Here is a 135,671-nt window from a genome sequence, read left to right on the forward strand (position 1 = left end):
ATTTATTATGATTTTTTTTAAATTTTTAGACCTAGAAATATATTCTAAATACTTAATATATTTTTAGTTCATATAATTTGAAATATAAAATGTATTTTTAAATTTAAATTACAAATCGTAAAATACGAAATATTTTCTGAATCTTCGACCACAAAATCAAAGGTTTAAGTAATTTAGATGTAAGGAGAAATCATAGCCTTAAACAACGTTTGAACGACTGTATTTTGTCTTTCTGTGTTTTTCGAACGCTCTTTTTTATTTCGAAATATTTATTTCCCAATGTAAAACTTATATTTTGAAATATATAAAATTTATCTCTTTTTTAGTTATTTTTTACACAGATTTTACGTTTTTTAAGAATGATACAAGTAAAAGGTATAGGGCCTCCATAAGATGAAGTTGGGCCCATCAATAGATAAATGGGCTATACAATATTATATCAAATGTTAATTTATTTGGTCAATTTATTTTATCAGTACAGTTCTTTTAGTACATTCAATATTAAATTTTTAACCTAAATATTTAAAATCGAAGCTTTGAAAATAAATATTAAAATATTCATTGAAAATACTTCTCCTTAGGAACGTAAAAATTATTTAGCATTGTAATAAATAAAGCATTTTGAAGGCTGATAAAATAAAGCTATTAAAAAGAATTCTCCCCTCAAAAAGTAAATATTAGCTCATAAGTACAGTTAAAATAAATAAAATATTGAAAAAGTGCATAATTTTTTTCATACAACACATGGGAAAAAGGTAACATTTCTATTGTATCTTTGTCTTTTCTCTCTTTACAAATAGTTTTTCGTGAAAAACAATACTATTGCCATATAGATAATTAAAATGAAGTGATAAATTATCATACCAAACTATTCTTTACCTTAATATTATTTCTCTATGAGAATATCCATAAAAAAAGCCATGTAAGTTAGGTTTTTCTTCTTTATATATACTGCTTTACTTTCTCATTTCTATCCAATGTGAAACTTGGACTCACACTTGACTCTCTCTTTACAAATAGTCTTTCATGAAAAACAATACTATTGCTATACAGATAATCAAAGTGAAGTGATAATTATTTAGTTCTTCATTGTAAATTATCATATTAAACTATTCCTTACCTTAATATTCTTTCTGTCTGAGAATATCGATAAAAAAATGTCATGTAAGTTAGGTTTTTCATCTGATATTACTCAAAAATAGGGCATCTGATATTACTCAAAAATAGGAAAAGTATATAGCAATGATAGGAACTGTTAGATTAATGAGAGTCTTCAGATTAATGAGTCTTTCATCTTTATATACTGCTCTACTTTCTCATTTCTATCCAATGTGGGATTTGGACTCACACTTGGATTTCCAACAATTTCCCCCTTAATGATCAAACACCAATAACATATCTGAGCCAACTATATAAGAAATCGACACCATTCTTTACCCAAAACCTTAAGACAATGGGTTAATGGGTCTTTCATTTTTATATATTGCTCTACTTTCTCTTTTTTGTCCAATGTGAAACTTGGACTCACACTTGAATTCCTAACAGAAACTAGATTGAGAAGTCCTAGAAGAAGAGTCAACCAGAATAAATTGAGAGGTGAAGCATTCTATTGTCTCTATTTTGAATTTGGAATTAGAATTAACAGCATTGTTCCTTCAAAGTCAAAGTCCTTGGTAGACTTGAACAAATTCTGACTAAGACAACATATAAAACCAAAAAATTATATATTAATTAAGGAGTGATCCTAGCCCAGAAATTTCACCAAAACCACATACTAATTATGCAGTAATTCGATTCCAGTCAGAAGTTAAAAATACACCATTCTTTGTAAAATTATAATCTTTTGTTTCTCTTGGTGAAACTTTTCGCTGAGAAAATTGAGTAGGAAAATAAAGAGATGCACAATTTGTGGTATGTGCTCGACAAGTGCACAATTTGTTCCGAATTTCAAAATTCTCAGATGTTGAAATGCCCTCATACTTCTGACTTTATATATATTTGACCAATTCTATATTGCAATTGGTTATGCGATATACCTACATTCTAGAAAATAACCTACAATTCACTACTAAATGCTTGCTCACCTTGTCCCTGTAGAAATCGGATTAAACGTGTTATTTACTTTGGACAATAGTATAGTATAGTATGTTTTTCATAGTACACAGGATACGTGTATTTATTAGACCAATCACAAGTTACCACATAATTGTAAAAATGTTGCCAAAATAATTTGTTAAAAAAACATTTTTCTTATTTAATTTACAGCAATTTTTTAATTTATTAAAATTGTATAATTTGATTGGTGAATTGTGTTAATTAAAAAAATATATTTTTACCTAGTGTTTCACTGTATGTTTCATCTTCTTTAGTTAATTTTAACATTTAGAAACTTATAACACTAATAAAATCTAACTCCAATAATATCTTCTAATCCAAAATCTTAAAATAATAAATTTATGAATTTTTATTTCATATAATTCTAATTTTCTCATTTCTATTATTAAATATGATATGTAGATTCATTTGGATTGGATTTCCAAAGGAGATAAAAGGTGTACTTGATGTATGTGTATATATATATAGTAATACACACTCTCGCATGCATTACCATTTGGCAACTTGTAAATTTAAAAATGTTTATTTTGGGGTGATGAATAATTATGATTTGGAAATAGAAAAAGGAAAAGAATAATAATAAACCCTAAACGAGAGAGAGGAAGAAGAATAGATGCGAAGTCCTCCACCGCACACTTCCCAATCGGAAGAAACAAAAATGGAGTGCAGCCTAAAATAAGGAGTGTATGAAGAATTTGTTCGAAAGTAAGGAGTGGCACATGTGCAGAGAGGGACCCATGTGTTTGCCAAAATGCATGGCAGAACATGTTGTTGAACAATGCTCTTTAAAATTTACAAAACCTGCAACTTCGGTAATTGATAGGATAAGAATAGGACAAATTCTGCAGATAAAAAGGAGAGAACATTAAGCTAATGTATCTCCCAAAAGCCCTTACATGGGCGGTGCCATGACACAGAAACTCAATACAAAAGTCAACATCTTTCATCATGCTTTTGGCTTTCAATCACACTCCTCAGACGTGCTAACATTTTCAGACATCTAATTGGACCGAGTTTAAGATTGCCCCACTGTCTGTTTTTTTGTTAGAATCTCATTTGAGTATAAGTCTCACGTTTGCATTAGAGCTTTGGGGGAAGAAATGATGTTAATATATTATGTGGTTGAGTTTATATTTTATCGGTGTATGTATCTCTTAAGTAAATCTCCTATTCGATCGCTTTAACAATGGTATCAGAGTTGATGATTTATTTTGGTGGCTAACTCCAGCAGCGAGTACAATAGTTCTTGTATCAAAGTTTTCGTGGTAAAAGCTTTCAAATAAGCATGTTTCGTTAAGATGAACCAAGTAAGCATATTTCGTTAAGATGAACTGGAGTATAAAGAATTATTCGTGACTGAAGGTGGAGTACACCAATATAAAAAAGACTCACAATAAAAAAAAGTGACGCCAATCTCTTATATGATTAAACTCATATCTTATTAGTATTATATTTTCTCGATAAATTTCCTTTTCGATCATCCAAGGCATAAAACATTTTTCACTCTAATTAACGGGGGACAGATGTTTATCTGCAAGCCCTACATTTTCTCTTTAGGCATGCAAGTTAGAAGGCTTTGCATCCTAAAGTACTACATTCGACAACCTTTTGCTCTTTCATCAATAACTTCGTCTCTTCACTTCCTCTTCATTTTTATAAGCTCCTGCTGTTTGGTTAATCATTAAAGTTTCGGCTTCTCAGTTTTACTGCTACTGATTGGAAGAACGACAATTAAGAAAAGTTAGACTTGTAAATATATAGTTTTAAATGCATTAGGAGATAAGTCTTTCTCTTTATGTTAAAGATGTTTTAAATTATAAAAAGAATAATTAGAATGTGAAATTGAAATCAATTATTGAAACCTACTCTAATCCTTGGAGATTTTTTTATTGATTTATAATATTTCACGTGCTAACTTAATTGTCTTTTAACTTTAGTATTACTAACACAAAAAAGGACGCTATAATAACATGTAATTCTTTAATTAAAATTAAAATTTTACTTTAAAAATTTTCATATTTTTTTATGCAAACTTACGTATATATTTAACAATATATTTGGACACAATCACTGAGTGGATCCTAGCAGATTCTGGCAATCTGAGTCTAAAAGCCACTGCACCCACTTGTTGCACCACTTGAAACGGCCCAAAATACCGGGCTGACAGCTTTGGATGCAGTCTCACTGGCATGGAAGACTGCCTATGAGGTCTGATCTTAAGATAGACCCAATCATCCACCTTAATGTCTGTTGGCCTCCTCTTTTTATTCGCCTGTTGTGTCATCAAATCTTGTGCTCGAGTTAAATGAAACTTTAATTGCTTAAGTGCTTCATCCCTTGTTCTTAGCTCCTGAGCCACCGCCTCCACAGGTGTTTCTTCTGGTACAAATCTACTCAAAGATGGGGGAGCCCTGCCATAAACAGTTTCGAAAGGGGTGCATCTTGTTGCTCCTTGCATTGTTAAGGGGTTATACTGCTCTACCAACCCATCTTATTCTTTACTTTCACATGTAGCTGAAAGATAAAAATGAATTCCATTTTGATAAATAAATATGTTAATTAAATAGGTAAAAAAGTGCATAAATGGAAGAGTGTTGCATGTTTAGTGTAAGAGTTGAAGTTAATTTTGGTGTCTTGGGAAAGGAGGGACAAAGGATGCCCTACGTATATGAAATCCATTTCTATTAGCCGATAAAAGCACGTGTGTCCTTTTGATCGAGATATCTGCCAATTTCTTGTCTCACCTCATCATTTTGTTATGCACCTTGGCACAGAGGAGGGAGAATCGAACTGGCAATAAGAGTCTCAAAATTAATTAATGGGAGACTCAATTTAAAAATTCATCGATTATATATTATGAGTACTTTCAGAAACATTAAATTCATCTTTTAGTGGAATCCAGATGTTAGTGTGAGAGTTTAGAAAATTTAAAAAGTGGAAGACAGGTGTGTGCATCTGATTGGTCGATCGGTTTTTGACAGTAGTATATAAGCAAAATTTTCAATGTTGAGTCACTTTTGCATGAACCTCTTTTCTCCAGATTTATGAGTTTCTCCTCCTTCTCTCCACAATCCTCCTCCTCCTCTCTAAAAACCCTCACTTTCTTCTTATTCTGATCATCATTTAGGACGTGTTTGATCTATTTCTTGGTGACAAGAGTGTTCTTTCCATCAATCCAGCTGCTGTGTGAAGTTGGTAAGTTAAAAATCACTCATTCTTTAAAGTTCTACGTTTTCTGATACATGCAAGCACTATTCAGCTTGCATGTGTTCTTCATTGATCTTTCTCTAAATTTGTTTCTGTCTTGATTCTCTGGTTGGTTCCTGTTCACCGATAAGAAATTTTAGAAGTGGTTGCTGGTTAGATCAAACGGTGGAAGCTTAAGAAATGTCGGGTGTATTCCAAGTAAGGGAAGCTATAGTGATTTAATTGTTCTGAGTTTGAAGTTGTTGTGTGAACGCTTGCATGTATGAATGATAGTATGTTTGATTGAATTGTATTCGAATTCTGTGTTTGACCGAGACCTGTGAACTATAGTGGAAGTTTTTCTGATGTGGACCGTTCGGTCTTTGCTGGTTCGTATAAGAGAGGATGTGAAATGTGAATTGAAGTCAAATAGGTTCAAGGGATAGATTTAAAAGAGATTATAGATTCAGTTTAGAGTTTTAGAATTTCAAAAAAACATCTTGTTTAGTTTAGAGAATTCCATTCAACATTCAGTAGAAGTTTTACAAAATTATGTATAAAACCGAACGGTTATTATTGACCGTTCGGTCGTGTTCCGTACTCAGTCATTAACTGGATTCGGTCTAGTGGAAGTATTATCTATTCATGCCCATTCGGTCTAATCGCAGTTTTTGATATTAAACTAATACTCAGTATAACCCAAGTGTCGGTCTAGTATAAACATTCGGTTTGAGTTTTTAAGAGTTTGAGTTTTTAAGAGTTTGGTTTGAGCTATGAGTGTTAGGTGTAAGGTCTTCGGGTTTGGGGCTAAATTCTTAGTAGTTAGTTTTCTATAGTGGTCGGTCAATAATAGTGTTCGGCCTTTTCTTTTGTTATCCCTTATAACCCGTTCGGTTTTCTCTAAATTGGGTAGGATGAAGGTGTTCGGTCTCCAATGTTCACAGGTTTCATCTTTATTATGTGTGAAAATTTAATTGATGAATGATTGTGTATGTTAAGAAATGACGAATTATACTTTCAAATATTGTGGAAGAGAATTCCAAGGAGGAATGTCTCATGGATGGTTGTGTAATTGTAAAGTATGAATATGGATATGCTAAGCTGGCGTTCATCCTGATATTATGTGATTATTCATTCTCAAGTAGAGAGGAGTAAATCATGTGTAAGAATGGCAGGAGGTCCTACCACCTCAGGGTGCCGAGGTAGGTATTATGGGATTAACCTTGGGTAGTAGCTTGATTGGTGTCAGCTGTTACACTACCACAAGTGCAAGGACGACTGTAGCTACATATTCCTACAATCCGGATGGTCAAGTCATAATGTTTGGTTAATATATATATATATATATATATATATATATATATATATATATATATATATATATATATATATATATATATATATATATATATATATATATATGAATGATTGTGTTCGGTTTGCATGTGAATAAGTGTACTCAGTGTTTGTGTGATATACCGTTCGGTTTCTTATGGATTGCTTTTGTATTAAACGTATATATGCATTTATAATTAAATTACATTAGCTTACCCTACTTTCTTGGTCTATCTTGTCTTGTCCGTTCTGTTTTCTTTTCCCTTGCGATGATCATCCTGTGGATGTGAGCAGAAGGCGACGAGTGCTTGGTGGAGCAAGCATTGGAAGGAGAAGATCCTGTAGCTTAAGGTTATGACCCTTCGGTCATCAGGTGCACCTGGTTTTAGAATGGATCGTTCGGTCCATATGGTTCTTGTGTCTTTTGTAAAATCGATCGGTTTATGTAGAGCAATGTTTAACCTTTCGGTCTATTTCTTTATGTTGTATCCAACTTATGCTACTCTGTAAAGTTTTAAATTTTATAGTTATTTTGGATAACTGTAATGTTAAATACTTTACCAAACTCTCTGTGAACTGAGCTAGTATATTATATGTGATTAAACTATTATATAGTGTTATGCTATATTTTGAGATATTACAAGTAAAAATCATTATAATATTATTTGGAAAATATTTTCTAAATTAAATTTTTTATATATTTATTTAAAATAGCTTTTTTGTTTTCCAAATTAATTTTATTGTTATGTACGAGAGTATTCATGGTACATTATAATATATTTTGGTATATAAATTTAACATTAATGTTATTATACAAAATTCGATATACAATCAAAGTTCACTAGTGGAAAAATGGGTTAATTAGGTTACATGGTTTATATCTGATTACAAAAAATCACACATCTTTATAAATAAGACTAATATTTTTTTTCTAATCCTTTATAGTGAAATAATGTCTCACTTATACTAAGGGACTTAAGGGTTTCACATAAATGGTATTTTTACATCTAATAGCAAAAGATCAAATGTAAATGAGTTTTTAAAATATTGTATTTAATTATTTTTTTTCTAGCTTTTTTTGCTTGAAAGTCTTTCATAATTTTTTAATTCTTCGTCAACAATTCCGGATGTGGTCAAAACAATTTTAGTGATTAAAATAACTCTTTTCTTTATTTTTAATTGGTGATTTTTCATAAGAAATGGTTCTACTTCATTGTATTTGTATTCTGCGTTGAGATTAGTTGTCTAAACGTTAACTTTATTTACATCGAAGTTGTGATTATTTTTTGGAAACTTAATAAATGTTTTCATTTTATAATTGGTTTTTCTTAAAATTAAAATTTATTTATATTCTAAATTTTGATACATTTTAATTTTAAAACTTTAATATTTATAAACAAATAGTTAATTTTTTTAAGTGTTAAATGATGTTTTAAACTGTTTAATTATTTTGTTTTTGGAATCAAAGAAAGAAGGGATTGAATTGATTGAAGGTGAAAGAAGGCATTTTAGAGAACTTTAATCTTTGGATTAGAATCTTACTACTTTATGAATGAAGTACATTAAATCGACTAAAGGATGCAAATACTCTTTTACTTTTTTTATCTTTTTAACCAACAAAACTCACTCATTACATGAACAATTTTTTCTTATTTTCTTACCCTTCCATCTCTCAATAATCACAAAATTTTTAAATCTCAAAAGCTAAATTGACCTTTTTAGCTCAGTTAATTCAGAACACTGAGCTGTCATGTGTTCAATCAATAGAAAAAAAAAACTCTTGTCGACAGTTATGAAATGAAAAACATACATTTTAGTTAAACTTGCACTGCAACATCTTTTATTCAAATTTTAATTCCGTTTATTCTTTATCTTTAAAGTCTGAATTTTTTTATATCCAAAAATCCTTTGAACACTTCGTCTTAAAAAAAATCTCACTTTTATTCTTATCAATTTTGTTATTTATATAAAATAAAAAGGGGTAAAAGGGGAGTTTTAAATCTAATTTAATTTTATAAAATTAATTTAGAAAATAAGATTACATCATTTTTATATCATAAATTAAATTTTTTATTGAAAATTTAGGTATAAGTCTAAATCTTACATTAAATAAAAATAAAAAAATAAAACACTATATAAAAATGAAAATCTATTGACTTAAAGTTAAGATTTTAAATAAAGAATGGTGTTAATTATGATTGAATTCAAATTTTATCGGTGTTACCGAACTTAGATTTTATTGGTGTTGTATTTTTTTCCATAAATACTCAATATAAGTCTTTTATAACACATAAAAAAGATTGGAAGAGATGATTGATGATCATGACTTGATCGAGAAGCTAAATTAAGTAGATGCTCCACAAAATGTCAAATAAACAACATTTTCCTCTCTTAGTAGATCTTCCACAAAATCGCTGGCGCACACCAGAATAAACACAAAACTCCAAATTTCAGCAATTGGCAAATAAAAGACAGTAAATAAGGATGTGGGCCATTATGCACACTCATTTTTGAGTGGACAAAGTATTACCAAGATTCCCTTTTTTTTTTCTTTCTTCCTTTTCTCTGTTTAGTTCTTTGGTACATTTGATTCCCTAAGCATATTTAAAGGGGAAAACTGCTTGCCAAATCACATCACCACAGTACTTTTTCATGTTTTAGTTTTGCAAGAACAGTGGATGCATAATAATCTGACACTTGTTTTCACTAAAAATCCTTTTCTGGTTTTATTCATTTAGGTTTCTAGCTAGAGAAAAGAATTATGCATTTGCTGCCGTTGGTTTTTCAGCATTTCATTAAAAACATGATCCAACAATATCACAAGAGCACGCGTATAAAGCAACACTCATATATATGTATGTATGGTGGACCTTAATAAATAATACCTCTTTGCTTTGTCTTTTATCTTTTTCTTCTTCCAAATTAGTCAGTTTATTTGAAATTTGGGATTCAAAGTCTCTTATATGGGCAGATTGTTTATTAACAATCTTCCAAAAAGTTTATACATGTAGTCAAATTATTTCTATTCGTACCACTCTGCATTGGGTACATCAATTCAAAAGAAAAAAAAAACTTCACACGTTGTATTAAAAAATCTTTCATAGAAGAAAATGGTTGAAAGTTAATTAACCGTACCTTGTATCTTATAACCGGTCAAAATACTCTTTCACTCATTGAAATATCAACTCTCTCAAAAGAATGAAGATTTTTGGTAAAACGTGTTTATGAACTCTTGAACCGTAATTGGATCAGTCTTATTTGAAACCTATAAATACATAAATAAGATAAGAAGATAAGTGATGGGAATGAAATTAAAATTATACTATGATAACTGATCAGATTCATTAATAACAACGATAGATTGAAAGTTGCATAAAAAAACTAACGATGAAGAGTGAAAAATTGTTCTTGACCCACTATCAAACATTAACAATTATGAGGTATTATTTAAATTCACTTGATCTATCTTGTTGCACTTATCGTCCAATCCTTTTTTGTTTTAATAAGTTGAAGACGCAATTATGGAAGATATGGTCCAAGAATGCGCACTCTTAAATAATTTGAGGTTGTAACTTTCCATGGAAAACATCATTATAATTTCTGATTGGATTGGGATAAGAGGTAGTGATTATTTTAAAGCTTTAGAGATTCTAATAGATGTTTTCTAGATAAGTTCAATGGATTATGAAAGAGAATAAGTGCAACAAGCGAAATAAATATATTATAAATAAATAAAAGGGTTTTAAAAAAAATAAATTAAAAACGTTAAATTAGATAGAAAGGGATCAAGTGCATGTTAGCTGAAGTGTAAGGCACTACTTCTTACATCATTGATTCCATTGCCTTTAATGTAAGCTTCTCTTTTCTCTCTCCAAAGTCTTTCAATCTCAACCATTATTCACTCAACACTTATATATTTATAAACACTTTTTTTTAAGAAATATTAGAAGCACCTGAAATAAAAAGTGAATCTAATCAAATCAAATTAACATGTACACAAGATCCAATGCAATGAAAACTAATGAATACAACAGATTTGTCACTTCCCAACCTAGATTTTGCTGGAGGATGAGCATGCTTTTAATTGCAGACATGCACTTTGTGTAAGTCAGGCTATGCTTACTGATACATCTAAAGTGAAAAAGTGTCTAAAGTGATAAAGTAAGAGTGTATTTACTCAGTTTTAACTAGAAATACCTTATGATTACATGCTATTTCAATTCTAATCAAGAGTAGATAAACCACTTTATATACTTTTTCACTTGAGGGAAGTTGAATTCATCGTTTCTACACTGTTTGTTACTGTGTTAGAAACATTTAATCTGCTGCTAAGTTGGGTTACTGTGTTACACTGTTTTTTCCTATAACTCTATATAGGTTCTGTGCTCTTTGGTTCCTCTTACTTTGTATGTTTGCATATCATATAGGAGAAGTCAGAAATCATTGTACTTCTGAAGTTCAAAACATATTTCCAACTTTTATCAAAACATAGTGCAAAAGTAAGTTGGTCCATTTTATTTAAATGACCAAGAATGATAGTTTTGCTGGGATCAAAGGGTGACTGTTTGAAAATTAGAGAACAATTAGGATATAATGTTTCCTTTTCATGAGATCAAATACCATATTGCTTTACATATTTTCTCCACAGTGTGAATCCTCTTCCAGAATTTCTATATTGATTTCTAGTTCTTATTTTATTGCTTTTCATTTGCTGATATCCTGCAAAGAAATATGCTACTGTAGTCCCCTGCATTCCTTTTGCAGACTGTTTGTTGAATTTATCTTTGGAACTTAATCTGTGATATTAAGGAAATTAATGTTAAAATAAAGGTAAATATCTTTTTAAATCTTAATTTATGGTGTTTAGTTTGAGGTACGATCACCAATTTCATGTCAAACTGTTTCTCTGTTATTTTTCTTTTATTTTCAAACAACTTACTGAAACAGTGTTTTAGCTAAACAATCACTCTTAAAATTTCCCAAATCAAAGATTGGATTTTTCTGGTAATTTCTATATAATGCAAGTAGATGCATCTTTTTCAGCACAAAGGGCTAATGTAGTGGTATAGAAAATTGTATATTAAGCAGTTCATACTCTAATTTTTAATGAACAGTTTGGGGACCCCAGTGGTGTATCCTCCATCTATGATGAACAGAAACTCTCAAATAACACTAACAATACAAGATTTTATAGCTAAAATAATAGTAAATTACAATCCATTGATGAGTTGAGCATGCCATTTATATGATGTCATTGCCCATACATGTCGTGCAAGAGATATCTGTCCACCTAAACCACCCTGGATGGATGCACTTGCAAACCTAGTCATCATCATCATTGTATATATTGTTTACGTATAATACTGAACATTAATCTATATAATAATCCTTATTATATGACACTATTCAGAGTATTCAATACCCTATTATCCAGCAATGATTTCCACTGTGAAATCAGAGAAATTTATGAATATCTTGTTAATCATTTGTCTAATTCCTTATATAGATTAAAATCATATCACATGTAATCTCTTCCTAATAAATTTTTTCGAAAAAAAAGTCTACTGGTGATATGAAAGTCGATTGTGACCATAGTGGAAGAAACTCAGTTGTGTGGTATAGAAAAATTATACATACAATACCAGTATTTATTTCTTTTACATTTAATACAAGGTTTTTCTTAGAAAAGAATGATAGTAATGGTCTTAGAAAAAATGAATGGGAAAGTAGATGGATTGAAAAGGAAACTGAAGTGAAGCAGCTAATGCTAACTCACTCAAAGAGGGCCACGTGTGATGTGAGACATAATTGTAAGGGTGGCATTGATGGCTGTATTTGACCAAGCAAACTGATAGCAAAGGGTGCTCTTGTCATTTCAATAAAAAGAGTTGTCACCGAGCATCATATTAACACCAACCAATGCTTTCTGAGTAGTTTTTTCTTCACTGGAATAGCCTTGTCTTCTACTACACTCCCACATGCTGTGAGATTCTAGTTCACTGTGCTTTTCCAACCCTGCAATTTTCTCAAATCTTGGTAAGGAAATGGTATAATGTTCAAAATCTTCTCAAACTGAAGCCATTGGCTTCATAGTTTCCTTGAAAGTTTGCTTCTGGGTTTGTCTTCACTTATTTACAAGGGTTTGTGAAGTAAAGTATATTAAGCTCATACTTCTTGCCCTTGAACTTTAAGAAGTTCCAGTGTTTTAGCATTTCTGTTTTTTATGTCAGGATGTGAATGGATTTTACAGAAATGTATATCTCCCTTTTTCTAATCTTTAGTTGATTCTTAACCAAATCATGCAGTGAGAAGAGAACTTTAATTTCCAGTTCTAATCATGAGTTGATGTGCATTTTGTTGTTAACCTATGTGCTTATGACATAAATTATGATTTATGTATAGTGATAGCTTGATTAACCTTGCCTTGTATAGGTGAATATTGGCCAAAGAATATCTGTGTAACTTCATTAAACAACAAAAGGAAAGTACTTCCCGTTTGCTGTTTCTGCTTTTTGTGTTTTAGACATCTGTTCTGACCGAAATTTAAAGCTTTCTTCTTTCAGCTCAGCCAAATTCAAAGTACTGAAATGAATTAATCAAGCAGAATCGGAAATTTTCTTCACAACATTATATTTTCATTAGATTTGGCTGAGGATTTTCCCTTAAATTCTGCAGTTGTTTCTAATGGCTAGCTTCATTCATGAAAACTAATTCAACCATATGTGGGGCCATGTACATTTTTCGCGTCTTATTTTTTACATTTTTATTGAAATCTGATGTTCATGTTTTGATAATCCCCTTTCCCTTTCCGAATAAACATGCCCTTCTCTTTTGTTTAATTCTGGAAATTTCAAAAGTATTTTTCTTTCTTTCTGGCGGAGAAAAATCTGTAATCTTTAGAATTGGTCAACTGTGATGTTTCTCGGAAATTCTCACTGATTGATCCCAGTTTGTTCTTCATTCTTTTGTGATAAAAAAAAAATAAGCAGATTGTTTGACTTGGTATGAGAGTCAAGTTGATAATACACGGTAGAAGAAGAAGAGAAGAAACAAAAAAGTAGACTAATGTAAACAGTGCGCTGACTCTAAACTCCTAATTTCTGTAGGACCTGAAAAAGTTGTCCTTAAATTCCGTTCCCATGAACTGAATATTTGAGCTGTAGCTTTCTCTCTGTTCTATTCATTGTATGTAAGTTGCAAGCTGCAACTGAATATGATAAAACTGATGCTGGGATATTTCCACGCAGACAGAAGATCATGTTAATAAGAAGAGAACCTGAACAATTCAGGGCCATATCTGTTATGTTGCAATGAGGATCAATTAACAGCTATCTCTAGGCCACTATTGTCCATTGTTCTGCTTCAAGGTACAATCTGAAAGAGATCACTTGAACTACTACAGCAGTTATAATGCAGGCATCAGAGCAACATAGAAGTTCAAGCATGTACTATCAACCATTACAACAAATTGAAGCCTACTGCTTGCCGCAGTATGGGAACCTTAATCAACAGCTATATTACCATGGTGGAAGCCATGGAACTCACTTTTCAACTCCAAGTTCTTCTGAACTTTACTGTACATTGGAATCATCCTCTGTAGCTGGCAGTTTCACCCTTTACAACTCTCCTTCAACTGTTAGTTTCTCACCTAATGGTAGCCCCATATCACAGCATGACTCTCAGTCATATCCACCTGACCAGTATCATTCTCCTGAGAATGCCTATGGCTCTCCATTGAGTGGCTCCTGCATAACCGATGATTTAAGCAGCTTCAAGCACAAACTGAGAGAGTTGGAAAGTGTAATGCTTGGCCCTGACTCTGATAATCTTGATAGTTACGACAGTGCCATAAGCAATGGAAACAACTTTGCTTCACTTGAGATGGACAGCTGGAGACAAACAATGGTGGCAATTTCTAGCAAAAACCTGAAGCACATCCTTGTTGCATGTGCCAAAGCCATTGCAGACAATGATTTGCTTATGGCACAGTGGCTGATGGATGAACTAAGGCAGATGGTGTCAGTTTCTGGCGATCCAATTCAACGGTTGGGAGCATACATGCTGGAAGGACTTGTTGCACGATTGGCTGCTTCTGGGAGTTCGATATACAAAGCTTTAAGATGCAAAGAACCAGAGAGTGCTGAGCTTCTCTCCTACATGCACATACTGTATGAGGTTTGCCCCTACTTCAAATTCGGGTACATGTCTGCAAATGGAGCCATTGCAGAAGCTATGAAAGATGAAGAAAGGGTGCACATAATCGATTTCCAAATCGGTCAAGGAAGCCAGTGGATAACTTTAATTCAGGCTTTTGCAGCTAGACCTGGAGGGCCACCCCACATTCGGATTACAGGTATTGATGACTCACAATCAGCTTATGCCCGCGGTGGTGGACTGCACATAGTGGGAAGGAGGTTATCAAAGCTTGCTGAGCATTTTAAGGTGCCGTTTGAATTTCATGCTGCAGCTATCTCTGGCTGTGATGTTCAACTACACAACCTTGGAGTTCGACCGGGGGAAGCTCTGGCTGTGAATTTTGCATTCATGCTACATCACATGCCAGATGAAAGTGTGAGTACACAGAATCACAGGGATAGGTTGTTGAGGTTGGTTAGGAGCCTATCGCCGAAGGTGGTGACACTTGTTGAGCAGGAATCTAACACAAACACTGCTGCATTCTTTCCTCGTTTCCTTGAAACTCTGGACTATTACACAGCAATGTTTGAGTCAATAGATGTTACTCTTCCTAGAATTCATAAAGAGAGAATCAATGTTGAGCAGCATTGTTTGGCAAGAGATTTGGTTAACATCATAGCTTGTGAAGGGGTTGAGAGGGTGGAACGGCATGAGGTGCTTGGGAAGTGGAGGTCAAGATTTGCAATGGCCGGTTTCACTCCTTACCCTTTGAGTTCACTGGTGAATGGTACCATCAAGAAATTGCTTGAGAACTACAGTAATAGATATAGACTTGAAGAGAGAGATGGAGCTCTGTATCTGGGTTGGATGAATAGAGATTTGGTTGCTTCTTGCGCATGGAAATGAGACATGGGTAATATGTGACTCCTGCAAGTTTGACAGGGTGCAAAGAAGAACCTATGCCTCTTCATTTTCTGTTCCATTACTGTAAAAGTTAATGAGAAAGTTGTCGACATTAAATCCAATCTAATAGTCTATTTTCTGTTTCAAGCATTTCCAAAGAAATTGTAGGTACAAATTTTCTCTTTAAGCAATATTAATCTGTCATTTCAAAATCTTTTCTGGCCCCTGAATTCTGAGCACCCCAATGGTTAAATAATATACTTAGACTTAGAATATTTTGAATTCTGAGCACCCCAATTGTAGAATATATCATAAGAGTGCCATTTTGAAGCTATGCTATCCTGTTATCAAACATTGTTGTCCATATAATTTATTACATGTTTTGCTTTAAGCGTTAGGATTAAATTAATAAAACAGCCCAGCTGCCTTCATTTAAGATAACTAGTTATTTACTGAAAGAAAAAACACAACTACGACAGAGTTTAAAATTTATCTTTATTCTGTGAGGAAGAGGGTAGGCAATGGGACTAAGATTAACTTTGCACAGTCACTCCTTTTATTGGTCCAGGGTCTGCGTATTAAAGGGGTTATGCGGGTGTGATCGTTGCTTTGGTGGACCAATATGAAGGAAAATTCTTGTGTCCTTCTACAGAAAGAATTTTCATTTTACAGGAAAAATACTATATCATTGAAAAGAGGATGTGGCTTTCATCATCAGGGGACCTCAACATTTGCAAGTGTCGCTTTGTGAAGGAAGAACGAATTTCTTGCAAGCTGACTTACTCGAACATAACTTGTAAAGGTGGACTTGACAAAATAATATCAGTGCCAAATACGAGAATTGCATAAATTCGAAAGGGTAAAGTGACATTATAAATATAGACAATTTTTTCAGGAAGGTTTTCTCTGGCTTGTAAGATGAAACTCTTTCTGTATTTTCAATTCAGTACCAAGAGAGGTGAAAGTCAAAATAAAAATCATAAACGGATGTCTAAGAAGAAACCTTCTCATTATCTCCTAGACTTCAAGAATGAGCTTAAACGTAATGGAACCATAAACTTTTTTATCAGCCTCCAAAGTTGACACCAATTAGTCTTCTCGTTTACTTGGACAATGTATGAGAGGTTGACTCTTTATATATTCAGTTTCTAAGCTCCAAAACATATAATAATGTCTATTTCACCTTTCGATAAATGACAAAATACCAACCAATATCCTGTTCTATTCAGCTGTCATTGAACATGACATTAAAGAATGAACCTAAACCACTGCACCAACACTCACATTTTAGCGTATGAAATAGCTTCAGCTATATTCAACTACTAAAATTCTGCAATGCACTTCTAATTTACAACAAGAAAGGAGATTGAAGGATTAGTAGGTACAAAACAAGAATTACATCTGAATGACTGAGTATGCTCAACGATATATTAGAATTTTAGATACATGTGTACGAAAATGTAAATCTTATTTAACTCCAACAATAATGGTATACAAGTTTGATATCCAATGTAGTATTAATTGTAATTTGCATATTTAGTCAAACTGCCCAAAGACAATGAGAGAGCTAGAAGAAGAGTAAAGTGAAGGTTAGAGTAGAGATAGGAATTATAATCCCACAATATATCTGTCAAGCCTATGTCATAGTCAAATATTTATACTCTTCTGTAACCATCTGCAGCTTCAAAAATATTGCAAATTTAGCTTCGGACCGGTTCTGCATCAGCTGCTGATTGCTTATTAAATTCGCTTTCTGTACTGGAGGTATCATGAATGGCAACCTTGTTAAAGCAATCCTTAGTTCCTTCTGATAAAGGTTTTACCTCACATTTCAGCTGTTCATTGGATCTACACGGAACTCCAGAACTAGAATGGCATATAACATCATTGCTGACAGAATCGTCTTTAGTACCTGAGTTATCTTTTTGCTGTTGCTCACTTAATTTAATTTTAGGACCCTCATTAGAAAGACTGCTCACGCCAAACTCAACAATATCACCGACCTTTGACTTAGTAGTTGACTTGCCATTTAGTTGCTCTGTTAATTTGCTTGCTGAGCTCAAGCCAGTTTGTTCCCCTCTATTAACAGCAGTATCTTCAGATTTGGTTCCTGCCTTGCCATTCATGGTCGTTGTGTGAGTATTTGTAGCTGCATTATGAGTGACAGTCCTTCCAGGGGGGAGTTCATGATCATGTTGTCCCTCATAGGTAGTTATTACAATTTTTGAATCATGAGAGGCCCTTTCCACATGCTTTTTGACAGGGCATCCAGGATTTGAGCATCGATAATAACTTCTGCAGTGGAGAGAAAATCCAATCACATTAAATTAAAACATTTGTGAATGATGTGTCCATGTAAAGCTCAGAGCACAGAGGAATAGAGAGAGCACATAAACACCTAAAAACCGTGCAACCTGAACGAGAAGAGGTAACTTGACAAGTTTAACCAGCTAGAGAAGAGGATGCAGTTGGACTGAAAGAGTTGTTATTCCCAATATACTAATTCAGAACAGGAGCTGTATTGATACAATTTCAATTGCTTTCTTTTTATCCTTAAGAAACACGATACTTGTAATAAAATTGTTCATCTATGTTCAAACATTCATGAGTTTTGCTTGCATTTCAAAATCAGGTTAGGACTGCTATATCATGGTTAAAACCATGATATTGAGACTACTGGTTCTGTGGACTAGAGATTAAAATCTTACAAAAAGTGCATGTGGAACATACTTTGGAAATAATATAGAAGAAAATACTATAACCACTTCCTGTTGCTTTCAAGCAGGCAAAGAATATCTCAAAGAGATCATTACTCTATAGCTAATGAAATTAATTGGTGGCGACAAGGTTTCAGGCTAGCTCATCCAAGGCAAAATGAGATACTGTGGATCAATATAAGACACATTCTAACCCTTACAATAGCAGAAAATACGACTGTATTTGAAATGAAAATTTAACATGTACCTTGGGTTTGCATTCCCTTTAACTAGCTTCTGCCCATATTTGCGCCAGCGATACCCATCATTTACCAAATCAACCTCACTTGAAGTCTGAACAACAACACGAGATTCACGAGTTGACATGGTAATTCCAGTGGCATCAACATTACTATTGTCTTTCTTCCTGCATGATACCAATTTGGCATTAAAGGTTAGTCACGCATGCATATCAGCACATTTTAAAACATAGTGATAACAACGTACAGTCGCTTTGACTCAGGATCTTCGTTGTCATGAATCTGATTCTTTGCCTTAGACAATTGTAAATGTGCAGCTTTCAACTCATTAACTGGGGACACTTTTACAGTCGGAAAGGACTGTAAAGGCTTGATTTGTTGAGACGTGCATCCTTGCTCAACGGATGTTTTGTCTTCATGAATGATGTAATAAAATGCATTAAGATCTTTTCTATGAAAGCATATACTAAAGTACTAACAATGTTTACCGCTCACCTTTCACATTGGCTAACAAGGGTTTGCGTGCTGCTTGTTCAACAACCGGTAAAACACACTCAACTGATACTGTGGAGTTCAATTGAGGCCTAGGATGATTATGCTGTCCGATAGAAACACAATCTGTGATGTTCCCATTATTAGACTGCTGCAATTGCTTTTTTGCCTGGCAGTTTGGATATGTACACTTGTAATAGCTCCTTATAAATTCATTCCCCTTGACATGTTTCTGACCATATTTTCGCCAGTTATAGCCATCTTTAGATACCTTTTCACGTATTATAGAGGGACTTTCCTGACTGGATTGCAATGGAGGCAATTCATTCAAAAGAGTATCAGGGCTCTGCAAATGTTTCTCAGGTGGTAATGAGCACGTGCTTCCTTCTTGATCTGATTCCAGGGCACAGGCAGTAGCATCGGAGTCCTTCCCCTCTTCATTTTTAGCTACAGCAGAAGGAATACTTGTGGCTCCCTCTGGTTTGGACAGATCATTTTTAGTATCATGACCTTGAGACAATGTAACATCACTATCAGGACTCGCTCTATGCTGCAATTTATCAGAAGGGGTATTTTGATCTTCACTTTTGTCTGAAGAAACCATGTGAACCTGTTTCTTATAAATCAGAAGGAAATAGGTCTAGTTTCACTAACTGCTTCCATGAATGTCTTGAATGATGGCTAAGCAATGTGGGCTTGTGGCTGTTCAGACCTGACACATTTGAAAAGCTACAAGAAAAAATACAAACTTAGGTTCCAGTTCCATGTGACAGAAATATCAGTAACAGCTACAGCATGAACAGTGGGTCGGGAAATTTGCTGTTTCATCCGAGGTTCCTTTGTTGAACTTTTTACCAGTTATGTTAATGTCAACCCTGTTCTGAGGCAAAAATTGCGGAAAGTTTTCGTTGGAAAAAAAAAAAATCCGTCACTTATTGTTTTTCCCAGGTAATAATTAACAATTTCTTTTTCTAATAAAAACTTCCTCTTTCCACTTTTACTTGCTAAACAGCTGATGCTAAAAAACCCAACTTTTATTAGAAGCAGCAGCAATATGAAACTCACTTTAAACATACGAAATCATTCATTCAGCCATGATAAACCAAATATTATATCTAAATATTCCAAATCGGAGTCCTAACGCCATAGATGCACATACAAACACACACACGCATAATTAAAGCCATAATAATTTCCAATTCACAGAAGCTCGAATCTCATGCAAAAATTTAATTCCCAGGACCTACTTCAAGATCATACCATACTCTACTGAATTATCAGTTAAACAATCCAATTGCAAACAAAACATTTAGAGATAACTTATTCTTTATTCCGTTTCTGAAATTAACCCAGAGAAGGAAATCAGTGGAAAGAGAGCAGAGCGAGGATTAATCCATTTCCTGGAGTCCCAAAAAAAACTGGGTATTCTAGCTTCTCTGGAAACATCCCTTAACCCAGAAAAAAGTCCCACATCGGTTTTAGTAGCTTGAGATGAAAAAGGGGGTGAATAGAAAAGGGAGAAATTGGGTTGTGGGGACTATAAAGAGAAAGATTGCACGTGGGAAGAGATGACTTACCCGGAAAAGAAGAAGAATCTCGAAATTGGAGAAGAGAGAGTTGAGTTGAGTAAAGAAGTGTTTATTTGTTGCAGAGCAGAAGAAAACGTTGTTGTTGATGTTGTGGGTTTGGGTGGAAGGAAGCAATGCAATGGGAGTGAGTCCAATGTAACATCCTTATTTAATTGACCCAAAAAACAAGGCAAAAGGTAACAAAAGTCCACTCTCTCTCTCTCTGCTGTTATTAATTTTAAAGTGACACGCTGACATACACACACATAGAATATGCTTTTCTGTGCTTTCATTTCATTTGTCAAGTCTTCAATCGACGGTTCTTGTTCTCCTTCTCTCTCCCAAACCGCACCACAACACTCTCTTCTGGGCTACATTCACCAATTGGGCCTGTTTTATTAAATGCACCACCTTTTCTTTTATTTTAGAAAAGTTAGATTGTTTTAATTCTTTCGATTTGGATAAGAAATTTGGATGTATTTTGATTTTTAAATTTAAAAAATAATATATACAATTATTTTCACTCAATAATGTTAAATATTTTTAATATATTTAATGTATTTTTCTATTGACATTAAAATATGTTAAATCATATAAATAGTTTAAATATTAATATGAAATAGAGAACATATAAAAAAGTTTGATAAATTAAATTAAAAAGATTATATCTATTAATTTTTAAAATTTGTTTCAAAATTTAGACATCGTTAAAGTTTTAAATAAATAAATTTTAATTTTATATCAAAGTTTAAGAGTTAAAAATATATTTAAATTTATTTTAAGGTATTCTTATTTTTTCTATTTTGTTTTATGTTTAGTTTCATAATGTTAACAAGATGAAATATATTTTGAAAAGGTATATTTCAAAATGTGAAAAGAAATAAAAGTGTTTAAAGAAGTATTACTTTCTTGAAAAATATTTTCTGAAACATTGTTTTATCTTCGGAAAACTATTCTCTAAAATGTTAAGTAAATAAAAACGTGTTCTGGAAATTAAAAACAATGTATTCTGAAACCTAAGGATTTTCTATATGATGTACTTTCTAAATAATTTTTTTAAAATTTTCGTGGATTAAGTGTATATTTTATTTTCTTTACATATAAAAAATTATTTTATAAAATGTGACGATAAAAAGAATATTTAAAAAAATGAATGCTTCAAAAATTACCTCCTTATATACATAGCTCTTTTTACATTGAAAAATGTACTTTTGATAAACTATTTTATGTTCTTAGCATTTGGAAAAGGACTTTTCAGAACATATCTTATATTTTTAACATCTCATAAAAGAACTTTCTAAACAGATGAAACAAGAAACGAAATATAAGAATAATTATGTCATGTGAAAGAATTAAAATAGGGTGCATTTAGAGAAAAAGTGTAAATAGTAAGAGTCTAAAACACTTTTAAGACTCTCTTTTTTCATTACTACTAATTGTATCTTAAAATAAAGAAAAAGACTAAAATATCCTTCTCACTACCTTATGTCACTATTTATGCTGGTTGGATCTACATTCTCCACTACAATATTTGTCGAAAGAGAGTTCATTAAAAAAAACTCATCTCAAAAATTATTATTTATGTTCTAAAAAAAATTGTTTTGAAAATTTAATTCAACAATATTTTTTTGGAATACAATTCATATATTTCATATATTCTTAAAAACTCGTTTTAAAATGTATAATATATAAGTTTGATCTGAAAATTTTATTTTGAAAAAATCATTCCATAATACATTTTATTGTTCATGAAAACTTATTTTAAAAATGATGTTCTAGAAATTTTGTTCTGAAATATTGTTTCATAAATTTCAGAAAGATTATTCGAAAATGGAATTGAAAAATCATGAGAGAGTGCAATTAGAAATTACGGGAGTACAAGAAGAAAAACTCTACTGTTTATGGTTTTTGTTAACTCTTTTTTGTTTTTAGTCATTCCTGTGTAATCTTTTATCTAAAATTTTATATAATTATATTTCCTTTTTTTTTTGTAGTTGATATTTTCTTGTAAAGAATTTTTTTAATAATTTTCATATTATAAGTTTAAATTTTATTCATAAAATTGGGATAATTTTATTAAGTATCCTTCCCCATTAATTATCCGTACTAATTATAGAAGTTAGATAATAATGTTTGATTATGTTAGTTTCATTTTTAAAATAAAAATTTATGAAGTTACTCCTTCTTTAATTCTGGTAACAACAATAAAAGAGTTATTGGAAATATTAAAACTCTAATTAATTAATAACAGTTTTTATTGTGTTCAGAGTAGGAGAAAACGTTATATAATCACATTCTATTCCATGTCAAAATCTTATTCAAATTTCTGTTAGTAATATTTAAATATCTTCTATTTATATTAAGAATATTTACCAATAACAAAATCTTTTATCTACTGAAATCATTCGCAATGTTTTTAAAATGAAATTAAAAATAATTTATATGGCAATTTATACTTTTATTGTACAAAAAACTTACACAACCTAGATTTAATTGTACTTTATACTATTTAACTTTGATATTTATGATAATTCTGTTAGTGATTTTTTTTTATTATTGTACCATAAAGTTTAATAAATTAATTGCATGTTGGCAAATAATTTAGATAACAAAAGATAATATATTTATATTACGATAAATATAAATTTGGATATTAAAATCAATTTAAATATATTTATGAAAAAGATTAAAACCAAGATTTTTGTTTTGAAGATTGAAAAGATAAATATTGATTGATGTGTTCATAAAACGAAAAACACGGTTTGGGAAATTTGTTCCAAGTTCCCGTATTGCTTCGTCTCTGTGTTGAACCAGAAAATCATCTTCTACCCAATACCGTCAAATCCTAACCCTAAAAGCTTCAACTTTTGAACTTGCAATCCCAAATTCCTTCAATCAATCGCTCTACTTTACCCTCAGCAAAATGCTTCAATCCCCAGGACACTCGCCGCTCCACTTGTCGTCGCCTTCTCCTTCGATTTCGCAGGTGTCGGTGCAAAACCCTAATGATCCAACATCGTCGTCGTCGTCGAGTGCGAAGAACTCTAGGGTTCTGGACGAGGACACTTACGTGGAGGCGTTGGAGAAGATCATCGAGCGCGACTACTTCCCCGACATCTCGAAGCTCCGCGACCGCCTCGACTGGCTCGAAGCCATAAAAACCGGCGACCCCGTCGTCATTCGCGAGGCTCAATTGAAGATCCTCGAGCGCCGCGCTGGCGCATCAAAGGTAACCAATCCCAACGATACTTCTAGAACCGCCTCCCACACCCCCGGTTCCACCTTCGTTAGAAATTTCACACCTTTGGATGAATTTGACGGAAAGCCCCCACAAACGCCTGGTTTAATCCCGGAGGTTAAAGAGGGGGAGAATAATGACGGTGGAGTTGATACTTCGCTTGGTCTCGATCAATTTCTTAGGAGGTATACCAGTGAGGACAATCATAGCTTTTCCAAGATTTTAGAGAAAGTGAATAGGAAGAGGAAAGACAAGTTTGGGTATTTGAACGAGGATGTGAAGGGAATTGAGGATGTGAAGAGGGATAGAATTACCGATGGATATGGAACTTCTTATCAGCCTCCGAGTACCCTTGAAGGGTGGAATTACACTGCCAAGAATTTGTTGATGTATCATCCCGCTGATCGTGGTGAGGTTCCCCTGACTGAGGAGGAGATGGCTGTTAGAATTAAAGCTGCCACTAAAGAGATCAATCGTGGGAACACTAGGTTTCATGGTAAAATGATGGATTCTAGGCCGAAAGATGATGGTACTGTGGAGGTGCTTTATACGCCTGTTGCCGGTGCTACACCGGCCCCTATGTCTCTCAGAGATGGGGATAGGTTGCAGAAGTATGATTTGGAGGATTTGAGGAAGACTCCGAATCCATTTTATTTGGAATCTGAGAAAAAAGCTGATAATGGTTATAGCTATGTTAAGACACCATCCCCTGCACCTGGTGTAGATGAATCCCCCTTTATCACTTGGGGAGAAATTGAGGGGACTCCATTGAGGTTGGACCAGGAGGATACACCGCTTGATATTGGTGGTAGTGCTGATGGACCTCATTACAAGATTCCTTCTGCACCGGTGCGAGATGCTAAGGCACACGCTCTTTCCAGGGAGGCTGCACGGAAGCTCAGGGAAAGGTCAAAGATGTTTCATAAGCCCCCATTGGCATCACGGGTTAGAGGCGGGAGTGCTAGCCCAAGCATGCGTATGCTGTCTCCTGCTGCACAGAAGTTTGTAAGGAATGCATTTGCCAAGTCCTCGTCCTCTGTTGATGAAACGCTTCGAGCAAGTTACCGTGGTTCTACTCCTGCTTTGTCTACTCCTAGAACTGTTGGTAGAAGTGTGTCAAGGGTTGATAGAGATGGGAGCACGGTTTCCATGTCTCCATCTGTTAGAGAAGACTCCAATCCTCCCCCTTGATAATGTGTTTAAATTGTACTCTTGTATACATTTGGAGAGAAAGAACAATCTGAGAATAATCTAGACGTTGCATACTGAATTTTGTAACCTCGGCTTGATTGTTTATTCTTTTAGTAGCCTTACTCTTCGATTACTGGTTTTCTATGTGCAAAATCTTCTTTGTAAAAGTTCTTCAGAAGGCATCGCGTATATTGGATTAACTACGAAGTTACTATTGACCTTTTTGTTTATTTGATTGGTTTCGTTCTTTTTGAATAATTTCTTCACGTTCTTTGATTAAAGTAGGTTTTTTCTGGTTTCACCATGCATCTGTGTAGTTGCCAGTCATGTAGCCAAATCTCACATGGAACTGATGAACTGATGTAAATGGCACTTTGATAAGTATTTTTATGGTATGACCCTTTAGAGTAATAATCAGATGATGGTTATTATCGTACGAGACTTGAGCTTGCGTTATGATGAATGTGCAATGACAAAAATCTCTTTTCAGTTCTTCAATTTCATTTACTTTCTAAATAAACAAAAACAACCAATCGCAACAAAGAAAGCCATGGGAGCCATTGACTGTGAGAGGCCTGGGTGTGTTCCATTTATCAAATGACCATTGATAAAGTCAGTTGCTTGTTCATCCATCCTTTCAGTAGTTTGTTCGTCACTCACTAAGTTGATAAATCTGTCAAAAAATTACATTGATGAGCATTTTTGTCAATTGATCCTTAATAAACCGTACGGATGAACCAATGGTATTTTGCCAGCAGATTATATAAATGTATAACGAAAAAAAAAGTGATGGTTATTGTACTTTGAGGGTGCGTAGACTTTCAAAAAGTATTAACACACCTCAAGAAACTTCCAAGACTATAACTTTGCTATATAGAAAGAACAAGAAATCAATGGATCTAAACATTTCAGATCAACGTTGATTCAACTTTTAAGCTAATTGACCCCATTTTTTTTCATACACTTTGCAGACGGCGAGTGGTATTTGAAAACAGATAATTTGGAAGAATCGTGAGGTAATGATGTTTGGAAAGAGATTGGAAGAAAGAGATAATGAAGTAGTGTTGGTAATTTGTAGGTGCAATTGAGCACGGGCTTCGTCTGAAACTTTAGCTGTGAGTGCAGTGTTCCCCATTCTTCCTCGTGAATGTAAGAAAACACCTTCAGAATTCAGATGCAGTGATTCTCTTGATCACGATTTTGTGTCAGGGAAAGGGGATTGTGTTTGTGAACCTCTACATTTGCCACCTCATACATTCATTTCCACTTCTAACAAATTCCACCACAATCGTCTCTCGGCTATTTAATCTCTACACTTCCATTTTCAGGGTTTCAATTTGAGGTCCCACATTCTCAATTCTCCTACCGCTACCTGTTAAGGTAACCTTTCCAATTTGCGCTTAAAATCACTATTCTACTTTAATTTTCATGCATTGCAGTAACAGAAATTGTACAATCCAAGAAATATAGAATATATGTAAGGTAGCTGATGTAATGAAGTAGGGTTGTTAAAAATTATTGAAGCTAATGGTGTAATGATTCACTTTCGTGATTAATTTTCAATTTGTTTAGTTTAGTGTAGGAGAGAGATTGAAAATGCCTGCAGAGAAGTCGAACAGTTGCGACACCGAAGTGGAGGCGTTCGTGGAGATTGATCCGACGGGAAGGTTCGGGCGTTACAACGATCTTCTCGGTTGTGGTGCTGTGAAGAAGGTTTACAGAGCTTTTGATCAAGAGGAAGGAATTGAGGTGGCGTGGAATCAGGTTCGGCTCAGGAATTTCAGCGAAGACCCTGTTCTCATCAATCGCCTTCATTCTGAGGTTGAGTTGCTCAGAACCCTCAGCAACAAGTACATCATCGTCTGTTACAGTGTGTGGAAGGATGAGGAACGCCACAACATCAATTTCATCACCGAGATTTGCACTTCCGGGAACCTCAGGGATTACCGCAAGAAGCACCGCCATGTCTCCATTAAGGCTTTCAAGAAGTGGTCCAAACAGGTCCTTGAAGGGTTGGAGTATCTTCATACTCATGATCCATGCATCATTCACAGGGATCTCAATTGCAGCAACATCTTCGTTAACGGCAACATTGGCCAGGTTACTTGCTTTTGCTTATTATTCATTCTCATGCTATTGAAATCATATCAAGAAATGAAACACAGTCATGCCAAACTTAAATGCAGTTCATTTCTTTTCACAGGTTAGATGAAAATTCGGTTTAACTTTTGTGCATGTTTGGTTTCCCGGCTTAGATATTGTAAATTTCAGATGCATTCTGCTTTCCAAAGGTGATCGAACAAAGTTAACCATACATACATGGTTAACAAAAGGAGAACAGAAAAAGAAAATGCAAATTAATTCGTCAACTGGTTTTGTTATCTAACTTTAGAATACTTGTTGAGAATCAATTTTTTATAATTTAGTAGACTCTAGATGCGAAATTGATTACTAGAAAGTAACTTTTGAAACTACAACGTGAGCATAAAAGTGAAAAGATCCTTGGTTTTTCATCTTTTTGTAGGTGAAAATTGGTGATCTTGGATTGGCTGCAATAGTGGGACGGAACCATGCTGCACATTCTATTTTAGGAACACCTGAATACATGGCACCGGAGCTGTATGAGGAAGATTACACTGAGATGGTGGACATATACTCTTTTGGAATGTGTTTGCTTGAAATGGTTACAATGGAGATACCCTACAGCGAATGTGACAGTGTGGCGAAGATCTACAAAAAGGTCACTAAGGGAATTAAGCCTCAGGCTTTGAGCAAAGTCACAGAACCAGAGGTGAAGGAATTCATTGAGAAGTGCATAGCACAGCCAAGGGCAAGACCTTCTGCCACAGATCTCCTTAAGGATCCTTTCTTTTATGAACTCAACAATGATGAAGAATCGACGCCATTAAATTGATATTGTCTGACCCTTTTGTCCAATTCAACAACTTTTCACTTCCAATCAAAGTATGTTCGTATTACATACTGATAGTTGGTCAGTAGATGCATTTCCTTTCCAGTTTCACTGTATCTGTATTGTACAGACTGAAAGTGCCAATCAACCCAGTTGCAGCTTTTTCAGTGGATTCCCTTATTTGTTTCTGTCATGTTCTGTTTTACTTGCTTCAACACTGAAATCGTTAGAAGGGTGTCATAAAATGGGTCGTCAAGCTCATTTGGATCATAAGCAGACAATTATCAACTAGATTGTTAGATTTGAATTTCATATTGAAAATTGAAAATTCATCCTAATATAATATTATATGTTTATAGTTAATCATAACAATTTTATTGTATGGTATGTATAATATATTTATACTTATAAATATATAATAATTTGTGCCGTAGTGGTAAGGTTATGTAATTTTTTTATTTATATACAAGAAATTAAAATGATGAATGTGATAATAACTCTGATAAATTATAATAAGTCTCTTTATCTGATAACTTTTGAAGGTTGAAAATTTTAATCAACAACTTGTAAAATAAAAATCTAATCTAATTTAAATCACAAAAATATTAGTTTTTTGTTTTAAGTTAAAACTCAATCAAATCAATTGGTATTTTCCTTTTATATTTAATTTGATTGAAAATAGAATCAGAAGAATCTGATATACCCTTCTGCTAACAGATCTTCTTCTGTGTTAAAATAAAGTGCATAAAACTATTTAAGGGTGACAAATAGGATCATTGGTCTAATCTGATTTAGGCAGTTTGTACCTCCTGCATCGCTTATAAAAGAAATCTTTTCTTTTTAGGTTGTATAATTGGAAAACTAAAAATAATTTTTAAATTTTTTAATCTGAAAATAGAAAATGACAAAAAGAAATAGTTTTCTAATTATATAATTTGAAAGTTATTTTTTATTTTTAAATTATGTAATCTAAACTTGTTAAACCAAAAAAGACAGTTTCTAAATTATATAATTTGGAAATTATTTTTTGACTTCTGAATTCTAAAACTTAGATTTTATTTTTTATTTTTAAAAATGACTTTCAGATTGTATATAATCAAGAAAAGGCAAAAGTGGAATTATCTTTATATAGGATTGTAGGAGAGAATTTTGTGGAGGTGTAGGAAAAAAGCATCTGTGATAGACCGTTGGTCCATTGAGAAAAAGAGGATAAAACCTTAGCCCATCCTAGTAGAGGTTAGCTCGTTAGATTTTTTTTACATATATAATGGTATTTTTAGTTTTAAAAGCATATTTAATTATGTAAAAAGTTAAGTTTAATTAATTAATGTATCTAATTAAAATAATTAATATAATTATTATTTTTATATATTAAATTACCTTGTCATAATTAATAATTGAAACATAATTTTGTAAGTATAGATAATTTGTTGTAATATTCTTATATATTTGTATCTTTCAAATAATATAATACAAAAAATTAATTTTTTAAACTATTTTTTGTTTTCTCTTTCAACTTAAAAAAGTAAATTAACGAGTCAAAATGAACTAATAAATTAAAAAAATCAATTTAATTTACAAAATCTAAGAAACATTAATTTATTATTTTTTAGATATTAGAGGTATAAAAGTCTGACATACAAAAATACATACTTATGTTAAAACAAATGTTAATGTAGGTTCAACTTGACTTAAACTTAATGATTCAACTTGATGTGAGTCAAATTTAACTTAGTTTAATGTGGGTTCAGTTCGGTCTGTCCCAATACAAAATCTATTCAATCCAGTTTGAGATGTGTCTGACTTGACTTCATTTTTGATGCACGCTCAACTTGACTCAATTAATATGGTCTCAATTCAATTAAGGAGAACACGTTCTTAATTAACCTTTGTTTAATGTAGATTTAACTTGACCTCAACTTGATCTACTTGACTTGGTCCGACTCAACCTGAACCATACTAACCTAGGATTAACTTAGATAGACTCGATTCTTGTCGAACTTAATTTGATTCATACGAAACTTGACTTGATCAATATGGATCTAACTCAATATGAGTCAACTCTAGTTTGACCCAACATGAGTCAAATCTAGCTTGACCCAACATGAGTCAAGCTTATCCTAACTTGACCTAATCTACCTGAAATTAGATTTAGCATAATCCGAACTCAATCCAACTTATTTTGTCCCAACATGTAATCTGACCTAATCTAAATCTATTTCGAGCAACTTGAAATGATGCAAGTTGAAATGAAACTAGACTTATAAATATTTTTAATGGGTATAATTTTTTAAAAATATTTTATCATTTTTATTTTAAATAAGTTTTTTACTTTAAAGAAAATCTGGACCTGCTCATGAAACTTTTGTTTGTATTTTGGTTCCACGGACATTTTTTCATATCAATTTTTTGTACCCAAATAGTTCGTGGTCAAAGCCTCGACAAATTAACATGCCTTGGTATCATCATATTAGTATCTTGATATTTACCAGCTGCAAAAATGATAGGCAGTATGTATATCTCTATGTAAAAAATACAAAGTTATCACTCCCATCATACATATAAAAGATCTAAATATATAATAAAATCACGTGCAAAGAGTTGCAAAGGAACAACACTTGAAAATTCCTAAACATAGTGTTCAAATTACAAGAACAGAGGAGAAACAGATAACAGCTATTTATATACTTTTACGAAATCAGGGGTGCACTCAATGTCTATACATACATATATATACATACATACATATACATACATACATATACATACATACATATACATACATATATATATATATATATATATATATATATATATATATATATATATATATATATATGAGAGAGAGAGGAGAGATGTGGAATATTAATTAAAAATTCCAGTTGTGCATATGTATGAATAACTTTGGTAAATGATTGCTTCATTTCTAAGAATAAAAAACAAAAATACAACTTCATGAAATTCCTGTGGGATTAGCTTGCCAACCTCTTTGATGTAAGACTCAATTATATTAAAAACACCATAAGAATCACACACATGCAAGAATCACTTTTCAATACAAGCCACTCATTAACAAATAGGAAAATGCTCAATAAAATAATTGTATAGTTAACAAATTATGATATACTTAGATCTTCAACACTTGTTGAATGGAGTTTAATTACTAACTTTCTGTATAAGGAAAAAACTTTATTAAGTTCAAGAAAACTCAAAAAAAAATTATTGAGTACCAGAAAAAATGTTATAATTAAAATATATTAGCCGTCATGGATATACAATAAAATATTAATTCACATCATATGAAATTGAAAATATATATCGATGGTTGAGAGATTAACTAAACTAATCCATCATCTTAACATTAATTCTAACACCCACCCAAGTTGGCAATTATGTATTAGCATTTACAGCTAGTGAGAAATAATACAAAACAAAATCAAATGTATGACTTGCAGCTATGTTGTCAAATTACAATGATGTCGAAATCACACCAACAAAATACAAAGTGATCATCAATGACAACTAAGAGAAAAGATTAACATGGTACAAGTCACAATCTCCTTTAACCTCGTAAAAAAGCACAAATCAAATAAAGATTTGTTTACTATAGTTGAGCATAAGCAATCAATTAATACTCATATACAAACTTCACCAATCTGAACTAAAACAAGCACATTATGCAGAAAACACTATAGTAACTATATTGTTAGAAGGAAAATATCTTTTTAACAACTTTTTTACAACAATCTATGTGATAACTTGTGATTGATCCGTTTCAAAATATGCAGATCAATAAAATAGTGACACATAATTTATTGTCAAAAAGTTGTTAAAAATATCATGGTCAATTGTTAGAATTTTAAGAGTAAATTGATCTGTCAGGAATGAAAGAAAATAGAACATCATATAAAGATGAAGATTCATTAATCCTAAATTCATTAATTCATTATCTTAAAGTTTTTGATTAAAAATAGTATTCATTTTTTATCTTATTGGACTCAAGTTTTATTGATGTGGTATCTTCTCGATAAATCTATCCGAGAAGCTCAAAAGATTATTATCTCAGTGTCATTTGAATACAGTGTGTATTTAGTTTAAACTAAAATATAAAAGAACTATACTATGACTAGAAACAAAACCCAAAATAATATGCATTTTGCAAGACATGATAGGGTTTTGGAAGAGTGTGAAAAGGTATAATATTGGGACGGTTGAAAGCAAGGTAAACCCAAAAACCGAAGCATGCACCCTAATTTTGAGTAGCCGTGCCGTCTTGGGCGTTACCATAGCCACATAAAGGAACCACAAAACTTGACATGCACTTAATCATCTTCATCCCTTTCCCTTTTTTTAATCCAATCATTTTCTTCCTTATTTATTTCATACCCCTACATTTCTTTTTCCCAATAAACCAATTTGTACCTTCTTTATCAAACCTAAACCAAATCCAACGTAACTTGTGTCAACTGTTTCCTCCATCATTTCCCCAAATGCATCATCATCAACCTTCAATTTAGTCTTCATCTTGACAAAGACAATCCACCCTCAAAACTTCTACCCCCTTTGATATTGTCTTCATTATGCTAACATAATATCAGATCAAATTACAAAATACTGTTTTTTCATACTGATTGCATACATAGGCAATGCTATTTTAATCAGATAAGTACTAAATTCGGAAAGATTGAATTTTTCTTCTAAATTTCTAACATAGTTTCCCGTATCAGAAGCTTCCAATTTCATCCAGTTAATTCATGTGCTAAATGTTTTATCTGATTTGATTTAATATACTACCCTTGAGTTACTTTATTGTTGTACATACATAAACTTGAAGTGCAAGTTTATGATGTTAGGATGCATGAAAAGTCACCATATTCTATTGGCCGAGGCCGCCAAGTTGCAGCACAAGAATTCAAGTTCTCAACATTCAAGAACGTTTTTGAAGCCTTAAAATTTGGATTTCTAAGTTCCACTCGTGTGCATGTTGACTTTGACTGCACCAAGCTGAATAATATAGTACATGCCTGCAAGAATGTGTTCGGGACAAACTCCTCAAATCTCACCTCCATTCATCACCACTTTTATTTCCTTAACATCTGAACGCTCCTGCTTCAGTTCCTCAACAGATAATTTTCACAGTCAGATGTTTTTGTGTAGTTTTTGTCAGTAGTAGCACTAACATGGAGGTTGTGAGTCCAAAAGATTGTTCTGTTTCTTCAAGTCCTTTCTCTTCACCTAACATTGGAGCCTTGCTCAAGATCAAGGTCATCACATGGTAAGACATATATATATACATATCATGAATCACTCCATTTCCACGTGTTGTTATATGTCTGAAGTTTGTCTCATGCACTTTGATTTTTGTCACAGGAGCCAACAGACTGGTTTACCTGTTTCTGTCCGTGTTCGAGTTAAAGATAAGATGTTCAACCTGCATAAAGTAAGTTTGACTGAATTGGAATCTAACAGTGTTTCACATAGCTAACTGCCTTAGTTATTCATTTGTATGTTGTGTTTGTTGTTACAGTTTCCTTTGACTTCGAAGAGTGGATACTTCAAGAAGCATTTAACCGATGCATCTGAGGTTGAGCTTCCGGAAACATTTCCTGGAGGACCAGAAACCTTTGAGATGATAGCCATGTTCGTTTATGGATCCTCCACATTGATTGACCCTTTTAATGTTGTGGCACTCAGGTGTGCAGCAGAGTTTCTTGAAATGACAGAAGATCATTGTTCGGGCAACCTTTGTGAAAGGTTTGATCTTTATCTCAATCAAGTGGTGTTGCAAAGTTGGGATGACACCCTAATTGCACTTCAGAGGTGCCAGATGCTGCTCCCTTGGTCTGAATATCTGTTAATAGTGAGTCGCTGCATTGAATCTCTTGCCTTCATGGCATGCATGGAGGTGCTTGATCCAGAAAGAAGAAGAGACACCCCAGTTGTGACAGTGGAGGAGTTGGCTTCCCAGGCTTGGAGCTGTGAAATAATGAAGGATGTTGTGAGCCAAGACCTGTGGATGAGGGATCTGATTGCTCTACCCTTTGACTTTTTCAAAAGGGTTATAGGGTCTTTGAGGAAACAAGGAATGAAGGAGAAGTATGTGAGTCCAATCATTGTTTTCTTTGCAAATAAGTGGGTGCTCTCTAAAAAAACACGCCAATTTTGGGAGAGTTCATGTGATGAGATTGGGGAAGGTGGCCTGAATAGCAAACCTTCAGTGATTCTACAAGGTGTTGTTGATCTTCTTCCAGTGGGTGATAAGGCTAGGAAAGTGATTCCAGTGGGGTTTTATTTTGCTTTGCTTTCTAGATCTCTTGAGTTGGGTTTGAGGACTGAAAGCAAGGCTAAGTTACAAGAACAGATTACATCACTTCTGCACTTCTCCCAAGTGGAGGATTTTCTTGTTCCTGAAAGTGGAGAAGAGTTAAAGTCCTCTAGCATGGAGTTGGAGACTATGGAAAGCATAATTTCATCATATGTAGCATCTAACTCAAATGTAAACCATGCCCCAGAAGCTGGCAATTTCAGGGTTGCAGAACTGTGGGATGCATATCTATTCAATGTTGCAGCAGATCCAGATATGGAACCGAAGAGATTCATGGAACTCATTGAAAAGGTGCCACCATCTTATAGACAGAACCATTACCCACTTTACAGAACAACCAACAGCTTTCTCAAGGTAAGCAAGCTTTCAGCATTCTTCAAAAGCTTCTTAAAAAAAGTGACATTTGAGTTCAATTACATTGCCTAGTTCATAATCCCAAGACTTTAGGTCTAACTCAAACCCACAAAACCGACTTGTAAGGTAAAATTTGCATCCAATTGTATACTATAAATTGATCTTATTTCTAGTTGATATAGGACTTCCAACAAACTCCCATCACGCCAAGATATATACATATCGAGTTCGAGACTAGACATTGCCAAGATATATACATATCGCGCTCGAGACTAAACATTAACAGGTGGTCCGATATGGGCTCAAAAACGAGTAGAACAATATGTTCACACAAATTTCGCTAGGACAGAATCTAATATGATTATGATACCATGTTAAAAGGTTTAAAGATAATTTTGATATATTATTTCAAAGAATCCTATAATTCGTCATCGGTACAATAATCACGATACATAGAAAAGGAGAAGTGATAAGCAAATACTATTTGCAGGCTTGGCAAGTTAGTCATAGCTCATCACCCATCTTAGGCCAAAAACAAAATGAAATCATTAACAAAGAATAAACAATTTCAGCTTTAACATATTCAGCTTTTTCACTGTAGACACATCCGAGTATATCCGAAGATGATAAGGGAGCAGTGTGCAAGTATCTGGACTGTCAAAGGCTATCACAAGAGGCGTGCATTGAAGCTGTTCAAAACGAGTTGATGCCTCTACGTCTAATTGTCCAAGCACTTTTTCTTCAACAATTGAACACACACAAAGCTTTCAAAGAATGCTCAGATTCATTCAGATATGCACATTGTGGAGACGTGTCAGGAAGCTTATCAAGTTCTAGGTGTCCATATTCTGCAAGCCAGAATCCAGGAGAGAGTCCATACACTGATAAACCTGAGCTCACTACCAGGCCCTTGAGCTTCCTGCTGCAGAAAGACAGTGTGATGCAGAATTTCAAGTTCTCAACCACTGAATATGAGTCCACAAGCTTCAGGATTCAAAATCTAGAACAAGAACTCATGTCCTTGAAAAGAACCCTTCAATTGCACAACATTGTAACAAAAGCAGAACCAAATTTGGCCAAAAGCCAGAAGATAAAGCCGTGTGGATTAGAAACTCGATCACTGAGCAAAAGGAGGAACCCAATTGGACAAGCGACTAGTTGCATCAGTTCTGTAAATTTTTCTTCACAAAGAAGGTATGCCAGCAGGTTGCTCAAGATCTTTCACCGCATAACTTTGTTTGGAAGTAGAAAACTGAAGAGAAAACCGGGAACTCCTAGTCAACTGTCCAAGTAAATGTAGCATGTGAACTTTACTGTTGATGTCTTTGAATGTGGATAAGAAAAAGCAATGGAGAATTGGAGACTCGATTCACTTTTTCCTTTTATCAAATTCCATTGAAAATAACAAGTAAAAAGGAAAAGAGGGTGTGAAAGAAAGACAGAAAAGGCACTGAACAAAGAACGTGCTAAATGCAATTCAATAGGCTACTATACTTAGCATTCATTCAAAAACATATATTATGTATATCATCAAAATCACAAAGGATAATATCATAGATATTGAACTCTGAAGAGTTGACAAAATGATTGGGGTTCAGTTCAATCGCTTCAGCTTGTCATAAGAGTATAGAACACTCCTGGTTAAACTTGACATGACAGGATCAGGAAGGAACTCTGCCATTATATCTATAAATAAATAAAAATATTGACGTAACTAGACCATGTGAGATTCCACAATATTTGCAGTTTCGTTTTGCATGATTTGCATATTGGACAATGACACAGTGATGGTGCTTGACACTGACAGGCATGTAGACATCAACCCACTGATCAGTTTTGTCTGTCTTTTTGTCTTCCCCAAAGTAAAGAAAGCACGTTTTCTTCATAATTCATTACTGCCTGTCAACTTAGTTACAGTATCAACAGTGGCACAAGGTGAATCACTGAGCCAAAGCTTCTCCTCAATGGCTTAATCACACATGTCAAAACTATTATATTTAGTTATGTCACCGTGATTGATGTTGGAAAAAATAATTGTAATGTGAGATTTTTCTCCATAGAGTTATAGGATGATTCGGTACCTATTGTGATAGAAACAAAAGTCTAACATAAGATAAAACATGGATATAAATTTATACACATAAACTATCTTTTTTATTAGTAAGAAGTTTTTTAAAATCGTACCAGAATTCGTGAGAGCTTGACTCGGATAATATTTTCTTATTATAAAAAACTGATATATTTATGAAATTTAACAAGTTTCTCGGACACACTAAAAGAATGGGAATTTAGTCTGGAAACATAAGTATTATAGCAACATGATACTTTAGTTCAAAACCGACAATATCTTATCATTATAAAAAACTATTGTATTTAGTTATGACACCATGATTGATGTTGGAAAAAATAATCTGAAGAAAATCATAAGAAGATTTTGTATCTCATACTGTGATACAAACAAAAGTCTTAAATCGGATCGACAAGAGATGAACACAAGTTTATATACACATAATATAAACTACTTTCATTATAAATAAATATTTTAGAATGATACGGAAACCAAATCCGTAATAACTTAGTCCAGCCAAGTATGGAACGGATTACTCATATATGCTACTAGAATCAGAATTTAGCCTGGAAGCATATAAGTATCACTGCAACATGAAACGGTGCATTACTGCATTATAACCAAAAAGTTAATAACACCGAACTTCATTGATAGTGTACTTTCAGTTTCTGACATATTTGGCCAAACCAATTTATTAGAGCCCTTTGAGAATTTTCTTTCATTATAAAAATTGGCCTGAATTGTGAATGGATGGGAAGGGTGACCAGTGATGAAATTGTAAATTTTGAAAGAATAATTCCTTTCATTGTTCCACCTTGCGAGGTTCATGATTGAACCGAAAACGCAGGCATTCTGCATATTTTTTTAATGCTGTGTACTTTTAAGAGTTTTCTCACTTTAAGGTATTCTCAGTTTTCTTTGTTTCCAATATATTCTTATATTCTCTGCGTTTCTCATCTGCTTTCATGTTTTGTCCACCCTACAAATATCATAATCTCAATTCATGGACACCGTTCATTTTATCACTATCTTTTGAAACAAAAATCCTGCATGCCACATGTCATTAATTTACCAATATCAAATGATTTTTTATCATCTTTTCATCACACCAAAAACAAAATATAATCCATTCATATTACAATAAAAAGTAATAATAGAATGAAACAAATTTAGATTTATTTAATATACATTATAAAAATATAATTTTTTATATTTTTTTAATTAAAAAATAAAGATAAATAATATTAAATGAATATAAAAAAATTATGTGTGTTACAACAAAGTCAACAAGACAATTGCATGGGAACGTTCGTATGACCTTTTTCAATTGACATTGTTGTCACATTTTTCTGAATGACTGAACATTTGCTAATGAAAACAAGAAAGTTTAATATATATCTTTTGCTGGCTCATGAGGATAAAAAAAGACAGGTAGGTGTAACATATTATTTAAATCATCTTAATTTTTTTAACAGGGAAATTTATTTCATTTGATTTTTATTATAGCAAGAATCATATTTAGAAAAAAAAAAGGTTATAATCTGTCTGATCTACTACTATTAAAATAAAAAGTAGCATTAAATTATAATTTATTCAAATAATAAATGATAAATATTTTAGTATGGCAGGGATTTACCAAGAACATCTTTATTGCCGAGTTATCCAGTATTTAATATATGGGTTTTACAGTATTTCTTCGTTGGAATATATTGACAATAAATTAAAAATCATTCGTTATAATAATAAACACATTAAGTTAAAGTGTAAATAATATATTATTATATGAGGTTTTATAAGAATAAATAAATTGAAGATTTTAAAAATGTTATAATGTTATATAGTGCAACAAATGTGTAGAACATTAATACAAAATTGCAATATTTATATATAATTTCTTTTAGATTTTATTGATGCAGACTGACTCAGATTTACGACCAATCATCGTGCAAAGCGCGTCAACAAAACTAGTCTGTAATATTTTCGTGGGTCGTTTCACCCAAATTTGATTTTTGAAAGTTAAACGTGAGATAAGACAAAATGGGTTAAACCAATTTTCATTATCATACCTAAAAAAAACTAAGATATCATGTTATCATACAAAAAAATATAAGTTTAAAAAAAATTAAGAATTATTTTTTCTTATAATAAAAATATATTTTTTGTAAATTTTAATCTAAAAAAAATCTTAAATTTTGGTTTAATTAATAGAGTATTATTTTAGTGACATTTCATAAACATTAATTACTCTTAAAGTTAACTAAAATAAATAAATATTGATTTAAATAATTGAGAAAACTAGACATTTTATTTAACTACTTCTGAATTATTATATAAAGATAAGTTATTTATCTTTTAATCTAACTTATTTTAAGCACCATATTTCGTCTTGTGTGTAAAAGATAAGTTATTTATTTATTTAATATCTTCACTTTCAAATAATTCCCAACTTACAATTAACTGCCATATATATTTTTTAATACCATTTTTATAAAATTATATGTATATATGTATATTAAATTATATTATTTAATATTCGTGTTTATTTTCGTCCGTAATAAAAAAATAAATAGGTTAAATATTTTTTTAGTTTTCAAACTATATGTAAAATTAAAATTTATCTTTATCTCAAGTTTTGGCCTATGTTGATCTTCAAATTTTTAAAAAATAAATAAATATAATTTTTTTTCAAATTACATTTGAATTTAAACTTGTCAAAACAATACAAATAATTTAAATATCATTCTAAAACATATTTAACATATTAAAAAATTAATACAATTAAATTAGAAAAATTATATTTATTTATTTTAAAAATTTAGATACCAAGTATCCAAATTTAAAATAAAAACAAATTTTAATTTCAAAATAAATATTTAATTTAGAAGAAAAATATATTTTTTGTTTAATGTAAAACTCACATAACACGTGTCCCAAATCTTCTTAAAAGATTACACGAATACATAATTTCAAGGATAGAGAAAATACAATTTATAACATAAGTGATTGTATGCAATTTGATCACATAATTGGTATAGTTATGATCGAAATGTTAAAATCCTTCCATTGCATTGGTGGGGAGGTGAATTTTAATAAATAATTTATCTTTGAAATTCAAAATTCATTTAAAAAATGTGAATATATAAACTATAAGGTGAAATGAAGAGACATTTGAAACTAAATTATATATTATGAAATAATGCATAGGTTTAAATATGTTTTTAATTTTAAAAAATAATAATTTTAGTTATTGAAGTAATATTTGTTAGTTTCAAATAATATCTTTTTTACTTTTTGTTATTAAATATGGTTAGTTTAATTAAAAATACATATTAATTAATATAATGAAATAAAACAACCTTTTAAATCAAGATGTTTTTTTAGACAGATAATTTAATAAAATAAAATTACATTTTACTTAAACTTATAATTTATTATATATATACATATATATTAATTCTAATTTATAATGTTGTATCGTTTATATTACTTACTTTTCTAATAAAAATAATAAAATGTGCTTTACATCTCTAGAATTAAAATGATGATATATTTAAATTATACATAATATAAATGATAGTATGTTTTCCTATAAGCTTTACACTTTAAAGGCACAATATTATTATAAATCTAGTTCCCCGTGGCGCCTTTGTCAAAATTCCAACAAACTATTTATTATATTTAAATATAATATTTTATGTTTAAAACTAATTAATAATTAATTAATAGTTTTGACATAACTATATACATTTTGAAGATTTTTTTTACCAGGTTGAATTATAATCAAATATATATATATATATATATATATATATATATATATATATATATATATATATATATATATATATGCTTATTAAAATATGATAGTAAACTTATTAGAATTTCAAATCATTAGACGGTTTAATTTTGTATGTCAAATTGTATATACGAGAGTTATATTACTGTCTATTTTGAAATTCTGTTAAATAAAAAACAGCTTATGTTTGTTGAAGACGATTTGATTTTTATCAAGTGTATGGTTAATATTTAAGTTTAAGTCCAATATATATAAATATATAAAAATGAAAATTTTAATATTATATAAAGATTAAGATTCATAAATTCACTATTTTAAATTTCAGATTTGATTAATCTTGTATCCTTTTACTAAATTTCATTTCAAAAGACCCATCGATAATATTAAAACTGATCTGACCTACTTATAAGAATATAATATAATTTTTTATCGAAAGTTTTATTGATAAAAATTTTAAGTACATATATCCTATTAAAATGAATGACAATAAAAAATAGATATTTATGGTTGAAAATATTTCTGTTTAAAAATAATACACTAATGTGAAAGAGACTTTAAAAAAAGATTTAAATAATTAATATATGAGTCTAAGTCATAGGTAAAAATGAAAATGTTATCATTTTATAAGAATTAAAATCCATAAATTGTCTTAATACTTTAGATTAATAATATGTGATAGAATTAAAGTTTTAGATTAATAATATGATTGATCTTATGTTTGAGAACTCTCTTCTTAAAATAACCATATTATATAGACAACAAAATATATAATTTAATTTAAATACAAAACATCAAAAATAGTTTGATAACAAATATATTTAATCTTAAAAAAAATCACAAAATATAAATGTAGCCACATATAATAATGTAATAGAATAATGTAAGATTGCTCGCAATCTGTTGTGAAAATTGTAAAACGAATTACATCAATTATATAGACTTATTTCAAATAACTCAGTTCATTTTTTGTATTTTTTTAATCTTTATTGTTATGTAATATTATTTATATCTTGAATATAAATAAACACTTCCGTCATTTATTCCATTAATATAATAAACTATTAATCTTTAACTGTTTTTTTATTGTTATACCAAATCATTACTTTTACATTATACCAAGATAAAGTGGAGTTTAGCCTACGGATTATCATGTCAGCTTGTCAAAATTTGACTAACTGGACTCAAATTTTCAATTTACTTATCCATTTTAGTCTATTTTGTGCAAACCCGTTAAATTGTCAGACTAAAGCAACACAACCAACCTGTTTTTCTAATTAAAAATAATTTAAAAGATTAATTTTTCTGTATTATATTATTTAAAAGATGCAATAATATATCATTTAAAAATTAAATTTTAATTATTAATTATAATAAAATAATTTAACATATTTTAATTTATTTTATTAAATATATTTACCAGTCAATTAAAATTTTAGACGATATTTATATAATTAAATATATTTTTAATATATATATATATATTAAAAAAAAATATTGCTTTTCAACCGGATATGCCTATTTTGGGCCTAAAAGAAATCGCGCTAGTATGTTTTGCAACCCTAATTTTTTATCTAATCTTTTTCTTCTGTTCTCTCTTTTTAATGGACTTATATTATGTGTACTTTTTTTTCTTGACTTTGCAATTACTTTTATTATTATTTATGATAGGTATTCGGTATTCTTGTTAAATTGATTTCTTTATTAATATGATAGATATTACTACGAAATCACTTGATTAGTAATTCAAATGAGTATTCACGACAAAATAATAAAGGAAAGAGCAAAGGAAAATGTTATTAGAGTTTAAAAAGTAGTATTAATTTTATTATTTTTAAGTTAAACATTATAAGGTTTTGTTGTATTGTTTTATTTAACTTTCAAATGATTAAATTTGTTATTTCAATTTTTATAAAATTAATTATAAGAACTATAATTACATGGGCAATTTCAAATCTTTAATAAAAATTGAAATGACTTTAAAATTCAAGCTATAAAATCTTGATTACAATTTCAATTTTTTTAAACATTAAATAATCTTTTAAAATTCTAATCCAATATGAAGATAAATAAATTAAAAAAATTCACAACATTATATTAACATTAAAAAGTATCTACTAATACAGGCATATTTAGTCAATCAAGCAATTATATAAATTCAAAAAGTAGTCAGACAAAGGAAAAACTATCTCACAAATTTCTTGAGCAAAGTTTCTTATAATTTAAAATATTATTTTATTCAAAGAGGATGGAGTGAAAAAAAAAATACTAGATTCCCATTTTTGCTATTTACTATTTTTTTTTAAATAAAACTGGGAAAATAAATAATAAACAGGAAAAAAAAAAAAAAAGAGAAAGAAAGAAAATCATCATCATTCATTTGCGAGGCCCTATATAATGGTCATACCACATCTCGCAGCTTCTCTCTCGGCTTTCTCCTTATAAACTTCCGATGTGTTTTTCTCTTTCTCTCTCCATAGTTTTGTTTTCTTTATAAAATTTTGCAATCGGTTTGGCAACTGAATTTTCATTTGTTAATCAAATTATTAATAATTGAAAAAGAAGAAGAAGAAAAAAAAGGGTGGGGAGGCATAGCCAGATAATGAACCTGCCCTCTGTTCTTATTCTCATTGTGCCTCCCCTCAGATCTTAAGATTTGCCATCTGGGTCGTCTTCAATCGGTGGGTTTCGAAGGAATCTCGATTGAAGTTTTGATCTTTCTTCAATTGGGTCTGCCTTTGGATCTTTGATTATTGAAATTTTTTGTGGTTTTTTTTTTCCAGGATTGCTTAGCCTTTGATTCACTGCTTGATGATTGTTGATGAAGGATCCGATGTTTTGTAACTGAATCCGACAATATCTATTTTTGCATCGTTAATACAGTCTCTCAGTTTGCCTTAATTTAAGGTATTGTTTATAATGCTTCTTCTTTTTGGCTACGCTAGGGACTATCTGTATTTGAACAATTTGATAAACGATAATGCTATCGTGCTTTGATTTTATCCTACCCGGATTTATTTGCATTTCATCCCAAACTAGGATTTTTTTTGTATATTGTTTTGTGAGTAAAAAAAGAAAGAAATAAAGTTATGCTTTTGCATATTGTTGTGTATGGAATTGGAATGGATCCGTCAAGAACATGCCTTTTCTTATGCCCTATTGTTAGGTGCTAAAGAAGGTTGCTTTGTCCATTCCCAATGCTGCTGCTTCCACTTGCATTTGTAAGTTTTTGAGCTGAAATGCTTATTGCTTGAAGCGTCTTTTGCCTGTAGATAAAATGCAATCAGATAATGGCAAGTTATTTATCGGTGGAATATCATGGGACACAAATGAGGAGCGACTCAGGGAGTATTTCAGTACTTATGGGGAGGTTGTGGAAGCAGTGATAATGAAGGATCGGACAACAGGTAGAGCCAGAGGATTTGGTTTTGTTGTTTTTTCCGATCCTGCTGTCGCTGAAATAGTCATAAAAGAGAAGCACAACATTGACGGAAGGATGGTAATTCTTGTTATTTCCCCCCTCTTAAGTCCAAAACTTGCATTTTGAGATGGTTCACTTTTTGAATTATGAAACATCGGAAAGTAGCATTTTTTTTTCTATCGAAATGTACCCTGATTAGCTAAATTTGCAATCTCAAAAATTTCTTAGCAAGATTTTAAAATGGAGCAGTAGTTAAATCTTTTTTTTCTTTTGTTATTGTTCCCGTCTCCATGCATCTGTTGTAAGGATTATAGATCTTCAGCACTTTTTTATTTTCTGATCTATGGTCATCTTCAATACTGTTTCGTCTATCGCTAGGTTGAGGCAAAGAAAGCTGTTCCCAGGGATGATCAGAACATACTGAGTAGAAACAGTGGCAGCATCCATGGTTCACCAGGTCCTGGTCGCACTAGAAAGATATTTGTTGGAGGTTTAGCATCAACAGTGACGGAGAGTGATTTCAAAAAGTACTTTGATCAGTTTGGGACTATAACAGACGTTGTAGTTATGTATGATCACAACACTCAGAGGCCAAGAGGTTTTGGATTTATCACTTATGATTCTGAGGAGGCTGTTGACAAAGTCTTACTAAAGACATTTCATGAATTGAATGGTAAAATGGTTGAGGTCAAGCGAGCAGTTCCTAAGGAATTATCACCAGGACCAAGCCGCACCCCACTCGGTGGATATAACTATGGTCTCAGTAGGGTCAATAGTTTCTTAAATGGCTTCACTCAGGGGTATAGTCCAAGTACTGTTGGAGGCTATGGACTTCGAGCGGATGGTAGATTCAGTCCTGTTGCCAGTGGTAGAAGTGGATTTGCTCCTTTTGGATCAGGTTATGGAATGAGCATGAATTTTGAGCCTGGTTTGAATGCTGGATTTGGGGGGAATGCAAATTTCAATAGCAATCTTAGCTATGGGCGGGGAGTAAATCCTTATTTTATTGGCAACTCCAATAGGTTTGGCAGTCCTGTTGGATTTGAAAGTGGTAATGGAGGAAACAATTCTTTCTTCAGTTCTGTGACTCGAAATTTGTGGGGTAATGGTGGCCTTAGTTATGGAACAAATTCTGCAAATTCCAATGCTTATATTGGATCAGGGAGTGGAAGTATTGGTGGGAATACATTTGGCAACACTGGAGTCAACTGGGGTGGTTCTTCAGCAATTTCTGCGCAGGGAGGAGGGAACAACATGTCACAAAGTAGTGGCAACCTGGGTTATGGAAGTGGTGACAATAATTATGGCTTGGGGACTGGAGGGTATGGAAGAAACACTGGTACCACTTTTGCACCAACATCTTCGTACTCTGCATCAAATGGTGGTGTTGATGGGGCTTTTGCAGACTTTTACAATAATAGTTCTGTTTATGGGGACCCCACTTGGCGCTCTTCAAATTCTGAGAGAGATGGATCTGGTCCCTTCGGTTATGGACTTGGTGGAGCAGCTTCTGATGTTTCTACCAAGAGTTCTCCAGGTTATGTTGGTGGTTATACTGTTAATAAGAGGCAGCCAAATAGGGGTAAGACTTACAATTTTTTTTGATTTTCTTCTTATTGATATGTTTGGATTTTTAGTGAATGTCAGAACCTTATTTAATTGATCTTTGATTAATGTATTTTCTCTTTGCTAAGTTTGCTATTACTATGGAACACTAATCAGTTCTTTCTCTATTTTTCAACTAGATTTTGTTGCTTTTCTTATTTACTTAGATTTATACAATTAGGTCAACTTGTTTTAATGACATCCAAGGACGATCATTATTTTATTTTTATGTGGTTATTCCTATAGAAAGGATGTACACTGACTAATTATAGAGTTATTCATGTTTGAGTTTAGTATACTTTTGTTCCATTCCTAACATCTGTTACATGAGATGCCAAAATTTTAATGACATTGACTAGGTGATGTCATCATATTTTGTTGGGAATATCAATCCAAATTTCTGACATGAATACAAGTAGGTCAAGACATACATTCCAAGAGGCGGTGAATGTAGGTGAAGTGGTGGAATATTTGATGTTTAAGCGTCATTTATGAACGGAATCATGAACCTTTGTTATAAAAGGGGTCCTTTTGATCAGAAAAAACTAACTAGCTAGAGAAGGGGATTACAACCCAAAGTGAGAGGGTGTGTTGTAATGGGAGGGTTTTATCCTAGTCTTGTAGGAAATATAACTTTTAGGCTGTGAAAATTGAGAGGTCCCATACAAATCAGAAGGTAAGCTCCAAATAGAAAGATGGCTATTACTTAAACAATTAATGTTAAGCTTCATAGAAATGTGCATATGGTTGTCATTATTCCCCAATCTGACTTTTTATTAGCATTACTTGGGCACAATATGAAATTTTTTAGCATTGCTTGGGTCATTGATGTCAGACTACAGATGTAGTTTCAATAATACCTAACGGTATAATAAAAAGGTCCCCACCCCCGTTTGAGGGATGAGAAAAGTGAGCAAGTTGGTGGTTTTCTTATAAATTATGAAATTTTCATCGGTGATCTACATGTTTATTGTACTAGTAGAATTTGAGTCTGCTAGAGGCTAGGCTGAACCTTGCACAGACTTCTATGCTGTACAAGTGCACAAGTTTTTTTTAGTAAAATTATTTGTTAAACTAAAGCAGTACTTCATTTGCGATCCGAATTTGTTTCTGAACAGTATAACTCCATAAATGCGAGGGATTTACTGGAGATGATCATTAATGGCTCGTGTCCAATTTCATCTTGTCTTTCAAAATAAACAGTCTGGTATGGATTCTAGGATTCAAAATCTGTATGGTTGAGGGCTGTATTTGTGAGTTAACAGTTGGTTAAGTTTTAAACATGTTGACCATAATTCCACCGAAGTGTTAGATTATTTTCATATATATATATATATATATATATATATATATATATATATATATATATATATATATATATATATAGAAACACTAACACAAAGATATAGGTAGATAGATAGATAAAATAAATGTTCTGGGCTCTTTTCAACAGTATTTTGGCTCTTTTCATCAGACCAGAACTAGTTCTTCAATGTCCTTCTTCTGAGTTGTAAGATTGATTTTGAATGTTTTGCTGAATGTGTTTAGATCTTAGAGTATGCAATCATGACTCTTAACATTCTGTTGCGTGCAATACATTTTCTTATGGGAATCGAATGTCTTGTTGTCTCTTATTCTCCTGGTGCTTTACTTTCATCCTTCTCGCCTTAATTCTGGAGTTTAATAGCTAGACAAGAGGGCACCCAAGTTCTTTCTAGCAGTGGAGAATCTGTTGAACATTATTTTTCTTTTTGTCACGATATACTCAGTTCAATTTTTTTCTGACTTAGATCCTCAATTTCTCAAGTCTTTATAAGTAACTAAAGTGCAGAAACATATGAATTTGTCTTTCAGTAAAACTTCTTTACAATACACTGCTTTACAAAGTTCCAATGCGTATATTGTAGTGCTCCATTTTTTTCATGTAAAGTGGATGGAAATTAAGTTTGATACATGTCTCCTTTGAATAATTGATTTTGTATGCCAACACTGATAAAGTTGTATGTTTTGGTTCAGGAATCGCGACATAGGAAGATCATTTTGATGACACGAACTTGTAGGTGAAGATAATCCAGTGAAGCAGGTGAATTGTGAATTTTGCACACCACTGTTGTTACTGTATTTGGGTTTAAGAAGCAAGATGTTTGGTTTTCTAGAGCTAACTGGAGTACCTGTTTTGAGGGTTCAGATATAGAGATAGATTACAAGGGAATGTTAAGGCTTGAGTTTTTTGAGTTACTGTTTAGGTTTTGGGATTTGAGTGAGATGTAAAATCTGATTGCGGGATATAGCGGAAGTGTATCATGCACCACTTGTGAGGCAGCAATATAAAAAGATGGACAGCATTTTTTTTTTCATTTTCTTTCTTTTTTTGGGGTAGATTTTTTTTTTTTTTTTTTTTTTTGTCTTTGATGTCTTGCAAAAGTTGTGGGTTCGTTCTTCTCAGGAATTGTTTGTTTCTTCATCATCCATCATTTTGGCTTGCTTTTAGCAGATTGTATCTGAGGTTTTTTTTCTTATTACTAGTGTGAAACATTGAAGGGATACCCATCTAGGGTCCCGTGAATAAGTTACCATATGCTCTGATTCTTTTTCTAAATGGGAATATTTTATGCTACACATTCTAGCTGCTAAATCTCACAGATGGATCTCTTTTTCCCCATTTCCCTATTTTAGTGTTTCATTAAGCTTTAAAGATATTGTTTAAGATTGAGTTGTACTAATTGTAAGCATCATTGATAAAGCAATGCACTGAATGAAACAACTTCAGAAAATTAAATACAGACGAACTCTCTTGGCAATGTAAGACGTTATATTTGAGGTTTATTACATAGTATTACTGTCAATGCTTTGGTGTTAACTAAATACAAAGTTGGACAACCAACAATAGCTGACTGTTTATGTTGATTGTATTTATGTAAGTTATGTAAGGAGTTTGATTTTGTTGGTCATCTAATCTTGGATAATTTAACTTGTTAATGGTTTCATGATCCATTCAAAGTATCTTTAATATCAAAATCGCTGTATCTTTACACGTTCATTGCATTTAGTACATTAACCTTTTCACTGTTGTGAAAAATTTATCCTTTAAAAGACTTCCGGTCGGAAAACTTTCTGGTGTATCACAAAATTAAAGTATTTTTAAATCAGCAAACATGTATATGCCTTGTTTGTTTCAACTATACTTTCTTTCGGCTCATCCCATTTTAGAAAATAGACTGCTTTCCATTCAAGAACACTTGAAAAGTTACTCAATAGTTATTTTCTTAACTTTGCTTTTTTCCCTTTGGAGAGATGTTCTTATCATTTTGGCTATCTCAGTGCATATTTTGCCATATAAAAGTCAATCCACTTGCAGTTGTGTATAGAAAAAAAATCTTACGAGAGTTAGTTTTATCATTATAATAATGTTCTTATCATTTTTTACAGAATACATTTGTTGTTTAGATGAAGAGAAGAGACATGAAAAGCAGAAGACTTTGCTAGATTCTAGTGTTTGCATGTCAAACAAAAACTTTATTCGAAAGCATCATTGAAAACAAGTATATTTATAAGGAAAAGTTAAAGAAAGATTTATGGTGGCATTTGTGTTGGCTGATTTTGAAAAATAATATTAAAGGCAGCCAACAGAAGTGAGAAGAGATGGAGTGGAATAAAGTTAAAACCTTCTATATTAGTAACTCCTATTTTCTTCTCCCTTACTCTTACCCACTTTTTTTATTATCCAATTTCTATATTTTTAAGCACACCATATCCTTTCATTTTTCCTATTTCTTTTTAAATCTTTTGGGAAATTAAAAAAAAAAAAGGTCATGTAATTGGATAGTGGGGAGCAACGAATATCGAATAAAATACAAATTCCAAATAAAAGGAGTTGAAATGGTTGGTACAGCTTTTGTAGATATTAAGTTAACTTGTAATGGAGGCAGAAGTGATCAAGAGAAAATTTGAATCCATTACCATAAGAGGAGGTTGACCCACTTACGATCATTTGATATGTTTTTTTTTAATTGAAAAATAAAAAATAATATGAAAAGTTTGTCAAAATATTTTTTTTCAATCTAAATATAAACTATTAATATTTATCCTTTAAAAGAAAAACCAGTCTTTTTATTATTCTTTCTGGTACTTGGTTACCAAATTATCATCTTTTTAAGATACTCTTTAGTTTTCAATTTTTTAACATATTTATCATTCAAGTTTTTTTTCATACATTTTACCATCATGGTTTCTAAATTTTTACACATTTTTCTATGAAATTGGTAATACAAAAACGTGGTTTTGCAAAAAAAAAAATGCTACTTTATTAAAACTTGTAAGCAAATTTTATTAGATTTAAGATACAACATACGTGAAAAAGGTGAAAAAAAAAATCCAAAGATAAGGTGTATGGGAAACAAAATTGATAGTAAAATTTAAGAAATAATAATAATTGAGTGGTACAATGTATAACTTTATTCTAACTGTACAAGAATGGATTATAAGAAAGCTTAATTTACGTTTTAAATTGGCTTTGATATTATAAAGTAAAATTACTCTTAAAAGCAATACTAGCTGGTTGAAATTTTTTAAAGATGATTTATCAAGGGAGAAAAACAAAAAATTATATTTTTTATAACTATTTAATTCTTGTATGATGTAAATGTATGTGTAATTGGTTTGGGTTGAAGTAACTTAGAAATCAAGCCCATCTAAAAAGACACTAAATCTTGTTTATATAACAACAGAAGGGGAAATTAATGAAACTGCATGAATCAAACAGAAAATGGCAAAGGTGTGTATGTATGTATGAATCAAAATCATTGGATTTGGATAGAAAAAATTGAGTAAAAAGTTGAAATGAAAGAGTAATGTTAATTGTGAATGGCAGATGAAGTTCCTTTGTGAGAAGTTGCAATGAACCCTTCTCTCCTCATCTTATCTTCCTTGGATTTTCTGCAGAAAACGACCCAAGAATTGACCTCCAAAGCAATGCAAAGGCCAATGAGAGTAGAGAGTCCTAGGCAATAGGTCAACTTGGCGTAGGACCTGCTTGCACCCATCACCTCAAATCCTTGAAAGACATTCACAAACCCAAGCACCACACACGAGTACCCTACAAAGTGGTGGTACGATTTCCAGTACTTTCTGAACTTGTTCCTTGTGTTTGGCCTAAACAACAGTGCCAGAGTCTGCAACGCCCCTAAGCAGAACACTCCGATTCCAAGCTTCCGGTGAAGCCTGTACTCCACTCCCGGCGACAGTTGCCCCAGCCGGATTCCGATGCCAAACCCCACCGTCCCCAGAACGAAACCAAACAGTTGAACTCCTGCATCATCATGCATATTATTCTCACTCTACATTGATTCTCATTATACATGCATTTCTCCATCAAACAAGTTTCTGTCACAAATCATATATTTCATGACGAAAAAAAAACATGAAATGCAAATGGGTGTTGAAGTCAAGGTTGGAGTGTACAAAATTCAGAATTGCAACTGGAAAAAAATGCAGTCTTCCGCTTCTATTTACACAAAGAAATTATTTTTGAATCCTTCCTGTAAAAGGGTAGTCTTATTTTTATTTTACTTTAAACATCTGATTAGCACTCGTGAGTTGTTTGTATTTTCTTTTCTTTATTTATCTCGACGTGTACGACAATCTTTGTTGACCTTGTTGTGATGTTATTTAAAGAAGAGAGTGCTGAAATTGAAAATAGGAATGGTGAAATTGAAATGGAAAAATGATAGTGACCTGCATGAGCATAGAACCATGCGGGTCCGAGTGCTTGAATGTGGCGAAGGTAGCGTGCGGTGATGGCTCCGATGGGTAAGAGAAGGCCCCAGGAGATGGCGTTGAGGGTGCCATGGATCACTCTCAGCATAGTGAGATCCGTGTGCTGAGGAGCAGAGGATCCCGACAACACGTCAAAGGTGGCAATGGAAGACAGGTCGGTGGAGGTGGTTGGATGAATGGTGGGGGAGTAGCCCTGCACGTAAAGTCCCCTGTTCCAAACAAGGTGGATCTTCGTTTTGTTCGTTTGCAGTTTCATGGTGCCGTAGATTTGGATGGTGGCGCCGTTGTGCACGGTGGCCAGTTTTCCGCCGTACATGGAGGCGGTGGAGGAGAGGAGGTGGATGTCAAGAGGGCGAGAGAGAAGTGGAGATTTTTGAAGCTTGACTGTGGGGTCTAAGATGTAAGGTAGAAGAACTATTTGGCCTGAGTTTGGGTCAGGGAAGGCTATTAATGCACGTGTTCCTGTCATTTCCGGCGATGTGGGGTTTATGCCCCATCCAACCCACCCAGAAGGTGAAATGAAGCTTCCAAAGAAGACAAGTTCCAAGGTTGTGTTGTGAGGGTGGAATGTCCATGCTATGGAGGCTTGTTGGGTTGGGAGGTTCATGCATTTTTGGAACGTTTTGGTCGCTGTTTCGACCGTGCAGTGGGATGAGAATGCGATGTGGGGAAGGGAACATAGAAGGAAGAGGAAAAGAAAAAGCATGGTGGCGTTGATGGAGGGAGAATTGGAGAGAGTAAGTGATGGATAGGGAGAGAAATAATGGTTCATGGTTCAGTTCTTTTGTTATAACAATGCTGTGTTTTGTAATGATGTGTTAAGGTTGCTATTATGGATTTTGAACACGTAATAAGTGAAAACGTTAGTGCTTACTTTCTTTTATGTTGTTGGTGCTTGACTTTGAAGGGAAGACAATGTTGTATATATGCGTTTGGTGGAAATGGGACACTGTGATTGGTTTAAAATTTTGTGATATTATGATGTCGATCTAGTGCGGCTACTCCTTTTGATTGTAGTTGTTCACGAGATAATACAGTAGATTTATGTCTGCATAGTGTGCTTGGCTTTGAAGCTATGTTATAATCATTCAACTTCAGAAAGTTTAACTTACCATAAAGTTTGCTTTTGAGCAAATGATAAACAAACGAATAATCCAAATAATTAGACAAAATCAATCGTTCAATTTAGGTCGAAGTTATATTTAATTCTTCCAAATGAATAATATCACATGTGCCAAAGAAAAAAAAAAGAACTACGACCCGAAGAAACTTCACATAAAAAATGTGGGACTTGGAGAAAGTAGAACATGATTAAAACTTCGGAGACGAAGTGTTCCAATTCAACATGGAACTTCACAATTGTCCAAAGATTTGCATGGTTGATCCTTGTATTGAAGAGCAATTATCTCGCTAATCACTTGTTGTTTATCTGCTTGAAAATGGTCGTCCGCTGAAACATCAAGTACAGAGTTAATTTACGACACCGATTCAAAATAGAAATACCATACATTGAAGTGATGCAAGATGTTTATACCTTTGTCGCAATTGAAGTTTTCCAAAAATTGCAAAAGCTTGTGTTTGTTTGTGACAAGGATGCTCACAACTTCAGGGGGCTTATTTTGATTTGCAACAAATAGCTGTCAATCCCAGAAATTGCAGCAATTAAATTTAAAGCTCAACTTAGAATCAAGAATCTGTAAGAAATAAACATTCCCTCCATTCCATACCTTGAAAACGTGGAAGGTGTCAAATTGAATTGTCTTGTTTGAATCCTGAAAATGGAGAGAAAACAAAAGGATTGAACAAAAACATAAGTACTTTTATTTTACGTTTTGCAGATCTGAAAAATTAATATCTGAGTATAAGAGAAAGCATACTCTTAGGAGGTTCATGAGGATCCTCATATTATCCAATGAACCCACATACCGAACCATTACAGCAGCATTCGAGCGATCCAATAGCATATCCCCCAATAACTGTAACATATTTGATATACTATGATTAGGAGAGTCCCGAAATTAACAATAAGTAAACTGGTTATGATTTATGCTTAATTAAGCTTATTCAGTCTCATAAGTCTCGCGTAATGAACTAATTATCATTTAATTAAATTGCTTATCAAAAGTCAAATTTCTTTATATATAAAGTTTCTTACAGTGTAATGGATTAGTGCAAACAATTAAAATAGAAAGTTGATTTTATTTCAAATACAAACCAAAAAAATGGCACGAAGTAAAAATGAACTTGGGACATAAAGAATTAATCGCAGAAGAAATAATTACCTTAATAGCGTACCGTCTTGTGAAATAACTGGTGGATTCAAGCAACTGAGAGTTGTAATCTTTGAAGAACTGACAGGCAGAGAATAAAAAGGTTTAACTAACATATCTTAAAATGTTGATAAGAACATAAAATTATATATAACACTACTGAAATTTTGGATAGAACAACAAAATAACTCGGTATAATAAATTTGTTGACAGTGAAAAGAAGATGACTTTATTTAGTCAAGTAGACTCCAAGTGAATTAATTTTTGGCTCATATGCCTTACAAAATCAAGCAGGTTGATATAACTATAAGGTGCAGAACTCATGACAAATGGAAGCTCTATAAATCAGATTGAAGTTATTAACTACTAAACTCTTAATTAGAGTTTGGATGATAAAACAGGGAATATTTTATATTTGTCTAATATTTGCAAAGAATAAAAACATATACCCTGGGCCTGACATAAATTCTAATGAACTTGTAAACTTGTGTAACGGACTTACCCAGTCATAATTTTTTGAAAGAAATTCAGCAACTGTAGATTTATGTCTTGTCAATAACTCCTGTGTTATCAGTTAAGAAAATGGATCAGTTTAATTTCATTTTAATGAATTTGTGGAAAGAGCAAAATAATGGTACTAAAACCTATATTATAACATATGATACAACAACATTTTAATTAAAACCATATTTCTATTTGTGATACGACTTTAGCTTCCCAAACCTGTCTATATAAAGCTCCAAATTCTGAGTTAATTCTTGCACAGATACATTCAAACCAATATATAAGCTTAGATGGCTTAAGATGTTATTTATTCTTATATCTATGGCCATTATTGCAGTGTGTAGACTTGGAGAACAGTAAAATGCATTATATATATAAACAAGAATGGTACTTTGACACGATCTATATTTGATTTTAACAATATAATAATAATATATATACATGACTGGACAAAATTTATGAATGAAATATTATTATAGTTATTATGTAAGTTGTTAAATGATTATATCTAATTGTAGTTTCCATTTTCTACTGTCGTATCATAAACATGGAACATTATCCGAATCTTTTATGTTTTACAACCTTGTTTTTCTGTAAATGTTTCCTGAAATTTTGAAAATTTAAGAAAAAATTTGCAAGTGAATTTTTATCCAAAATTTACAAAAAGAATTGTATGAAATATGAAAAATTCGTTTAGCAGAAAAATAAATAGAACCATAAACAATTTTATTAGTTAAAAAATCATGGTAAAATGTGGGAAGGAAAATTTGAAAATATCGTATCATAAACGTACTTTAAAAGTTGCAACAGCATCGGATGCTATCTCAAAATTTGGTAGTTGAATGTACTCAAAGAACTTCTTCATGTTATCTGATTCCAACACATGTCTGAAAAACACAATTAAAAAGAAAGTAAAATTTCAAGGTAATCCTTCCGTATATATTTTTAATATCCGGGAATATATAACAACTAAGTACGATACCTATTATAACATCAATGAATAATATTACGATCTTATATGAAATTAATTAAGATATATATTTGAAATTCGTACTTCGCTACAGTCTGGTGGCGTATGCACTCCCTTGCAACCGCGCCATACGTCAAAGCAACGTCACCCTCTTTGTCATAACTAATCAAATCAAGTTTTGTTAATTGAACATTTATCCAACGCGCAACAACCAAGAAATGAACACAGAAAAATTCGACGTGCAAATACAAGAAATTGTACCCGCAAATGAGCATATCCACAAGATCCAAGTTTTCTTGTAGATACCGAGAAGCAATTAGTTGCGAATTAACTCGTTGCCGTTGCAAGTTTGCAATTACATGCGTTGCATCTTGGCGAGCCTGTATAAATTAATTCTTATAAATTTGGTAAAAAAATAGAAATAAAAAATAAATTATATACGCTGGTAAGAATGGTTACCCCGAGTTTTAGTTTTGCCAGATAGAGGATGAAAATCCGAAACGTATCATCTCTGAAAAACTCGCGTGTGATCTGAGTACACGCGTCGGGATTTGGCTCTGATTCACCGTTTCCATACAAAGCCGTCCTTATCTCCAGTATCGTTTTGCTTAGCTCTGATAGCTGCAACTCATTTTAAATACATATTTAAAAAACACATCATCATTTTCGTCACAATGTCTGTAATTTTTGGCAACGATGAGAAACTCAATCAAATCAAGACGGTGGAATATGAACGGACAACGAAGGCACGAATTTGGAAAGGAAGACATCAATGAATTAAACAAAGAAAGAAATAGCGGTTACCTTCTCTTCGCGTTTACTTTCACGCGTGCATGTTTTGGATTCGACGAAGATGATGAGTTCTCTGGCATGGCGCACCAGCTCCACCGGCGTTTTGGGCTTTGGCTTGAAGAGAGCTTTCTTCATGTCTCTCTATGGATGGATTGATCGAATGATTGGAATAGGTTAATGTTAATTAGGGTTTTGCATGTGGAATGAGGGAATGCATGTTTTTATTATGCATGTGTTCGTGCGTAGAACGTGTGAAACCGTTATTTTGGGCACGAGAAAACAAAGGTGAGTTGTTGACAGACAGAGAAAATAATAACAATATTTTTATTAATTATCAATAATAATAAAATACAAAATAGAAAGATTATTAATAATAGTAAGATTATTAATATTATTTTTTATCATTCGTGTAAATAATAATCTGTCCCGTGTCATTAATGAACATAATCAACCTGTAACAACAAAACAAGAGATTTTTAATAATAACTGTTTTTTTTTCTCGTTTAGTATTATTTAGAGGGAAAAAAATATATTAACAACATAAAATAGTTTCTTATACTAAATTTGAATCACGCATTCAATACTTCTCATAATAAAATTAAATTTTATTCTACATTAATTTCACAAATTTTACTTTCAAATTTACTCTCACTTACTTTCAAATCTACTCAAATAAATAATACAAAATTTATCATCAAATCCTCTCAAATTCATCCATTCACTTTTCCCCAAATCATCTCCCCAAAGTAAACACACTCTTAAAAAAATATTTGGGAAATTACATTTAATTTTTTTATTGCATGGTTATATATATATATAATAGACTTAAACATGTTTTTGATATTAATAAAATAAATGAATTTCGATCTTGTTGAAAACCTTTTATCTAATTAATTTTAATCTTTATAGAAAAAATGATTTTACAGTTTAAAAAGTATTCTTTATACTTGTCTCTAAGATTTAAAATTCTCTACCGCTATTTTGAAATAATACGAGATGTGTCATGTTAATATATTATACCTTAAATTGATCTTTTTATCAATGTATAAGTACTTTTTCTTTCCTGTGAGTTTTGCATGCATGTTTATTTTTCTTTTTCTTTTTATCTTTTTCACTCCTATGACATTCAACTCTTGTATTAAGTTTTATATTTTAAATAGTAAACTACAATAAAATAGTTAAATAATAATCAATTTTAACACAAAAAATAATTAGTTATTGTAGTGATCAATTCATTCATATATCAATTTATAAATTAAAAATCATTGATAACTAAAGTAATTTCTAAATTTATAACTACATAAATTGATCTTTTAATTAGTCATTAACATTGTCTTTCAAGTTTTTGTCTACTAAAAAAATTTGACTAATTTAAAGAATAATTCTTTTTTACAATCAAAATTTTAGTAACTAATATTAGTTATCAATTTAAAATCAATTAATTATAATCTTTTATTTAGAAACCAATTTTAAAATTATTAATTTGTAAATTAGTATTTAAATTGATCATAACTAATATTTTTTGTCACTAAAATTAATTATTATTTAAAAATTTCTTTTAGTACTGTAACAAATTAATAAACTAATATATATATATATATATATATATATATATATATATATATATATAGATTGAGTTAATAATCTAATGATTGTTTTGAGATTGAGTTGTGATTGACAATAGAATTTGAATCAAATTATTGATATTACTATTTTTTTTAGCATATGTAAATTAGTGTCTCAATTGTATTCGAATGATTTGTTGAAATTTAAAAGTATCAGAGATTGTTTTCAGATTGATGAAGAGTTATAACCTTCTGATTTTTTAACTTTAGGTTTCGTGCTATTTGGATTCCTTTTAATTTATTTTTTTCAATTGTAACATTCTCACTAACACAAAAATCTATCCTTTCATAGTGATTTATATTCAAACTCGGATTTTGATAGAGATACGAGATGTAAATTTGACATGTGAACTCATATACAGATATACATTTTTGATTTAAAATTTTTTAAGTGATTTGTGAGTATATATTACTTTTTCTAGTCATTTTCACTCAATAAAACACTTTTGACTTTATATTTGAATTCCTCATAAAATATAATAAATATTATTTGAAGTCACAAAAACTAAAATATTAAATGATAAAAAGTTTAAAGGATTCCTTATATGCATCTAAGAGTGTGTGCGGGGTACAAAAATATCAACTTATAAACTATAACAACTCAAAATTTTGAAAAACCTAAAATAACAAGTATTTCTTTCACATAATATAATTAATTGAATAGACTAAAAAAATTATGAATATGAATTAATATCGTTAGTTTATTATGAATTAAATGTTAGTCTTTTTTATGATATATTTAATAATTCTTCTAAAAATAATTTGTTTATATGAATTAAATAATTATTATTTGATATGTGCTTAAATTCATTGTAAATATATGACTAGTTAAGATGAATGAGATATATTTTGTTTATATGAAATGAACTATGTTGCAGCACACTATCCTAAATATTATTATTTTTCACTTGTAGATTTATTTAACTTTAATTAGCTTACGTTTTGCATTTTGTTAATTTAAGATGTAACTATTGTTTTTTATTTTATTTTGATATATTTTAGGTCAAATGTGTGATCATGTTAATTTCACAATTTATATCATAACTTGTGTATGTTCTTATTGGTATTCCATTCACTTTGCATGATACTTGTTTTTATAAGGAGAGCTTTATTAATGAAATATATTTAATATGTTATCAACAAAATTACTTAAAAAACAGTGTTAAGAGCGTGTTTTTAAATGTATTTATTTTATAGATATAAAGTTTTCGATAATACTCCCCTTTCCTATTCAAAAATTGAAAAAAAAAGTTAACTATTCATTTATCAATTATTCTTTTATATTTGAATATAAAAGAAAATAATTTTTTTATGAATGAGATCAGAAAATAAAAATTAATATATAATCAATCAATATTGTTTTTTTATTAAAAAACTTTGTTTATTTCAATTATATTATCTAATAAAATCTTATCATTATATATAAATATGGAATATCGATATTTCACGGTATTATCTATTTTCTTTTTATTCTTTCAAATTATGGGTGAAGATAGATGCCAATTTGGTAGGTATTGCTGTATGGAAAATGTGTGAGTCTTGTATTAAGAGGGAAAGGAAAAGAAAAAAAAGAAGAAGGAGTGGAGAGTGCGAGAATCACGTCCTCTTAACCCTAAGAATGAGAATATGCAGCACAGGGTCAGGGCTACATGCCAAAGACTTCATCAGAAGATGCAGCCAGAAATGAAATGGCGGATATGGCTCTATTAATTATGTTGAGTTATATTTAACAAAAAAAACTTATTTGACTCAAAATTTTGAAAATAAAAACTCATTCTAAACATTTTTAAAACGAGAAACTGAATTGAAATTAAGCTTTATCTAATCCTCTTAATTATCTCTCAATATTATTATCAAGAATGTGAAAGAAAAATGATAATAAGGATGTGAAAGAAAAAGTAATACTGCTTAACCAAATCTTAATCAGAACCTTGAAATTCATTTGAAGACTTGAAATAGAACGACGTAATAAGACTTTTATATATTAACAACTTTTGTATAACAATTTTTTTAAGAATAGTAGATATTAATGTTTTATTGGTCTGTTTAAATTTATTTTTTAAATTTATTTAAAACAAACTAATCACAATCACTACATAAGTTTGGTTAGAGTTTTGTAGGCTTTATTATATTTTCAGAATTTGATACATTTTGTAATATTTTCAGAGTACGCTAAAAATAAAGTAAAACAAATTAAGAAAGCCACCAAATTTGTGAAACATTTCACTCCAGACCAAGCCAATATAAGAAGGTATAAATGTTTAGCATATGGAGATTAGTGCCTCAATTTTATTCTAATAGTTAAAAATGGTCACATTTGATTTTTTAACTTTGGCTAGGTTTCGTGATCATTTGCGTTTTAGATTCTTTTTAATTTCTTTTTTCAATTTTAGCATTTTGACTAACACAAAAATCTATCCTTTCATCATGATTTATATTCAAACTAATATTTTGATAGAGAGATGAGATGTAAATTTGACATGTCAACCCATATATAGACATACATTTTTAATTTAAAATCTTTAAGTAACTTGTGAGTATATATTACTTATTTTAATCATTTTCATTCAATAAAAGACTTTTAAGTCACAAAAATTAAAGCAAAATATTTTTTTATGTTAAAATTGATTATTGTTTAATTATTTTCTTATAGTTTACTATTTAAAATATAAAACTTAATAGTAAAAGAGTTTAATGTCAAAAAAAAAATATGCATGCAAAACTTAGTTTGAGGAAAGGAAAAGCAGGCACTGATTATAATATCAATTTAAGGTATAATATATTAACCTGACACATCTCATATTATTTCAAAATAGCCAGATATTATTTATCTGGAGATTTTTAAATGTTAGAGAAACAATTATAAAGAATACTTTTTGAAATGTAAAATCATTTTTTCTATAAAGACTAAAGTTTATGCGAGGAACACAAATATAGAACATTATGAATACAAGTATGTAATAAAATATTTCTGCAGACACTAAAAATTAATTATAAGCAATTATTTTAATCCAGTAAATTTTGTCACCTATTTATTTATGAAAAGTGTACCATTTAAATAGTAAACTAATTTTACTTTGTAAATAAATATTATCATTAACTTAAAACACATGGTAAAGCTAATATATACTTTATGAACGATTCAAATAGAACTCTATGATTGTCGCCCTCTTCGGAGTCCACACGTAGGGTTGGGGTCACTGCTCCTCTCTGGTGAACATAACCATTGGTGACAGGTGCTTCGTACCATTGGCGACAGGTCACCGCTCCTCTACGACGCCGGCCACACTGCCATCACGAATTTCGACTTCTCCAAGGTCGTTATCTCCGACATGCTTCGCCGCAACGTCCGCGACCGCCCGCTCATGCGTTGGCGCGTCATGGACATCACCGCCATGCAAGTCTCTCCCCCGCCCGCTCTTTTGGTTTTGCTGCTTTGACTTTCTTTTTTCTTACCGATTATTTTGTTTTGGATGGTGCAGTTTAAGGACGAGAGCTTCATTGTGGTTATTGATAAAGGTGGATTAGATGCTTTGATGGAGCCCGAGCTTGGCCCCAAGTTGAGGAACCAGAACACTCTGTTGTTAAAGTTAAATTGCTGTTTTTAAGAGAAGAAAATAAGAATGTAAAATGGATTAGGCTTTACGTAAGTCAAAACACATTAATTTTGGAGAAGTTGAATGAGAGAACACTCTTTTATTATAGTTGAATTACAAAGAATCCAATGAATTTTACTTTCTTATTTTCCTTGCTTATATAGGACAGATACAAACTTGGCCTGAATAATAATTGATGTGTGGATTGTGTGTTGGTAGTAACCTTCTTCAAAATGAATTAATTTTACGTCGATAACAAATAAATTCATAGAAAATTTTATTATAAATAAAAACTACATTTCAAAATAAATTCATTTTACTAAATAATATTTTTTTACTTTTTAATAATTATTATTTTTAATTTTTACTCTTTATAAACATTTTTACAATAAAATATAACATTAACAAATAACATTTTATATTACTTTAATAATAACAAGGAACATTTTGATAATCTTTAATTTATACCAATTAAACAAATTTTTTAAATTTGTCTCATCAATCAAATCCTACACTAATTCTCACAAACTTTACTTCCAAATCTATTCTCAATTATCCACAAATCCACTCAAAAAAACAACAAAATTTTATCCTCAAATCCATTCAAATCATCTATCCCAAATCACCTCAAAAGAACAAAACGTAATTGTTGAAATCGAACGAGGAATCATGGGAATGGTGCAATATAGCTTGGGATAGCAGAAAACTTACTTTAATAATGTATATTATGTTGGAAATTAAACCGACTAATGTTGTTTTAAGTATCAATCTATTTTCTAATTTTATATTTAATTATATGTTTGTCACATTCTCTTACCGGATTTCAAAGTGACTTGTATTCACTTCTACTAGCCATGTATCCGATTCCGACCCATTGCATTGCAATGTCCGAACTTGATTACAGGGATGAGTATCTCATCTATAATATAATTTGTGTTTTGCTTGCTGGTAAATTATAATTTTTTTAAATAAATTTTAAACATAATTATTTTACTTTATTTAAATACAAATTTATTTTATTTTTAAAATTAATTTTGATTTATTTCCTTTTTAAAATATTTTTTACCAATAAATATATTATTAATAAATATAATTTTATATTCTTTTTACTGTAAACATTTTTTATTTTTTATCTGACCACAAGATTAAATTCTAAATCAACTTTCACAAACTTTATTTCTAAATTTAATTTTAATTACTTTCAAATTTATTAAAAAAATAATATTAAATTTATTTTCAAATCTACTCGAATTCATCCCTCTCCTTGGTAATTGTTTTCTATAAAACAAAGCTTTTAGTAACTAAATATATTTAATATGTTATAAACAAAAAAACTATTTTTATTTAAGTAAAGAAAACCAAATATAAGAGTATTTATTATTATTTTTTGTATTATATATAATGTTTATTTTATTATGATCAATTCCCTAAAAATAATTCTTATTATTATTATATTTGATTTGTTTATGCGGACAAAATCACCCATTTGAATATAAAAACAAATAATTAAAAGAAGGGAGTAGTAATGTAACTATTAGTTTCATAACGGGAGCTTGTGTTGTGTTTTGTTGAAGTCTCTTACTTGGATCTGATTTCTCTGAGCCCTCAGGTATGTTTCTAGGTTTTCCTTTTCAATTCAAACTTTGTGTTACTGCGTCTGCTTCCATTGCTTATAATTGTTGTATAACCTGTTAAGCAATGTGCACTCCCTTGCCCTCCAACTGTTTGATCAAAGTTCCCAACGTAATCGAGAGTTTTTCATTTTTGAAGTTAAATGTTATCCGCTTTCGCTTGTTCGTTCCTTATCTTTAGCACGCCTCAAATTGGTCTTCTACCTTTGTCTCGTCAGTCTTGCTTTTTCTTTTTTTTTAGGCTACCTCTCATACCGCAAATTTTGGGCCCTCACACACTTTTAACTAATCTCAGTTTTGGTAGTTCCAGCCGTGTTTTTGAAATTAGGTTGAGTGGAGACCGAGTGAAAGGGAAAAAAATTATATTTAGTTGATATTTTGAATTCTGCATTTGCCAGATATTCAAAATATGGAATTGACATATATTTTGTAGATACATTGAAATGAAATGATTGGCTTCTTGTTTCGTATACAATATTCCATTCTGGCTGAAAGATGATAATTTTTTTTGGATGGATGTTGGTTTCTTGAGTTATATTTGTTTTTGTCAGAAAAATGACACGAAAAAGCGATTTTCTTTTTAAAAATGTTATGCTTATTTCAGTAAGGATTATGTTTTAAGACAGATATGGTTATTCCACCCCCAGCGAGGCCTCCCAGGATTATAAATTTTCTGAAACCTTATGTTCTGAAGATGCATTTTACCAACAAGTATGTGAGTGCCCAGGTGATTCACAGCCCAACTGCTACTGTAGCCTCTTCTGCAAGCTCACAGGAGAAAGCCTTGAGATCAAGCTTGGAAACTACTCGCGATGTGGCTGCAGCTGCAAAGATTGGGAAGATACTGGCCGAACGCCTTTTGCTCAAGGACATTCCTGCTGTTTCTATTCACTTGAAGAGAGAACAGAAATATCATGGTAAGGTTAAAGCGGTTATTGATTCTCTAAGGGATGCTGGTGTTAAGTTGCTTTGAGTCATGGTTGCGTAGAGACTATTCTTGTTGGATCTTATTTTCTTTTCTATTTTTAAGTTGTCATCACAACAGGAAGTTACTCATTGAACATATTTCACTAAGACTTTAGTTAATTACATTTCGAGAAATAAGACATTGATGCGCATCTCTGTTTGTTTTATTGTTTGAATATGAACATATTACAGGGACATTTGGATTGTATAATGGAAAAACAAAAATAGATAGCTACTTGTAAAATGGAATCAATATCATGTTTCATAGTCAACTCCTCCCTCATGCATTATTTTTTCATTTGCCTACAGACCATTCATTTGAGAAACCCTCATTGCACTCACACCAGCATACAGTATGCTATTCATTCAAAAGTACACAAAATATCAACAATGGTAAATTAGGCACACACTTAAAACTAACAAAACAGCAATCCTGCAGTTACAAACCCTCGGTAGGACTATGCTTGATTTCTACCAGTGGAGTATGTTAAGATAGAAACAAAGTTCTAAGTAGGATAAAAAAAGAGATGAACATAAGTTTATATACACATAAGATACTTTTATTGGTAAGAGGTTTTTTCGAATGGTATCAAAAATAAATTCGTGAGAGTTTGGCCAAAAACAGACAATATCTTACTGTGTCCATCCCTACAAAATGTCCTATGATTTAAGTCTTGAAGATAATATTTTTTTGGTTTTCCACTAAACATATCCCCCAGCTGATGATAGGAGAATAATTTTTTTTGGATAGATAAAGATCACCAAGTTAAATTGTGTCTTTTGATATAGTTTTCTTCATACACATAGGAATTGAATCCCTGGCAACATTCTTCATACAATTTAAAGTTATTGTGGAGAATGTTATCAATCCTATAATAATAAAGTAGCTGTATCACCATTAAATATGCTTGAAAAAATTATACATGTTAAACACAAACATGCCCAATTAATATGGCTACTATTAACACTGATGTCTGTACATACATAGTAGTAGTAAGCTTCTTAAGGTTCCCTTTGGCTTCAAAATTTGCAATGTTAGCTACCGGTAAGAAATTGTTGATAGGTGATATTAAAAGCAAATAATACAATTAGTATCAATAAATTTATAGTTAAAATTAAATAAATCTCTTTTCTTTTTATCATTTATTGAACTAGTCGATTAAATAATCTGGAAGCTGCTTAAAACTTTAAAGGATCACACCAAATAATTTAACTTTAAACAGCATTTAACTTAGTAACTATGTATCGTGCAGAAAGTCTCGGGAGCATTGCGAGATTTTTCTTAAATATAATTCATTCTTCAAAATAAAAAATACACAGGAAAAACATAATTTGTAATAAATAATGGTAAAATTACATATTTAAGAATTATATAATAAGAGATGTCTCTATCATTAATACAAAATGTTTTATTTTACTATACAATAAATGAGACATGGGTTTCGTTTCAAGTATTGGATTAATTGGATTAAGAAGATAAACTATTACAATAAAAATATAAGTTATTCTAAATTTATGTTTTGAAAATTAAGACTTTTGAAAAACTGTATGATATTTTATGTAGTTACATAATATTAAATATTAATTATCCACTTAAAACTAATCTTCTCATTTATGAAAATTGGTCATCTCACTACATATATATTTCTCATGGATGCATGCATCCATCCATGTATTAAAGTTTTAAAATCACATTTAAATTAAGACGAATAAACTATATTCCTTAATTTGATATAGTGTCTCAAAATTTATGATTTAATTTAAATTGGTAATGGTTCTTTAGAGGATTATGAATAAGAAAGAAGTCAGATAACTATTAGAGGATAAGAAACCTGGTTTAACGAGGACAAAATATCTCCTGAAAATACTTTTATTTAATAATAAATACTCATTTATATTTTTTCTGCTGGGCTAGAATTTTTTTTAAAAAAAAATTTTAGATAAATTTCTTTCATGATAATAATTAATCGGTTATGCAGGTGCGATATCAGATATAATACGTATTTAATATGGTTATATAATTAGCTGATATACACATATCAGATATTATTATACACATTAATTAGATACGATACGGACATATATCATACGCATACAGATATATAGTATATATATTTGATGCAGATAAAAATAATAATAGCAATTGATGCAACAATATGATTATTTTCAATATATAAATAATATGGAAATTTATTAATCATAATAAACTTATAATTACAACAAATCTGAATTATGAGTATGCCTTTTAAACATTACTAAAACAAAAATGAGATTACTGTACATCATAAAAAAAGTACAACAATGATGTTTCACAGATTATTCACAATTTTACATTATGCATATAATAAAATTTGAACTCAAAAGATGAGGCCACGCAGGAAAAGTAGTACCAAATATTATAAATTTGACCAATTACTAAAGAAAATAAAAAATAACCAACATGTCTACTTATTATGCATTAGAATTAAAAATAAAAAGAGCTTATATTTAGGTATTTCTCAAATCAATAATAAACTTTATTATTAACAAAAAAAGGTTTGATTAAGCGATAATTGTTAAATGACAATACTAACCTTTTTCGTCCGAATGTCAACAAATAATATTTATTTTATTTTAATTTCATAAATATACCATTTTTATTTATATAATAGAACCATCAATTGATTTAATTTTAAAAAATATTATTTTATAACTACCGTAATAAATTAGCATGTACTCAGCCTTGAATATTTTGAAAATGCTCATATATAAGTTTTTAGTAACCAAAATATTGATAAATAATGTGTTAGAAATGGGTGACCAAAAAGAATAAACTATCCTATGAGTTGTCCTTGAAAATGTCTCAGTAGAACTAAAATGTATTGTCCATGATTGCTTATGGTGCCTTATGTAGTGAGAGACCAATTCAGAAAATCATGTCAAGAAAACATTTCTTCTGAGTAAAAATTGTTCTTGCAACCTCGTTGCAGAGAATGTATCCCTTTGATATTTGTGGAATGTGTTGAAATCGCTGCAATCCGTTTGAGTTGTCCGTACCCCTTTCATTATAATTGCTATCTGTATAAGATTTTTTATTGTCTTGGTTAACGTTATTTTAAAAACATAACATTAATTACCTTTTTTTTAACAATGCTCGAGTTAATATTTCAACCTGTAATACATTTAATCCAACATCATTTTATCTCAAGAATTTGCATAAACAATCATCTTTATGTACATTATCAAAACGAAAAGTATAACAAAGCATGTCTAAGCTTTTCACCAAAAAATAAAGATCCCCAAACTAAATCGTGAAGGGTTGGAATCACATAATAAAATTAAGTCGTACCCATTCATATCGGTGAGTGCATATATGTTACTAGGACACAACAAAACTAGAAATACAAGAAAACACTTTTTGCATTGAATACCAAAATTGATTTGTGCAACACAGCTTGAGCAGTGCAGGAAGACAAACTCAACATCATCTCAAGACCCAGATGGCGATCTATTCTTGTAGCTGCCATATCTTCTAGCGACGCCAGAATCAGATAAGGTGTCCCATAGCTACAAAGCATAAGTTACAAAAGTTAGTTCACACAGAATCAGAGAACAAATAAAGAGCAAGAAAGTATTGTTCATCGCCCCTTTTCACTTACTTGCAATTTACCCTTTGAGCCTCCGATAGCCAACAAGAAGGGATCGTCCTCTGAGAAAGAAATTTTAAAGATAGCCCCCTAACAAACACCATAAAAAGGAGAAGTCATCAGTTCCAAAATAATAAATATAATATGATTCATAGAAACTTTCGCATTAGAAATGAGTGAAAAAGAGTAGAAAAAAAACGTACAGCTTTCGGAGAATTAGATGCTACGAAGGAAGGTTGGTTGTTCGACAAATCCCAAAGTTTTACCTGTGACAAATAATAGGCGCTTGATAAGATGAATTCCAATCTGCAAAGTATACAGAAAACTAACAAAAATGACTTCACCATTACCGTTTTGTCCATGGATCCAGTAGCGAGAAGCTGCATGAAAAAGTCGTTCAATATGACACAGTTAAACTAAAATAAATAATCATTGGTCACCAAAATCAAATCTTAAAAACACATACATTAGGTGCTGATGGATTATAGGATACTGAGGAAACAGGTTTGTCATGTGCATGAAGTGAAAAAGTTGGACTCTCGTCAGGCGAGGAATCAGGTTTGGCTTTCCGAATATCAAAACCCTTGACAATACCATCGTCAAGACTCACCTAACAGAACAATTAAATCACTATTAGTTAACTAATACTTGTTCATCCGCAAAATCAAAATCGAAAACTGAATAAGAATTGGCCCCTCTTCGACCCCCCAAAACCCTTTTTTAGTTGATATAAATTAAATAATCATACACACACACTTGAATGTCAGTAGCTAAAGAATGTTGGCAAATATTTTATCAAAAATGTGAAAAAAGAGGTAGTATGTTTTATCAAAAATATGTTTTATAAAAAAGATAAAATGGAGTACTCGGGCCTTGGAAATAACTATAGCACACCACAAAATAGTGTTCGGTGTGCGGATCCCATGCCAAGCTCTCTACTTCAGCTGAGACTGACCACGAATAGCCAGAATGTTTTGGCATCCTTGCATCCCTCTGAAATTGTAATAGATATAAACGTTAGAACAAACCAAAATTTTCAAGGTAGTACATTGAAAGGCTCTTTCAGCATATCACAGTACAGCCAAAGGGCACAGTATAAAAAGCAATCAACGGCAGAGTAAAATAGAGAAATGCTGAGTAACCAAGGAATATTGGATAATTACCAAGGCTACAGTACGATCAAAAGAACCACTAAGAAGAACCTGCGGTGCATGATGATTCCAAGCAACTGCTTGAACCTGTAATGATAAATGAACAAGAGCTAAATAATAGACACCAGGTTATTTTAAAGTAGTAACCGACTATTCAATAAAAACGCATTAAATGATTCAAAAAAGAGACAAATCTCTTCCCTTATTAACAGAATGTGGAGCATTGCTCAACAAAGCCGCAAGAAAGACTTGTAAATTTGTTTCTCACCCACACATATCTTCTTTGAATAATTCATTTAATTCAAAGTTCTATATTATCATAATTGTTTCATCTTTAGTACATAATAGTACAGCGAAAACCACCTCAATCCATTGATGCTTTAAATCATAAAGTTCTATAATTCTACAAAAGTGTGTCAACATGAAGAACAAAAAGTTCATTTCATCAATAAAATGAATTAACCTTATGATAAAAAAATAAATTATACTCTAGCTAATTTCTTGCCTTGTTCTTGTGATGATCCAGTGTGTGTTCACACTTCCCAGTAACCAAATCCCAAATCCCAGTAACCAAACGCATTAAATGATTCAAAAAAGAGACAAATCTCTTCCCTTATTAACAGAATGTGGAGCATTGCTCAACAAAGCCGCAAGAAAGACTTGTAAATTTGTTTCTCACCCACACATATCTTCTTTGAATAATTCATTTAATTCAAAGTTCTATATTATCATAATTGTTTCATCTTTAGTACATAATAGTACAGCGAAAACCACCTCAATCCATTGATGCTTTAAATCATAAAGTTCTACAATTCTACAAAAGTGTGTCAACATGAAGAACAAAAAGTTCATTTCATCAATAAAACGAATTAACCTTATGATAAAAAAATAAATTATACTCTAGCTAATTTCTTGCCTTGTTCTTGTGATGATCCAGTGTGTGTTCACACTTCCCAGTAACCAAATCCCAAATCTTTACGTTCATGTCAGCACTGGCACTTGCTAGTATATTCCTTTTTTTAAGAATAAATGTCAAGAGAGGTATCAAGGATGGGAGTACAAAAAATACATAGAAATGTGTGTGTGTATCTATGCATAAGAAGGAACCAAGTTATTCCAAGCGCAAATCCAAAAGAGTTATCCCTCACCCTCCCCCTTTATTTTGCTTAAATAGTGGTTTTAACTAGTGAATCACCTTTAACAGTTATATTGAACAAATAGGGAGGATGAAGAGTAACTCTTTTGAGTCATTCTTGAAGCAACTTAATCTGTGTGTGTATAAAGGAAAACATCAAGCAAAGGAAACAAAAGCATAATTCAGTTTTAATTCTACAGACCTGTACTCCTTGTTCCAAGCAAGACCCAGTACCGAGTCAGTGTGACTGTCCTTTTTGTATTTGATTGATTTCTGCAACAAAACAGTTTGAAGAATAAGAAAATGAAATGCTTATGAAAGCTGGAAATCAGATCTCAATAAGAAGTGGCCAAACATATTGAGTTCAAAAATCTGAAACGTACGTTTAAGGAAAATTAATGATGGAAAGGATATTCCTATCAGTTCCAAAATCATTTTATTGCCTGTCTAACCACAGTTGGGACATGAGCACTTTCTAAATTAAGTCTTACAAAAGAGTACAAGAAAAAAACATGGATTTTGAAAGTTGTTGTTTCAATCCTCATATGAGCAAAGACCTCTGTAATTTCAGTCCTACTAAACGCTGTTCACAATCCCAAATAAAAGTTAAATTCATGAATCACAAAAAGACAAACTTAATTAAATTTTATCAGAAACAATTACCCACACAATGACTTGGAAGCATAAACTATGGTAATCACGCGATTCTAAGGGGAGTGACATTAACAAGAATGCACGACAAACCTTTTTTCCCTTTTTCTTTTTCTCTTCGAGTCCACCCAAAACCACACATGGCTGCACCGCATCAATCTGAGAACAAATGAAAATTAAAAGGTATTCGGCAAAAAATATTTCTCATTTTGTGTATGAAATTTTCATACAGCAGCCTTAAATTTATGTGTAATCAATGCACTTACAACGTCAAGGTCCCAAATTTCTATGGAGGGTTCCATTGAACCCACAGCTATGAAGTTCCCTGTGATAACAATGAAATTATATAAAGCTCATAAAATAAAGCAAAGACATCAAGCATGTCTCTAGTATTTTTAAGCAGAAATTGCAAAGGACCAATGAGGGGTTATATCGTGCAAAGGACCAATGGTTTAAACCTCTTTCTCCTCCTTTAAGAGGGCAATCGAGCCAAGCTGTGCAGAGTGGAAACGCAGGAATAAGGATGTTATGGTGAGAATACAAGTTCCTTTCATTGGAATGTGCATCCTCGAGTACACAAACCTGCAGTGCAGGAAGCAACGTGAGGTAAGTACACTTGTTGAACAGTAAGCAAAAGTAGAGGAGTATCAGTATAATATACCGTGACTCGACTTCACAAGCCAAAAAACATTTAACTCACCTCAATATGACTCACATCATCTTCATTACATGCAAAAACAATGATAGAATCAGTCGGATTAATAACCATGTCTTCAAGATCATCGGAATCATCATCCTGAAGCATCGCAATAACGTAAGATTATAAGAAGTAGCGTGTTCATGATGTGACCAAGTGTTGAAACTTACGTTTTTATCTTTGATATAAGGATCCATGTCGTTACTCGGATAATAAAGATCACCAATTCCGGAACTGAATAACTCAACTCCTAAACAAAATGACAAGCATAGTAGGTACATCAATAATCATATAGAAGAATATAGAGTTACACGATGATAGAAAGATAGACACACCTTCTTCTTCGTCATCGTAATTGTCCATGTTAAGGTCCTTTAAAGCAATCGTTATATCGTCAGTGTTTCCGGTGGATGCTTTGCCAACTGCATTCGCCACTGTTAATGCTTGCGCCACTACTTCATCGTTGGCGTCATCGTTGTCACTGTCATCACTACTATACATAAACAAAATTAAAAAGTGAATGTCAGGGTTTTATTAGTGAGTGAGATTTGAAAAATTCGTTGGAACCTAAAGGACCTTGCGTTTTTGTGGTTGGCGATGAGTTCTTGAATTTCCTCTTCCGGAGGAGGATCGGCGACGATAGGCTCCGACTTCGAAACCCCTTTCGGCACCCACGAAATCGCAGAAATCATTTTCGTTTAAGAGACGACTCAACGGGATGAATGCACACGACAGCAGCAGCAGCAGCCACTGGTACTGCTACTCCAGAGGGTTTATAGGAATCGGAAACAGAAGAACAACCCTTTAGCGGTGAGAATTTCATGGGCCTGAGCCCAATACGGCCCAACCCTCGTTATATTAAGCTACTATTCCTGTATTTCCATGATTTTAATCTGCACCTCTATATAAAATTTTTGAATTTCAAAATATAAAATTTGCAATATAACCTGTTATATTTTGAATTATATGTTTTAAAACAGAAAATTTATTATATTTCATATTTCATATTTATACATTTTTATAATATAAAATGGAATTTTATTTCATAGATAATCATAAAATTTATCTTCAGGAATAAATTACTTATTTTTTTCCTAGAATCTATTAAAGTAAGGAAAGTCCAAATTATTAGTATAATTATATTTGGAAAGTAGATTTTCAGAATTCGTAATTACATTTTGAGATTGATGTTTCTTAATTTCTGTTATGAAATTCAAAAGTTAAGTACGATGCTGTGATTTAGAATGTTATAATTAGTTTATCGATGGTATGACGTATAATGAAATTATTGTTCTAAATTACTCATCAAAAAGAATTTCATATTAAATAATTCAAAAATCAATATCATTTATGCAATTATTGAAAGAAAGAAAAAAGTCAAGATAAATTGTTCAAACTATGTTTTGTTGTCTCAAGTCTAATTATTTTTCACTGAGAGTATTTTGTATGATTTAACGGTACTTGCATAAGAATTTATGAAGTCAAAGTCAATTTAACATTTGATAGATAATAATGATGTTATAGATAAGGTATTTTCTTATCTCAAACATTTATTTATATATTTTGTGATAAATTTTTTATTAACGTCGATTTAATTATGACTCAATTGTAAGTTGTTATATTTTAATCTTAAGTTAATTATTTTAAAGGTTAATATGTTTTGGTATCCTTTATTTCAATCGATATAATTTAAGGTTGAATGGTTTATTTGGTGATTATCCAGTTCGGTGACTTGTTTTTTGAGCTTGTGCTTAACTATTCAAAGTAGTGTATGATTGACCAGTCTACTTGGTTGTGCGGACTTGCTAGCTGGTTTTATGAGTTGTGGGTTGACGATCCAAATTGTTGTATGGTTGCTCGGTTTGTTTGGTGACCGGTTGATTTGTTGGTTTACTCTTTGAGATGAGATTGACCATTCGAGTTGGTGCATGTCGGTTGGTTTGTTTGATAATTGACCAAACTCATTGGAAAGTGGCTATCTAAGTTGGTCAATGGTCCGACAAACTCGATGATTTACTCTTTGAACTAGCACTTAATATCTGGTTTTAATCACACATCACATGAATAGTTTGATCGTTGGTCAAAAATTGTGATTAACAACTAATTTAATAATTAACTATCTAAATTATAGTTAACTATTCAAATTGTGACTTATTAACTATACACTAATTAAAAGAGTTAACCACTATAAAAAATCAATATTTTTTTTGCCAAATTCAATTTTCGAGAGAACTACTGTGTGAGACAAAAACAAATATTTTCGAGTTAAAAAAGGAGTATATGGATTATTGGTGTTAGATTTAATAAAATTTTAAGTATTTATAAAATTTGGATATTTGGATTATGTTTTGAATATTTTTGTGTGTACTGAATATTAAAAATATTTATATTTTTAATTAAATTTTTGTTATTTAACTTTTTCGTTAATTGATAGATGATATCTCTTAATATTTTTACAAATGTCTAAGAAAAAAAAGCATACAGAAAGAATTCACTTAAAAAAAATATAAATATTTTAAATATTCAGAAAAAAGTTTAATAAAAATTCAATTAAAAGAAATTGAATTTATAAATTATTACAATTTAATTTAATCTATATTTTAAGTAGGAAAATTAAGAAAGAAGTGTGACTAATTATAAAGTACTTAAAATTTAATCTATTCTATCCTTTAACTAGGAAAATTAAGAAGGAAGATTGACTAAATCAGGAGTGTAAAAAGCCATTCCCGGTTTTTCTTTACGGTATTAAAACTAGGCCCAACTTCAACTTTCCATCCGAATCCCGCTAAACCATTCCCTCTCTCCCCTCTCAGGCGTGGTTGCTCGCTACTGCTCATACTGCGACGTGAGTTCATCTCAGAGTTACTCAACTTCATTTCTTTCTCTTCTTCTTTACGCACTATGCTATCTGTCACGCGTTGCTTAACTCTATTAGGGTTTTCATTCGTTCTCTTTCTGCGCTTCTGTATGCTGTGCCGCACTTTCACTAAGGTTGATCTCGATAGCTGCTGAATCAAATAATCTGTGTGTTCGTGTTCTTAAACTCAAATTTATGAAATAAATGCGAATACATCCGTTGTGTAGTGTAGCTATATTGCATACTTTTTTCTTTTATTTTCTCACACGTTTTGGAAGTTAACCTAAGAGGTAAATTCATCCTGTATAATTCATAATGTTTTGCCCTATTATTTGCTTGCTTTGGGATGGTTTCATATGGTAAGATGCCACATCCAGTTTACCTTGCAGGCATATTTGCTTAATCTTTTTTTTTTTTTTTTTTGTTTAAAGAATACGTCAGGGAATTGTGTTAGAATTTCGATGGGTAGATTTTGCTTTGGCCTTACTTTGTGATGGAATGTGACGTTGGAGGCGTATCTGATTCATTCGTGCTGCATACTTGTAAGAGAAGAAGGGTTTGTAAAGCCTGCATTGCTCCGTCCGTTGATATCATGACAGAAACTGAAGCTTTTTTGCCTGTACTGAAATCAAGCGGTTATTATACCAAACCATCTCTGAAGGAATTACTGGCCTGGGAGCTTGTTGAACCTGGTTATTGCGGCCGTGTTTCTGATTTCACTGTTGGGAGATTTGGTTATGGATATGTCAGGTATCTTAACGAAACTGATGTGAGGGGGTTACATATAAATGAAATCGTCAACTTTCGCAGGCATGAGATAGTTGTATACAGTGATGAAAATGATAAGCCTGCAGTTGGTCAGGGCCTTAACAAGGCAGCTGAAGTAGTTTTGGTATTGGACAGTGAAATATTGAAGTCTATGGAGGGCAAGGAAGATGTGCTAGTGAACAAATTAAAACAAATTACAGAGAGACAGGAAGCGCAATTTATTTCCTTTGATCTAGTAACTGGTAAGTGGAAATTCTTAGTTGAACACTTCAGCAGATTTGGGTTTGGAGATGATGATGAGGAAGACATCGTCATGGATGATGCTGAGGTATATGATGTTGAGAAAGAATCGCCATCAAATACCAATGAAGTTGAGCTTTCTCATTCCCTTCCTTCTCATCTTAGGCTTGATCCTGTTAAGATGAGAGAAATGAGATTATTGATGTTTCCAGGTGACGAAGAGGTAGAAGACTTAAGTCATAAATCATCTTCTGACAAGCAGTATGTACGGCCTTTACAAAGTTCTGCTCACGTAATTAACCATCGTTTCACCCCACCAGTTACAAGAAAAACTCCATTTCCATTACTTGAGTATAAACATGGTAATTTTGATTCAAACTCTCCTGGAGGCATTTTGATGGTTCAGCAGCATAAGGGCGTGCCTCTTAGGACAGTTAAATCACAAGGTTTTAATCTTGATCTCAAACATGAAACTCCAGTATCTGGAAACTATGCTCACAATATAGTTGATGCGGGTCTATTTATGGGTAAATCATTTCGAGTTGGTTGGGGACCAAATGGCATTCTTGTACACTCTGGTGCACCTGTAGGAAGCAGTGGTGATCACAGGCTGTTATCATCTGTCATCAATTTGGAGAAAGTTGCTTTTGATAATGTGGTCAGGGATGAAAATAAAAAAGTGAGTGAGGAACTTCTTGAACATGCTTTGGTATCTCCATTAAAGTTTCACAAAGGAATAAACCACGTGATGAAAGAAGTTGAAATTGGTCCCTGCAGGTTGAAACTTCAAAAGCTTGAAGCTAATCGTACGGTCCTGTCTGAGATTTCTCATCAGTACTGTGATCTTATTGAGAGGCAACTGAGTGTTCCTGGGTTATCTTCCTCTACTCGTTTGGGTCTGACGCACCAAGTAATGACCTGGGAATTAATTAGAGTTCTTTTTTCTGATAGAGAAGAAAAGGGTCAAGTAGAATCTTTGGGTGCTGACAATGAGGAAGATATGATGCAGGATATGAAGGAAATTTCACAAGATGTTGACCGAGAAGCACTCCCTTTAATAAGGAGGGCAGAGTTTAGTTATTGGTTACGAGAGAGTGTTTCCTATCATGTTCAAAATCAAATAAGCTCTCTAAATGATTCTGATTATCTGCAACATATTTTTGTTCTATTGACTGGGAGGCAACTGGATGAGGCAGTACAACTGGCTGTGTCCAAAGGAGATGTGAGATTGGCTTGTTTATTAAGTCAGGCTGGTGGTTCTACTGTGAATCGCTCTGATATAGCAAGACAACTTGATATTTGGAGAAATAAAGGGCTGGATTTTAGCTTTATTGAAGAGGAAAGATTGAGACTCTATGAATTGCTTGCAGGAAATATTCATGATGCATTGCATGATATCAAAATTGACTGGAGGAGGTTCTTAGGTTTATTAATGTGGTACAAATTACCACCAAACACTTCATTACCCATTGCTTTTCAGACTTACAAACATTTTCTTGATGAGGGAACGGCTCCGTATCCTGTTCCCCTTTTTATTGATGAAGGAACATTAGAAGAGGTTATCAGTTGGAACTCAGATAAGCACTTTGACATTTCATTTTATCTAATGCTTCTTCATGCTAGTGAAGAGACAAAATTCAGCTTTTTGAAGGCTATGTTTAGTGCATTCTCTTCCTCCCCAGATCCACTTGATTATCACATGATTTGGCATCAACGTGCAGTATTGGAAGCTGTGGGTGTTATCAATTCTAACGATCTTCATATTCTAGACATGTCATTTGTGTCTCAGCTATTGTGCTTAGGGAAATGTCATTGGGCCATATATGTGATCCTTCACTTGCCCCTTCGTGAAGATTATCCGTATCTTCATGTAAATTTGATTCGGGAAATATTGTTCCAATACTGTGAAACTTGGAGTTCAGACGAATCTCAGCAACAGTTCATTGAGGATTTGGGCATTCCCACGGACTGGATGCACGAGGCTTTGGTATGTATCATATTTTCTTGTCTCTTTATTATTTTACAAGTGAAGAATTATAAGTCACCTGCACAATGTCTTGCAGTGCCCTTTTAATTTCACATGTCTCTTGTACTATGGATGATAGATATTGATGGAAATGGAAAGGAATTAGCTGAAAGGGAATAAGTTCCTGTTTGTGCAAGTTTAAAACCAGAATAGAGTGAAATAGTACATCAGGGTACCATTCCCATTATTTTCCCAAAATAACACAATTTGCATTCCCGAAAATTAAGGTGAAATGGGGAGAACTCAATGGGTATTGGAGATTTGGAGTTTCATCCTGTTCCTATATTAATCTTCCAATCCTTGCTCTATTCTGCAAGCACACTGTATATTCTGACTATATTGTTAATTCAGTTTGTATATATATGACATTTTCACTTGGCCAGTGTTTTAAAATCCACAGGATTTATATTTGTTAGAGGACAAAAACTGCTTATTAGATTCACATGGTCACTCATTATGATCAATATATGACTAAAACTGAGTTAAATTGTTGTCCTGATATTCTTTACTGATTAATGGGTTATGCTAATGCTTTAAATGTCAGAGTTTTGTATTTCCTTAAGCGACTCTTCTCGTTGTCTGAACGATTTTGTTATGGTGACCAGGCAACTTATTATAATTACAATCAGGATCACTCGAAAGCCCTTGAGCAATTTCTTCAGTGTGCATATTGGCAGAAAGCTCATACTATTTTTATAACATCGGTCGCTCATAGATTGTTCTTGCAATGTAAGTCTTGTGTGTATCTTGCTTGGTAAAAAACACTATTAAATTCTTGTAAAGGACTCGAGTTTTTTTTCCTGATTATTTCTAGCATATTGTTTAGAGCCTTTACTAATAATCTTTTGCTATTTTTGTGAATCATACATAAGCTAGAATTACTGATTATCTGAACTTCACATAATTGCCCATTTGATCATTGCTGCTTCTTTTCAATAGCAGAAAATGACTAGATTTATTCCTCTTATTTCCAGATAACTGTGTCCTAAATAACTTATTTAATATCTTGTGCAGCAAAACATGCTGAGATATGGAGTATTGCAACTTCCATGGAGGACCATAAATCAGAAATTGAAAACTGGGAGTTGGGAGCTGGAATTTACATTTCATTTTATTTGATGAGAAACACGCTTCAGGGTGATCCCAATTCCATGACCGAATTGGTATGTGAATATCATCCCTCCCATCATTTATGTGAATGGTTGTTATGCGATCCTGTCATAGTTTGATTACGAGGTTTAACTAAAAGATAATTTGTTTGATCCTAAGCTTGTACTGTGGATTGCGATGGTATGAATTTCTACATGATGCAGAAGACAATAATTCCTGTTACCTTGTCATTTGAAATGCTTTTAGTTGTTGCATTGATTACACGGGGCAATCTTCTAAGAGGCTTTAAAACGTGATTTATGAAGTTAGGTAACTGTTGTGAATCTTTCCAATCTGTGTTGAGTGTGGGTCATGAAGCAAAGTTGTTATGGAAGAGGTTGACATCCATGTCATGCATTCTATTTGTATTTGGTTATGTTGTTTGCTAGATCAGGACTCTGAATATTCACATTGTGGTCTCAATTTCTAGAGTTTAGGACCAATTAAAATCATATAATTCTTGTTTCAGGATTCTCTTGAAAATAAAAATGCTGCTTGTCAGGATTTTGTGAGTCAGCTAAATGAATCCCTGGCGGTTTGGGGTGGCAGACTACCTGTTGACGCGAGGTATATATATGTTGTCCTTTCCGGTGCATGGAAAAATGTTTGCAATAACTGCTTGTTTACCTGTTTTTAGTTGGTACAGCTCTGTTTCTGATTTTATAGGTTGACTAATATACTTATCCAAAACTGTTTTTTTGTTGGCCACGGACTTAAAAAGCGGAAAAAAAAAACAAATATGATAACACAGTACTATATTTGCAATTTTACTTGCTAGTTGCTAGTGTTATTGAAGCTGGTTTTACATCATCCAAGCCACACATCTTTAACCCAATAAATTCAGCACCTGTTTGTTTTTACACATTATTTCATTAGCTGACCGTATTTACCGTGTGATTGAACATCCATTTAGAGACATTTTATTTTCCATATTCACGTGTACTACTGATTTTGTAGGGTGGTGTATTCAAGAATGGCAAGCGAGATATGCGATTTACTGCTATCATCTGTTGGTGAGGGTGCAACCCGTGATGAGCAATTTAACTGCTTTGACACTGCTTTCAGTGCTCCCATTCCAGAAGACCAGCGCTCTGGTCACTTGCAGGATGCAGTATATCTTTTTACCAGCTACCTCTTAGAGATATCTAATTAATTTAACAATTTTACCATTTACTCTCAGATATAAAGTCCAATAGAAAATAGAATATCGATGTGTTTGTAAGGCAGGATTTTTATCTGCATATTATTCACGAGATTTGTGCGTTTTTTTAATTTATCTCGGTCTTGTATGATTGATAAGCATGAGATGCCGCTAAATGACATTCATTAATTTTGTTTGTATGGATGGGATACGGTTTTTGCTGTCATTGTCTAACGAGTTTCTACAATGACCTGATTACAGAAAGCTCAGCTGAAATGGAATAAATTGGGAATTATGCATTCAAAAATTTCAAGTGCCACTTTTAAGGTGAAATCTTCACACAAGCCAAATATCAGTATTGTTTGGTAGCATTAACTATATGAAACTATGCGATTATAAATAACATGACATTTCATAGGGGTGTGTGGTGATCTGTCTTTATTTTGTTTGAAATTTTGATATAATCGTTCATTTGAATCTAAATTTAATCTGATAATTCAATAATGAGAGAGAAGACTGAGTCTCTTTTGATGTTATATATTAAATTTTACATATAATTAAACTAAAATATACGGCTATAACTGATTCAATATAAATATAATACACATCTTTTATTTAGTAACAATATAAACTGAAAATCAAACCAAGCCATAATGAAAAAGATGTGATTTGGTCAATTTTCAATTTAATTTATCTTGTAAACTCAATTTGATTTGATTTTAAAGAATTCCACTTTCCAGTTTTGTTGAGCTAGGATGTATAGCTAGTGGACCGAGAAAAGTTAAGAGGAAGTTGATCCATATTTATCATTCGGATGATTAACTCCGCAAGGAGCTTGCAAAAATATAAATTATCTTTAAAATAAAAGAGCTCTTAATATTATATCAAATAATACTTACATATTCTATTTTTTAAATTTTAGTAAGATGTCGCTCACATCCTTAGTTAAATAGACTTTTTAGTCTTTATATTATCCCACTTTTTTCCATGTAGTTTTTTGAATTTTAAAAATTTCAATTCTGTATTAACACATTTCTTCAATGTAGTGTTAGATTTTGAAAGTTCTCCATTTAATGTTAATTCTATTTAGCTTTAACCTCAAATCTATTTAAACTTTATATCAATTATATTTAAAGTGCCTTTATTCAAAGTTTAATCTCAATTATATTTAATTTTAATGTCAATTATATTTAAAATGACTCAACTGTCTTTCTATTAAATTATTTTAATATCATTCAAGAAAATGAGTTTTTTTTTACCAAAATGACAAAATTGAAGAACATACGTAAGTAAATAGGCAAATCTTACAAATTTTATAAAAATAGACAAGTCATCCAAGTTTTATAAAAATGGCAAGTCATGCAAGTTTACTACAACATTGCCTTTCACTCTTCCTTTCCTTATCTTTCCATTCCTACCTCAATCTAAATAAACCCTAGAAGTAGATCATTGGTTATTAAGTCATAAAAATATTTATTTATAAATGATGTACTTAATTAATACATGTTAGATTGATACGAAAAAGAAGCAAGAGAGAAGAGATTGTGCAACACATACAAGAAGTAGAATAATTTATTTAAACCTCAACACAAGTGAACTGAGCTTGTTCCAAAGCTCTTCATACTAACATACATGAATTTCAAAATGAAGTATGAGATATTACATTAAATATTTCAAACACCAAGCAGTAATTTATATTTAATCCCAAAGATCATTGAGTTGTGGCTTGGTGGGTCCAGCGATTAAACGACTCTGATGAATCTGACTTATTTTATTATGATCTTCTTCTGTCAATGCCCAATCAAATATCCTCAAATTTTGGTTCATCCTCTCCTTATCGTAGCTTTTTGGAACAAAAGTGACTCCTTGTTCATACAACCATCTAAGGCAAATTTGAGCTATGGATTTGCCATGAGCATCTGCAATTTCTTTCAGTACATCATTTTCCATCACTTCATTTGGACCCCTGCTTGCACCTTTCCTTAAAGGTGAAAATGCAGTTATGATTATACCATTTGCACTGCAAAACTCTCTCAGTTCCTTTTGTTGCCATGCAAGGTTCATTTCCACCTACAATATTTATTTAATAACAAAAAAACATCAATATGAATTCATCATGAATCTTTCATGTCAACACAGTAAAAAAAAGAAAAAAAAAAGTATTACTTGATTCACCACAGGAAGGATGGTAGCAACAGACAACAGATTCTGAAGTTTCTTTACAGAGAAGTTGCTGACTCCAATAGCTTTAGTGAGGCCAAGCTTTTGACATTCTTCCATGGCTTCCCACACACCCTTCACATCAAAAGGCAAGAGATCTTCTACTTCAATGGGAAAAGAAAACTTTCCAGGTTGAGAACTAAGAGGCCAGTGAATGAGATAGAGATCGAGATACTCCAGTTGAAGAGTTCTGCATCAGAAAAAAGCTTAATTCAGTTTATGTCATTTATATGGCTACTTGTTATGGAGTTCTTCAAAAAAAGGTCTTAAATTGAATTTATATACATTTATATACCTGAGTGATTTGCGCAAAGCTGAAACAACAAGATGAGGATGATTCTCAGTGACCCAAAGCTTTGACGTGACAAAGAGGTCTTGGCGAGAGACAAGGCCAAGTTCAACTGCTTCTTTCAAGGCTTCACCGAGAGCTTGCTCAGAGCCATAGGCAGCAGCAGTGTCAAAGTGTCTGTAGCCTTGTTTTATGGCCTCGATGATTGCTTCCTTTGTGTCTTTCTTGCAGGTGAAATCTGGGGCAGAACCCATTCCGACCACTGGCACCCTCTGTTGGGAAGAGGAGTTTGGAAGCACCAATGTCGGAATTTCGACAGCAACCATTGTAACAATTGCTGATTAACTGGTATAGTTTAGTACTATAATGTAACCAGGAACCAACACTACTTGGTTGTTGCAGTTGATGGAAACTACTGGGCTGGTCACCCTTTTATACTACAAATTTGTCGTTTTTCTGAACTCCAGCTTTGAAATGTCTGCAAACAGAGGTTAGGTGGGATAAGATGAAATCTACCTCCATTCATCACATTCTTATTTTATTCAACAATAGTTGACTTGAGTACTATGTAATTCAGCATAAGAGAGTCTGTCGATTGTTGCATTCATTTATGTTAAGAATAACAAACTTAACTCTACAAAATCGATTTATAAGATAGATTTACACTCATTTATATATTATAATTTGATTTTATTTCTAGTTGATGTAAGACTTCTTAACATGATATCATAATCAAGTTAAAACCTATCTTAGTAAAATTTATAGAAATATTTACGTGTTATCGGACTATTATAGGACCGTCCATTAATATTTAGTCTCACAATGTTATGATAGTATCGAATTACTGTTGTATGAGTATTTACGTATTATCGGACTATTATAGGACCATCCATTAATATTTAGTCTCACAATGTTGTGATAGTATCGAATTACTGTTGAACCATCCATTAATATCTAGTCGATGTTGTAACGGATGGAAAGTCGTATAATAAAATATTGATAATATTTAATTGCGGATTGATTAAAGCAAAAGTCATCTTCAACTATTCAATATTTTGGATTGTTATCTTAATCATGAACCCTATTAATTATAAACAACTGCAGAGGGTCCAGTTGTTGTGTATTATTTTATCTTTAACATTATAAATAATACTAATCAACTACTCAGAATTTGTCCAATTTTAAAGAGATAGGAGGAAGCCTTGTGTCCACCATGTTGGTTGTTGAAACTAAAAACATAATTTGTAAGGTGGAATCTGCCATTATGTGTATACTGATCTGTGGCATCTTTTTATTTTATCTAATATAAGAAACTGACAAATATATACATCACAGAACAGGTGTACAGATTAGAAGTGAAGAGAGAATACAAATAACACGTGTAATGTAATGAAAAAGAAAGAGATAGATTCAAAGAAGATGAAATAAAGATACTCTTTTATGTATATTATAAATAAATACCATATATGTTTAACATTTGCTTGTTTTGAAAATAATATTGTGACTCCAGAAAAGTAAGTCTTGTACATCATTCTTTGACTCAGTCTTAGCAAGTTCAGTTCAGGATTCATCTTTTTGGGAGTTCATTACGTTGTTATTAGGTGTCTCACATGAAGATGAAAACTATGGTGAGCTGAACAGTAGCACGTTAGCAAAGCATGAATCAGACCAAATTAAAAGTCAAGTCTGGTGGCTCTCGCGACAAGACCAAACATAGGATCAAATAAATATCACACCACATCCCCATAATATTTATATATATTTAAACGGATAAATATAACGAATATTATGTTATTTCTTATAATTTTTGTCTCTTATAATAAATATTGTGTTATCAATTTAACTTCATTAAAAAAAAATTGAACTTTCCGTTACAAATTTTATATTAACACAATTCGATAGCAAATTTTATATTAACACCTCAGATCAAAGGTGTGATACAATTGGATTAAGATATAAAACAACTCAAATGACAACAATTTCGAGTTCCATTCCTTTTTAGCTGGTGTATCATAGGATGTCTAAACTCACCAACGGTCGACTGGTAATCCGGGCGACCGTTAAGACCGTTAAGGCGTCGAGATATATTACGATCGTGATATAGCGATCGTATGTGTCGATGGCAATGAACAGTTGTCGAGCGATGTCACGACAGTTCAATATCATGAGCATATAATAATCGACTAGTAACCCAGACGACTGTTAGGAGGTCGAGATATATTGCGATCGCAATATAGCGATCGTATGTGTCGACTGCACTGACCAGTTGTCGAAGCGGATATGTCTGGTCAAATTCGGTCAATTTGAACATATTAAATCTTAATCGTTAGCGCCACAAATCACGGGATTAAATTACCCAGTATCAAACACGATCTAATTGTTGCGTTTTCCAAATGGTCAACTTCTGTAACCTACCGGATTTTTAGGTAAACGGTTTATTTTATCACTTTTAAATACGAAAACAGAAAGAGAAAAAGGTACGTTCTTCTTAAGAGAGATTTATGATTTTCTATTTTGATTGAACTGAGAGAGTTCTACAATTTCCATTTTTTCTGACTTGAGCGTCGGAGTGTCTTCGCAGATACCCACCCCACTCTCCCTGAAACGTGCTGACTAGGAGAAGGACGTGAAGATAAAGACATCCTAAGAAGAGAAGAAGCGACTAATCAGGTTCATATTTAGGTCCCAACTTTTATACTGAAACAGTTGGAAATCAACTTGACATGATAATATTTTCCGCCTGTTATAGATTTTTTAGTCTGAAATGAGCTTAATAGTCCAACGTTAGCACGTTTTCATATAAATTTTCAAAATCTTAATTTATTTTCATGTAATATTAGAATTTTAATGATAAAAAGAAACAGACAAATTAATCTAACAGTCTAACAACTCGGTATACTTAATTATAAAGTTTAATTTATTTTCAATTAACGGATTGAGTTAGCCTTTGCTACCTCTATATTACTCTATGTACTAAGTGAGTATGTTGAAAGAAGAAATTTGTAGTCAAAACATTTGGCAAACTAAAAATCAAAAGCACATGCGCATGGTTTGAAAAAATAAGGTCCGTGTAGAAAATAAATTTCGGGTCAAATAAGAATCATAACCACATGGCTTGTATTTTGAAAAGCATAAAAACTATCCAACATACACATGGACTTAAGTGTCTTTTACTTTCTTTTAAAGGACAACCATTCATTGTACACTTTGTGTTCCTTTTAAAATAACGATACTTTGACAATATTTTTTTGACAACATTTTAATATTGTTTATGTGTTATTTTTGTAATTAGTTCAAAATTACTCCATAATCAATAATAATAATCATAACATCAACATGAACCAATCACAGAATGACATGTATATGGATGGTGTTAAAATATTGTCAAAAAGATAATGTGAAAGTATCATTATTTTTCTTTTAATGCAATCATCTTTATGTTAAAAAAAACAATTAAATTCATTACATTTCAATTGAGTAATTCATGGTTGAAGAAAAAATAAGTATTTTTTCCAATTAACGAAAAAAATTAACAATTAATTTTAACAGAAATAACAACTTTTACTGCGTGTTTATTACTCAATGATTACTCAATAACAGGAATATTATTCAATATTACTCTTACTTAATCTTTAATATTTACGAAACATTAATTTTATCTTTTAACAGGCCATTAATAGATAGTAATAATAGTGGAATATAACTTTTAATAATTTCACCTGCATTCAATTTATCTACGAATTATTAATTTCACGTAAAAATTTTAAACACAATTATTAAAAAAATTAATATAATCAAAAAACAAAAACTACCGTTCAATATTTAAATAAATCCTTTCAAACTCAATCTTGTCAGAGCACACAGGTCCACACAAAAAATTCAGCTATTTTTGTCAAAAGCACGTTATTTTATGATAAAATACATATATGAATTTTAAAATATATAATTAGTGAAAAACAATATCAAATTTCACAAACAACTTATTATCAATGTACTTGAATTTTATCAATATTTTTTTTTTTAGTAATAACTTATTATCAGATACATAGTATATATTTATTATTTACTTTCCTAAATCAATGAGTCATCAGTCAACCATTATTTTACTCGTCGTCACTGTTTAAAAGTTGATATCAGTCGGCACTTTTCAATGGTTGAAAAGTAATAATATAATATTAATTAATTTATTTATAATAGGTTTTGCCACTTAGCCATAGTATTTTTTACATTAGCTGAAGGGTGAAGTTATAATTAGATTTTTATATTTGTCGGCAAAGAAAGAAAATGCTGGAATTTAGTATGAAATTATTAAATTAATGCAAAATTTTGAAGTTGAAGTGTACTTAACACACTAAGTATGTTTATTGACTAAATTAACCCTTTGCTTTGACCAACCACTTCATCATCCATATTTTGATTTTTACCTATTTAAAATTACATTATATTGATTTATCTTTTTGAAATATTTTGCTTTGAACTAAGTATTTCACACTTTGTAATAGCTAAATTACATGTATTTTTAGCTCTCCCATGAACATTAACATCGAAGATGAGGCATATGATAAATGTTAATATTCTCACATTATTTCCATAGTAAGAATACAATTGAGATAAAAAGAGAAAAACATTATCCAGAAATGAATTCGTAGTTTCATTTCTCTAAAACAAAATGACAAAAGTTGATTCAAAAGCAACACGAAGTTTAAATTGAAATCTCAGAGGCAAATTCAACGTTTGAGTTGCCAAATTTATATTTCATCGTCCCAAAGATCATTGAGTTGGGGTTTGGTGGGTCCATTGATCAAACGATTTTGATATATTTCACTAATTTTGTGAAGATCGTCTTTGGTTAACTTCCAATCAAATATCTGAAGGTTTTGGTTCATCCTTCCCTTATCGTAGCTCTTTGGCACGAAGGTGACTCCTTGTTCATACAACCATCTCAGAGAAACTTGAGCTATAGTCTTACCATGAGCCTCTGCAATCTCTTTCAGCATTTCATTCTCCATCACTTCATTTGCTCCCTTACTTGCACCTTTCCTCAGAGGAGAAAATGCAGTTATGATTATCCCATTTTCACTGCAGAACTCTCTCAGCTTCTTCTGCTGCCATGCAAGATTCATCTCCACCTGTTCAATATCAAATAAACATCAATTCATCTTATCAACAATCATTCAAAAAAATTACTCAAAAACAAGATTGATCATTACTTGATTCACCACAGGACGGATGGTAGCAACAGACAGCAAATTCTCAAGTTTCTTCACAGAAAAGTTGCTCACACCAATGGCTCGTGTGAGACCAAGCTTTTGACACTCTTCCATGGCTTCCCACACACCCTTCACATCAAAAGGCAAAAGATCTGAAACCTCGATTGGAAATGAGAATTTTCCAGGTTGAGAACTGATGGGCCAGTGAATGAGATAGAGATCGAGATACTCCAGTTGAAGAGTTCTGAACAACAGCAAAACAAAAAAGAAAATCAATATATTTTCATAATATTAAGATTAAGTTAAGTTTAACTCAACTCAAATCGATGTGGGACTTTTAACGTATAATCGATAACCACTTGTTATTAGATTGCGTTCAATAATGACCTGAGTGATTTGCGCAAGGCTGAAACAACGAGATGAGGATGATTTTCAGTGACCCAAAGCTTGGAAGTGACGAAGAGATCTTGACGAGAGACAAGACCAAGTTGAATTGCTTCTTTGAGAGCTTCTCCAAGAGCCTGTTCGGAGCCATAAGCAGCAGCAGTGTCAAAGTGTCTGTAACCCTGCTTTATGGCCTCGATGATTGCTTCCTTTGTGTCTTTCTTGCAGGTGAAATCTGGGGCAGAACCCATTCCGACCACTGGCACCCTCTGTTGGGAACTAGAGTTTGGAAACACCAACGTAGGAATTTCGACAGCAGCCATTGCAAAAAGTGCTGATTTTTTCTTGTATAGTAGTACTATGGTGTGATCAAGAAGCACCGCTTTGTGAACTTAGCTATAAGGTTGTCGCCTTTTTATACTGCAAAAGTGTTACGTCTACTCCAAATTTTTTGGCAGACTTTCAATTGGAAGGTAGGTGGGTTATACTCAGCTCTGCCACCATCCTTTTGTATTCTTTATTTTAATCTATAAAGATCAAATTTGCTTAGTTAAATTGGGATGGATGAAAAGTTTTCCTTTATCTACTTTTTATTTTCCGTAGGAAACATCAATTTCATTTCAAGTTCTTCTAGTTATTAAACATATAAATGTCTTTATCATACACTTCATTCAAATTTGTTAAGAGAAACTAACATCTTCCAGTGTACCTAAATATCTAAATTAAGAAAAATTATACTTTCACATTCATAAATTTTTTTTTTATATTTGTTTGATATTTTTTATTTTATTATTTACTTTTTTCTTTAAAATGTATAAAAATTTATTTTAATGTAGTAGTTGGTAGGTGGGTTTGGATGGATGTTAAGTTGTGATTCTAACTAAATAAGTTTTTCTACACCATTCTTTGACTCATTCTCGTAACCTTTTTGTTTTCTTATAATTTTCTTTGGCGGCTCGCAAAAGATGGTTAAGTTTTATCCTTTGTAATTCGGACAAATATCTTTCACATGGTTGTATACAATAATATAGTTTACTTTCAATAAAATATACTTGGAAAAATATTATTTGACACCAATAATTTATATTAAAAAGTAAAATGATCATAATAAAAATATCTTTTTTTATATTTATAAAAAAGTAAATAAAAAATAATGAAAAATAGTACATGAGTGTAAAAGCGTTTTCGAGTATCATTATGTTTTGGTTTTTAGTATCATGATAAGATGATTGCTGAAGAAAAATTCCACCTAGTGTCACCACAAATTTTTTGATGACAGAAGATATTGGACTGCTGATAAACAAAGTAATAACATGTTGCTCATGGTGTTATTAAAAAGGTGAGCTTGTGAGGGAACATGTATTAAAATTTAGGTTTAATTCCTATTTTGGTTCCATTTTTCGTAGGGTCTGTTCAAATTGGTCCTACTTTTTTTCAAAAGTTCACTAAGATCCCACTTTTCGCAAAAACGGTGCAAGTTAGTCCTTTTTGGTTACGGCGTTAAAAAACTAACGGCACAGCTGCCCAGCTGGAAGAAAACTGATGAGCTGTACATTTTTTTGTTGACGTGGCACTCTACATGGCAATCACCCATCGCATCTTGCAATTGCAACCTTCAACCTCTGCCCCAACTCTCTTCCTCCCATATGCCCATGGCGTTCCTTCTCATCACCACCTTCTCCTTCTCCTCCTTCTCTTCCTCCTTCTTCCACCCTTTCAATTCCACCTTCCTTTTTTTCCCAATCTCTCTCTGTCTTCTCAATTCTAACCCTAACCTCACCTCTTTCGAAATCTCCAAACTTCAAAAACCGCAAAATATAGTCTGAGAGAACCATCACCCCTGTTCAAACCCATCAATTATTTTCCACTGGGTCACGCTTTCACTCCCAAATTTCCGATTTTTCTATCTGTTTATCGCCTTATTCGCCTTATTCGCCGTCTCTTCCCGCCATTGCCATTGCCATTGCTTCTTCTCTTTTCTGTTCCTACAAACTCAGATTTGGCGTGAAATGGACTTTATGGATACACGTGCACACCCTTCAAACAAAATTACCGCTACTTTTTATTTAATAATTATTTACATTGAATAAAGCTAATTATTGAATATAGAAAACACTCTAATCTAACTTTAGGAACAACTCCCATTAAGAAGTTATGAATACCATACCACTTGAAGTCAGAGGCTACCTTCTCAGAAAATGGAACTCTCTGCCAATATGGAGAGGTCTCATTGTACTGTAAGTAAAGTTCATTATCCTTTGCTGTCCAAGAACCCACTTGGTCAGAGTTTGAATCTAAAGAAGCAGCATCCCATGCTTTGCTAGAATTGTTACTCAGTGTTCTAGATAGCTTATCACTTCCACTGTCCTCACTCCAGGAATCAGATTCAGCTCCTTCACTATCCTCTTTCCCAAGCCTATATATACAAGAATAACATGGCTCACACCATTTTGTTGAAATATTCAGTACATAAGCACAACTGTTTTGTTTCTGCATACCTAGAAGCTGCTGCAACCGCTTTGCTACTGTAGATTTGGATGGCAGACAAATATGGAACATGGTATTGCATAGTGTCACCATTTTCAAACATCATAGGAGTTCCAACACCATATGCACTCCAGTCATAGTAGCAGTCCCAAAGATCTTTCAGATTGAAGTATTCAACTGTGTCTTTTCCAAGTGGGTTCTTGGACAGCAAAGGATAATGAACTTTACTTACAGTACAATGAGACCTCTCCATATTGGCAGAGAGTTCCATTTTCTGAGAAGGTAGCCTCTGACTTCAAGTGGTATGGTATTCATAACTTCTTAATGGGAGTTGTTCCTAAAGTTAGATTAGAGTGTTTTCTATATTCAATAATTAGCTTTATTCAATGTAAATAATTATTAAATAAAAAGTAGCGGTAATTTTGTTTGAAGGGTGTGCACGTGTATCCATAAAGTCCATTTCCCGCCAAATCTGAGTTTGTAGGAACAGAAAAGAGAAGAAGCAATGGCAATGGCAATGGCGGGAAGAGACGGCGAATAAGGCGAATAAGGCGAATAAGGCGATAAACAGATAGAAAAATCGGAAATTTGGGAGTGAAAGCGTGACCCAGTGGAAAATAATTGATGGGTTTGAACAGGGGTGATGGTTCTCTCAGACTATATTTTGCGGTTTTTGAAGTTTGGAGATTTCGAAAGAGGTGAGGTTAGGGTTAGAATTGAGAAGACAGAGAGAGATTGGGAAAAAAAGGAAGGTGGAATTGAAAGGGTGGAAGAAGGAGGAAGAGAAGGAGGAGAAGGAGAAGGTGGTGATGAGAAGGAACGCCATGGGCATATGGGAGGAAGAGAGTTGGGGCAGAGGTTGAAGGTTGCAATTGCAAGATGCGATGGGTGATTGCCATGTAGAGTGCCACGTCAACAAAAAAATGTACAGCTCATCAGTTTTCTTCCAGCTGGGCAGCTGTGCCGTTAGTTTTTTAACGCCGTAACCAAAAAGGACTAACTTGCACCGTTTTTGCGAAAAGTGGGATCTTAGTGAACTTTTGAAAAAAAGTAGGACCAATTTGAACAGACCCTACGAAAAGTGGGACCAAAATAGGAATTAAACCTAAAATTTACAACGTTATTTTAGGTCAAATCTGATTTTGACGAGACGGTGACAATTTTATATTTATTTGACACAGAATAAAATAGTTTTAAAATAGTAAAAAATTTTCAAGAAAAATAGAGAATAAAAAATTAAAATAGTAGATTAAATAAATGTAAAAATTTTATATATGTCAAGGTATTATTTTTTTTATTTTGATTTCAGGTAGATTGGATCTTTGACATCCCAAAATATAGTAACCACATCATATAGTTTTGGAGTCAACATTCCCAATAAAGAGAATAGTTAGAGTATGACTTGCAATTAAATACGGAATTACAGTCATCCAAAATATAATACAAAGTTTTAAACTTAGACATTTTAGAGTATTTAATCTCCAAAGGTTTAAATATCTAAATCCTAAGTAGACTGTCCAGCAGCATCATTCTCCTCCAGCTCTTGCTCCAAGGAAACCTCCTCGACAACATCTGCTCCCATCCAAGTGGATGATCATCGCAAAGAAAAACATACACAAACAGCACACAACACAGAAGCAAGGGTGAGCTAGATAAACAGGCAATAATCATACTGTTCAATCAATTAATAATCATCATGCTTAGTACATATAAAACAGTTAATACATAACACTTTAAACCATGACTCAAACACTCACACGACTCATCCGGATTTGTATAACTATCGAACTATTGGTCTTCTTTGCACTTGCGTAGTTCAGCTGGCACTCCCCAACACTATGCAAGGTAAATCCCCCAATCTGTCTATGTCTAAACTCTAAGACTATAGACGAGGACCTCTCTCTACTCTCACCACTTACACTGCTCTCCTCTATCTGAGTATGAACAGTGCTTCGAGTGTAGGGATAGACATACCAGTTCAAAGCTCCATACAGTTATACAGAACAACATCAACACCCCACACAACCACTTTCAGTCATCTCACCCTGAGATGTCCAATTCATACTCACATACATCATTATAGTTCACAACCACATTATTTCCAACCACTCATACCTCATACATAATGTACATGAAAATCTGTTAAGCAAACAATATTAATCATACATTCATATACTTTCCACATAAATCTCATCATACTATGCATTCCAAACATCCCACATACAAGACAATCTGTTAAACAAACAACATTAATCAATCCAATACACATTACCATACAATAACAGTCCCAAGAGAACCACTAAACAACTCATAACCCCGTAACTCATACTTAGACAAAGAAAATGGCTTTGAGACCATCACCAACAGTTCCGAAAGGGTTCAAAACCTCCAAAACGACTTAAGAAACGTCCAAAACGGACATCCGGAACCCCAAAAACTATCAAAAACAAAGACAAAACAATTTTCTGCTAATACCTCGCGCCCGGGCGCCACAGTAGGGGTGCTGGGCGCGACTTTTTGCTGGATTCCCGTGCCTGGGCGCCACCAGGGGGCGCCGGGCGCGAACCAGAAGTCGTCCAGCCCCATACCAGTTGACAGCAACCATTTTGCACCTGTTTTGATCAGTCTGATGACTCTAACAAGTCACAATTGACTTACCTAAGTTATCCCAACAACCCAAATGTACTCAAAATCCTTACTTCCCAAAATCACTACCTCACTTCCTCTCAAAGTGACCCAAAACTCTACCAGCTTGTTCAAAACAGTGTATACTTTCTTTACTTTCCACTTGATCACCCCTCCAACAGAATACATACATCAACATACCAATCTCAACTATCATCTCAGCCCAACCACATCCACAATCATAAATTTCCAGCATACAATTCATGCAGCAAATATCAAAATACAATTTCAACCCATAGAAAAGGATCTAGCTCCCCTTACCTCGGAGTTGAACTACCAAGCTCACAAGAACGCTCCTTTATAATGTCTCACACACGAAAATTCCACCACACCCAGTCGGAACGGAGAAAACGTTCGGTAGAAATGAAGCTCCCTACGCCACGAACGCTTGAGCAGTGCCTATCTCGAATTCTTACGGTTCAGAGAGTTGGAAATCTAGAGAGAAGACAGAGAGAGCTTTAGGGCACAAGAGTTTAGAGAGAGAAAAGAAATGAGGTTCAAGGAAGAGAATGGGTTCTGAAGAGCCCCTCCTAAGGTCAAGTTGGCCTTAGTCTGATGGGCCTGGCTGCCCCACATAAAGCCCAAAGGCCCTTTGTTAAATTTACAGGTCCTCACAGGATTGACAGCCAATAATTTTAAATAAATTTTTTTATTTCAATATTAAGTTTATCACTATACATTTAAACGTATGGTTTGTTTTAAAGATATATTTGTCATAATTTTATTTTTAAAAAAGTTTCACAATAAAAATAGAAAAAATATTTAAATTTCAATTTCTGAACAAACATATTTAATAGAAAGAAATCTATTACTATATATATTATTAAATGTTTAATGAAATAAATTATATTAACTTAACTATCGCAATAAAATAAGTTACCAAACCACAATAGAAAAAGAATCGAGGAAGAAAATTCCGTATTTGAAATATACAAAACTTAAGTTACCTACGTTAAAACGTCGTCGTTTTTATTCTATCAGCATTGTGTTGAAATAGTGGGTAGCTAGGTTTCGCTTTCCAAATGTTCTGCACGATCACCAGTTGCTATTGTTGACTATGATCACACACTTATTGGATATAAAATTCTTGACAGAGAGTTGCTGTATTTAGGGTTGAAAAATTCATGTATAAAATATTTTTTATTAATAATTTTGGCATGAAAATAAATATATAATAAGATATAGGGACTGATATTTTATGTTGAATGAGTCAACCTCTATCTATGCTTTCTTTAAAATTGACAATGAGAGATTTTGTATTGTTACATCTAATATTATAATCAGCTAGGCCTCGTTTAATTATTCTATTAATTTATTCTTTTAAATTACTATATATTTATATGTAATTATTAAATTAATTATCTACAAAAAACAAAATACGCACGTATTTTCACTACATAAAAATACCTAAAACTAAACTGAAAGGAAAATCATTTCATTTAAAGACTGAAAGTGACAACAAGAAAACGATACTGAGTTGGCAAACTTGAATTCAAAATTCATAGTTTTCATTTTCTTTACAAGTTGTGGAATTTTTTTTATTCCACATGGAGATTGATTGTTTTAAATGGAATTTGAATATTAAAAATTACATGTTAAAATATAATTAACCACTTTATCGAATATTTTTCTGTAATTAATATAAACATTAATAAAGTTATAAGAAGTAAATAATATATTATGGGCGGCTTCTGACTACTAAACTGACTTTAAGTAACTCAGGAAGTCTATACTCTATCAAACAGCACATGGAAAAATCAATTCTGTCACTATGACTTTCTCACTTTTTAAAATCAAAATTTTGCAGGAAAATATTGGATAATATTGTATATTATATATATAATAGTCATATTTTAGAATAATTTTCATTTTTTCAAAGTTTAAAAAAAAGAATTTAATTTACTACTAAGTAATTTTTTTTCAAAGTTTGATGAAAATGGTTGGAAAAAATTAACTTATATATACATATGTTTTGTAAGATGTACTTTTATCATATAAATTATTACTTTTGAAAGTTTTTTTTTTAACATGTTAAATTAAATAAATACCCATTTATGTGTTATCAAGAAGTTGGTACTAGTGAACTGGATTTGACCATTTAAAGTTAAATATCAACCATTAGCAAGAGATTTGGATGAATGTGACAGGCAATATATTCATCTTTGTTGAGAAGAAAAAAGGGTGTTGCTCCCTCCACCCCCACACATCTCTTCCTCCACCCCCCCTTTACTATTTTGCCCCTTCCTCCACCTTTCCTTTACTATTTTGCCCCTCAGTAAAATTTTATTTTTAAAATTGTTGTTTTTTAATTTTATTCATTTATAGCATATTTCACTGATAACCTACGTAGTTTCTTGTATGAGTAAAATATTTTTCTATAAAGCTTGGTGATCGTGAAAAGAATTATCAAACAATCTTCTTCTTGTTCTCGGTGCAGTTCGTGGTGCAGTGCGTTTATGGTGTAGTGTCCTTGTCGTGGTTCCTCTACAGGTACGTAGTCATAATCCTTCCAATAATCCTAAACCCTAAATCCTTCCATACTTCCAATAATCCTTTTAATATCCAAGCCTATAATCCTTGCATGAGCCGCAAAACGTAGTAAAATAAAAACGAAACGTAAAAGGAACACTGCCTATGGACGGATGACATCCTTCAACGGATGTCAACATCCGTTTAAGGCAAAACGGATGTCGACATCCGTTTAAGGCAAAACGGATGTCGACATCCGTTTTGCCTTCAACGGATGTTGACATCCGTTGAAGGATGTCATCCGTCCAGAGGCAGTGTTCCTTTTACGTTTCGTTTTTATTTTATTTGTTTATTTTATTTACAGTAATTTATATTTAAATTTATAATTTTAAATGTTATATATGGTTAGTTTTTAAACGTAATAATTTTGTTAAAATATGAATTTGTTAAAATATGAATTTGTTATAGGTGGAGAAGAAGCTTAACGGAAGAGAGAAAGGTAAACGAAAATGGAAGAGAGGAAGAGGTGCAGAGGGAAGTAAATCAGAAGTTTTAAATAAATTAAAATATTAAAATAATAAAAATAAAAAATTTTAACTTTTGAGGATATAATTGTCATTTTAGAAGGATATAATTGACATTTTAGAAAATTGGGGAGGTGGAGGAAGAGACGTGTGGGGGTGGAGGGAGTAACACCCAAGAAAAAATTGTTTACTTCAACTGGAGATCCATAGGCCCATTTCCTAACATACATTTTTGAAATCCAAAATTCATTAGTTGTCGTAAGGATTGGATAAATTTTTGATTGGGATGATTTTACATGCAATTCAAAGATAATAAGATTGTAAGTTTTTTTATTTTTACCTTATTTTAACTTTTGAAAATAACATTGGACTATTATAAGATATTTATTAAAAATATATATATATATATATATAAGTGAGAGATAAATCTTCGTCACTTCTAACTAAAAACTTTTAAAAAATCTATCTTCATTTTTCTAAATTTTATTCGATATAAAACTTAACTTACACTTAATAAGCTCCCAAAAACTAATAATATTATATGAAAAAGAAACAAAGTGCAAAAAACCAAATTCATAAAAGAAAAATTTTCATTGAAATGTGTATATACCAATCCAAATGTCACCGAAGGCACTCCAACAAGACTTATTTAATAAATCTCAATAATTTTATTAAATTTTTTAAATAGTCATTAAATATTTTTTAATAACATATATCTAAAAGACATTTCTTATTTAAACATTATAAATGACACAGCTGAAACTTATATTTACTTTTATATATATATATATATATTAATTATTCTTTTATTAGCAGTTTTTCAATCTAATAAAATATTGTCATCTATCAAAAGACTTTGAATAACCAATTTATAAGCAAGCTAGTTGGATTATCCACTTATAAGCAAGTATGGTTGAATGATCAACTTACAAGCAAGTCTGGTTGAATGACCAACTTACAAACAAGCAAATCCAACCGAATGACCAACTTACAAGCAAACAACCTCAATCGGTCAAACGATATAAGAGTTCGGACTAACGACCAAATTCATCTTAAAAGTCTACCGTTCGATAGAACCCAACCACAAGAATGATAAGAAACATCTCTAAGGTTAAATCAAAATTTAAAAATTGGAAAAACTTATGTACATTCCTAACCCAAATATATCATACGGTGGACCCCAACAAAGACCCATTACTAAAATCTTGATATCTTATTATATCATTTAAATATCTTTTAATAACATGTCTCTAACATATACATATTCATTGTTTAAACTACACAAATAACATAGGAGCCCGATATCCGAAGAGAACAAAATAAAATACAAGGATATATAAATCCCAAAAATAACATTAAAAACTAACAAAATCTAAACAACCTAAAATATCTTAAGGAGGTCAAGGGTATAAGGTAATATGTGTAAATAATTCTTTTCGATTTCAATAATTTGTTTTAAAATTTTAAACAATTTATATTTATAAAATCCACATTAAAATAATATGCTTTGTGGACAATTGCTATTAGAAATTATCTAAAAAGATATTTATTCTTCACTTATATATTATATCTTCATCACAGCTTTAAATAATACGAGATTTTAATATATCCCATGAAAGATTGAATTTACCAAGCATAAAGTTGAAGAGACATTTGCAGATAATTTGATTACAACTTGATTATGATCTTCGACTAAGTATACTAATAATAATCGTTTGCATAAGTTCTGATATTATTTTAAAATTTAAGTGTAGATATAGTTCATTTCACAAAATGAAGTTTAAGATAAACATCGACATTCACTGGTATAGTATAATGAAGTATACAACAACCACAACGTGGTAGTTTTCATAATCTATCACCATTATTAGGATTACTTAGCTGGGACTTCTAATTATCTACAGATGAATATACAACTAACTAGAATTCATTTATGTTGAAAATAATTCAAACTTGACTCAAAGTCCTACATTAATCTGAAAAGACAAAAGTTAAACACTATGTTTAACTTTGTCTAGAAAGACAGTGAATTCCCTCTAACCACCAATGTTTCTCAGACGTTCCAGCACATCTTTTTCGCCAGTGAGTTGCCTAACCAAACCTTTGAATTCACCAAAAAGATTCAATACCTCATGGTAAAACTAAACAAAACCAATATAAGTCAAATTCTGCATGATAGAATAAGTAAGAAGAGGAATTTAAGTCTAACTCAATCATACAAAACTGATTTTTAATGAGATTTGTACCTACTTATATGTTCTAAATTGTCCTTGTATCTAGTCGACGTGGGATTATCAACAAAAATTTCTAAATCGATCATCTTATTTCAACACAATTTCAAAGTGCAATGGCACATTAGAGCAGATTGAATTACAATGCTAGATATCAATAATTCATGATTTCCTAGATAGATAAAACTGAAGTAGTAAATATATAAGCATGCAAGGAAGCTAAAAGTTCTTTCCACAAAAGGGCATATACAACATAAGGTATACTGAATAAATTCTTACTGTTGGTATAATCGCGACAATCGTGTAGGCCAATTCTCAAATTTGTTTCCCATTTTTTGTTGAATTCTTCTGCTATTTCCATTGCATCCTCAGTTGAATATCCAACAAGCCAGCATTTGTTTCTTGGTAACTTTTGTAACTTCCTCACAAGAACAGCTCCTAAGAATATGAACAGAATTCATGATTTTAAGGAAAAATAACTAACATTTATGGAGATAAAGTCCAATCAGAAAGTTCAAAAAGCTGTCACAAATAAATCAGTCCAAAATGGTCAAGTTTTCTATGACAAAAGGTTGACATCATAATGTCATCTTAGAAAAACTGAAAGGATCAGGAATCAACTTTTTGATGCTGAAGCACCCACAGTAAGAACAACACAGGGAAAATCTTCCTCTGGCATGCTAGGGGAGAAGATTTCATCATATGCTTTCACTAATGATAACAGAGGCCTACAATAAAACTGTATAAATAACATAAAAGTTCATATGCCGAAGCAAAGCATATGCAACATCCACAGAGAACGACATCTTTCATCGTTTTAAGATATTCAGATTGTGGTTTTTTTCTATATGATTGTCCAACTGCAATCACATTCTAGTACAGCAGTAAAAGCACAAAAGACCAATGTAAGAATAAAAATACAAGACACGCATCTAAACTTCTCCAGAAGTACTCATGGAAAAAGAAATCTGCATAAACTAAAATCAATGTAAGCATCAATTTCTGTATAAACTAATACAAGATAATTTCTGCCAATTAGTTTATATACAAGCTAAGTTTAATTTATGAAACATTTTCCTTCATTTTATTCTACTTATCTTCTTCTCTTACCTGGCACTGCTGTACCATACAAAGCTGCCAGTGCCACATATATATCTTCAGGATCTTTGGGCTGAAAATCAAAAACCAGAACCTGAAAAGGCATTACCATTTTATCAGATTAGAACTCAAGCCTGAATGAAGCAAAAAAGAACTAAATTACTGAAACAAAAATAAGCCAACATTTCTATTCCCAATAAGCATTAAATTAAATTACACAGATTACAAAAGACTGGTTTAATTTCATTTTTAAGAAAAAAATGAAGGGTAATCAGTTGGTGCCAGGAAGGAAATATAAGAATGAGAAAGAAGGGAAATTGACCTGAGAAGGTGAATAGGGTTTGATGATGACCATGAAATGCTGCAAATCCCAGAAATTGAGAGAGTAAGCAGCAGACATAAGCAACTGGGGTGGTCCCTTTGTAGCCCTCAGAGGCATTGCAGCAACATACACTTCATCTCTTCCTCTTACCATTGGAGAATTCGAAAACAACGACGCCATTTTTCTGCCACAATAACTACCAAAGCCAAAATCTACATAGATTACAGACACCGCTAAACTAAAGGGCTCAATTCAACTCTATCTTCTCTGCCTCAAATTTCATGTCGAAATATCCCTTTAATTTATTCTTTTTCTAAAAATAAATAACCTACACTTTTATTTATTTAAATTAACTAAATAAAATTATTTTATATTTTTAATGATAAGAATATTTGTCACTTCATTATTTTTTAACGCTAAAATTCGTATAAAGGAATATTTGTATAGATATATCATAGTAGGGAACTGTAGCATTATTATCTCTGTGATGCTGTTTGAATTGTTATTTTATAAATTAATTTCTTTGTTTTCATCCTTTAATTGTGTTTTTCAGTAGGAATAAAAATGGATTTTAACCAGATTAGAGTCTGATCTCATTCCTAAATTAAAGATTTCGAAAAAGAAACAGCATATAATATAAGATAGCAATAATCTACGTATTTATTTGATGAAAGAAAGTTATCCTGCATGCAGAATGACACAAGAAACATGACAGACATCATTGATAGATACTAGTACTACTTTGGATGGAGTTGTTGCCATGTCTGAACTCAACTATCCCTCCATTCTTCCTATTTCGCTACATCTTTTATTAGACCACTAAGCAAACAAAACAAAACACATGCAACAACAACAACACATAATGATGCAAACTGCATATTTTCTTTACTCGGTCGTCTCTGTCGGAGCCTCTGTCACTGCCACCTCCTCGCTCTTCTCACCTTCTGCTATCACTTCCTCCTCTTTCTTTTCATCCGACCCTTCTGTCTCAACCTTCTCCTCCTCGCTTTTCCCTTCTGGGCTTTCTGTCTTTACCTCTTCCTTCGCTACACCATCATCTTCTTTCTCAGTCTCTGTCACTGTCACAGCTTCTGCTGTTTTCACCTCATCGGGATCAGCATTTTCTTTTGCTTCTTCTGTCTCAGCTTCTTCCTTTGAAGTTTCCTCTTCCGTCTTCTCAACTGTTGGCTCTTCTGCAACCTCTTCTGTAACCTCTTCTGCCACTTCTTTAGTCTCAACTTCGACCGAGGGCTTGTCTTCTGAGGCTGCTGCTTCTGGGGCCTCGTCGGTTTTCTCAGTGACAGACTCTGCTGCTTGTGTTGGTGTTGGAGTTGCAGCAATTTCTTCTTTCTTTGCCTCGTCACCCTTCAATGATGCCTCTATCTTGTCCTCTGGGAGGGCAATCTTTGCTGATACAACCTAACAAAAACAATTTATTCAGATGAAAATTCATATTTTGTTTATCAAAATCCTAACTTTAACTCTGCTGAGAAAACAACAACAACAACATAATAAGGTGGTAGGAGTGCAGTTTCAACACTTCTTGCTCTTCTTTACTTCATAATCGTTGGTTAATGTATTGCTGCAAAATATACTATAGGGAAGGATTGAATGGAGTTACCTCAACAGTGGCCATTGGAATAGCAAAGAATATATGCAAGTGATTGAAAAGGAGGAAAGTTATAGAAGGCTAAGGTTTTGATGAAAAGAAATGAGCATTGAGAGTGGGTTATATAGAGTTAAAAGGGTGTTGTTGATGAAAGAAACGGAGAGGTGGGGACACATGAAGAATCTTGGGATTTGACCCCTCCATTACTGAATGTTAATAAGCATGTTTGGCAATAATGGTGACAAAGGCTTAGAGATGAGGTTATATTATTATTTTATAATCTTTGTTTCGGATCTCTCTGCTACTAGCTTGAATAATGGAGGACGATTTTCATTGAGATCATCATTCTTTTGCTTCTAAGTTTCTGTGCTTTGTGCAGTCGGATTTACAGGGGGAACTATCAAATTCATACATGCTTATTCAATCATCGTTTGTGGCAAATAGTTGTAACTTGCAAATGCTTCTGTTAACTGGTTTAGCAGTAAACTACATTTCTCATTCTTATGCATTAATTCATCTCTCAGAATTTTCATGACACATATATCAGTACCCTATTCTAACGTGTAAGATTGATTCTTATAATTATTAGTTTGAAGATAGGTTGTTTAAATAACATGTGTGACTTTCATCTCTTTGCTCAAAATTTGCTGTCATAATTTTTAAATTTGATCACAATTAATACTTTAGTTAAATATGTCATGTAGTGTATGGTCCGGATAAGGGAAATATATCGTTAACAAGTCTTTTAGACAGTTTTTTTATAAGAACAACACGTGTTAACGTGTGATTGGTTCATTTCAAATATACGAACCAATAAAATAGTGACAAATTATTAAAAAAAATTATTAAAATATCATGATCTTTTAAATAAACTATGACCAGACAGTTCATATATTCATAAACTAAGATCATACAAATCTAATACTTACTTTTAAACAACATTTAGATTTAATAAAAATTAGTTAGATTAAAATTAGACGATTAATAATGCAAAGTACATCTTAAAATTTACAAACTCAAATTTAAGATAAAGAAATAAATAATTATATTTATTATACATTAAATATTAAATTCAATCCATTTTCACTCATTTGACTTTAACATGAGATAACATTGTAAAGATGAGTATTAGAATATTTAAGATTTATTGAACAAATAATATCCACCCATAACTAAAACATGTCTGAAGTTTCAAACTTTAATATATTTTGTTTCAAATTTTCAAAATAAATAAATATATTTCATCAACGTGTCAAACAATATTTACATATAACCAATAAAAATTTAATGCAGTTATTTATTTTTAAAATTTAAAAATCAGAATGTATAATGCCAACAAAATTTTGAATTGAAACTACAAATATATTTAGCCCATACTTTAATTTTATTTAGGAAAAAAATTACATTATTAAATGAAAAAGATAGATAACAGAAAAAAATTGATAGAATTTTGTGAGTATACTAGAAATAATTTTGGGAGCAGTGAAATGAAATGTTCCGGTGATGGATCCCAAACAAACAAATAAATAAATGGAGGATGGCTCCAGATCAGACCCTGACGTAAGTAAAGCAACAAACCGTCGTTCACCTAAACAATGTGGGCCTTGGTCGGCTGGTGGGCCATTAGGTCCATCTCAGTGGGCCCATCTTAGTAGGCCCTGCCAGGAGATTCACATCTGGTACCGAAGTTTCCCCCAATCGCTACGTGACACGTGGAAATCACACACCGACCTCTGCTTCTCCTTTTGATTTTGATGTGATGAGATGAGACTACATTTGTAAAACCAAAGTTCATGAATGATGCCACCATTGACATGTTCTGTTGTGTTTCGTATTGTACAATTGTAAAAAATGTGTGCGTTAATTTGTATGAAATGTCAAATAAACTCCTAAGTATTGTTTAAATTTTTGACTATTTTTATTTGTATTTTTCACACATTTTTTTATATCTCTATATTTTTTAAAATTTTAAAATTGTCCTTTATAATTCAAAAGACCCTATATTTTAAAATCTGTTAAAAAAGATTTATTTTAATTAATTTTAAAATTTATTGAAAGATTTTTTAAATCTTTAATCAATTTCGAAATTTATCGAGAAAAAACGTAATTTCGAAACTATTTTCGGAATGTGGAAATGTAAGAAAAACAACCATAAATGTATTGAGGGAATTTTTAGAAATTGTGAGAAGAATTGGTGATAAAGAGTTAATGAAATTGTAGATGCTAGTGGCTCCAAAATAGAATGATTAGGCCTAGGAATTAAAATTTGTGTATCACATCATCTTTCACATTGGAATTATTTACCTAACAAAGGCATACATAACAGTAACTCTTATAGCTGTAAATCTGGAAACAGACACATGAAAAAAGTTATTGCCAAATGTGTTTGTCCAGGGCATCAATAGCTGCAATAATGCCCTCAAACGTTACCAAACAATCCGTGACTAAAAAAAAAAAATTAGGTGTCATTTAATATTTGAATAATGATATTTGACAACATTTTAACATTATTTATGTGTTATTATGTGATTGGTCCATGTTGCTGTTTATGATTATTATTATTGATTGTAGAGTAATTTTGGACCAACCACAAGATGACACATAAATGATGTTAAAATGTTATAAAAAAAATGTTTTCAAAGTATCATATCCTTAATATTTTACTCTCTGTTTTTTAATTTTTAATTTTTTTTGGGTAAATTTTTCAAAAATACGTGAAATTTTCAAAACAAACATTTTAAAATATACTAAATACTTTTTAGAACAATTTTTTTCACAAAATCCAATGTTTTTATTTTTCTCTCTCTCTCTCCTTTTAAAGAGTGCAGTAAAAAAGAAGACACGGTGGTAACAATAGTTTTAGTTGCAATGGAAACGTAGGGTAAAGAAGAAGAATATTTTAATATGTGATTAATGAGGTGGAGAAGGTAATAACTATGGGTGTGTAAATAGTAAAAGCTTGAAGTGTTATTCACACCTCATATTTGCTCTTTTCTCTTTCCATTTTTATGTTTCTTTGTACACTTCAATTTTACTCTTCACACTCCTCATTTTATATCATGTTTTATATTCTCCAAACATCACTCACTTTCCCTCCCAGCTTCACCCTTGCTTTTTTGCACAAATTTTACAAAAACTATATGTTGTTTTATTTTAATATATATTATCAAGACTAGTTATGTAATGTATCTCTACACGACATTTTTTCCATGGTGTAAAGAGGATCACATTATAAAAACTTGTTTCCAAAGTATTAGAGCATTATATTTAACAATACAAATTTTTATGAAGGATATTTTCGTATAAAAAATGGGACAGTGTAAAAAAAAAGTGTGGATAGAATAAAAAAAACTCTTATTTTTTTGGATAACTCCAATATCCCTTTATCAAAATCCCAATACAAAATCACCATATTAAGAATAACATTAGAAGTATCGATAGAAAATTGGAACAAATTATACTTGAATTTCTTTTTATTTTAACTCTACAAAAGATGTACAAATTAATAAATTATTAAATCATTGTGTTATAGAATCAATTTTGAAAATTTCCCTGAATAAGTATATTAAACTTACTATTTTTCTACATTATTAATTGATCAATCATGTTCAAGACACTATTACTGAAAAAAAAATCATAGAAAGGAAGGAACTCATTCAATGAATACAATATGTAAAAAAAAAAGAAAAAATAAACATTTTATAATTTGAAGTAGATCATAAGATCAGTCTTTGTTGCGGGATGGAGTTTCTAACCAACCCATGATTCTCTCTCAAGAAAAATAGCAATGAAATTATTTAGAAGAAAAAAAATATTTTTAAATTGATGTTGTTTATCAAAAAATAGTAAGATAATTTTCTTAATCCAAAAAACTAATACAAAATTGAAATTAATTTTGAAGAAAACATTTCGTGTCCCCTCGTCAAACCAATAATAAGTGAACGTTAGCAAAGATTTCGGATCACCACTCGACCATGTCCTAAAATCACCCATAAACATCTCTTTCCTCCTCAAATATTGACCATCTGACCACAAAAAAACACGCTACCAGACAAATATGTCATTTTTCCTTTGTCGTCTCTTTCCTTTTTTGCTTATAGTTAATGATCATTTTTGGGTTTTGGAAGACACAAGCTATAATTGTTTTTTTCAGCTCCACTGATCCCTTCAAAACACTTTTGTATTCTTGAATTGCGTAGTGTTCATTTTCTCTATCCCATTTCTTTGGTGGGATTTCATTCACTATTCTTGTCCCTTGTGACGGTTGATGAGTTAACCACCTTCCCTGTTGGAGCTGTATCGAGTTCCAAGAACATGGGGTTCGATGAAAACAAAGAAACCGGCGAGAACAATGAGGCAACAGATCATGAAAACGAAACTCACAAAAACGAAGGTGAGCCCGTGAGCAGGCAAGTGAGTGAGGCTTCTATCTATGCAACTGAAGAAGAAGAGGATGAACCCGGATCCAAAATTCAATTGGGTCCTCAATGCACTCTTAAAGAACACCTCGAGAAAGATAAGGTTTGTTAGCATTCCCACACAACAAAACAATACAAATCGTTTAAGCTGGATTGAATTAGGTTTAAATCTAATTCTTAACATCGTATTAGAAGTCTATTTGGCTCGACATATTGTTTTATCCACTATCGAGTTAATATGGGACATCCGTTATCGAGTTAATATGGGATATCCGTTAATGTTTAGTCTCATGCCCCGATATGTATATACATTGACGAGTAAGTGTGTTAGTCGATTAAAGATAAGATCAATTTATAATATATAAATGGTATAAAGCCTGCTTTAAACTGGTTATTGTGTGAAGTTGAGTTAGGCTTAAAATCTACTTTTTAATCTATTATGTGTTTTGTGTATCATTTAATTCACTTTCTTTGGTTGGTTACGTAGGATGATGAAAGTTTAAGGAGATGGAAGGAGCAACTCCTTGGAAGTGTAGATGTGAACAATGTTGCAGGTTTTTTTTATCTCTTAACAGCCTTTTTCTCGTGTTTAAGATCAGATGCATTCATAACACCCAAAGGAATATTGACATCAGAGTAGTTATGTTTGATATCTGAGATAACTGTTACAAAGTCTGCAACATAGGTATATATATCAGTTTTTTGAAGTGTTAAAATCGATTATGACTTGATGTTTGTTTCCAGAAATTTTGGACCCTGAAGTGAAAATCAGTAGCTTGTCTATTGTCTCTCCTGATAGAGATGACATTGTTCTTCCCATTCCTGAAGATGGGAATCCAAAGGGTTTATGGTTCACTCTAAAGGAAGGTAGTCAATATCGGTTGAAATTCACCTTCCAAGTGAACAATAATATCGTGTCTGGCTTAAAATACACCAACACTGTTTGGAAGACTGGTGTGAAGGGTAATGATTATTCCTTTTCTGCCTCATTCCTGTTGAAACTTGTGGCATGCAAAACTGACAATGATTCTGGTTTCAGTGGATAGCACAAAAGAGATGCTTGGAACTTTCAGTCCTCAACAAGAGCCTTACACACATGAGATGCCTGAAGAAACCACTCCTTCTGGACTATTTGCAAGAGGATCATATTCTGCAAGATCAAAGGTAATATCATCACTCATACATTCAACTTTCCACCTCGTATCATCACTTGTATTTGTTGGAATTTCCACGACGATCAGATATAAGACCAATTTAGAGTATATAAGTGAGTGCAAATATCTTAATTGGGTTAAATATGTTTTTAGTCCCTAAACTATTGGCCGTTTCTGGTTTTCGTCCCTCTTTCAAAATAAGGTACAATTTGGTCCTCATTCTTTTCGAAACGTTCATTTTAGTCCTCAGAACTTTGGTTTTAGTCCTCGTTTTGTTGACTAAATGAGGACCAAATTTTTAACGGTGTTAGTTTTTTAGGACTAAAACGAACGTTACGAAAAGAATGAGGACCAAATTGTACCTTATTTTAAAAAAATGATGAAAACCAGAAAAGACCAATAGTTTAGGGATTAAAAACATATTTAACCCATCATAATTCGACTGGTTTCGTGAAATTGAGATAGGTTTAAGTCTACGTCTTAACGTGATATTATAATATTTTCCTTTTGCAGTTTCTTGATGATGACAACAAATGCTACTTGGAGATCAACTATACTTTTGATATTAAGAAGGAATGGGCGGCTTGAACATGGTGTCAATCTGCCAAATTTGCTTCTGCTTCTCCATTTAGTCAAACATGTTCTTATTTTTATTCTATTGACTTAACAGTTCATATATCTATATCTATATAATGGTAGTTTACTGAATTCTTGTTTGTACTAAAATATTCAGTTGTATTTGTTTTGTATTGACTAAAGAGACAAAGCCAAAGAGCATTCTTTTGTAACTTTCCCAATAAACATGCCTTTTATTTCATCTGTTCAGTCGTGTTATGATCTTTTAGGAAACTCAGTTTAGAACCAGTTTTCACGTTCCTTATCTTCAGTGATTTGTGATGACTCATTGCAGTTGTCTATCTTCAAGCCTTACAGTTTAGTCATGTCTACTGAGTCTATAGATGAAATTTGGCTTAAAAATGATCTTAAACTGGAAAAATATTTTGGTTTAATGATAATTAATTTAACAAAATATACGTTTTTTTTGGTAGAACGAAGTTAAGTTGATTAAAGAATTGACCTGGTTTAATGTTTCATAATTTAAAAGAAATAATTGAACTGTATCTAGTTTCAAGCAAATAGATAAAAGATAAGGGGGAAATATGTATCAAACCATGCTTGAATAAATTCCTAATTTTTTAATCTCAATTTACAAAAATTCCACCTTAATATATTAGTTCCTAATTCTTTAATCTATAAAGATACCATTTGTAATTTATTTTACTCATCAAGATAATATATATAAAAATTAAAATAAATGTTCTTAACTAGATAGACTAAAAGAGAAAACTTTATAACTAAAGCGATCAATTGAGTAAATAGTTTATAATTTTATATGAAAAATATTTAAAATTCAAATTCAATTATATTTTCCTTTTCTACGTGAAAAATAGCATATATAATGTTTTAACAATTATTTTTCTTATAGTTTTCATATTCGGCAATGTATTCATAATATTAATGGAAAAAAAAAAACCCAAAACTTATCCCACAAATTTATCTAAACAACTACATTAAAATATAATTGTAAGGTAAGAAACACACTTATTCAACAAATTTCAAACAAAAATCTAGATTGAGTACTTAAGGAATGGAGAGCCCACTTCATATTTTCACCATCTTTTTTCTTTTAGTAATTTCAGGTTTAATTACTTTTTTAATCTCTATATTTATACAAACATCACCTTAATTTTAGTTTCTATCTTTAAAATTGTATGTTTTTTCATCAACATACCATTTGAAGTTTATTTTACTCATCAAGATTATATAAGTTTGGCCTACTGGTATGTGTAAAATGTTATTTTATTTTTTTTGCATCAGATTAGTTTTTGTTCGTTTTGGGCCTGGTTACGAGGCCCATAGGCTATAAAAGGTAATCGGGTCAGTGTTGCATGCATAAGCTCATTCTTCCTTTCTTTCTTTCTCTCGTTTTTTCTCTTCTATTTTCGAAAACCCTAAGGGAAAGGGGATTTATTCTGGGTTTTAAATCTCTTTGAAGTCATTCTTTCCCTTAAACTCTAGAGATAAGTTCTAATATAATCTAAAATAAACTTCAAATTGTATCTTTAAAGATGAAAAGAGATAAAATTTTAGAGATAAAAACTAAAATTAACATGAAATCTGTGTAAATATAGAGATTAAAAAAGTAATTAAACATGAAATTATTAAAAGAAAAAAGATGGTGAAAATGTGAAGCGGGTTCCATTCCTTAAGTACTCAATCTAGATTTTTGTTTCAAATTTATCGAATAAGTGTGTTTCTTACCTTACAATTATATTTTAATGTAGTTGTTTAGATAAATTTGTGGGATAAGTTTTTTTTTCATTAATATTATGAATACATTGTCGTATATGAAACTATAAGAAAAAAAAAATTGTTAAAACATTATATATGTTATTTTTCACGTAGTAAGAGAAAAGGGAAATATATTTGAATTTGAATTTTAAATATTTTTCATATAAAATTATAAACTATTTACTCAATTGATCGCTTTAGTTATAAATTTTTTTCTTTAGTCTATCTAGTTAAGAACATTTCTTTTTGTTTTTATATATATTATCTTGATGAGTAAAATAAATACATTAAGGTTAATTATGAAAATTTTGGAAAAATTGAAGGTTCAGGGAGAAACCATTGGAGGTGTAGGGAAAAACCTCCCTCTCTAATTATTATACTCTTAAATAATTATTAACTATAGCTTTTAACGTAATAATAAATACTCTGTCCAATAAAGTTGCACATTACATTGATATCTTCATTTTATTTGCGTTAAAAATAAGCTTATGAAATAATTTGTAAGATGACTTTTCCCAACATCAATAATGTCAATTATTATAGAAAGATAGTCGACTAAAGTTTGAGTAATAAACATTAAGTAAAAATTTCAATGAAGAAATTTTATTTTCTTTAGCTTATCATATAAAATATATGCACTTTATAGCCACAAAATGGAAACATGCTATATTTTAGAATTTAAAGGACACTGGAAACAAAAGAGTTTGGAGACTTAATAAATTGAAAGAATAATTAAAGGAAAGTATTTATATATATATATATCAAACTCACCTTCATATTTCGCAAGATAAACTGTAAAATTTTATTTAAGCCTTGTGTGCTAAATAAATCCTATAATTGGTAACGTATTTACTAAGATAAACTTGTACGATGTAGTTTTTTTGGAAGTTGCAATCAAAACATAAGATAACATAGTTTATTAATACTAGTTCGTACACATTTATGGTATAATTTAGATCATAAGGTTGTTACATTCATTTATTTTTATTTTACATTGTAAAAAACTCAGTAGAAACAAATTGTTTTTGTAACAACAACGTAAAAAATGAACATAAAACATGCCATAAAAAAAACAAATCAAGTGTCTATATTCTTCACGAAGTATGAACAATTTTTTAATCCAAGGTTATATACCTCGTCTTGCTACAATTAACACTAAAATTGATGGCCTCTTACGTCAACTTAATTGACAGTGATATTTCAAGAAATATAATTTGCTTAAATTGTTGTATTTGACATTATTTTATTTTTAAAAAATACGATGGAGTCCCTTGAAAGCAATATTATTCATTCAATCTCTATGTAATCATTTTTTTAACAAAATGATATGTAACAAATCATGAGATCCACTTAGTTCAACAAATAACAAAATCCTTGTAAATTTTACAATTACTCGTGTATAAATTACAAAATAAGAATAATGGCGTTAATATTACTAAATTTGGTAAATAAGATCTTATTTAAAAATTTAATTATATAAACAAAAGTAACATGTAATAAAAAAAATCACTACAAATCAAGACAATATACCATGAGTATAATCTTTTTTAATTTAAGAACATAACAATTTTGTGTTTTGTATTGTTTACATATCTATATTTTGTGGCGATCTTAGGTAATTTAATCCAAACAATTCGGCAATTGTATTAATTTTTTTTATGTCGGTATGTTTTAATTGTTACCATGTTTAATTTCACCAAAAACTATCATTCTCGTGTTGTGAACGTGATAAAAGAATCGCGATCACTTTACAAAGAGTTTAAATTCATTTGCTTTGCACAACAACATACGAATAATTAATTTATTAAAATAGTCAAAAGGGGCGAAGAACAAGAGAGAAATGTTGATTTCCTATGCAAAAAGATCCAAACTTTTTTACTTGACTTAATGTGTCTCTTGAAACTACGGTTACCCATTAATGAAATATGAACAACAAATTTCCACACATCCAAAAAATGTATACTTTTTACATCAAACCATGAAAGTTTTGATATTAGATTTTGTGGAAAAAGGGATATTGATAGAGTTAGAACATCTAACCATGAATTGGTTCTTGTGTAGTAGGATGTAGTTTTGTAGGCATCTAGGAAATGTGGTTTGTAGTGGCATGGTGAGATTTGAGTATGGCAATGGTATGGCTAAATGTCAGCTTCATTTTTGGTGATGTAAATAAATAAGTAGGAAGCATTATGTGTGTCGGTTAGGAAGATGAAAAAATGGGAGATGGAAAATTGTGGGGTAGAGTGCAAGGTTGGTCTATGATGGGCTAAGGAAGTAATTAGTTAAAGCAGATATAGAAAGGCCACCATACAAGCCTAGAAAAAAGTGTGTTCCAGATATGCATTTTCCATTAAAGTATATTATATCTTCACACAACAAGTAGAAGTTCAAGTAGAAGTAGAAGTAGAGAATAGAACCAATTTGCTGTATCCAATACCCTTATCTCTCTCTCCATCTTCCCTTCCAGCTGGTACGTACCCTCCATTTCATCTTTATATACCCTTTCTCCATTTCTCATTCTTCGTCCTTCACATTCTCTCTCTTTCTCTCTCTGAATTCCTCTTTTTTCAGGTCTGTGTTCTTCTTCAATCTCATGCTCATGCATGTATTTGCTTTAACTTTGTTCTTTGCTTTAACTTTGTTGTTCTGGGTGTCCCTCAATTAATGGTTTGGTGCAAAAGTTTTAGCTTTTCTTGCATTTCACATCTGAATGTCATTTTTGTCTTGTGGGTGCTTCTGATTTTGGATCAGCTACTCTAGATCTGTCTCATTCCGTTATGGGGTTCGGGGGGAATGATTTCAACTCTGCCATTCTGTACTTCACTTCCCTAACTCACCTACATTCACCAAGTTCGGAACTTTGTGGGGGAATTGCGCTTCCAAAGGATTCATTCGCTTTGCCATGGGACCATCATGGTTTTCTTTTAGAAACATATAAAAATCTTTCGATTATTGTTTCACTAGGTGTCTTAATCTTCAATTTAGCATTTGGAAATGTACTGTTCCGGGACTCGCATGCTGTTCTGAATTTAACATTTTTTCCGCTGGTGTGAAGCAAAATTAACACATTTGAAGTGCTCCTCGGTTCTATTGATTTGCTGTAGTGTATATATCATGCTCCGATCTGAAATTCCCTCTGCTCGTTGTGGTTCAATTTGCATTGCTAGATCTTCCTTTGTGCGTTTCATATTCTGTTGAATGTTTTGTCTTTTGTTCTTGTATGTTAACTTTTGTAAGATCTGGTTGCAGCCATTACGTTGGTTGGTCTCTAGATATTATTAGTAAGCTATAGACAACTTTTCAGTGAGATGTGATGTGAAGAGAAGGATTGGTAGAAAAAATTAAAGGATTTATGATTGTTTATGTTGTTTATTCATTAGAGATTGAGTTTGAACTCGGAGTTCATTTTCTATTCTGCATTATTTAGCTTTTTACAAAAGGTGGGGTAGGTTTTGTTGAGATGGGATCTAAGTTCTAACCACTGTGGAGCTTTTTTCTCATAGGAATTTGGAGAGACTTTTGATATTGCAAGGGTAGGATAAATCAGCATCCAAGGAAATTATGGAGTTTTCTACGCTTTTCATTATCAGCAACATGATGCTGCTTCTCAGTTCAGCATTTGCCAAAACTGCTAGTCCTCCCTCTCTGAGCCCAACTCCAGCACCAGCCCCAGCACCAGACTTTGTCAACCTTACTGAGTTGCTCAGTGTTGCTGGTCCATTTCACAAGTTTCTTGGATACCTTGAATCCACCAAAGTGATTGACACTTTCCAAAACCAAGCCAACAACACCGAAGAAGGAATTACCATCTTTGTTCCTAAGGACACTGCCTTTTCATCTGTGAAGAAATCTGCTCTGTCCAATCTCACCTCTGACCAGATAAAGCAAGTGATCCTCTTCCATGCCTTGCCTCATTTCTATTCTCTGGCTGACTTCACAAAACTTAGCGAAACCAGCTCCACTCCCACATTTGCTGGAGGGGATTACACTTTGAATTTCACTGATAATTCTGGGACAGTGCTCATCAATTCAGGATGGTCAAAGACCAAGGTGAGCAGTGCTGTTCATTCCACAGATCCTGTTGCTATATACCAAGTTGACAAGGTGCTACTTCCTGAGGCAATTTTTGGCACTGATATACCTCCAGCACCTGCTCCAGCACCAACTCCTGATATTGCCCCAGCTGCAGATTCTCCCACCGAACACAGTGCAGACAGCAAATCATCTTCTCCATCATCTTCTCTTGATGCCTCCTCTTCTCACAAGCTCATCATCAGCTTTGGAATCTGGGCCAACCTTGTCCTGGCATCTTTTGGTGTGCTGGTGCTCTTCTGATGGGACTCTTCCTGTTCAATATTTAATTTAGATTATGTTTATGTATCTACATTTGGTGCACTTGCTTTGATTTGAATCCATTTTTTTTGAACATAAGTGTTATTCAATATCTGTATGAATGTGATTTCTGCTGTTATACTATTTTTTTAAAATCTCATAGCATGTGGTTGCCATGTTATGTGGTTGTTATCTTATGACTGTATCTACCCTTTTTGGAGAGTTTTAATGCCATCACTTAAAGTTAAAGTTTATTCCTCAAGTTCAGACTCTATTCCCTAAAGGGATGTTTCCTGAAAATAATGGATTGACTGATTCACAATAACCCTTTTTATCGTTCTTCAATTAAATTAAAAATGAACATTTTTTTCCTATCCTTGTGGCATGTGTAAGTGGAAGTTTTCGTTGCAAACTTGCTGTGCTAGGTTTTGTAAGCATAATTGATTAAAGTTGATAGTTCCTTGACGAAAAAGAAAGCTTGATAATTATCAGATGCTAAAGTAATATTGGCCAAGATATCTTTGCAATGTCATCATCATCTTCAAAGTAATTGCAAAGATAATTAGGAAGTGGTTAATTTGTACTGTTTTATTCAGGTCTACATAAATTCAATAACAGTCATATCAGAGGTGACTCACTATGAATAAAAATAATTAAGGATGATTATCATGCTTCCAAACACTTGTTTATATATTTTAAATCGGTCTTATCTCTAATCGATACGGGACTTTCTAAACTTGTTTATATATTTTAAATTGGTCTTATTTCTAGTCGATATGAGACTTTCATATCAAGTGAAACCAGTGAAACTAATGTAGTTTTTTGGTGATTTAGAATTTTGTATTTCTTTACTCTTTGAAAATTGCAGAAGGGTTTGTTTTAACTTTGAGTTGTGTTGTATACAATGATGTTTTTGAACAAACATCTTTAATAATGGTTAATGTCTGGTTCATCATGACTTGAACCGTTAACCATTGATTGAAGGCGTGAAGTACTATTATCGAATCTATAAGATCCCATATTTAGCTTTGAAATCATTACAAATTAAAGGAAATAAAAGGAGATAAATAAATAAATAAAAACTCAGTATTATTTTTAATTTGATAATAAAGAAAAACTACTGTTACTTTATTGATAACTTAGAAAAATACGAACGTCTCTGTTTAAAATTAGAATATGATACTGTTTTTCCTCCTCAAATGAAATTGTCCTGTTCTTTCCATGAGAAACTAATAACGCTTGGGTTTGTCCGAATATGTTTGTTCTGTAATGAAAATTAAGGTCCAACATAACGTGTTTTTTGGTGTTTGTTTAGACTTTTTTCTCACCTATTAATTTATTTGAAGATAATTTTCATATTGCAATACATAAAATAAATAGGCTGACAAACCAGTTTTTAAATAGGCCCTAAATAAAAGGGTCAAATTCTTTCAATAATAATATACTTTGTTCAAATTTATTTTATTTATCATTGAGTTTTTTAAGTTATAAAATATTTAATATAGATTATATGTATGTTAATATCTGAATCTTTATTATATTTAAATAAATAGATCAGTCTATCACACTTTCTTATAAGTCTAAGCCTAGTTTATTTGATTAAATAAACATTTTTTAAAGTCAAAGCTCGAACTTTTATTATTAAATAAGTTAGATCAGATCAGATCAAACTTCAATTAAATTCATTAAGAAAGATTTCAAATGTTAAAACACAATATGGTCTCGTTGTCCATATATTTTAAATATTCGAAGAGTATTTTTTGATGGGACGTATTTGATTTGTAATGGTTAGAATTATACCTGTCAAAATTGGTCATCTAGATCCGATCCCACCCATCACGAGTTAGACACTTAGGGAATTAATCTAACCCAATTTATTTATTAGCTAGTCAGAAAAATTTGAACCCAACCCGACCCATCATGGATTGGTGGGTAAATGAGTTGACTCACTGATTCACTTAATTACAAATTTTTTAAAATAAAAAAAAATTACAAACTTTCTATAATTTAAATCTAAACAAATTTCATTCTCAAATTTCACTCACAACATGAGTGTTTAATTAATTTTGAAAATAAGAAACTTAAATAATTTTTTAAGCAAAAAATAATAATAAATATTTATTTATAAAATTAAAATTAAATTTTAATAAAATAAAATTATGTAGGTGGGTTGGTGGGTCAATCCGGCCCACCACAGGTTCAGTCCGCATGAGCTGGGTTAAAATCTGACCCGCAAAAAGAAATAATTTCAAACTCAATCCAGCCCGAACCCATGATGGACCGAATTGACTCGGAGGTTGTGACCCACTTTGACAGCTTTAGTTAGAATAACGCTAAGTACGTCTTTTTCAACATTTCCTCAAGGGTGAAATCAATCCATAGTATTTTTTTGAAAACAAATCAACCTATTTAACAAATGCTAGTCAATAAAAGAAACATAAAAGCAAAATAATTTTAACAATTTTTATCATTCTAGGAAAATTTTGACCTTAGTATTATGATACTCCTTGATAGGGTAATAACCTTGATGAATATGATAAATTGAAAAAGCTTTTGTAGGTGATTACTGTTCAGAGAGCGATAATTTACATATTTTGTTGTCTTTTTAGAGATATGAATGTTTTTGTGTTACAGGGAACGTTAGACATAAATATATTATATTCTTTATTTATTTTAGTTAATAGTTTACTGTAAAAATATTCTAAAATAATTATAACTCATCTAAATATCATTTTATATTACTTTTAACATCAAAGACAATTTAGTAATTTAATTTTTTAATTTATTAATATTTTTTTAATCAATCCCAATAGCCAAATTTCTCACAAACATTCATAGATTTTACTTTTAAATCCACTCAACAATCACTTTCAAATTTCTTAAAAAAAAAAATAACAAAAACTTTACCAACAAATCTATAATTTCTATCCCTTACATTCTTCGTTCCAAAATAACACAATCTAAGATCATTTTATTAATTAGTGTGCTTGCATACGTAAAAGAAAAGTAAGGCATCGAAATTAACTATTAAATTTGCATGGACAACCAATGATGTTATACTTAAAATAGATTTCACAAACATGATTATGCATAAAGACAAAATGGATGAATATAACTACTATGGAATAGAAGCAATAAAATAATAACATCAATTAAACGAAAAAAAATAAATAAAAGTATTTAAAAAATGTAAAAAATCACATTGATTCTATTTAACAAAATTTAAGAATTAATTGAATGCTTAAATTTTAACTGACAAAATATTTAACATATTTTAACAATATAAAGTATTTTAATTTTTCTGTAAAATGAATTGCTCCATTCCAATGATCTATCTAAATTCAATGTTACACATGTTTGTACGGTTAATTTGGGATGAAATAATTTAAAAAGACAATTTTAAAATTGACATATTTGTTTTGTATGTCTGGAAAATGTGGTAAAAACTCACATGCAGCCATATTTTATTTCCTTCCATTTTTCTCTTGATTTAGCTGTAAAGTGCTAATGATGGTTTTGTTTAAAAATAATTCTTTTTTTTTACAATATAAAAAATAAGAATTAAGAAATACTCTTTTTTCTGTAAAAAAAAAAAGTATTTTGTTTGAAAGTTTAATAAGAGTAATTTCGTCTGAAAATTAAAAATGTCAATAATGGTATGTTAGAATGTGAAAGCAATGAGATAGTTAGGAGGTTGGACCATAATGTATCAAGAGGTTTAATGCAACCACGTAATCAAGTTTATTATCCCATGCATACCCTTCTATTTCTTTGCAAATTTATTTTTTTCAACTATCTTCATTGCTTAACTATAACATGCTTCCTAGTTTAACATCACATCAGAAAAATACAATTTTTCGAATTGATGTTCGTGTTTATACGTAGTTTTCGGAAAAATATATGTTCAAACAAGTTTTGTTTTGTATATTTATTTACTCGATACCTTAGTCTCAAAGATAAACGTGCAAATTGTTAAGTGTTGAAGTATGTATTAAGGAAAGCGAAATAAATGTCGGTACGAGGTTATATTTTTTATGATGACATGTGTGGAGTAAACCATTAAGTATTATTAATTTTCTCTTAAATAATAAATGTACATAAACATTATCGAAAATATTAAATTTTATAATTGATTTCTGTATTAACATATTTTAAAATTTGAAGTGTTGAAAATGGGAGATTCAATAAATTGATTGATTATTATTTAATATTTGCAAAAAGGTATCTAATTTATTTTCTTTTATTACTAGTATGAAAAGAAGAAAAAAAAAAAGTAAAGGTAGCCTAATACACATTTATTTAACATACTAACGAGGATAAAATGATTTTAAAAAAATGAACTTTTGTAATTTTTTCGAAAAAAAAAGTAAGAAAGATAATGTCAAATAAATATAAAAAATTATATGTATCAAAATATCATGAGATAATGGTATCATATTATACTGGTACGTTTATTTGACATATACTACACAAATAAAATGATAATAAAATCGTAAGTTTTGTATTCTTTTAAAAAAAATAGAAAAATAAAAAATAATAAAGTATAATAAATTTATGTGTGTCAAAAATATATTTAAAAAAAAAAGTTGAGGGCGATGAGATATATTTGGTTGGTGAAAAAGAAAAAAAAAAAAAAAAAAGAAAAGAAAGAAAGGGAAGGAAAGAGGAGTGTGAAGTGATGCCAGGTGTCGTTGGCGTTTAATATTGAGGGAAATAGGAAAGCAGAGAGTGAAAGCGTGGGTTCCGTTTGATTTGATTATTTGCGTTCCATTCCCTTTGTCTTCGCGGGTCCTTTCGCCAACACGTTTTTTTCTCCCAACCCCATTTCCTCGTTCGGACATTCAAACAAACACCTTTCTCTCTCTCTCTCTCTCTGAAGAAGAAGAAGAAGAAGAAGAAGAAGAAGAAAGAAACTCCGTGCAGAAACGATGACGAGACATTTGAATCTCTCTCTCCTTTTGTGACTCTCTTAGGTACTTTTCTCAATTCTCATTTCTCAAGCGCTTCGTGTCTTGTCGCAATCTCACCTTGGATCCGTGTGATTGGATATTCACGCATGTTTGATTTGATTTTGAATGCGTTATGTATATTGGCTCATGAACCTTTCATTTTGTGTGTTATCGTGTCAGTGTTATCCCCGTGTTTATAGTTTTTCTTCAACATAGTCAAACATGTCTAGTTTCGTCGGCGTCCTTGTTTCTGATCAAGAGCTTCAGAGCCAGTTCACTCAAGTCGAACTTCGAACACTCAAATCTAAGGTCTGTATTTTCTTCCTTTCTTGTATTGTTTTTCGTCGAAACCGCAACCTCGGACTCAAACGCGCCTTCTGTTTATTATTTTTCTTTTAGTATGTGTCGGAAAGGAATCAGTTGGGACGTGTTACTGTCGGAGATTTGCCTGCTATTTTTAAGAAATTGAAGATTTTTTCTGAACTGTTCACCGAGGATGAGATTAAGAGTGTTTTGGCACAGTCATATGAGAACACGGACGAAGACATTGATTTCGAGTCCTTCTTAAGGGTGAGTTTTTATTTACCTCTGGAAAAGTTAAAAGCTAGGTTTATGCTCCTATACGTTCATGTGTTTCTTAATTTAGTTTTTACATGTTTGTAAGAATGACCTTTTGATTGATTTCGCAAAGAAATATTTGGATAATATTTGTTACAATGTCATTTGATGTTCAAATCGACTCTTGGCTTTTCATGTATGTGCACTTAACACGAAACGAAGCTGTTATTTTGTTTTTGTTTTACTTTTAAATATCTGCGTGAGCTGGTATATTCTAATTTGTAGATGAGTAATTTTGTAGGTATTATTATATTTATATTTACATTGAACATAGCAACTTAATCAGTGACATTGAATGGCAGGCACATTTAAATCTGCAAGCCCAAGCAACAGCTAAAGATGGTGGTTCAAAAAGCTCTTCTTCATTTTTGAAGACAGCTACAACAACTTTTCATCATGCCATTAATGAATCAGAGAAAGCTTCTTATGTCGCACATATTAACAACTGCTTGGCTGAAGACAAATTCCTGGGTCAGTTTCTTCCAATTGATCCATCAACAGATGCATTGTTTGATCTTGCAAAAGATGGAGTCCTTCTCTGGTAGTGTCATGAATCAATATGGACTCGTTTAAAAAAAATTGTCTCCCTTTTCTTCCACCATGACTTTGTTTATTTTATTTCTCCAGCAAGCTTATTAATGTTGCTGTTCCTGGGACCATAGACGAGCGAGCTATTAACACAAAAAAAGTTCTTAATCCATGGGAAAGGAATGAGAACCATACCCTAGGCCTGAATTCGGCCAAGGCTATTGGTTGCACAGTGGTTAACATTGGTACACAGGATCTGATTGAAGGAAGAGTAGGTTTAATCCTTCTTTTGTCCCTCTCTTCATGTTTCCAGATTCCTTTTGTTTCATTCGACCGACTTTAACTTGTTTTATTTTTCAAAACTTTCCTCTTTGGTTTTTGTAGCCCCATCTGATACTTGGTCTGATTTCACAAGTAATTAAGGTAAACTACTGAAACTCTTCTCCTTCCTTCCTTAATATGGAACTCAGATAAGAAGGTGGACACCAGAATGAGTTGATTATTCATTGGTAAGACATGTAAACTTATGCTGTCTTTTTTGTTTGTTTGACTTTTCATTACGATGGCAACATTAGATTCAATTGTTAGCTGATCTCAATCTGAAGAAGACTCCTCAACTTGTGGAATTAGTGGAAGATGACAAGGTGATATTGGATAATATTGTTCCTTTTGTTTGTAGTTTACTAAATACAATGTTTTCTTCCTTTCCTTTACATGTCAGAAATGTGATTGAAATAAACCACTATATTATATCGTAACATGTGTGCAGGAGGTGGAAGAGCTTATCAGTTTAGCACCTGAAAAGGTTTTACTGAAATGGATGAATTTCCACTTGAAGAAAGCTGGATATGAGAAACAAGTTACAAACTTCTCGTCTGACCTAAAGGTGAGGGAAATTCTTACTAAGTTTGCATGCTGACTTGCTCTTGTAGAAATAATTCTGGACATTGATGAAATATTATTCAGTATTCCTTCTTAGTAACCTTTTCCTATACCCAACACTGCCTTTATTTTGTGTCTTTTAAACCAGTAAAGAAACTATGGACCTTCTTGTTGTTGGCCTTGACAACCATAGACCAGTTTTCAAGGAAAAGATTCACTATACAGCTGTACATCATGCCAATTGCTGAATCATTCTATGGCTAGTTTTTTATGTGGTTGGCAGATGTTTTCATAGTGAGATATAATATGATTACAAATTGCATGTGTCTATTGTATCTACAATATCTTCTTTTTGCAGGATGGAGAGGCTTATGCTTACTTGCTTAATGCTCTTGCCCCAGAAGTGGCTGGCCCATCTGCCTTAGCAGCAAGTGATCCAACGGAAAGGGCTAGCTTGGTTCTTGAGCAGGCAGAGAAATTAGATTGCAAGAGATACCTCACTCCAAAGGACATAGTGGAGGGATCGCCTAATCTTAATCTTGCATTTGTTGCTCAAATTTTCCAGCATAGGTATGGTTAGTTTAAGAGTATGTGCTAATTTTTTCATTGAAAATTCATACAATAAGAACATTTTGGGATGTGCTTCTAATAACTCATGCTGTGCTCTGTCATTCTGTGAATGGGATGGGGGTGGCTCATGTATCATGTAACATTGTCACTTAAGCTTATGTATTTCATTTGTTATGATTATCGTGAAATAGGCCTTTCAGTACAAGTAATGGATATTGATCTCTCTAATTGATTCATTTGTCAGGGAAGGTTCAGTGAATGTTTAAGTTAGACGTATACAGTACAGAATGGATCTTAAGCTGATTCAGATTGTAAATTTCATTTAAATAAATCCAATATCTGTTACTTGTACTTTTGCAGGAATGGTCTTACAACAGTTGACAGTCAGAAAATGTCCTTCGCTGAGATGATGACTGATGATGTAGAGACATCTCGGGAAGAACGATGCTTCAGACTATGGATTAACAGTCTTGGAGTTGCTACTTATGTCAATAATGTTTTTGAGGATGTCAGAAATGGGCAAGTTCTTCCATTGTTCTGTTGGCTCACCATCTGCGTCTTCTATTTTCTTATCATTTCTGTTTTCAACTTATGTCATCTTTTAATGTTTTCTTTAACCTTTATTGATTGTGATTGTCCTTATTTCCTTTTATGCAGATGGGTTCTATTAGAAGTTCTTGACAAGGTTTCACCAGGATCTGTCAATTGGAAACTGGCCACAAAGCCTCCTATTAAGATGCCGTTCCGAAAAGTTGAGAACTGCAACCAAGTTATACAGATCGGGAAGGACCTAAACTTTTCATTAGTGAATGTTGCTGGCAATGATTTTGTACAAGGGAATAAGAAGCTCTTAGTGGGTGAGTGTCATGTTATCCCCTTTTTGTGATGATTTCTTATTGGTAGAGAACCTTTTATAATTGTGTGGTGGGTTTCATGTCTTTTAACATCTGCTTGAATTCTGTTTTGTCATCATCCATTGGTTATTTTGTTGTGTCAATGCATTATTTTATGCTTCAATTCTCTCTAGGTAATTCTGCCAACTAAAGATTGTCAATAGCCAGGATATATTTTTGTGATGCATTACTGAGGAATGTCAGAATGTTCTCTATAGCGCTTATGTATGCTGTATACAAAAAAGGATATATGTTATACGTAATACAAAACATAAAGCTTTAATCCAGCCCATATTAGGGAATATTCATCTTCTTTATTCTTTGTCCCCAGCATTTTTGTGGCAGCTGATGAGGTTTAATATGCTTCAACTGCTGAAAAATTTGAGATCTCATTCCCAAGGTAAAGAGATTACCGATGCTGATATTCTAAACTGGGCAAACAACAAAGTGAAAAAAACAGGAAGGACTTCTGAAATGGAAAGTTTCAAGGTACAGAACCATCTATTGAGAGTTATGTGTGTGTGATTATACAATTATTGGTACTCTTAATTTACATTTCTCTATAACAATTATCAGTACATTTGTTTGTACTGCTTGTTTTTGGAGCGCAATCACAGGAATCTGTTATCAATAGCACTAAGTAATTTTATTAAGGCTTTTGAATGAAGAAAAATATCGTTCAGTTTTTATGAAGGACAATGTACTCGATTGTTGCTTTGATTTGGACTACAACTCATCGTTAATGTTTATGTATTCTGCTTCATCAGGATAAGAATCTTTCCAGTGGCGTTTTCTTCCTTGAGCTTTTGAGTGCTGTGGAGCCAAGGGTTGTCAACTGGAGTCTTGTTACTAAAGGGGAGACTGGTATGCCAACTGAGAATTTATGCTTCTAGAATTCTGTCTGGAACTCTTTAATTTCTCAACAATCATATTTAGTATTAATATGATGAGAATATGCTTACCTTATTGGCAACAACTGGAAATTTCAAATTATTCTGTCTTGAATTACAGATGAAGATAAGAAGTTGAATGCAACATATATAATCAGTGTTGCTCGAAAACTTGGGTGTTCCATTTTCCTGTTACCTGAAGACATAATAGAGGTAAGTTCCTAGGTGTTTTAAACATAATTTTGCTAGTAATTACGCTAGAGTTGTCCATGGAAAAGGACAATTTTTTATTTAATAGGTTGCAGTCTCCAGTAAACATTCTTTTATAGGATCATGGATACATGATGGTTCTAAGTTCTTAAAATTGGAATAGTACGTTTCAACAATTGATTGATTGTTGTATATGACGGAGAGCTCATGTCATTTATCCAAAGTAAATAATGTTTATGGAAAAAAAGTTTTTTCTAGTATCTAAATATATCTTTTCATTGAGCTTCCTGCCCACATAAATGTTTCAAAACAGGCCATTAGTAAATCTTGCACATTTATTATATTAGTGCTTACCTAGATTTCATCAGACTTTTTATCTGTCCTTTATTTGGCTGAGAAATTTTATGTCCGACTCTCCCTTATCTTGCATTTAACCTTGACAGGTCAACCAGAAGATGATACTCACTTTAACTGCTAGCATAATGCATTGGAGCCTGAAGAAACCTGAAGACCACAGCAACCGCGAAGCAACGCCTGCAACTCCGATGGAAAATGAAAACGAAACAGATGTAGTTGACAAGGTATCCAATTTGTCCGTTAATGATGATGATGCTTCGGAGAATCCCAGCACTGCTTAAGTAGAAAGGTTGAAGAAAACCATATCCAATCGAGAATGAACGGACACAACACAATTTTGTTTATAGAACTAAAAGAAGATGCCAACCTCTCGGGTTCCCTGTTCGAAAGAAAGCTTATTGTTTATTATGAAAAAAACCACAGATAATAAGGATATTGTAAATTCTTATTTTAGATTTTTTGTACTTAGGCATATTCTTTGATGAAAATTGCATGCGAAATTTCCCAATAATAATATGGATGGAAGGCATTCTTTTGTTTTCCGTCCAACTAAGATTATTTTTAATGCGGTGTATGCAGATACGAATTGAAGTGGATGAAAAGAACCAGTGATTATTTATGCTAGTTCATGCTATGTATGACAATTGAATACCTTGTATGCCAATTTTTTTGTCTTTTGTTTTCCTATAACTTTCTTAACTCTGTTGTCAACATCGCATAATGTAATACATTTTTATTTTCCGAATAATACTGCTTTATTATAGAAAACATCTCAAAGGAATTATTCATCTCATCATTTCCCTTGAACCATGTACTTTGTCTTCTACTTGGTAAAAACCTTCAGCTCTCAAAGTTCGTTTAACCTTCCCTATATTTTCTCTATGAATTTTCTATCTACAATTACATTATCTTAATAAAGTAGCAGGATATGCTGATTCCAGACTAACGTAAACAGATAAGGTTTCAAAGTCAATCCTTGATGTAGTCGTAGATAATTTATGTGGCTTCGTGTTCTATTCTTACCCTAGTTATGATCCATTCACACATTTTTAATTGCTATCAAATACAAATCTATTTCTTCTGCAGTACCTTCCATGTTAGACCTAGATGATCATGGACTCTACTATACCATGAGTGAACACGTCTCACTCTTAGGCTTAGTGAAATAACTCACCGATAACTTTGTAGTGAAATGATTTTTCATTACAGAATAATTTAGGTTGCATTTAGAGAAAAAAATTAAATATGTTTTCCTGGAAATTTAACGTTTTTTAAATCATTATTTTATTTCTCTGTAAGTATTTAAAGTTACAAAAAATATGTGCTTTTAGCTCATGTAAAAACATTGGTGAATAAAACCTTTTAAAGCTAAAAGGCACTATCTATATATAATTAGAAGAACACAAATAGGGCACCATTTTGTTGATCTTTGCAACTTTCATCGACTGTCATTATGAACAGAAGTACTGAACCGATGTTGATTGTTGCACCAAACACATCAACACATACAACTCTAATCTCCAAAAAAGAAAATGAAAAAAATTAAAATATATATTCAAAACGAATGTCCTCGTTTAAATTCATCCCATGGTAGTCCATCTTTGCTTATCAACCTTGTCATTAGATGAAAAGTTGCAATCAACTCCACCATATAATTTTTTTTTTCATTTATTACGATTACCCTTTTATACTATACCATAAAGAATAATGGTAAATTTCATCTCTTTAAATAAGATTTTAGATTTATAATATTTGAACATGAAATCTTACTTAAGGGTAGAAAAAATATAGTCTTTTTGCTGTAGGCTTGATTGTCCAGAAAACGTAGAAATTGAAGCAGAAGATGGCAAACAGCTCAGGAACCACGGGATCGCATTTATTCATACACACCGTCATAATAAATCCCTTTTCATACTTCATTCATCAATTCATTCCTATTCAGCGTTGCTAAAGCTTCTTTTTCAACTGTGTGCAAGAAAAAATAATCCCTTTAATCAAGAATTCTGACTAAATAAAGGGCTTAATTCGCGACGTGTAACCAACCAACCAGTATTCAATGCCCATAAGATGATTTTTCCAATACATGAAACACCACCATCTTCATTTTGATATAAATAAAATATTACAATTATATTTGTTAATTATATTTATTAAAAAGTAAACTTTAAATCTAATTCAATTCTAAAAAATAACTTGTAAAATAAAATTTAAATTTATATACTTTAAATTAATCTTATTTTTATTTCTAATCAATTTAAGACTTCTAATAATATTATATTTTAATTATAAGAGAATATGAGTGAAGAAGGGTGAAAATTGATGTTGATAGAAATTATAAGATTAATTAATAGATTATTATGTCCGTATCCAAATTTACACTTAATGACCTACAAACATCCTGAAAATGAACAGGGCTTGTGTCATGCCCCGAGGGCGATACCATTTCAGATTAAATTAGAGAAACGTAACGTAACGAAAGGTACCAAAAAAAAACCCAAAAGACATGAAATGAAAGCTAATGCTATTTGTCATCTGTTCTAAGGGAATTTAACCGTCTGATCCTCTGATCAAGCTCCTTCATCACTTCAGGTTCTTGTTTCTTCCTTTGCTTTGATATCGTGTTTGTTGTCATTGATCCTATCTTATCAAATGCCACCTGCAAACACAATCAATTTTTCATTCAACAATTGCATTATTATTAAATCGCGTCAATCTTATTCCTTGTAGTGCTTTTCTTCTTCTCATAGCATTCAATAAGATAGTGAGAGTTTGTCTTACTGTCAATAGATCGTCTGGATCAAATAGATGATGCGTGGTCGTCTGCAAAATGTTGATCACTTCGCCAACATGATGGGTTAGAATCAACTCATCTTCCTTCATCTGCAATTTGCAGTCACCATTGTTCAAACATCCTTTCCAATGTTCAATAAAAATAATAAAGTTAACCACGATTTTACTCTCTAAACTATAATACGATTTTAGTTTTCGTTCTAATCTCAAACTTTGATCTTGTTAGATTCCTATACTTAAAAAATGTATGAATCTAGAGTCCCTTCATCCAATGGTATTAACTGTTTTTTAGCATAACAGATGGCAAATCACACTGATATTTGACAAAAGAGGAACTTGTGGATTACATCCAATGCATAAAAAATAATTAATGTTATAAGACGATATTTATGTATTTTTTAAGTATAGAGACCTAACAAGATCAAAGTTTGATAGGGACGAATACGAAAATCGGATTATGGTTTAGGAACTAAACATATCTAACCCAAGAAAATCCAACAAAGAACAAAAGGGCTAAGGTAGTGGTACCTTAAAGATTGCCAAGGCCACGTTAAATATAACCTTAGCACCCTCGTTGAAGATAACATCCCAGACGCGAAGAGTTGTCTGATCCATGGAGGAAGTGTTAATATGAGGAACAATTTAACATTTTTTGATGTAGAATTTATTGCCGCATTATTCTAACCTCGGAAGGCAGACTTTTGGAGAAGAGGCAGAGGAACCACTCGGTGGCAACAAGGGAAACATCAAATTCCAAAGATTCTAAATGACTCGCAATCCTGCATTTCCATCACTACAGTTTTCAGAAGGTATACTGGGAATCAAACATATACGATACACAGTTAACACATCGTGTAAAATTACCTCGGACACTTCTTAGCCAGTAAATCTTTAAACACTCTTTGTTCCACATGGCATCCTGACAAGTTGTTTGTGTAACAGTCATTCACCAGGACATTCTCCAACAAGACAGCAAGCATCCAAAATGCATCTTCTTCTGTCTTCATCACAAGCAACAACAATGCTGCCACGTAATTTAATCCCTGGAGCAGTAATATAGTAGAGTTAGCAGTTGAGAAGATATGTACCCAAGTATGCACTCAATATATTTAATTTTCAAGTAAACAACCAATATGTTATTGAGTATAACTTCAATTTAACTGGTGAAACTATGTGGTGCTATAAAATACAGTGGATGAAGCAGTTGAGAAAAACAAACGTGGGAACAACATAGAAACTGATCCATGCTTCAGTCACACCATGTCGTTAATTTACAAGAGAATATTCAACCAGCATGTTGCTATTTTTTGTGAACATGTAACATCTAATCACGGATGAAAAAAGAATAGAAGAAGCGTTTTTTGTTCATGATGTGAATAAGCATTAAGTCATTGAAAAAGGAAGCCACATAAAAGATATTTTCTCTTGAAATACCTAATACAGACACATAACAAAGTTAGAATTTTGCCTTTCATGTACTGCGAAGAGAGACACTACTTCAAAAGAAAGAACAGAGCAAACCTACCTGACAATACCCAACATCAGAATCACGGAAGGAATAAGCAACGAGAACACGCCTGAGAGCAGCATGCCCCTCAGGAGTGTCCAGCCATGGGTGGCCAGGGAAGGTTCGGGGTAGGTCCTGCAAACGTGTTTACGGAATGATTAGAAACAGAATAAACGTAATTAGCATTATAACAAGTGGGCAGGTTCAAATTATTCTCAAACAAAAATCAATAATCAAACATCATTTTAAGGATAGCAGCAAACACCCTGATGACAGTTGCCTTTCCAAAACCATAAAGTGCACATTGTTAACTAAGTAGATAAACAGCATCCACATCCCAATAAATATATACAAAAGTCTACATTTTGTATACGCAAACTCCATCCCTAATCTTTAACTATACCAAGGATCACACGAATTACCATCTCTTTCTGATCAGCTTTTACTCAAAGCCACATTTTGCCTCAACCAAATTTTGTGTAAATTATTCAAATGGGATATACCAATAGGGCTCAAGTATCCTATAATTGTAAAGGTTACAAACATAGGGCTGACAAATGCTTCAATTCCTGCAGATCTTCCTTCATTCTCAATATCATAGCATCCATAAATACAAAATTTTACTCATAGGGGAAAAAACACAAAAGCAACGCAGACAGTCATTCATCAAAATCTGCTGCAAGATTTTGTCTGAAATTTTTGTCAGAAGGCACAACGCAATGTCCATACAAAGTGATTTCTCCTTCAAATCAATTTGAAAATGATCCACAAACCTGCAAACACTTGTCAAATAAAAGGTAACCAAACAAACCAGAAGGACCGTGATGCCCAGAACCATAATAAAGAAACTTGTAATCAAATTCAAAACCAAACCAAACTGTGTGCGATGATCATAAAAAGAAAAGGGTGAGCTCCTCACATGATCTATCTGCCGGGTAGCAGGGGTGACCTTCCCATCCACAGCTTTGGTCAAATCATCATAATAACTGTCAGGCACGGTGGACTTTTTCTTGGCTGCCCCTGACAAGGAAAACCAAATCTTAGGCCTGAGAACTGGGGGTATCCCCTTCCTGATCAACTTCTTCAACGTTATAGCATTGGTCAGAGCTGAGAATTTTAAGGAGGATGTAAGGGCACTGCTTTGCCCGATGGTAGTGTGCAAATACCAATTTGCCCCCTTGCTGGCCTCCAATGCCCACCAAACTCTTCCCTGTTGCCTCACCTTCTCCCTTACCTCATTCAACACATTCACATCATCCACATTCCCTTCCACCGTGAATCCATAAAGGTCTTGGAATTTCACAGTCAGATTTGCCCTCCTGGAATGGATGCTGGGCCTCAAAACTGCTACCTGAGATTGGTATTCAAAGGCAAGGTCAATTTTGCTTTTGGTCCCATACATTTTTTCTTGTGTCGGATCAAGAAAGACTGCCACAACAAAGGGCTGGGCTTGGCTTCCCTTCGGTGTTCAGACTAGGTTGTCTTATGTATTGGGAAAAGGAAGGACCTTGTCAAATAACAAAACTACCCACTAGTCTGAAACCGTGAAAAGGTCCATTCCAAGGACCTGGGTGCTTAAGATTAGGTGAGGAGACGCCGCAAAGTTGTCAGAAACAAAATGGGTGCAACAAGATTTGGGGAAACAAAGGTTGGAGTCAGAAATTATAAAAAAAGGGACAAGCTTTGAAAGACCCTTTCTGCATCCTGGAGGAAGCTTGAGCCTTTGATGTATTGAGCTCAAATATCTTGGGCGAGTCTATTGAAAACACTTCACAAATGTGAATTGTGGACAGAAAAAAAAAGGAGGGTTGAATATTCAAGAAAAGAGAGACAAGATGAGACCCAGGAAGACAGAGGTGGAAAAAACATAGAAAAAAAAAAAGAAAAAAAGCGAAAATGAGGGAAATTAGAGATCCTTTAAGATGAATGCAAGATAAGAGAGAGGAATGATTGGAAAAGATTAGGTCTTGAAATGGGTAATGAGATGAAGAAAAGAAGGAATTAGAAAGAAAAGGAGAAGAATAGAAGGCTGGAATTTAGGGAGAATTTTTGCATAGAAAGAATGTAAAAACAGAACGGAGAAATAGGGATGCCGATCTGAGCTGGTTGCTGCCTCTGGCCTCTGCTACAAACGCTCGCTCTCGTCTTTCTCTTCTATAATTCTTCTCACTCGTTTAAATTTCACCTTTTTCATATATTATATTTATTATAAAAATTATTAATAAATTATTATTATTATAACGTTCATTAGGTGAATGGATTAAAATGCATCATTGATGAAAAAAAATGTTTTGGACATGTTCAGTGATTCTGGTGCACTTTTCAAATTTAGGAGATAATGTCTTGTGTCTTTTTCTTAGACTTCTGTCTCGCATAATTGTATCCTCCAGAATTTTGTATTTTTTATATTAAATCAATTTTATGATATTTTTATTTTTTATGGTAAATATTGAATGTATATTGTTGTTGAAGCAATTGAATACATTTTTATTAATTTTTTTCTTAAGAAAATATAAGTATATATGACATTAACTATATTAAATCAGTTGTTTTTAATGAAATTAAAATGTCATTGTATAAATTGTTTACATATCTATAGAGTAATGATGGTGTGATGTAGAAAAACTATTTAAGTCATATAAATAATTAAAGTGTAAGTATATTTAATGATGTTTCTTTTTTCCTATTTTGTTTCACTGGTGGGTTAATCGTACAGAGACAAAATAAGTTTGGCAATCTTTTACAATTTAATACTTTTAATTACTTCAAGTATAATAAGATGATCAGGTAATTAAATAATTACTGTTTCATTTATTAGTATATTGTGACATGTTTTTTTTTAGTATTTGAACATTTATAATTTTTTATATAGAAGTTTGGAAATATTGAGTTTTTTATTTATTTGATGTTTGCGTGATGTATATAACATTTTTTGTTATATTTGGATTATATATAATTTTAGTTTTTGATTTTATCTTAAATTTTGATAATATTAAGTTTTCTATTACATTTATTGATATAAAAAAAAAGAAAACTAAAATTGCGTTATAATTTAAAGATAAAAAATAATTATTTTTTATTGTTTTACAAATCTACATGTATTACATATTTTCAGTTTTTATAGATAATTTTTAGAATCAATATTTTTAAATATATAATTATACTGAAAATAAAACCACTTATTTATAAATAATTAAGAAGAGTTTAAGAAGTTGCAAGCCCCCCAATTAATAGGTAGACACCACATATGGGATACCTCATTTTTCACGTTAATAAATACATAGAAAAAATAAAATCAACTACTTCATTTATATCCATTAAAGTAACCATTTTTATACACAACAGATTTTATCTCCCATAAAAATATTATTTTGCCATCATGAATATGGATTTTATATGATCCTTAGATCTAGGCATTTAAGGGGTCATTAAATCCATAATTATAGATAAAAAATTAAGGAATTTATATCTTAAATTTAAGGTTCATTTTAATTTGCTAGAATATAGCTTGTCTTGTTCAATATTAATGTAATGCTTATAGATTGCTAACTATATGTGAAAAAAAGAAATAGAAAACTGAGATCCCACAAAACTAAAACGAAAATTGATTGTTTTGATAATTTTATTAGATTGCAAACTTTTTCACTACCTCACTCCAAAGGAAGATGAAAAAAAAAATAACTATAATAAATATGACTAATATTTGTAAATAATGAATATGGATATTTAATTTAATTGAATGGATATGGTATTATGTATCCAATTCAGAATATTCGGCTCTTACTAATAATTAATAATAACTTTTATTTAGTTTTTTAATTTAAGTGATTAAAATAAATTTGTCATGGAATGAATATTAATCATAAAAAATTAAAATTTTATTTTATATATTTTTATTTTTTTTATCTATATTTATGAAACTGTAATTATTTTGTAAGTTGTGGATGATTGCGTTCAAAGGAGATATTACACTCAGCAATATATTAATAATAAAAGCATTCTTTGGTTCAAACTAGTGTTAGGTTTGTGGTTAAAATTTAAAAAACACATATTTGAAACTATAAGAGAAGAATATTCAATAATGGTAACATGATTATGTTATTAAATTGCAAGTTACTTTCTTTATTCCTTATTTATTTAGACATATTGGACTAAATTCAAGAGAAAATAGGAGCATGGGAAAACATTGTTATCATATAATTCATAGAAAAAGTTTTTATCTTTCTATTTTGAGACTTATATATGTAAAATTATATATACATTTGGTCACATTGAATTAGCTCAAGAATTATGAAAGATATCTGAAAGATAATTATCTAGTGAGATATTGTGGTATTATTTTGTAGGTTTAATACCCTATTTTGTCTTTAGTTTCGTTCGACAATGTCAAATTAGTCCATCCTTTAAAACGTGCGTCAATTACGTCCTTACATAATAAAATTTATATCAATGAAATCTCTTCCGTTAAATCCGTACAAACGACGTTAATTATTTTTCTCTCTCTTCTATTAACGCCGTTTGTATGGATTTAACGGAAGTGATTTCATTGGTATAAATTTTATTAAGTAAGGACGTAATTGACGCACGTTTTAAAAGATGAACTAATTTGATGTTGTCGAGCGAAACTGGGGAAGGATATTAAGCCTATTTTGTAAGACGAATTAAAGTCATACATCAAAATGTATCACGTTTATAAATTTATATTGAGAATTGAAATTTATTATTAAAAAATGAAAGTAAAATTGAGTGAATAAGTAATTAATTGAAATTAGCTTGTGGTGAAAGTAACGTTTACTTTTGGTCACTCATTAAAAAAAGGATGCACTTAATTATCAGCAATTAGATTTTATCATAAAGTCAAAAGGATGATCAGTAAGAAGGAATAGTTCAAAATTTGAATGCATCACGTTACAAGGATTGTTGAATACGATTTTGCAGAACATGCACAGTGTTCATAAATTATTTTCAATTTTTAAGTGCCATAGTCGTGCCAGTGACTATGTGGTGCTCAACCTCAAATTCAAAACCAAACATAAAAAATCATTCAAATTATTAAGACATTATTTACTTTTAGTTTAATACTTAGTAAAAATTACTTAGTAAAAAATGAATTATGATTAGACCTAATTAGAATTTTCACTAATTACAAACTGCTAAAATCTATAAAAATAGAAGTAAAGGTAACAAGTTATTACATTTATTACGAGTTTACGATTTTACTATTTTTATCGAATTAATTGTTAACTTAACATTAAAATATAATGGGATACTTGCATAAATTTCAAACAAAATTTAAATAAACTAAAATTAATATTAATACAAGTAAAATACAAAAGTAAATATTAAATCACACGATATAATTATATAAATTAAAACATAATATAAAAATATTTTGATAAATTAAATATTATTAATTATAAGTATATATAAATATAAATACTATCATACTTTGCATTAACATACAAATATATTGTTATCTTAAAAAGCTTAATACTCTATTTTGTCCCCAGTCTCGCTCGATAATGTCAAATTAGTTCATTATTTAAAACGTGCGTCAATTACATTCTTACTTAATAAAATTTATATCAATGAAATCCCTTCCGTTAAATCGTACAAGGCCTTAATAGAAGAGAGAGAAAAATAATTAACATCGTTTGTACGGATTTAACGGAAGAGATTTAATTGATATAAATTTTATTAAGTAGGAACGTAATTGACGCACGTTTTAAAAGATGAACTAATTTGATATTGTCGAGCAAAACTGGAGACAAAATAGAGTATTAAGCCTATCTTAAAATATATATTTATGGTATGTATTTCCTATCCATCCGTATCTTTTTTGACATCCAAATCGTGATTTGTTTTTTGAGAAAAAAAAGAGTTTTTTACCCAACAAAATAATAATTTCCATGCTTTTCACGCAGTTGATTTATATCTTCAATCATATTAATTGGTAAAAGTGAAGGGCAAATTTATAAAAGGAAAAGGGTGAGCACACATTTTTTTGTTGACATGTGTTTTGCAGTTACGTTACTGTTTTATGGCCCACAAAATGATTGTTTAGATTTGCTCAAAACTGATGTAAGTGGGGCCCACCGGGCCCGTTAGGTAGGCCCATCCTTTCACTAGCGCCAAATGGAAGAAATCACCTGTGGCTGAGACTATTCTTATTCTCAAAGTTATGGATAAGCCTTACAGAATTTTCAAGCAACCTCATTCGATTTGTTTTACCTACATGCACAAAATATTTAAATTATTATATAAAAATAAAGAGATTGTATACCGTTATAATATCATAAATTGTTATTTGTAGTATATTTTACCTATTAATTATTTTAACAATGTTTTTTATTGGTTAACTGTCTGAATTATTATAAAATTATGCTAAAAATTATGTAGTAAGCTAAATATTATTTAATAGAAAAGAGTTGCATTAGATTAATTCCGACAAGGTTGTGTTCGTTCTTGTTACATGGGCCGGCTCCGTTTTCACATTGGGCCGGACCGGCCGGTTGACGTTGATGTGGGACCCACTTTCTTCTTGAATCAAATGATTCAAGCCGTTCTTCATCGGTTCGTGGCCATTTCATTTCATCCACGATATTTTTATATTTTAACAGTACATTCAGGAATTCAGTATTTCTTTTATTTTCACAGGCAATCTCAATTCAAATTTATAAATTTCAGAAAATAAAAACAGAAAAAAAATTATACAAAAATTAAAATTAATCTATTCAAAGGTTAGAAAATAAAATTTTAAAAATGAGATGAAATAATATTTACAAATTAACATATACATGAGTTCATTTTAATTTACATAAACAATTTTTTTCTATCAAAAAATACTTATGAAAAATTTAGTATTAATTGAGCATCTTGACTTGCTGATTTTGTAGTATTTCTCGTACTCTTGGTTAAAATAAACATTATTTGAATATATTAATAGGAGGAAGCAAGAAAATATCTTACGGAATAAGGAAGAGAAAAAACAAATAAAAGGAAACAACTAAAGAGTGATGATACCAACCTACATCCTTTGCCACAAAGATAACGACCATTCACCTTCACGTGCTATGTCATTATTATAATAATAATAATAATAAATAATAATAATAATATTATTATTATTATTTATTTAAGAAAAAACCTAGCTATCAAAACTCATAAAAAGCTACGAGGACAAAAAAGAAAATGTTTATTTCACAATTTCACCAAATTATGAAAAGTACGTATCCATTTTTTTAATGCAAAATGAGTCATTTCTATCCGTTTTAGATCAGAAAAAATGGGATGAGACTTTACATTAACTTTACATATTAAATTATTAACTTTTAAGTAAACTTTTTTTAAAATTAATAATTATTAAGTTTACATATTAAATTATTTCATCATAATTAATAGTTAAATTTTAAATTAATATTTTTTTACATTTTTACATCTTTTAAGCAGTATAATATAGAAAACTAATTAAAAAATTCAACCCGACGCATCAAAGATTAATCATACGTAAAACTTACTTAATTGAATTAGATTAAGTTGAATCGTATTTTTTTGAAGCATTTCTTGAATACCTGTGTGGCCACTGTGGCTCCCGAGGCCCAAACAATAATTATCAACCCAAAGTTGAGCCCATAGTTGCTCTATATCTTCATTTTTTTGTTTCCTTTTATTGATTGATTAATGTTAGACAAAATTTGATTAAAGAAAGCAGAGTGATTAAAAAAAATTAACTGGTCAAATTTATAATGATTAGTTATAAGAAGGGAAATAAGATATCTCAACAAGTTAAATTTGTTCAATTTTTATGGTTATTTTGTTGGTAATTTTGATTTTCCTTTTTTCAAGCTAATCGTATCAGTTTATGAGATTTTTTAGAAAATGGGTATGATATTTTGACATTTGATAAATTTTAACATTTATTATAGATTTTTTTATAATAGAAAATATTCTTTTTATAAAAATCATATTACTTGTAAAAAGGGATTATCAAGTGATTAATAAAATCATGAAATAACTATTTTTCTTTAGAAATAACTAAAAAGTAGTGCGTAGAAAATAAAATAAAATCACATTCATCCAATAAGTTAATATGATTTTCATTTAAAGTAAAATAAATCACCTTAAAAATCTAATATCATTAGTTCCAAATATTATACGTTTTTTAACTTTAAAATTATAAACTCAAGTTTTTATGGAAATATTTAAATATAGTTTTTGGAGTCTTTTTCAAAACTATACAAGACTTTATTTAACATGTAGACGATATCTTCTTACCATTTGAATTCCTTTCCATTGTTCCACAAATAACTTAAAAGATTCAGATTTTATCCTGTTTGTTCCTAATAATTTTCATTTTAATATGACATACATTTACAACTTAAGGGAAATATTAAAATTAAGACATTTTATTAGTTAAATTATAGTTTCGTAGTTTTATGTACAAAATATATAATAGAAAACTTCCATTTTAGTTTTTATAAACCTTTTTATTTAACTATTAATCTGTGGAATATATATTGTATACAC

The 135,671-nt window shown here is 31.6% G+C and overlaps 19 protein-coding genes across 32 annotated transcripts; 10 read left to right on the forward strand and 9 right to left on the reverse strand.

Annotated features, from left to right (window-relative positions):
- Positions 1-12,513: 12,513 nt before the first annotated feature.
- Positions 12,514-15,890, forward strand: PAT1 (GRAS family transcription factor). Of its 5 annotated transcripts, none has more exons than XM_047306181.2 (2): positions 12,514-12,672; positions 13,884-15,890. In XM_047306181.2, exon 2 carries the CDS (start codon positions 14,047-14,049, stop codon positions 15,676-15,678), a length of 1,632 nt encoding a protein of 543 aa, XP_047162137.2. In that variant the 5' UTR covers positions 12,514-12,672; positions 13,884-14,046; the 3' UTR covers positions 15,679-15,890. The 5 variants fall into 5 exon arrangements, with proteins under 5 accessions (XP_047162137.2, XP_087952778.1, XP_047162138.2 ...); XM_088096652.1 differs by having other exon boundaries at positions 12,534-12,672; positions 13,069-15,890; XM_047306182.2 differs by having other exon boundaries at positions 12,539-12,683.
- Positions 15,891-17,124: 1,234 nt separating this feature from the next.
- On the reverse strand, positions 17,125-20,860 carry LOC124832059 (WRKY transcription factor 1-like). The gene is made up of 5 exons (XM_088096672.1): positions 20,701-20,860; positions 19,127-19,852; positions 18,879-19,044; positions 18,640-18,798; positions 17,125-17,970 (listed from the first exon to the last, which is right to left on the reverse strand). The coding sequence occupies exons 2-5, from the start codon at positions 19,725-19,727 to the stop codon at positions 17,376-17,378; spliced, it is 1,521 nt and encodes a 506-aa protein (XP_087952798.1). The 5' UTR covers positions 19,728-19,852; positions 20,701-20,860; the 3' UTR covers positions 17,125-17,375.
- A 2,571-nt stretch (positions 20,861-23,431) lies between these two features.
- Positions 23,432-25,350, forward strand: LOC124832061 (DGCR14-like protein). The gene has a single exon (XM_047306175.2). The coding sequence runs from the start codon at positions 23,615-23,617 to the stop codon at positions 25,118-25,120; it is 1,506 nt and encodes a 501-aa protein (XP_047162131.2). The 5' UTR covers positions 23,432-23,614; the 3' UTR covers positions 25,121-25,350.
- Positions 25,351-25,951: 601 nt separating this feature from the next.
- Positions 25,952-28,207, forward strand: LOC124832062 (putative serine/threonine-protein kinase WNK11). 3 transcript variants are annotated; one of them, XM_088096692.1, is made up of 3 exons: positions 25,952-26,500; positions 26,703-27,220; positions 27,645-28,207. In XM_088096692.1, the coding sequence occupies exons 2-3, from the start codon at positions 26,717-26,719 to the stop codon at positions 28,032-28,034; spliced, it is 894 nt and encodes a 297-aa protein (XP_087952818.1). In that variant the 5' UTR covers positions 25,952-26,500; positions 26,703-26,716; the 3' UTR covers positions 28,035-28,207. The 3 variants fall into 3 exon arrangements, with proteins under 3 accessions (XP_087952818.1, XP_087952810.1, XP_087952815.1); XM_088096684.1 differs by having other exon boundaries at positions 25,953-26,500; positions 26,693-27,220; XM_088096689.1 differs by having other exon boundaries at positions 25,953-26,500; positions 26,698-27,220.
- A 4,483-nt stretch (positions 28,208-32,690) lies between these two features.
- Positions 32,691-36,294, forward strand: LOC124832057 (Phototropic-responsive NPH3 family protein). Its single transcript, XM_047306172.2, has 4 exons — positions 32,691-33,306; positions 33,402-33,471; positions 33,559-34,710; positions 35,312-36,294. The coding sequence occupies exons 1-4, from the start codon at positions 33,212-33,214 to the stop codon at positions 36,002-36,004; spliced, it is 2,010 nt and encodes a 669-aa protein (XP_047162128.2). The 5' UTR covers positions 32,691-33,211; the 3' UTR covers positions 36,005-36,294.
- Positions 36,295-42,988: 6,694 nt separating this feature from the next.
- Positions 42,989-48,216, forward strand: LOC124832058 (RNA-binding (RRM/RBD/RNP motifs) family protein). The gene is made up of 5 exons (XM_047306173.2): positions 42,989-43,252; positions 43,355-43,478; positions 43,844-44,070; positions 44,371-45,574; positions 47,614-48,216. The coding sequence occupies exons 3-5, from the start codon at positions 43,849-43,851 to the stop codon at positions 47,625-47,627; spliced, it is 1,440 nt and encodes a 479-aa protein (XP_047162129.1). The 5' UTR covers positions 42,989-43,252; positions 43,355-43,478; positions 43,844-43,848; the 3' UTR covers positions 47,628-48,216.
- Positions 48,217-50,328: 2,112 nt separating this feature from the next.
- On the reverse strand, positions 50,329-52,192 carry LOC148204750 (Auxin-responsive family protein). Its single transcript, XM_088104426.1, has 2 exons — positions 51,331-52,192; positions 50,329-50,905 (listed from the first exon to the last, which is right to left on the reverse strand). Exons 1-2 carry the CDS (start codon positions 52,142-52,144, stop codon positions 50,451-50,453), a joined length of 1,269 nt encoding a protein of 422 aa, XP_087960552.1. The 5' UTR covers positions 52,145-52,192; the 3' UTR covers positions 50,329-50,450.
- A 428-nt stretch (positions 52,193-52,620) lies between these two features.
- LOC124842406 (putative MO25-like protein At5g47540) lies at positions 52,621-56,080 on the reverse strand. The gene is made up of 11 exons (XM_088104440.1): positions 55,921-56,080; positions 55,576-55,737; positions 55,378-55,496; positions 55,201-55,278; positions 54,940-55,033; positions 54,145-54,204; positions 53,655-53,723; positions 53,250-53,348; positions 53,100-53,144; positions 52,907-53,009; positions 52,621-52,822 (listed from the first exon to the last, which is right to left on the reverse strand). Exons 1-11 carry the CDS (start codon positions 56,041-56,043, stop codon positions 52,713-52,715), a joined length of 1,062 nt encoding a protein of 353 aa, XP_087960566.1. The 5' UTR covers positions 56,044-56,080; the 3' UTR covers positions 52,621-52,712.
- Positions 56,081-62,600: 6,520 nt separating this feature from the next.
- LOC124842400 (Ribosomal L18p/L5e family protein) lies at positions 62,601-63,998 on the forward strand. Of its 2 annotated transcripts, none has more exons than XM_047318873.2 (2): positions 62,601-62,738; positions 63,387-63,998. In XM_047318873.2, the coding sequence occupies exon 2, from the start codon at positions 63,389-63,391 to the stop codon at positions 63,731-63,733; it is 345 nt and encodes a 114-aa protein (XP_047174829.1). In that variant the 5' UTR covers positions 62,601-62,738; positions 63,387-63,388; the 3' UTR covers positions 63,734-63,998. The 2 variants fall into 2 exon arrangements, with proteins under 2 accessions (XP_047174829.1, XP_047174828.1); XM_047318872.2 differs by having other exon boundaries at positions 62,602-62,738; positions 63,383-63,998.
- A 3,037-nt stretch (positions 63,999-67,035) lies between these two features.
- Positions 67,036-71,749, reverse strand: LOC124842402 (putative WD repeat-containing protein C17D11.16). Of its 2 annotated transcripts, none has more exons than XM_047318875.2 (16): positions 71,563-71,749; positions 71,322-71,476; positions 71,157-71,236; positions 70,990-71,085; positions 70,748-70,871; positions 70,556-70,614; positions 70,383-70,448; positions 69,841-69,911; positions 69,420-69,516; positions 68,516-68,590; positions 68,247-68,345; positions 67,819-67,962; positions 67,703-67,732; positions 67,556-67,618; positions 67,365-67,442; positions 67,036-67,272 (listed from the first exon to the last, which is right to left on the reverse strand). In XM_047318875.2, exons 1-16 carry the CDS (start codon positions 71,676-71,678, stop codon positions 67,195-67,197), a joined length of 1,431 nt encoding a protein of 476 aa, XP_047174831.1. In that variant the 5' UTR covers positions 71,679-71,749; the 3' UTR covers positions 67,036-67,194. The 2 variants fall into 2 exon arrangements, with proteins under 2 accessions (XP_047174831.1, XP_047174830.1); XM_047318874.2 differs by having other exon boundaries at positions 71,322-71,479.
- A 1,942-nt stretch (positions 71,750-73,691) lies between these two features.
- SAR3 (SUPPRESSOR OF AUXIN RESISTANCE 3) lies at positions 73,692-79,367 on the forward strand. 3 transcript variants are annotated; one of them, XM_088096715.1, is made up of 6 exons: positions 73,692-73,831; positions 74,275-76,838; positions 77,483-77,606; positions 77,892-78,040; positions 78,496-78,593; positions 78,984-79,367. In XM_088096715.1, the coding sequence occupies exons 2-6, from the start codon at positions 74,337-74,339 to the stop codon at positions 79,177-79,179; spliced, it is 3,069 nt and encodes a 1,022-aa protein (XP_087952841.1). In that variant the 5' UTR covers positions 73,692-73,831; positions 74,275-74,336; the 3' UTR covers positions 79,180-79,367. The 3 variants fall into 3 exon arrangements, with proteins under 3 accessions (XP_087952841.1, XP_087952847.1, XP_087952845.1); XM_088096721.1 differs by having other exon boundaries at positions 78,529-78,593; XM_088096719.1 differs by lacking the exon at positions 73,692-73,831 and adding an exon at positions 73,838-73,977.
- A 1,342-nt stretch (positions 79,368-80,709) lies between these two features.
- On the reverse strand, positions 80,710-82,100 carry LOC124842404 (NAD(P)H-dependent 6'-deoxychalcone synthase). Its single transcript, XM_047318877.2, has 3 exons — positions 81,683-82,100; positions 81,334-81,577; positions 80,710-81,237 (listed from the first exon to the last, which is right to left on the reverse strand). The coding sequence occupies exons 1-3, from the start codon at positions 82,000-82,002 to the stop codon at positions 80,866-80,868; spliced, it is 936 nt and encodes a 311-aa protein (XP_047174833.1). The 5' UTR covers positions 82,003-82,100; the 3' UTR covers positions 80,710-80,865.
- Positions 82,101-86,233: 4,133 nt separating this feature from the next.
- Positions 86,234-87,743, reverse strand: LOC148204751 (NAD(P)H-dependent 6'-deoxychalcone synthase-like). The gene is made up of 3 exons (XM_088096729.1): positions 87,274-87,743; positions 86,887-87,130; positions 86,234-86,805 (listed from the first exon to the last, which is right to left on the reverse strand). Exons 1-3 carry the CDS (start codon positions 87,591-87,593, stop codon positions 86,425-86,427), a joined length of 945 nt encoding a protein of 314 aa, XP_087952855.1. The 5' UTR covers positions 87,594-87,743; the 3' UTR covers positions 86,234-86,424.
- A 9,471-nt stretch (positions 87,744-97,214) lies between these two features.
- Positions 97,215-99,378, reverse strand: LOC124828691 (PTB domain engulfment adapter). 3 transcript variants are annotated; one of them, XM_047302047.2, is made up of 4 exons: positions 99,087-99,376; positions 98,777-98,858; positions 97,946-98,104; positions 97,215-97,576 (listed from the first exon to the last, which is right to left on the reverse strand). In XM_047302047.2, the coding sequence occupies exons 1-4, from the start codon at positions 99,264-99,266 to the stop codon at positions 97,566-97,568; spliced, it is 432 nt and encodes a 143-aa protein (XP_047158003.1). In that variant the 5' UTR covers positions 99,267-99,376; the 3' UTR covers positions 97,215-97,565. The 3 variants fall into 3 exon arrangements, with proteins under 3 accessions (XP_047158003.1, XP_047158001.1, XP_087952860.1); XM_047302045.2 differs by having other exon boundaries at positions 97,215-97,536; positions 99,087-99,373; XM_088096734.1 differs by lacking the exon at positions 97,215-97,576 and having other exon boundaries at positions 97,590-98,104; positions 99,087-99,378.
- A 340-nt stretch (positions 99,379-99,718) lies between these two features.
- Positions 99,719-100,848, reverse strand: LOC124828690 (uncharacterized). Its single transcript, XM_047302044.2, has 2 exons — positions 100,708-100,848; positions 99,719-100,505 (listed from the first exon to the last, which is right to left on the reverse strand). Exons 1-2 carry the CDS (start codon positions 100,720-100,722, stop codon positions 99,972-99,974), a joined length of 549 nt encoding a protein of 182 aa, XP_047158000.2. The 5' UTR covers positions 100,723-100,848; the 3' UTR covers positions 99,719-99,971.
- A 3,887-nt stretch (positions 100,849-104,735) lies between these two features.
- SCN1 (Immunoglobulin E-set superfamily protein) lies at positions 104,736-107,082 on the forward strand. Its single transcript, XM_088104504.1, has 5 exons — positions 104,736-105,216; positions 105,601-105,667; positions 105,858-106,076; positions 106,153-106,277; positions 106,781-107,082. Exons 1-5 carry the CDS (start codon positions 105,010-105,012, stop codon positions 106,853-106,855), a joined length of 693 nt encoding a protein of 230 aa, XP_087960630.1. The 5' UTR covers positions 104,736-105,009; the 3' UTR covers positions 106,856-107,082.
- Positions 107,083-110,934: 3,852 nt separating this feature from the next.
- On the forward strand, positions 110,935-113,213 carry FLA7 (FASCICLIN-like arabinoogalactan 7). 2 transcript variants are annotated; one of them, XM_047294362.2, is made up of 2 exons: positions 110,935-111,089; positions 112,123-113,213. In XM_047294362.2, exon 2 carries the CDS (start codon positions 112,181-112,183, stop codon positions 112,952-112,954), a length of 774 nt encoding a protein of 257 aa, XP_047150318.1. In that variant the 5' UTR covers positions 110,935-111,089; positions 112,123-112,180; the 3' UTR covers positions 112,955-113,213. The 2 variants fall into 2 exon arrangements, with proteins under 2 accessions (XP_047150318.1, XP_047150317.1); XM_047294361.2 differs by having other exon boundaries at positions 111,034-111,190.
- A 4,409-nt stretch (positions 113,214-117,622) lies between these two features.
- Positions 117,623-123,492, forward strand: LOC124843074 (Actin binding Calponin homology (CH) domain-containing protein). The gene is made up of 15 exons (XM_047319705.2): positions 117,623-117,924; positions 118,081-118,209; positions 118,300-118,470; positions 118,821-119,059; positions 119,146-119,317; positions 119,431-119,469; positions 119,622-119,690; positions 119,816-119,932; positions 120,287-120,498; positions 120,859-121,017; positions 121,156-121,355; positions 121,723-121,880; positions 122,159-122,255; positions 122,403-122,494; positions 122,935-123,492. The coding sequence occupies exons 2-15, from the start codon at positions 118,123-118,125 to the stop codon at positions 123,127-123,129; spliced, it is 2,007 nt and encodes a 668-aa protein (XP_047175661.2). The 5' UTR covers positions 117,623-117,924; positions 118,081-118,122; the 3' UTR covers positions 123,130-123,492.
- Positions 123,493-125,170: 1,678 nt separating this feature from the next.
- LOC124843073 (Ypt/Rab-GAP domain of gyp1p superfamily protein) lies at positions 125,171-129,308 on the reverse strand. The gene is made up of 7 exons (XM_088096764.1): positions 128,065-129,308; positions 127,164-127,280; positions 126,503-126,681; positions 126,324-126,417; positions 126,167-126,244; positions 125,627-125,728; positions 125,171-125,504 (listed from the first exon to the last, which is right to left on the reverse strand). Exons 1-7 carry the CDS (start codon positions 128,545-128,547, stop codon positions 125,370-125,372), a joined length of 1,188 nt encoding a protein of 395 aa, XP_087952890.1. The 5' UTR covers positions 128,548-129,308; the 3' UTR covers positions 125,171-125,369.
- Between the last annotated feature and the right edge of the window lie 6,363 nt (positions 129,309-135,671).

Source organism: Vigna umbellata, chromosome 1 (assembly GCF_029865625.1).
Source record: "Vigna umbellata cultivar VRB3 chromosome 1, Vumbellata_1.0, whole genome shotgun sequence".
Classification (NCBI taxonomy): Eukaryota; Viridiplantae; Streptophyta; class Magnoliopsida; order Fabales; family Fabaceae; genus Vigna; species Vigna umbellata.

Excerpts from the sequence above, each read along its gene's own strand:
- PAT1 (XM_047306181.2), top strand. The coding sequence starts at position 14,047 with ATGCAGGCATCAGAGCAACATAGAAGTTCAAGCATGTACTATCAACCA.
- LOC124832059 (XM_088096672.1), bottom strand. The coding sequence starts at position 19,727 with ATGGTTTCTTCAGACAAAAGTGAAGATCAAAATACCCCTTCTGATAAA. Across the intron at positions 18,799-18,878 it reads GATCCTGAGTCAAAGCGACT|GAAGAAAGACAATAGTAATG; the intron begins GTACGTTGTTAT and ends GGTATCATGCAG. Across the intron at positions 17,971-18,639 it reads AAAGGGAATGCAAACCCAAG|AAGTTATTATCGATGCTCAA; the intron begins GTACATGTTAAA and ends TCTCCACTGCAG.
- LOC124832061 (XM_047306175.2), top strand. The coding sequence starts at position 23,615 with ATGCTTCAATCCCCAGGACACTCGCCGCTCCACTTGTCGTCGCCTTCT.
- LOC124832062 (XM_088096692.1), top strand. The coding sequence starts at position 26,717 with ATGCCTGCAGAGAAGTCGAACAGTTGCGACACCGAAGTGGAGGCGTTC. Across the intron at positions 27,221-27,644 it reads TTAACGGCAACATTGGCCAG|GTGAAAATTGGTGATCTTGG; the intron begins GTTACTTGCTTT and ends ATCTTTTTGTAG.
- LOC124832057 (XM_047306172.2), top strand. The coding sequence starts at position 33,212 with ATGGAGGTTGTGAGTCCAAAAGATTGTTCTGTTTCTTCAAGTCCTTTC. Across the intron at positions 33,472-33,558 it reads AGATGTTCAACCTGCATAAA|TTTCCTTTGACTTCGAAGAG; the intron begins GTAAGTTTGACT and ends TTGTTGTTACAG. Across the intron at positions 34,711-35,311 it reads CAACCAACAGCTTTCTCAAG|ACACATCCGAGTATATCCGA; the intron begins GTAAGCAAGCTT and ends TTTTCACTGTAG.
- LOC124832058 (XM_047306173.2), top strand. The coding sequence starts at position 43,849 with ATGCAATCAGATAATGGCAAGTTATTTATCGGTGGAATATCATGGGAC. Across the intron at positions 44,071-44,370 it reads ACAACATTGACGGAAGGATG|GTTGAGGCAAAGAAAGCTGT; the intron begins GTAATTCTTGTT and ends GTCTATCGCTAG.
- LOC148204750 (XM_088104426.1), bottom strand. The coding sequence starts at position 52,144 with ATGAACCATTATTTCTCTCCCTATCCATCACTTACTCTCTCCAATTCT. Across the intron at positions 50,906-51,330 it reads ATGGTTCTATGCTCATGCAG|GAGTTCAACTGTTTGGTTTC; the intron begins GTCACTATCATT and ends ATGATGATGCAG.
- LOC124842406 (XM_088104440.1), bottom strand. The coding sequence starts at position 56,043 with ATGAAGAAAGCTCTCTTCAAGCCAAAGCCCAAAACGCCGGTGGAGCTG. Across the intron at positions 55,497-55,575 it reads TGGCAAAACTAAAACTCGGG|GCTCGCCAAGATGCAACGCA; the intron begins GTAACCATTCTT and ends TAATTTATACAG. Across the intron at positions 53,010-53,099 it reads ACACCTTCCACGTTTTCAAG|CTATTTGTTGCAAATCAAAA; the intron begins GTATGGAATGGA and ends TGGGATTGACAG.
- LOC124842400 (XM_047318873.2), top strand. The coding sequence starts at position 63,389 with ATGGTTATTCCACCCCCAGCGAGGCCTCCCAGGATTATAAATTTTCTG.
- LOC124842402 (XM_047318874.2), bottom strand. The coding sequence starts at position 71,678 with ATGATTTCTGCGATTTCGTGGGTGCCGAAAGGGGTTTCGAAGTCGGAG. Across the intron at positions 71,480-71,562 it reads GCCAACCACAAAAACGCAAG|TAGTGATGACAGTGACAACG; the intron begins GTCCTTTAGGTT and ends GTTTATGTATAG. Across the intron at positions 67,273-67,364 it reads GCTCAAAGGGTAAATTGCAA|CTATGGGACACCTTATCTGA; the intron begins GTAAGTGAAAAG and ends TATGCTTTGTAG.
- SAR3 (XM_088096715.1), top strand. The coding sequence starts at position 74,337 with ATGGAATGTGACGTTGGAGGCGTATCTGATTCATTCGTGCTGCATACT. Across the intron at positions 76,839-77,482 it reads ACTGGATGCACGAGGCTTTG|GCAACTTATTATAATTACAA; the intron begins GTATGTATCATA and ends TATGGTGACCAG. Across the intron at positions 77,607-77,891 it reads TCATAGATTGTTCTTGCAAT|CAAAACATGCTGAGATATGG; the intron begins GTAAGTCTTGTG and ends TATCTTGTGCAG.
- LOC124842404 (XM_047318877.2), bottom strand. The coding sequence starts at position 82,002 with ATGGTTGCTGTCGAAATTCCGACATTGGTGCTTCCAAACTCCTCTTCC. Across the intron at positions 81,578-81,682 it reads GCTTTGCGCAAATCACTCAG|AACTCTTCAACTGGAGTATC; the intron begins GTATATAAATGT and ends TTTCTGATGCAG. Across the intron at positions 81,238-81,333 it reads TCCTTCCTGTGGTGAATCAA|GTGGAAATGAACCTTGCATG; the intron begins GTAATACTTTTT and ends TAAATATTGTAG.
- LOC148204751 (XM_088096729.1), bottom strand. The coding sequence starts at position 87,593 with ATGGCTGCTGTCGAAATTCCTACGTTGGTGTTTCCAAACTCTAGTTCC. Across the intron at positions 87,131-87,273 it reads GCCTTGCGCAAATCACTCAG|AACTCTTCAACTGGAGTATC; the intron begins GTCATTATTGAA and ends GCTGTTGTTCAG. Across the intron at positions 86,806-86,886 it reads TCCGTCCTGTGGTGAATCAA|GTGGAGATGAATCTTGCATG; the intron begins GTAATGATCAAT and ends GATATTGAACAG.
- LOC124828691 (XM_088096734.1), bottom strand. The coding sequence starts at position 99,266 with ATGGCGTCGTTGTTTTCGAATTCTCCAATGGTAAGAGGAAGAGATGAA. Across the intron at positions 98,859-99,086 it reads AACCCTATTCACCTTCTCAG|GTTCTGGTTTTTGATTTTCA; the intron begins GTCAATTTCCCT and ends ATGCCTTTTCAG. Across the intron at positions 98,105-98,776 it reads GTATGGTACAGCAGTGCCAG|GAGCTGTTCTTGTGAGGAAG; the intron begins GTAAGAGAAGAA and ends TCATATTCTTAG.
- SCN1 (XM_088104504.1), top strand. The coding sequence starts at position 105,010 with ATGGGGTTCGATGAAAACAAAGAAACCGGCGAGAACAATGAGGCAACA. Across the intron at positions 105,668-105,857 it reads AGATGTGAACAATGTTGCAG|AAATTTTGGACCCTGAAGTG; the intron begins GTTTTTTTTATC and ends GTTTGTTTCCAG. Across the intron at positions 106,077-106,152 it reads TTGGAAGACTGGTGTGAAGG|TGGATAGCACAAAAGAGATG; the intron begins GTAATGATTATT and ends TTCTGGTTTCAG.
- FLA7 (XM_047294362.2), top strand. The coding sequence starts at position 112,181 with ATGGAGTTTTCTACGCTTTTCATTATCAGCAACATGATGCTGCTTCTC.
- LOC124843074 (XM_047319705.2), top strand. The coding sequence starts at position 118,123 with ATGTCTAGTTTCGTCGGCGTCCTTGTTTCTGATCAAGAGCTTCAGAGC. Across the intron at positions 119,060-119,145 it reads AAAGATGGAGTCCTTCTCTG|CAAGCTTATTAATGTTGCTG; the intron begins GTAGTGTCATGA and ends TTATTTCTCCAG. Across the intron at positions 119,691-119,815 it reads AATTAGTGGAAGATGACAAG|GAGGTGGAAGAGCTTATCAG; the intron begins GTGATATTGGAT and ends ACATGTGTGCAG.
- LOC124843073 (XM_088096764.1), bottom strand. The coding sequence starts at position 128,547 with ATGTATGGGACCAAAAGCAAAATTGACCTTGCCTTTGAATACCAATCT. Across the intron at positions 126,418-126,502 it reads CTGGCTAAGAAGTGTCCGAG|GATTGCGAGTCATTTAGAAT; the intron begins GTAATTTTACAC and ends ATGGAAATGCAG. Across the intron at positions 126,245-126,323 it reads CCAAAAGTCTGCCTTCCGAG|ACAACTCTTCGCGTCTGGGA; the intron begins GTTAGAATAATG and ends TCCATGGATCAG.